This window comes from Amblyomma mixtum, chromosome 8 (assembly GCF_055824585.1).
Source record: "Amblyomma mixtum isolate Tamu chromosome 8, ASM5582458v1, whole genome shotgun sequence".
Classification (NCBI taxonomy): Eukaryota; Metazoa; Arthropoda; class Arachnida; order Ixodida; family Ixodidae; genus Amblyomma; species Amblyomma mixtum.
Genome location: NC_143019.1, coordinates 122,954,264 through 123,079,489, shown reverse-complemented (window position 1 = coordinate 123,079,489; position 125,226 = coordinate 122,954,264). Strand labels below are relative to the sequence as shown.

The 125,226-nt window shown below is 49.2% G+C and overlaps 3 protein-coding genes across 4 annotated transcripts; 1 reads left to right on the top strand and 2 right to left on the bottom strand.

The window, feature by feature from the left end:
- Positions 1-25,914: 25,914 nt before the first annotated feature.
- On the bottom strand, positions 25,915-34,135 carry LOC149334188 (cystatin-1-like). The gene is made up of 2 exons (XM_089555062.1): positions 33,935-34,135; positions 25,915-26,120 (listed from the first exon to the last, which is right to left on the bottom strand). Exons 1-2 carry the CDS (start codon positions 34,133-34,135, stop codon positions 25,989-25,991), a joined length of 333 nt encoding a protein of 110 aa, XP_089411188.1. The 3' UTR covers positions 25,915-25,988.
- Positions 34,136-47,685: 13,550 nt separating this feature from the next.
- LOC149334187 (uncharacterized) lies at positions 47,686-59,000 on the bottom strand. 2 transcript variants are annotated; one of them, XM_089555060.1, is made up of 2 exons: positions 56,088-59,000; positions 47,686-52,728 (listed from the first exon to the last, which is right to left on the bottom strand). In XM_089555060.1, the coding sequence occupies exon 1, from the start codon at positions 58,121-58,123 to the stop codon at positions 57,059-57,061; it is 1,065 nt and encodes a 354-aa protein (XP_089411186.1). In that variant the 5' UTR covers positions 58,124-59,000; the 3' UTR covers positions 47,686-52,728; positions 56,088-57,058. The 2 variants fall into 2 exon arrangements, with proteins under 2 accessions (XP_089411186.1, XP_089411187.1); XM_089555061.1 differs by having other exon boundaries at positions 47,686-48,184.
- LOC149334186 (uncharacterized) lies at positions 51,370-89,843 on the top strand. The gene is made up of 4 exons (XM_089557882.1): positions 51,370-51,570; positions 65,536-65,643; positions 84,648-84,704; positions 89,727-89,843. Exons 1-4 carry the CDS (start codon positions 51,370-51,372, stop codon positions 89,841-89,843), a joined length of 483 nt encoding a protein of 160 aa, XP_089414008.1.
- The last annotated feature ends 35,383 nt before the right edge of the window (positions 89,844-125,226 follow it).

Here is a 125,226-nt window from a genome sequence, read left to right as displayed (position 1 = left end):
ATTTTCCTTCTCAGTATTATATTGCATTTCATGTTGAGTACTGCATTGTTATTGTTGCAATCCAGACTTTGTTTTGCTTATCAAATTACCACTGCTCTTGTTCATGCATATATTTTTATCTGTATTCTCAGGGTTAAATTAAAACAATGATCCTGCTTGTTCGCTCTAATCAATGCGTATTTTGAGCATTTATGTAGTTTTTATAATTAAAGGAAGGGGTTGTTGTTACTTTTTATTTATCAAATCCTGTACAGGAGGTCCTTTTGAGCCTCCTCCTCTCATGCTTTGTAAATAAACTGAAGGCTAATCAATACCATAATTACAATCACTTGCATTGCTGTGTCGTGTTGTCAACGTGCGTATAAGCGGCCAACATTCTGAATAACACATGGGTCCTCTGCTGTCTCTAAATGTGCATTTCAGGCTCCAGTGCGCTTTTTTTTCACTATCGATAATGCACAAGGTGCCGCCAAGTTGATTGATAGTAAGTATGATCATTACATGTCGCCTTCAGAACCACTGCCTTAAGCTGGCTTACTTTCTATTAGCATTGGGGTATATATTCTTACTTTTAAATATCTTGCAAATCTACAGTAGCAACAATCTAGGAATTATTTTATTTGTTCGTAGATAGTGAAATCCCACATTTTGGAATTTTAACGAGATGGGGAAAAATAACAATACACCAGACAGTGCAATGACAAAACAAGTAAAAATTGACAAGTTAAAGCATAAAAAGAAAAATATCCATTTCCTACATGCCATCGAATGATGGAAGCAAATAATAGTGACGACTGCAGCACTTCAGGTAACTCAGGTTATTCTAGTCAGCCACCATTCTTGGAGAAAAGGAATACATATAACAGTTACTACGCGGCTGATATGGAACATGCCTTTGTGTAGTAGCGTAACCAGCTGAAAAGGAGATAGTTTCATGGATCGGTTTTACAGTGTACATTATTTATTGAAATAAGAACTTCAATCTGCTGACATGATTGCTTTGACTTATTGAGGGCAAGTTAGCTCTTGTTAATCAGGCATTGACTGAAGTACACTTAAAACTATTATAAGAAACCTTAACCCTTTTGTGTGTTCTTTTTCTACATTATTAGTTACATTTCGTATTGCAGTGGTTCATTTGTAGAAACGCACAGCGCGAGAACACCCATAACATGTTCCAAGTTCTGCATGCATTTTCTAATTTCCGTGCCGAAGATCAAAAGCACAAACACGCGACACGGACCCACATATGTCAAAACTTACCATCCACTGCTCCTAACACGCAACTCTGGGAAGCCACCGCCGCAGAATCGCTGCAGTAAGGAGCCTCTTCCTGCGCCGAATTACTGCTACTTGTTCCCGCGTCAATCGCGGTCCTCTTCACGGAGGTAGTGCAGCTGCTTGCCAGTTGCTGCCTCTTTCTGTTAACAACAATGCCCCCGCTTCGCGGAAATATTCGGGGCTCATAGTCAACAGTGCGGGCATAATCTGACAAATCCTGCAGGATCTGTTCCTGTTCCGCGTATTCCTCTTCCGTGCGCGACCTGAATATGGCAAAATACACACATCTCATAAACAAGTGAACGATAGTGTACAACTGTTTTAGCAGTATACGCAAACAGAACTTACTTCTTCAAATTCTTCGTATCCTGTTGCCTTCAGTATCCCAGAAGAAGATCAACCCTGTCCTTCACACCACGCAGCGTGAGGTCTCTGTTGATCACTTTCTTCAGGTTCGTGATCACTAATATCCATTTAATCTCGTCGCCAAAAGGCCTCGTTGCTGCTACTTCCCGCAGAATACAAATGTCTTCATATGGAGTAAAGCATTTGCGAGGCTTCTTGGCTTGCAAACGGGCCTGCGCCGCGGTCGTAACCGAGGAAACAGCGTTGCCAGCGGTCGTGCTGGCGGCCGCCATCTTGAATACCCATACACGCCCGCGCGCGCTTACGCACGCTCGCGCGCTCCGCTGAGGAAGGCCTCCCAGCGGGGCGCCGTAAACGCGCTCGCCGCCCCAGCGCACTGCGCATGCGCAGTGGCGTCCGCGCTCGTCCGCTCCGCTCCGCTGGCCGTAAAAACGCTCAGCTAAAACTCTCTAATGACACTGGCAGAGATGACGGAAGCCCTAGCGTGGATAGAGGGACCTTCAGCTAAAAGTTTCTCTGTTGTGCGAACTTTGTACAGTACAGGAGGAAACTGCCTACAGATTCAACGCCCCCCATGAGTCACATAGGTTTATCTGTGACCACCCACATCTGCACAGATATAAGTTTTGAACTGGGAATGCTAAGTGCTGATAATAAGTGATATTCAGTAAGGGATCGCGTAACCTGGCTGATATGTGTTATAACCGCTGAAACCTGGAAATCACCAACAGCGTGAAATTCGGGACGGGATGGTGTCACTGACCCGTCAAGAGCTGACCTTGCTAAGTAATCAGCCACTTTGATTGAATGACTACCTGCATGGTGAGGAACCCAGACAAAACGGACCTCCTTTATAGAGGATTGGACAAGAAATCGCAGGAAACGGCTCAAAAAATCTTGCGAAGTTTCAAGGGAGACTAAAACTGACAAACAATCAGCGAGGACGATAATGTATTACACATGACATGGAATTTTGTGCACGTACATTCCAAGAGCAAAAAATTCCGGACAGAATATAGGAAAGCAATCTGGGATGCGGACAGAAAAGCTCCATGTCAAATCCTGCAAAAGAATGCCAACTGCAGCTTTTTGGCAGCTGACGGAGGCATCGGTAGAAAGCACCGTATGATGGGGCCGCTATGTGACCAGAAGAAATACCGTTTAAAATGTTAGCGGGCGTGTGTTTCGTATGAGATGGAAAATGGGAAAATTGGTCTAAATGGAATTCAAATGCTGCCGGCATGTTGTTATAGTTATGTTAACCTATCCTGGAGGGCGCCACGGGCTACCCTAGCTGTGTATATAATGACTCAACTAATCTATTAAAGAGGTCTTCTTCGTTCGGCTACTGGCGTCGTGCTTGCTTGGCTGGCTGCTGCTCTGCGTGTGCCAGCCGGCGATACAACAGATGGCGACGAGGTAGACAGAAGTGGACGCGAATAAGCTACAAGATGAACCTGCTTCAGCCACCGGAATTTCTGCGAGCGCCGGGAAGGCCAGCCATTCCATGGAAGCAGTGGCGAAGGATGTTTGAAAATTATTTGCTGGCCTCGGGGAACAACGCCCACTATGCTGATCGTAGGAAAGCGCTCTGGGTGAACTGCTTGGGCGTGGAAGGTCAGCGCAATTTCTACGCATTGCCAGAAGAACAGTCGTCTGCTTCAGCAGGAAAACAGCAAGACAGATGCGGCCGATAAGACAACGACCAAACAGGATGAATTTGACATCGCCATGGTAAAGCTCGAAGAATATTTTGTTGCCACGACTAATGCCATCGTTGAGCGGCAAAGGTTCCGCCAGCGTGCTCAGCTGCCAGGTGAATCCGTGGATGCATTCGTCACAGCTCTTCGAGAGCTTTCTGTTACATGTGACTTCGGTACGCAAGTGAAAGAATTCATTCGGGACCAGCTTGTAGAAAAGACGGGCCACCGCCAGCTACGGGAGCGACTGCTGCTAGAAGGTTCTGCTCTGACGTTGCAGCGTGCGCTCGACATTTGCCAGAGCGATGGAAACGACAGAGCAGCATTCGCTGCAACTTGCTCCGCGTACGGATGTTCACGTAATAGAGCGTCATGCATCACCAACCGGGCGACCAGAGTGTTCTGCAGTCTCTAGAGCAGCGCTAGGCCAGCTGACTACCAAATTTAGGGGTTGTTTCCGCTGCGGCTCCCCGCGGCACATATCAAGTTCTTCAACGTGCAAAGCCACAACAAGGACGTGCAACAAATGTGGTAGGCTGGGTCATTTCGAACGTATGTGCAGAAGTCTGGAAGAGCCAAGGCAATCCATGCCCATTCGAGGGGTTACTGCCGAAGATGACATTGGAGTTATGACAGTTCTTTACCTGGGGCGAAGGCATACAACAGGAATACAGGTGTACGTGCAAGTGCACGCTGTCACTATTTCATTGTTAGTGGACACCGGCTCCGCGGTCTCAATTTTGTCCGCAACTACATACGAGAGACTGAAGCTTCCGACGTCGTTGCAACCATCTACAGCCACCCTCTTCGATTTTTCACGCAATCGCATTGTTGTGCGGGGATGTTTCGTCGCTCCCGTTGTATTCCGCGGTCGCCAAGCAAACGTGCTTTTCCATGTCGTGCCAGTTGGAACGGACATCCTGGGGTTGGACGCCATCGCCGCCCTGCAACTGCAAATCAATGGCAGGTGCGTAAACTGCATGACACCTTCGTATGCGCCTCAGGGCATTCCCAGTGAATTGCAGGCCGACTTTGCACACTTGTTCGATGGGAAGCTAGGGCTGGCTAAGAACTTCATTCACAAGGTGCGAGTTCGTGAAGGCGCAACTCCAGTTGTTGCAAAATTGCGGCGATTGCCGTTAGCAGTAAGAGACCAGGTGTCCGAGGAACTAAATCGTCTCGAACGTGAGGGTATCATTGAAAAAATTGACAACTCTGAATGGGTACGCCGCCTGTCATTGTGCGGAAAAAGGACTAGTCAATACGCTTATGCGTGAATTTACGTGAGCCGAACAAGGCAATTGTCGTCGACAAGTTCCCGTTACCACACACAGAAGAGCTCCTGAATAAGCTGCGTGGTGCAAAATACTTTTCGAGATTGGATTTGCCTGCAGCGTACCACCAAGTTCCACTGAGCCCAGAAAGCCGAGATTTAACAGCTTTTATTACGGACCAGGGATTGTACAGATTCCGACGTGTATGTTTCGGCCTTGCTTCAGCACCGGCAGCATTTCAGAAAATGATGACTGCGATTTTAATATCTTGCAGGAATACATTCTGCTACATTGATGACATCATCGTTTTTGGCAGCTCACTCGAAGAACATAACGCGAACCTTAGGCAAGTTTTGCATCGCATCAGTGACAACGGGCTGAAGTTAAATCAAAAATGCATTTTCACTGTGAGCGAACCTACATTCCTTGGTCACCTCGTGAGTGATAAGGGCGTGCGACCATCGCAGAGCAACATGGAAGCCATTCAGAACGCGCCTGCGCCGACGGACAAGGCGACGTTACGTTCCTTTCTTGGTATGACGGGCTATTACGCGAAGTTCATTCCGCGATACGCCGAGATGGTCGAACCTCTTCGTGAGTTGCTGCGAAAAGATTCACAGTTCCAATGGGATTCGAAGTGCCAAACTTGTTTTGATGAAATGCGTCGTTTTTTGTCTGACAGATGCTTGCAGCTGTTTGATCCTGCCCGTGAGACCATCGTTACAATTGATGCGTCCGGAATAGGCCTCAGAGCAGTACTGCAGCAGCGGCGTGGTCACGAAGTGGTTTCTGTTGCTTTCGCTTCCAGGAGATTGACAGATGCGGAAAAAAAGTATTCCATTGGCGAGCTTGAAGCTTTAGCGTGTGTATGGGCCTGCGAACATTCGCGTGTGTACCTGTGGGGCCGTTCGTTTATTCTGCGCACGGATCACCAGGCCCTGGAAACTGCTGACAACAAAAGGGTTGGGTCGCAGACCCTTCAGAATTGCAAGATGGCATGCACGGCTACTCGATTACAACTACACAATAGAATTTCAGAAGGGCAGTGAAAATGTTGTGGCGGATGCGCTGTAACGAATGCCCCAATCTGCACTCGGGGGGCTCATGGAACCGGAAGGGCCTGATGACGCAGTGTGCGTTGTTTCGTCGTGCATAAGCCATGAAGAGTTCGTGGCTGAAACTTCGCAGGATCGAATGCTGCAGGACGTCATGCAGTGGACTACCTCGTCATGTCCGCCAAGTAAGGATCTACCAGCAGGGGCACACCCCTTTCACCGTATCCGAGACGAGCTGTCTGTGGCTGGAGGGATTCTTTTTCGTTGCGAGCAGTTTGTTGTACCTGCATCGCTAACTGGGCGCCTCCTGTCAGCAGCTCATGAGTCGCACCCAGGTATTTCACGGACTAAACAACGGCTAGGTGAGAAGTACTGGTGGCCAGGAATGGACAGACAGGTGGAACATCTTATTCAGTTTTGCGCTGTCTGCCAATCCGTGGACAAATCGGCGCGACTAGTAGTGCACCCGTTACAGCCGGTAGAGTTCCCTTCATGTCCATGGCAGAAATTGGGCATTGATATAGTTGGCCCATTTGCGTATGCACCCGCAGATAACCGGTTTGCCATCCCGCTAATCGACTACTTTAGCAAATGGCCCGAAGTGTGTTTCACGGCTAACGTCACGTCTTCAAACATTGCATCATTTCTACGCAGTGTATTCAGCAGGGAAGGCTACCCCGAAGAACTTGTGTCCGATCATGGGCCTCAGTTCACATCAACCGAGTTTGAAGAATTCCTACAAGAGAGAGGTATAAAGCATACTTTTTCCGCTGTCTACCATCCACAAGCGAATGGACAGATCGAAAGGTTTAACCGCGTGCTTAAGGATTACGTCCATGGTGTGTTTGCAGGAAAAGCGGCCCTTAAAGGATGCCATCACGGAGTACCTTGGAGTATACCGGTGCACCCCACACGCGACGACAGGAGAAAAACCTGCCCTGCTTTTGCATGGGCGTCACCCAAGAACTAAGCTGGATGTAGTCGTAGCTCCAGGTGCCCAGTTCTTCCAGAGGCCAGACATTGAGTTGCAAACGTTGCGTCACAGAGTGGCCGAACATCAGCAGGCAAACAATACACGGATAGGCGACGAGCTGCCAAGCACGCGGCGCTTCAGCCAGGCCAAGGAGTACGGGTCAAGTTGCCAGGGCACATTCCCAAAGGTGCTCTTAGGTATTCCCAGCCCTTGACGGTTGTTAAGGAGTGGCACCAAGACACCTACCAACTGGAAGATGGCCGCAGGTGGAACCGAGAGCGTTTAGTGCCGTACCCTAGTGAGGATCTGCCCGCTGCCGTCGCAAGTTTCCAGTTCGGCGCTACCCGGAGAGAGAGAGAGAGAGAGAGAGAGAGAGAGACTCTTTAATGAAATGCAGAGAATTTAGCCGGCGTTTAAAAATCGCTGGCATGCTACTCTGCGTAGGAAGGGGAATTTGGGAGAAAAAGACAGAAGGAGAGCAGCGTGGAAGAGGTAAAAAAAAACCCGAAGATAAAATGCGGCCATGAAATGGGTACTAAAGATGCAATGGCGAGTATTGATGTAACCTATGGAATGATGGAGCGCATAGTCCGACAAATGGGCTGACGAAGTTCACTGCATGAAGAATGCATGAAGGTAACGTGCAAGTGAATTTAGAGCTTATCAAGATGTCCAATGTCTTTTAAATATGTAAAAAGAAAGTTCATTGCAAGTCTCTGTTGCCTGAAGCAGGCTAAGGGACCTAAAACTTTGTCCATTGTTAGGGGCACTGGGCAGAGCTTCTGCATGCAATGTTCATAGTACGTACGCTCGTTAGCATACGCAGGGCACACAAGTAGGATATGTTCCACAGTTTCTATAGAGGCACAATTGTCACAATGCGGACTGTTCGTTTGTCCAAAACGGTATCGCAAGCCGTTTGTATATGCAGAATTCAGACGAAGTCGGTGATAAAGTGTTTCCAGTTGTCGAGGAATTCTGGGTGAGAGTCTTGATCTAAGATGTGGGTCGATTGAGTGAAGAAATTGGTACTGATGTGTCGGCAAACTCCAAAGCCGATACGTTTCTTCGTAAGCAAAACTTTTAGCCATTTGGGACGCATCCGATTTCGTGAAAAAAGTTCGAATGTATCTCCGATGTTGATGGACCTTACGGGCCGCTTCATCTGCTTTTTCATTAGCCAGAATGCCACAGTGAGCAGGTACCCACTGGAATGTTATGCAGTGGCCTGCGGCAATAGCTAAATGATGTATATACCCGATGTCGAGGGAAACTGGCTGGTGATTCGTTTTCTTCAGCAGGTTGGCCAGGATCTGCAGAGATGCTTTTGAATCGGTGAAGATAACCCAACGGCCGGCGGTTCGGCGCAGGATGTAAGAAACAGCTTCCTTAATGCCGTTAAGCTCAGCTGTCGAAGAGGATGTCCTCCGCTGCAGCCGGTAATAAAGGGCATGGTTTGTTGAGGGCATATAAAGGCCACAAGAAGAGGTTTCTGAACTTCCTTGGGCCTCATTCGACAACAGCACCGTCAACAGAAAGCTGCGCAGCTCAAGCATCACCAGCGAGAACGGAACCACCCGTAACTTTGCGACGATCAACGCGAGAGCGAAGGCAACCCTCGTGGTTCGCGCACTATGAAATGTGATTGTTGACAATGTGAAGTAGTCAAATGAGCCGCCACCTTGGCTCATTTTTTAGAAGGGGGATGTTATAGTTATGTTAACCCATACTGGAGGGCGCCACAGGCTACCCTAGCTGTGTATATAATGACGCAACTAATCTATTAAGAAGGTCTTCTTCGTTCGGCTACTGGCGTCGTGCTTGCTTGGCTGCTGCTGCTCTGCGTGTGCCAGCGGGCGATACAACACATGTCATCAACCCTCTGCAAAGAACTCACATCTATACCAGTTAACGTTAAAAAGGTTCTGCGTTAACGTAATTTGTGGCACTTGATACCGTGGCTAATGACGTGAAAAGAATAAGGCCGGCTTAGACACAAAAATGTGAGCACTGACATCAGTCATCTGGTCCAACGACATGAGGAAGGCTCGCACCATGAGTATTTAAAAGCGGGAAAAGAGATCAGGTATACGGGTTTCCAGATAAAGCCGGGTGTTTGAACTTGGTTTTGGGAGACCAAGACAGAGACGTAGAGCGCGCCTTTCCAGTAAGATTAAGGGCTGAATCCTGTAGTTTGCTCTGCCCAGAACAGAATGCAACCAAATTCAAGTATAGCTCTTACATAGGCTTATAGTAACAATAATGTATCGCGGCGCACCTCAAACTTTTTATTGGCGATTCGTGTCAACCGGCCTAGAGCACGTTCTTCTTTAAACAGATTCTTCTTTATATGAAGGCTCCAATCTAATGTCGGGTGATAAGTAACACCCAGATATTTAACGGATCCACTTGTGGAATCTGGTTAGAGTGATGAACAAAGGCGTGTCTGCAGGAAATACCAATTTGCCGCATTTGTTAACATTCATGGATAAATTAATACGGTGAGACCATACTCTATGAGCATCCAAATATCCCTGCAGAATCTGGCAAATGAAAGGGATATCCCTGGCCGAGTAAAAAAAAAAAGCTATGTCATCTGCATGCACAAGAACTGTTATATCAGGACGAATGGGGATGTCACTATCGAAATATTGAAAAAGCAGAGGTGATAGCATCGATCCTTGCGGCACACCTCTCGAATGATAAGCATTAGAAAATAGGGTTCTCTCTGTGCAGTACAAGTATGTCTTTCAGAAATTCAGATATCCACGCATGAATGTGGGTTGGAGGATGTACTGGGCAAGTCTGTTGAGTTACATAGTAAGTTCTACACTATCATAGGCGTTTGCTACATCAAGATGTAGTGTCCGTGTGGTTTCCTTCATCTTTGTCTTCCGTCCCTTTCGCGCTGTTTTTTCCACCCAAAATGAACGTATACCAACTCGCCCAACTTTCCATTCTACTACATCAAGATTCACCAAAGCTGAAAGTTCACTTCTACGTATCGAGAGGCGGATTCCACACTCTAGATCCACATGCGTGGATCATATACAGGGTGTTTTACGTAACTTGAACCAAGGATTTAAAAAAAGCGGCAAACCGCAGCCCACTGAAACCAATGATACATTGTTCGCCATCATGCGGTGCTCTTCAGAATTTTTATTATTGCGCTTAATTAATTAACGAAGATGAAGTATGCAACTTTTCAAATATTCGTTTTAGTGCCAAGACCATTAGGTTAGGTTGTAGAGCAGGTTTATAAACAACGGGTACAGTTTATTGTAGCATCGTATCTCCTACGGGGTTCTTTTTTTCTGGCATCTAAAGAAAGCCCGCGAAATATGAAAAAATACCACGCGACTACGCTCGTGCGCTACCAAATTGCAGCGCTCTCAAAAGCGCTTCGAGCAAACGGAGCGTGCCCGCTGACCGTGGCAAAGTGAACGGCCACCGCGCCGCTGCGGAAAGTGCTGACGCACTGCCAGGCCGCTGCTAAGAGCGGTGGCCGTTCACGACCGTAGTCACGTGGTATATTTGCATATTTCGCGGGCTTTCTTTAGATGCCGGAAAAAAGGACCCCGTAGGAGATATGATGCTACAATAAACTGGATAGGTTGTCTATAAACCTGCTGTACAACCTAACGTAACGGTATTGGCACTGAAATCAATATTTGAAAATTTGCATAATTCATCTTAGGGAACTAATTGGGTGCCATAAAAAACATTCTGAGGAGCGTCACATGATGGCGAACAATGTATCGTTGGTTTCAGCGGGCTGGAGTGTACCGCTTATTTTAAATCCTTGGCTCAAGTTACGTGAAACACCCTGTAGAGCATCCTCGATGAAAGCCGAGCTGTGCTGAGATGAGACCGTTAACATCTTGAACTTGTTTTGTGAGGCGACTAAGCACTATTCTTTCTATTAATTTGGCTAAATTTAAATCAGCGCAATTGGTGCAATATTATCTAAGACGCATCCTTTTCCTGCATATTTTAACAATAAAGTGATTTTCGCCATTTTCGAAATGCATTGAATCCATGCATTTTTCAAAAAAGCATTGACAATATTGTCACACCAATATCTTAGTGACAATATTGTCACCACGATATCTAAGAGGTCGCTTGTAAAATCCTGCGTTTAAATTTTAATCGTACCAACAGTGACACCATCTTGACCTGGAGCTGCAGGATGCAACATTCCAGGACTGAGAGTAGCTCTAATACGTGAACCTCGATATAATCCCAAGAGGGTGAGAATGTGCACAAAAGGATGTTTCTCTGCGTTTGGAAACGTAACGCCAATTCTTGAGCAATACGCTCCAGGGTTTCCTGATCCTTTTGTGGTGATAACACTGTTGCAGAAGTGAGGTGAGGGGCGGGAGAACTTTTGTTATTTTCCGTGAATCTTTACAGGGCCTTCCGATTACGAGGATTTGAAAGATATCTGTTTAAATTTTAGTTATACTTCTCCTTGGCTTTTGTAATTGTTCTTTTGAAAGATGCAGAGAAAAATTTGTAATTTAACTAATTTGCTGGACTCTGGGTGCAGGATATCCTCTTCCAGGCCACCTTTTTGCGACGATAGGCCTTCTCATATTCTTCTGGCCACCAAGGAGACGGCTGTTTATTAGAGGCTGCTGCGGGTACAGTGAATATTTAGTGCTCTGCTGCATTTTGCAAAAATGAAACCGTCTGCTGAGCTCTGTCATTCCGGCTTGTACAAACTATAGAGCCAAGCGAGGCGGAAATCAAATTTTTATGAATATTTTGGTTCAAAAATTTTCGGGTTACAAAACTTTTTTAGCGGAGATAACCGGATAGTGAAAGTTGTAGGAGAGTGGTTACTAGATGTTCCAGTATCTTGTGTCGACCAATTATTCACCTCTAGCCTACCTGCTGATAATAAGTGAATGGCTGATTGAGGCACCCCTCACATAAAGGTTATTTCGCAGGAATTGCAGCAGCGCACAGCATTCACAGACAGCCACGACCAGAGAAGCTGACCGCAGGAATCAGTACGACTTCCCAATCACTAGGCTGGGAATTAAAATCTCCTGCAATGAATACACTGCTGGCGCAAGCCATCAAGCTGTTTAAACAGTCTGTCCCGTGTACACATTGTAGCGAACCACGACGGCCGCACCTGATCCGCCTAGGCCGATCGCTGCCAAAAGCGCCGACGACGACGAAGCGTCGATAAAAGACGAAAAGCCGCCGCGCTGCACGAGCTCGCTTGGGTCGGACTGGCCGTCTCCTGCGCTGCCCGCCGTTCTGCTTGCCGTTTTGCGTCGCCTGCCGTGAACACCACGCCCTGTACCATTTGTGCAGAAACCCCCTTTCAACATAAAGGAAAATAGACATTAGCAATTGTAAATGAGCACAAAGAAGGAATGAAATTTAGATCGCTAAAAGCTCACAGTCAGGGAGAAGATTTTGCTTACAGATAGACGTCTGATGACATATATGTTTAGACAACATGGTTACCAATCCACCTCCCCTGCCAAGAGTTCGATCTCATCTGAAAACTCGAGTGTTTCTCATTGAAAATGAGTTATAAGGTGATAAACGCGTTTCTTGTAAGAGCACGATATCAGGGTTATGTTTCAGCATAAGTAGTTCGAGATCTTGAAGGAAAGATAGTACGGAGCGGCTGTTCCATTGTAACAGTTTGATACCTGCCATGATTATTGACCAATTGAAGAGGCAGAAACCGCCTCTTTGAGAATATCAGCCTAGGGAGGATGTCTGGGTGGTCCTTTTATAGCTTTCACCTGGGGAGAACCAGATTGAGATGGTGACGAGGAAGCACGGCACTTCTGCGTAGGGCACGACATTTCGACATCTGTTATGCAGAAGTCGGTACGCCATGAACTGCTAGGAACAGAGATAGGTGTGACCTGGGAAGTATCAGGAGGTAATGCTGAGCGGCTAGCACTAGCTGCACAAGCTGAAATCGATGCAGACGTTGCTGCCAGAACAGATGTTGATGGTGACGCCAATTGACCTGCCACAAACTGAGTCAACGCCTCAGAAAATGTGTTTAGCATTCGCTCAACAACATTGTTAAGGGCTTTTTCTGCAGTGTTCACAATGGAGGCAGTTAAGTTGAACTGAATGTCCCCAACAGAAGCGCGTACACGGCTAGCATATGAATCTTTTTTCCTGATAACAAGAGCTTAAGCATCGGCTCTTAAACACCGCTTCTCTTTGATGATTTCTAAAAGCTACGCTCATCACAGCGTTTTGCGCAATTGGCGTCATCTGCTGAGTGGTTGTTACCGCAGAGGCAGCAGTGAGGCTGCTCTGAGGTACAGTTATCTGCAGAATGACCTCCACAGAAACGGCTTCTCCACAGAAACGGAAATGCTTTGCCGCTATGCTCGAACTGTCAATAGTTGGTACATTGAAGAGGGCGGGGCTGCAGAGTGTCCGCACGGTATACAATTCGCCAGATTACTAGTTCATCAGGGCAGGAAGAGCCAATAAAAGTTCTTATTACAGGCTCAGTAGCAACACGCGAGCCGTTTGCTTTTCTACCGCAGTGACAGATTGAAAGTACTCCAACTCCTGCATTTTGAAATTTTTCTAGAATTCCTTGCGAGGAAGATGCTGGGTCGACAGCACGTACAATATCATTCACACATGCAAGCAGTTCGGGATTGAATGTTTTCACCGGCAGTGAGCTGAAAATTCTGTAGTGAAGCAAGTCTGCTATACAAACGATGTCTGAGGACTTGCCGACAATGCCTCTACGGCCAAATGAACGCAGTTCAGAGATCTGCAGATAGTGGGCTGTCAAAGATCTTAGCTCCTGTTGAATTAGCTTGGGGGTTTTCATCTTGATCGCACCCTCACCGATTGGGACGAGAGCCACAGGAATTGCCTCAATGCCATTTTTTTGGAAGCACTCAAGCGGCAGGCTTTGGGCTGGCAAGCTGGCAATCCAAGCTGCCAACCCTCCACCTGGGGAAGTCAGGGACATCTCCCAGCGAAACGCTTCCTTAGGCTCACATGAAATGCGTCTTAACCGTAGCCTTAGCCAAAACTCACCAACGTAAAACGGCCTCATCAATGAAGAAGAAGTCGGAACCATCAGGAGAAGCAGAGAACAGCAGGAGCCAGCAAGCACATGTCAGCTATTTTCTCCATACGACCAGCCGTTCTCTTCTTCCATTCTTTTTATTTCTTTCTTTCTTCTCATTCCCACATTTTTTTTTCCTTTTCAGCGGTCATGCAATTCTTCTTTCGTGCGTTAATAGAATTCCAGCAAATATGCTTTTTCATTTTTTAAAGCATGCGCGTTCATGGCTCATCACAGTTGAGCAGATCTCGATACGACTACCTCTAGTCTGGCTTGCAAATCGCGTGAGTGAGAGCAGCCAATCCCCTGCGAAACAAGATAGACGCTCTTCAGTGCCGCCGGGTATGTAGAAAAGAAGAAAGCAAAATCTCCACGGTCTATCAACACTTTCTCTTTCATCCTGTTGCGGAATGGTGAAACCACTTAAACCTCGCTAAGCCAAGCCAATTCACTAGCCATGCTGGGCGTCAGCCTGTTAGTGCCAGCACATAGCTCCAGCGGGACGCTGTTAGGTGCAATAGCATAAATAACCGTTAGCGTAGCTGAGGGGCTACGTTCTTTAGCTTGTGGTTCCACATTCGCGGGAGCTCAAAAGGCATTAAGAAATGACAGCGGCCAACAGAGCTAGGTGTTCCTGTCAGGAACAGAAAATTGTGTACAGCGAAGAAACATGAAGACGACAACTGAAGCAGGACGAGAAAAGCGAGACTCTATCCGAGGGGGACTGAATTCTCGTGCATTTCATTTTCGCATAATTAGTGCAAATACTGCTACCTACCTACAAGTGTTAATTGAGCCTGTTTGTGTTCATTCTCTAGCAACTATTAATTCAGTTGTTTGATTTTAGCGAGTTGGTTGTCTTGTTTGGGTTTAATTTCCCGGTGATGCTATGTGATCACGCAGTTATCCTGGAGCTGACAAGGCGTACTGAATGACGCTACCGATGGGTTAAGATTGGCTCTAAAACAGTAAGTAAGCTTTTTGGAATTCATATTCTATTCTTTAGGGAATCAGTCGGTGTATCTTCTGGAAACTCTCAGAAAAACCCCACTCACACGTAATGATGTTGCAATCTCAAGTTTTGGGCTTCAGAACCTTAACTGTGGAGTCTTCTTCGTAATAGGAAAAAGTGTAAGACGCGGCTGGAAAACCTATGATAAATGCTGTACCATAAGTTTGACTGCGTATAAAAGTGGACCGAGCGGCGAGGATATGGGCAGGTAAATAAGTGTCTGCCGATTGTAGAGGTAAAGAAGTCCCACGCAGATGAGCACTTTACCGTTGTACGTGTCCTCGAACAGGCCGATCATAAGGAGCCTTTAGCATAAGTACGTGACATCGAATAACGTGATGAGGAAGACCAATCCATTTTGAAAGAAGCGGAACGTTTGCGTTTGTGTGGAAAGAAAATATTTGTCCGCAAGTATGATCACCACATTTTTTAAAGTCATTTCTCATTTAGTATTGAAAGGACGAACGATTTACGAGGTGCAACCTGTATTTGCGGTCGATCGTCTCAACGGCTATGAGAAATATCCACACGATGTTGACCGTGTTCAGCGTCGTATTCCGCAGGAGGGCCACAGTACAGCGATGCTCATAGTTCCCTGGAATAGCATGTAGAAATTCTGCAGCAGTACGGGGAGAATACAGCAGTTTCGTAGGCTTAACTCAAATGCTTGATTGGGTGAACTGAGGGGAAATATTGGCCTCATTGAGACTTTCCTCCGCCATTATTTACGATAACGAAGCGCCGACTGTTGTGAAAAAAACTAGGAAGCCTCCTACTCCACAGACATCTGTTGTATCCCTGCGCATTGACCATTGCTTCGTTCCCAACAGGGTAAAAAAAATGCCATTAAAAACATTGTTTACTGCAGACATTTGCCTAAGCCTTCGTGTGCAGAAATATATCTCCAAAGCCCTGTCTTCAATCGGAGACGAACCAACATGCACTATAGAGTAAAAGGCAGTTTGATTAATATTACCTGGTAGTTCCAGAGTTTGGGGATAGAGGCATTCCACATGACGTAGATCATCTTGTAAATAGGCGGGTTCTATTGCAAGAATATGCCTTCTTGGCCCATCGTGCCTCCCGTTTCAAAACAGGTCGCATTTCCTGGCAAGATCAACACCAATTTCGTCGTATCGTCTTGGCGTTGGTATAACGCGCATATAATTGCTGACAGTATTGCTTCTGTAGGCAGCTTCAGCAAGAAGAATGAATGTAGTATGAGCTTAAGCACTGATTATATATTTATATGAAAATCATGTTCTTTCCTGTTCCCTAAGTGGTTTTGCTCTGGTTGGATACTGCCCAAAAATCTTTTTCAATTTTAGTTCAGAAAAGGGAAATTACTCTTTTCTAGGATGACGATCACTTTAATATTGCAGATAACTTTACAAGCGACATTGCATAGATCTCGATAATCTCAGCGCCTTGTCACAGCTATGCAGTCACTCGGCATTCTGAAAGCCATATGATGCTTAGCGTATAAAGTTCATGCCAATCTAGGCACACATACGGGGGGATTGTGAAACGCCCCCGTAATAAGGTTTGAATCCCATGATTTATGAAGTTTCTAACTGTGCTGCCCGTCTGGCAAACGTCACAATATGTGTTGCACTCTTGTTTGAATGAATAATGTCCTCAACAGATCCCCAGTTTATAATCAAATGTAGCAGAGTTTCCATGTCTAAGTGAGGTGATTTTGAAAAGAAACCAGATGGTGGATTACAAGCAACGTCGCAATGCCATGTTTGCCATAAAATGTCGTGGTCAAGGAACATTCGCTCATACAAAAGTCAAAAATGCTCTTTTAAAGACGGATATGACAATTTTCGGTGCAGTTTAACTCGGTAAGAAATTTTTGTAAGGTGAATTTTTTGAACAGGATTTTCTTTTTTGTCGCAGGCACGAAACATCAAATTGCGGCAATATCTCATATCAACCCCCTATTTTTATCAACGGCGATCATACCTAAAGAGAAACACGCGCTCAGGGGAGATCATGCCCCCTTTCCTCCCAAGAAAAAAAAAGCATGCAGTTAGTTCAAAGCAGAAACAGCAGAAGACAATAGATACAGAACGGATATCCGAGCTGCTGCCTTCTACGTTGAAAAGTAATTATTATTCCCAGTTCCACATCACCCATCACTGGCGTGCATAGATTGTCTTATTATTGTTTTTGATAAAACACCTTATTTTTTCTGGTGCATGGCACTACCCAACAGGAAATCGTGGTCCCCAGTTACCGACAGTGCGAAGTGAAGTCACTCCAGTAGACAAGTAGTGTTTGTGAGCTAATGGGCCCCATGGATGCAGCTGACTGAGGGGCCTTGCACACAGACCTTGTTCTATGTCTATTTGAATCGTTTGAACAAACGCTCCCGCAAGTATTTGAGGGTTTCCTTACAGCACTCTACTGCTGCTTCTAAATCCGGGTTTCAAATCGAAAAAAAAGAATATGAAACCCCACATTACTTACACATTTTCCGTGATATTCTAGGAGCTGTAGTCTTTGTCACATTCTTCATCTAGAAGAACAATGATGACAGCTTTAACCAACAATAATTAATTAAAAAGCACACAGAAATCTGCTTACACTCACCGAACTCCATTTCATGGGGATCATTCTTGAAGCGCACCCAGATGTACAGGGTTTGTCAAAATTTCCCAGGCCAAATGGTCCGCTTCTCATCGGTATGTCCTGGCACTTAAGATCTGATAAAGCTGTCAAGGTTCTCAGATGGTAGAACGATCATTCTTCTATTCTCTGCAGATATTTTAAGCTCCGAGGGTATCTCACCTGCCCGACTATGCTGGTCAAAAGCAAACCCTGTAACCTTGGAACTTCTGACTGACCCTGTACATAGGCAAGACTGTGAAGGCACAGATGATGACCTGAACTTAACATATAAATGGCAGAGACCTGAAAGCTAATAAATAAGCGCAAGCTAGCCAACATAAGGAACGAAGTTTAATATGAAGAAAATCGAGCATGCTCTAAAGAACGGAGGTAGCCTAAAAGCACTGAAGAGGGAACTAGGCATAGGTAAAAACCATATGAATACGCAAAGAGAAAAAGAGAGCAATGTAATTAGCAATATGGATAAGATAGTTAAAATAGCCGAAGAGTTGTACACAAATGTACATAGTGGTCAACGTAATGAGAACGCAATGAAAGAGGCATTAGCGCACAGCAAAGGGACATCCCGCCAGCAGCTTAAGAGGAGGTAAAGAAAGCCTGAGGAGGAATGCAAAGGGGCAAAGTCGCTGGTGATTGTCAGGCAACAGCAGATCTCTTCAAAGATGGAAGGGAGGTTGTGCTATAAAAAACTAGCCACCACGTTACCACCGTCGCCAGAAACTTAAAACATCGCAAACGTTATCTTAATTCATAAGAAAGCAGTCGTGAAGGTCTAGAAAAATTACAGACAAATCAGCTTATTGTCCGTTGCCTACAAGGTAATTTCTAAGGTAATCGCAAGTAGAATCAGCACAACCTTAGGCTTCAATCAATGAAATCATCAGGCAAGCTTTCGCAAAACGATACTCGAAAGTAGACCATATTCGCACAATTTATTAGGTGATCGAGACATAAGCAGGATATTATCGAATCCTATATATAGCGTTACTTGATTGCGGGAAAGCATCGACTCAGTGGAAACTTCAGCAGTCATGCAGGCATTGCGGATTCATGGTGTAGAGAGTCTTACGTGAAAATACTTCAAGATATCTATAACAACTGCACAGCTAGCATAGCATTTTAAAATTTAAGCAATATATTAACTAAAAAAAAGGATGTCAGGCAGGGAGACATGGTCTCGCCAATGCTATTCACCGCCTGTTTACAGGAGGTATTTTGGGCCCGTAGTAACAAGAGTTGGGGTAAGAAGAAATGAAGAATACCTAAGCAATTTGCTTAATGACAGTGCCTTGGTACCTCACTCAAGAGCTGTGCACCAAATTATGATCAATGAGTTAGACAGACAGAGCAGAACGGTTAGTCTTAAAATTAACATGCATGAAACAATTGAATCTTCAAATGTCTCGCAAAGGAACAGCAGGTTACAATTGGTAGCGAGGCGCTGGAAGTGGTAAGGGACTACATCTACTTAGGGCAGGTAGTAACTGCTGATCCAGATCATGAGGGGGGATTAACTAGAAGAATAAAATGGGGAAGTGCGCATATGGCAAGTTCTCTGCAATCATGAATGGCAGTTTACGAATATCCCTCAAGAGAAAAGTATATAACACCTGTATCTTACCGGTACTCACCAATAGGCAGGAACGTGGAGGCTAAGAAAAATGGTTCTGCTTAAGATAAGGACAATACAGCGAGCTTTGGAAAGAAAAACAGTGTTTGTAGCGTTAAGAGACCGGAGCGGCCAGAATGGGTAAGGAAACATATGCGGGTTAATTTCACGTTTCACATTTCACATTTCATTTTATTCCACATTTATCCTGGTACAGAAAAAATGTGAGGGCAAGGACTAAAAGCTGCTAGTTAAGCAGCTTGACTAAGGCCTTAGTCGCCCTATGACATCCTAGTCGAAATCAAGAGGAAGAAATGGGCTTGGGCAGGGCATGTAATGCAAAGGCAAGGTAACCGCTGGTCCTCAAGGCTAACGGAGTGGATTGGATTGCAAGAGGTGGCAAGGGTAGCAGGGGGCTGAAGAAAGTTAGGTGGGCAGATTAGATTAAGAAGTTTGCGGCTATACGGTGACCGCAACTGGCAAAGGACAGAGTAAATTCGAGAAACATGGGAGAGGCCTTTGCCTGGCAGTGGGCGTAGTCAGACTGTTGATGACGAAGATGCGATCTTTAAAAATCTACTCCACGTTTTGGAAGTCCCCTAAACTCTGAACTAAGTGAAAAAAAGGGCTCTAAGTGAGGATGCTTCTAGTATGCACAGTCGTACACAAGTGAAGTATCTTGCACAGAAAAAGTTACGTGGTCGGGTTACAACTTTCGGTCTATGCGAAACGAAACTGAAATCAACATTTAAGGTTAAAATGTGTCTTTTTCCAGACTTTTTATTTTATTTCCGGTTGGAGAACTTCAGAATGACTCAATGGAGTTTTTCAAGATAGCGTGCGTAGGTGCTTTTTATTCATCATAGTCATTGTCATGTACACGTTCACAATGAAATTCCAGCATCTCGGGAAATGCTTCCCTAGGTTTTTCCCAGAATGCAACTCGGCAAAGGTGCTCGGCCTGAAAACAAACACAGATTAATATTTAGCTAAGAAATTCCATTCTGTTTTGAGCTTTGAAGACATTTTGATAAATATTTCTCGCATCTGGAGGCATGGGCGACATATTATAATTTAAGGGTCTGCTTAAGTGTCGTGGTAAACTCAGAATAAGGTACTTAGTCATACGCCTTTTGTAGCAGCCTTGATTTTAGAACATTTCACGGCTTGCTGCCATTTACTTCTATTTTATTATGAATTTGAAAGTTTTGCTATGCTTCACGGAATTTGTGGTTCTGAGAGCATTTACCCAACAGAGCTGGGAATACGACTGGAAGCAGCTTGTTCAAAACAGCCTGCCTTCTCGCATCAGCACAAGTTCTTTAAGAGCGCAGCCCGCTGGTACGTTTATTTTTTTTTTGCGTGAACATAGTGGCCATTGCTTTCGTTGTAATCATCCATGTGCCCAGAGATCGACATTTGCATAGAAAGGAAAACCTAGCTTGGCTGCCGCAAAAAGGTTCAATGATTGATAAGGCGCGATGCCACCGGGAAGAGGTGCCTCCTGCAGAGGCGTAAATAGCTTGTAATATTCGCGTAAGAGATTAGCGGGATTGGTATGATAAAAGCGGCAGAACCGGAGGGTGGAGTGGAACCCGCAGGAAGAAAAGCTCCGGCAGCCGCGTGAGCGGTCTTGTTCCCCTCAGCCCCCTGGTGACCGCACACGTATACTATCTGTTTTTATTGCAAAAGCAATACTACTTTCACTTTCAGCTCCTCGCGTGGCGAGGCCGCGGTAGCTACCATTGACCTTTAGCTTGACCTCTGATATGACGTCATACCATCTGCCGCAAAAACCAGGGGCCCAACTGGTGCCGTCGCGAGGTAAGGCCGCGCTTGGTAGCTGCTGCCTAACTCCTGCGCCCGCCGCGCGCGGTGCGCCTAGCGGTGTGACGTCACAGCTGCAAGAGCAGGGCTCCAACTTGTGCCGTCGCGAGGCGAGGCCGCGCTTGGCATACAGTTTTTTTTCCTCCATGGCGCTTGGTAGCTGTTGCCTAACTCCTGCGCCCGCCGCGCGCGGCGCGCCTTTCAGCGCTCTTCATCTGTAAGGAGATAGCGCCACCCAGCGGCGTTCGTGAGGAGAAGAAGACAAAGCACGAGGAGCGCGTGCGGAGGGGAACGCGGGGCAGGTCGAAGAGGATTACGGGGCAGAGAAGAGAAGAGCGCGGTGGGCGACGGACGTGGACGAGTTCTGCTGGCTCCCCGAGTTCCGGGCTTGTGCCTTAGCCGCAGACGTCCGGGCCACCAGACCTGGACATCCATCGTCGAGAGCCTCAACCACCAGGCCCAGGCGCCACTCTTCTCCGTCCATCCGTCAGCTGCTCCACACAGGCCGCCTCTGGCGCCTACGTGACCTTTTCCGGGATACCAGACCTGGGAACCGTGCCGGGAGCCCACGAACGCTGACGCTGCGGTAGCGTTTCATCGACGTTGGAACGCCAAGAGACTCCTTGACTGCCCGACACCCAGCCAGTCCTCCCCGCTCGTTGCTCGAATAAGACAAGTAGTGTGAACTTTCCTCTTTGACTCTTTTTCCTGCATTTATCATAAGCACTTTGTTCTGTTCCCCCGTGTGTTTTTCCCGTGTATTGTTGCGTTGTTCTCTTGTTCCTTTCCTTTCTTCTCGCTCATATTGTAATTGGTTTCCTTTCCGTTAAAAGCCGCCTCGTTTATTGTTTGTACTTTGGTGTTTGTTGAAAATAAGACCTGTAATCTCACAGAGTCCTCACAAATTTGGCGCCCACTACGACAGGACGAGGTCGGTTATTATTTCTTTGCCTGTTGTGTTAATTTAGGCACAGTATGAGCGCGTCAGATTTGGTTACTTTAGGCGAGCGCATGGGCTTGTGCGGCGCGGAGTTACGAGCGTGGGTGGAGGACGAGCTTCGTAAGGCAAGGGAAGAGAGAGCCGCTGAGCGTGATGCTGCGAAGCAGAAATTGGAATTAGAGGCACGGAATTTAGAGGCTGAGCGTGAAGCTGCGAAGCAGAAATTGGATTTAGAGGCACGGAATTTAGAGACGGAGCGAGAGGCTGCGAAGGAACGCTTGGAGTTAGAGGCGCGGAACTTGCAGCTACAAATAAGGCTCATGGAGGGTGGCGCAAATCCTCCGAGTGACCGTGGAGAGCGTAGCGTCTCATCGACCAGCTCCATTTACCCGCACAGCCTCATACCACAGTTCAATGAAGCGCGGGATGACCTCGATGCCTACTTAAAGAGATTTGAGCATGTGGCCACGGGGCAGGGTTGGCCAAAAGAAAAGTGGGCAACGGCGTTGAGCTTGTGCCTTGGTGGCGAAGCACTTAGGGTCTTCGGTCGGCTCTCGCCTGAGGATTCCGTGGATTATGACAAAGCGAAGCTTGCCTTGCTTCAGAGGTTTAGGTTCACCGCGGAAGGTTACCGAGAGAAGTTTCGCCAGAGCAAGCCCCAGGATGGAGAAACGGCCTCGCAATATGCTGCCAGGTTGTTTAGCTTCTTTGACCGTTGGGTCGAGATGCGGGGTGAAGGCCGCACTTTTGAGGTGGTTCGCGAGATGGTCGTGAGCGAACAATTTCTGAACAACTGTCATTCTCGTTTAGCCCTTTTCTTACGAGAGCGGGAGGGCAAGACAGTTTCCAAGCTGGCGGAGGCTGCCGATCATTTTCTCGAAGCACAGCGGCAAAATAACTTGTTGTTCTTCAAAGAACAGGGGGAGCATACGATGAATAAAGCCAAGGACGAGGTTTCAGGTTCACAATCTCGCCTGCGGTGTTTTCTTTGCGAGAAGACTGGGCACAAGGCGGCGGATTGTCGGACGAAGCCAAAGCAATCGTATTGCACCTGGTGCCGCGAGGTAGGACATGATGCCCAGTCATGCAAAGCTAAGAGGCCAGGAGACCGTGAGGAGTCCGCCTGTTGCATGACATCTCGATATTCACATCCCGATAGCACTGCAGTGGTAACGCGCGTAGAGGGCCAGTTGGGGGAGATGGTCTGTCCTTCCAACCCGGTGGAAATTGCTATGCCCGTGACGCACGGTGAGGTGTTCGGCCAGTCTAGTTCGGTATTACGGGATACGGGCAGCACCGGCATTGTTGTGCGTGAGTCCCTTGTACCGGCAGCGGCGCTTACAGGGAAACAGGCTACATTATTCTTGGCCAATGGGACCCGTGTAGAAGTTCCGGAAGCGGAGGTGGTGATTTCCTCACCATACTTTTCGGGTAAGGCCATCGCGCGGTGTTTATCTACACCCCTGTACGACATCATAATAGGCAATGTCCCTGGCGCTAAACCTCCATTCTCGGTTGACCCGCCAGTTCTCACTGATCAGGCAGTTTCCCTTGCCATGACGGGTGCGGTCGATGTTCCTTCCCTTATGGTGACAGCAAAGGTTTCAGAGAGTAGTAAAAGCCCCACTCTGAACACACTCCACTTGTCACGGCCAGAGTTTCGCCTCAAACAGGAAGAAGACCCGACCTTAGAGGTGTGTCGCAGGAAGTTGGGGCAAATATTTCATGGCAAGGGACAGACCGCCCACTCCTTTGATACAGATGACGGTGTTCTTTTCCGGTCGTACCAAGTGTGTCCCGGCCAAGTCGTTGAGCAAGCGGTGGTACCGAAGGGCTTACGCACGCAAGTTCTTAAGTTGGCACATAAGAGTGGATTATCCGGCCATCATGGAATACGGCAAACAATAGCTAGGGTGCTCACTGAGTTTTACTGGCCCGGTGTACAGGCTGACATTAAGAGTTATGTCAGATCGTGTGACATGTGTCAGCAGACTGTGTCGAAGGCAAGGGAGAACAGAGTGAATAACATCATAGGACGGGAACATGTAAAATCATGGTGGAAACTGAGGTCGGTGTGGAGAAAACGGTTTCACAAAGGAAAACGGAAGTATTAGCCGGAAAAGTTCTCGCGACGGTGATGTGGTTTGATGGGAACAATGGAATACGGAAGAATGTAGCCCACACGTATTGTTGGAACTGTTTTTGTTTGTTCATGTTTGTTTTTGAGTGTCGGCTATCTACTTTTTATGTTTTCCGTGTTTCTTCGCCCTCTATGGACGCTTTACGTTGACTTTCCATGTGCTCTCTGTGCTGTGTGTGCGAAGGTCTGTGAACGCTTCGAACATTGACGACCGTCGTATTGTGTGTGGTGTGTAGTGTGCGCGCTGTGGTGCGGTGTTCTGTGTTGCGATCGTCGAACGCGTCTGGTGTCGCTCTCCTGAAGTTGAGTTCTTTCCCTTGGAAAAAACTTCCGAAGAGGGGGCCTTCTGTAAGGAGATAGCGCCACCCAGCGGCGTTCGTGAGGAGAAGAAGACAAAGCACGAGGAGCGCGTGCGGAGGGGAACGCGGGGCAGGTCGAAGAGGATTACGGGGCAGAGAAGAGAAGAGCGCGGTGGGCGACGGACGTGGACGAGTTCTGCTGGCTCCCCGAGTTCCGGGCTTGGGCCTTAGCCGCAGACGTCCGGGCCACCAGACCTGGACATCCATCGTCGAGAGCCTCAACCACCAGGCCCAGGCGCCACTCTTCTCCGTCCATCCGTCAGCTGCTCCACACAGGCCGCCTCTGGCGCCTACGTGACCTTTTCCGGGATACCAGACCTGGGAACCGTGCCGGGAGCCCACGAACGCTGACGCTGCGGTAGCGTTTCATCGACGTTGGAACGCCAAGAGACTCCTTGACTGCCCGACACCCAGCCAGTCCTCCCCGCTCGTTGCTCGAATAAGACAAGTAGTGTGAACTTTCCTCTTTGACTCTTTTTCCTGCATTTATCATAAGCACTTTGTTCTGTTCCCCCGTGTGTTTTTCCCGTGTATTGTTGCGTTGTTCTCTTGTTCCTTTCCTTTCTTCTCGCTCATATTGTAATTGGTTTCCTTTCCGTTAAAAGCCGCCTCGTTTATTGTTTGTACTTTGGTGTTTGTTGAAAATAAGACCTGCAATCTCACAGAGTCCTCACATCATCACACACCGGGATAACGGTAATCTACACACGACCACTTCAGCATTGCATTGGATTGCATTGGACTACATTGGATTGGATTGCATTGGATTCGATTTCAATGGATTGGATTGGATTTTATAACCGATGCATCACCACAAGTCTAACCACAAGCACCACCACCAGCTACACTACCAGCTGAACCATGGCGTAGCTACGGATATTGCTTTCGCAATTACCGGGCTTAACCAAGCTAAGCCACAGCCATTTTTTTGCTAATAACCAAATTCGAATTCTCTTAAATGCCAAGAGTATTCTGTGGGCGAGTGGCGCTGTTCTACCCTGCACGTAATTTCGGCAGGCCTGCTGCGAGTCAGACATTATGTACGCTGCGTCGGAGTGGGTGGCGCCCAGTGCGATCGCCACTTCCTCAAGCATCAGCGCATAGCTACTTTTTACCGAGAGCCCGTTACCGAGAGCCCGAATGCTCCATAGGAGCTGAACGGTAGGAATGCCTCTAGAGCTAAAAGCGTGCTATTTTCTCTGTACGTGGGGAGTTTGGCTGATCGGGGCTAACGTAAGCAGGACGCATTTTACGAGCAGCGCACTTCATGCTGTCTTTTAGTGATGTGAGGACTCTAACCTCGGTCGAGTGCCTGATAGAGGACACCTAACTGCTCACATATAGCGCTGCGAGATACCGAGCCGACAATAGCCGCGTGTAGCCGCGTGATACCGTGGCACCCGTTTGGGCTCGGGCCATTCCTCAGAGATGTGCAACACATAGAAAAAACAACAGGAAATGAAAATTTATACAATTTAACCAGTTATAGCCAAGTCTTTGAGATGCAGCTATTTCTTTTTGCTGCCGCATTTTGTTTTTGCAGGAAACGGATCCAGCTGCCTGATGCCCTGTGTATTGTTTTACCACGACGTATACCAAGTGTTGTATAGTGCCTTTAAGAAACATGAGCGTAAATTTCGCAACAAAACTATAATATTCCTTACCTTGCATTAGACAGTATCGCGAAAGTTACATGCTACTTCAGACAGATATTGAGCTTGAGGAGAGTTCCGGCTATAATTTGCTGTGAAGTGGTCGCTTACTGACCTCATCACTGATCTGTGCGCACTTGCGCACATCGTAACGCCGCCTGCAGTTTGTCACAGCCGTAGTAAAATTCACCCGGTATACAACTCCGGCAACACCCTGTTCAAAAAGAGCAGAAATACACATTTTAGATTAATTGTGGTTTATGCCTTCCACTGAGCTCACCTACCAATTGATTAAGTGGTCAGTTTGCTATTCGAATTTCTTCAAATTTTGTTCGCGAGAAACCACTCATTACCAAGTGAAGTTTAAAGGTTTCAAACTTGAAAGAGTACAACTCTATCGTAACGCGCTTCCAGGGGGTTTCAAAAGACTTTCTTTAAATCTCAAGGTAAACCTCTTAGAAAATGTCGCAGTCTTCTTTTGTTACGCCTCGTAGACAGACTGCTCTATGTTTCTATGTCTGAATAATTTAATATTGAATGAATGAAAGTGTATTTAGGCAAAAAGGTCGCTCACCCATTAATCCGAGTACTTTCTTCGAGTACCAGAAGAGTTTTTGTCGAAAACTGAAGTTTTTCGCATCAGACAAATCTTTAACCGAAATTTGATATCAGGAGACTCAGGATGAAGCGAGAATATTGCCACTCTCAAGTACGGTGGCCATTTCTACGATGACGAAGATGAATGATGACGATGAATATTTACAAACTTGCACTTTCTTTCCCCACGGACGAAGGCGACCGGACCGGGCGCAGGTTATAGAGAAGTAGGGTGACGGGCTTTAAGCGCGAAACATGATCGCTACACTGCGATAACGACGGCCATTGACTAGATGACCAGGGGTAACCCAACAGATCACATGCGACGTTTGTTCGAGTACAATGTACGGATGAATAAAGCAGCTCAGGAATTTCTCGCACAAGCCAGGGGTACGCACTAGAATCTACAACAGCACTTCATTGCTATTGAAGAAAGATGCTGTACTTTGTTTCAAGTCATAGGTGCTTTTCCGTGAGTCTTGGCAGGCGTCAGTATTCAGGCGGGCAGTGGTGCGGCCGTAGGCAAGACGGGCAGTAAATTTTTCGTTGGAAAGTCGGGAAGAGGTTGTGAGAGCAGTGAAGAAAGGTGCTCCGGTAATAAAGGTAGGGCGACGGCTAAACACAAGAAAAAACGAGAAGCTCATTGTTCTTTGCATAGCAGTGTTATAAGAAAATATAATGAAGGGGAGCATGGTGTCTCAGTTGGTGTGGTCTGGTTGGATACATATCGACAGCGTATCGGCGGGATGCGTTGAAAGCGTTTGTGAGGCCATTGTTGGGGGGTGATAGGTTGAACGGTTTTATGGATGGTTCTGGAAGCATGGAGAACTTCAGCAAGCACGCTGGACAGGGAAGACTTGCATTGGTCACTGAGGAGGACACGAGGGGCTCCATCGCACAGGAGAATGGCATTCAAGAAGGAATGGGTGACCTAGGTAGCGGAGCTGGACGGAACGGGGCCGTTTCAGCGTATCTGTTTAGGTGGTGGAATGCGGTGGCGATGCAAAGGTTGCCCGATGGAGTTAATGGTAAGAGACCATAGAGGTGAATTTCAACGACTTGAAAGGGTGAAAAACACCGGGGAAAGAGGTAGCGAAAGGCCCGCGGAAGGAGACACAGAGCCTCCGGAGCGTTGGAAAGGATTGCAAGATGTAAGGCAAGCCCTCCCCCCCCCCCCCCCCACCCCCCCACTTCAAAAAAAAAGGGTGGCGGTGGATGTGCTCAGGGTTTTTTGGAAGCCTAAGTGGCCGGCCATCAAGTCGTCATGAAACTCCTCCAAAACTTCACGGCGACGGTTAAAGGGATTGACAGGTACCCTGGAGTGCACAATGTGGTTGAAACTGCGCCAAAGAGGGAACAGTTAAGTTGGCGACGGAGACGGGCTTTTGGCGGCCCCGTAGCATCACTCATACGATCGATGAGATTCTGACAGAACACGCCGGCCCGCTGTAATGAGGCGAGATCGCCGAGACTGGAAGCGGGCATAAAATCATTGGCTACGGCATTCAAGGTTTGGATCGGCATTGAATTAGCTGATTGGAGAGATGAAGAAGCAAGGGTGATGCACGGAGGTGGCGTCCAGGTGGAGGGAGAGGAGGATAAGAGAGCACGTCGGCGTCTGTGTTTTTGCAAGTTTGTAGGTGACTTTGAAGTTATACTCCTGGAGATGCAGACTCCACCGTCTGAGGAGCCCGGACAAGTTCTTTTGTGGCGACAACCAGGATAGAGAATGAAGGCAAGCGACGATGGCGAATTAGCAGTAGCACAAGTAGGTGGCAAATTTCTCAACAGCCCAGACAACGGCGAGGGATGCTTGCTCTGTTATCGTGCATTATTTTTGTGCTTCAGTCAGGGTAAACCTTGCGTAGGCAATCACGCGCTCGTTCGACGTTGTGCTGGCACTGCAAAAGAACCTCATGAATGCCGTGTACACTGGCATACATGTGTAAAATCGTTGGGGAGTTCTCATCAAAAAGGTGTAGTATCGGAGCAGATGTGAGAGTCTGCTTTAGGGTCGAAAAGGCGGGTTCGCAGGCTTCAGGCCAAGCGAAGGGCGTGCTGGCGCCAAGAATCTGAAGCAGAGAGGCCGAGATGGAAGCGAAAGTATTAGGGCGGTCCCAGGAAACATCGCAGGTATTAATCCATGATCGGCAGCAAAATAATGCAGAACTGCATCAGCGTTGCGCGATGAGCCTTTATACCCTTCCTACTAAAGACGTGTCTAAGGACATTCATAAAAGTGGAAGCAAAGCAACATTTCTTTGTGTTTAAGTAGAATCCGGCAGCGGAAAGAACACTTAAAACTTCATCCAGGCAGTCAACGTGCTCAGAAAGAGTCCAGGAGAAATTTACGATGTCGTCGACGTAGCAGAGAAAAGTTTTTCACTTCAGCCCGTGGAGTACTGTCTCACTCAAGCGTTGGAACTTGGCCGAAGCATCGCAGAGGCCGAACGGCATAGCTTTGAATTCTTATAAGCTATCTCGTGTGGCGAAAGCTGTCTTGTTTTTCTCCTCTTGATGCTTCGGTATTTGCCAGTGTCCAGTGTCCAGGAAAACTGATCACCTTGGAGCAGTCGAGGGCGTCGTCAATACGAGGGGATGGATAAACATCCTTTCTAGTGATCTTAGTGAGGTCGAGACTGTCGACACAAAAGGGTACTGAACCATCCATCTTTTGTACCAGCACAATAGGTGGAGACCAAGGACTTCAAGAAGGGCGTATGATGTGGCGCTTGAGCTTGTCGCTTATATTATCTTGAATAATTTTGCGATCACTAGAAGGCACGCCATACGGGTGATGGCCAATGATGCTCGAACAGCCAGTGTTAATGTGACACGTACCCAAAACCTTTGACTGGGTGTCGAAGGCAGTCTGCTTGGTCAAGACGGCAAGCAACTCTTTATAAACAGGTGTGAGATCGGTGCTGATTGTTGGTGAATAACTGCAAGTTCGACGAGCGGTCGGGGGAGGCTGACGGAGAGGAGGAGCGAAGAGCAGAGTTGGGAGCAAATGTCAGGAGGCAAGCACACGAGGAGGACGTGTCGTCTTGGCGGAAGTTACCAAATTGTTCATGTACGTCGCGCTGACGACAGCCAGACACACGCCCAATATGACCACCAATTCGAAAGTCCAGAGGTGGGTTCCAAACCGCTGGATACAGTTCGTCATGGGGTACGGAGGCGACACTCTGCTGGGCTGGCTGCGGATGTGAAGGATATAGACGGCAAGAGCAGGAGACGCATCAAGCGGGGCATATGTGGGCACGCAGCGTGGTAGAGATGGTTCTGGAGCCACGGGCGGGTGACTGAAGCAAGCTCGTCCTTGGTAAGATCACGCATAGGTGAGGATGGCGGGTGGTGCGATTTGGTTTCCACTGGCAGTAAGGTGGAGCCGTGCAATTCCTCCCATATGATGGAGCGAATGAGAGAGCGCAAGTCCACATTGGTTCAATGTCTTGTGTTTCAGGTTTCTTGCAAACGAAGCGATTGAACGTCGTCAAGACGGTGACAATATTGCCGATATCTTGAACTGTGGTAGAATTTCGGCCAGAAAGCACATCCAAGCCAAATGATCCGACGTCTTTAAGAAAACGACGAACCCGATCACACTCAAAGATGGCTTGGTTGACACGTCGACGCAGGCCGGGCACATCTACACTGTAGAATATGCACGTTTAACGCGGATGCTGGACATTCGCATCTAATTTTTTTTTGGACATGGCCGAGCTTGCACCAACGGTTACAAAAATTTACGAGGAGAAAAAAGTACAGGGTTAGTTGGAAAAACAAGGCATATGCTTTTTCCTCTGTACTGGGCGTAGTCAGGCAGATGATAATGGCGATGAATGAAACAGAACTTGAATGAATCATTGTAGCAGTTTTCCCTCTCCAGGGAAAATGGTGCACCTTAGTGACACGCACGCGTGCCGCAACAAAGCCTGCCATCGCAGAAACAATCACGCGCAAATCCTTTCGCGTTTGAAATGGACCCGTTAGCTAAGTGTGCTTAGCCATATTTGATAACAAATGCTCTATAGTATTTGCGTCGCGCAGTTCTTATACATGAAAATGTTCGTTTATAAGCTCGGTGCTCTTGCACTGTCACCCTCCTGGACGCCTTTAACTACACTATTAAAGTTGCCTATCTTCGTTTATAAGCTCGGTGCTCTTGCATTGTCACTCTCCTGCACGTCTTTAACTACACTATTAAATTTGGCTATCAACATTTTCATTTTCTGTTGCTGAAATCAGAACACTCGTACAATGACACTTAGAAACTTTTCTGCCTGGTTATCTAATAAAAACTAATTTGATAACCACTGCGGCGTAGATTGTTCTAGAAAAATGCAAAGCAATGCCTGGATGTGCCGGTGAAGCTCTTAAGCAACGATGCTAATAAAGTCGTGCCCCTCATGCAAATCATTCTTGCATTACTTTGCGGCACCGCCACAATGTATCATCGGTTTAGATGAACTTAGCAATTGATGTTTATACTTCAGAATTTCAGGCTCTAAATACTACTAGCGGGTAAATACTACTAGCGGGTATCAATTTTCTGGAAAATAAATGAAATTGAATTGAAATTGAATTGAATTGAAAAAAAGAAGTTTTGTCTTCAGAATGGCGTATGCTATCCATGGCGAACTTGGCTACTACCCCCATGAGCTCCATTTATTGCCATACTTTTGCTACTTGTGTCGATTCTCTTGCGTAGTTTACTGATTTTAAGCGTGGCTATTGTAGCTGAGATTTTTTTCTAGGCACGGATTAATGGTCATATTTTGTCTTGAACACATTATGGCAATAAAGAATACGGCTAGTCATCGCCGCCTGCGGTCATGCGCCATGCACGCAGTCGTCCCGATATCACGATCGGCCAATGCCTTCGTGTTGCCTTGGTTTTATGTCCCAGGAATGCTGCGAAACTAATGCGCAAACAAATAACATGCGCCTGAGAAAATAGAAAAAAATCTTGTATGTTCGATGCTAAAAAAAGCGGTTACAACAGGGTTGGTTTGTGCGGGCTGTGTAACGAGGGCGTTATTTTATTAAAATATTTTGTTTCTCAAATTGGGGACGGACCAGGTATGGACAATGCTCTGCAAGATACTGCGTTTTCTTAGAGAGCGTTCTAAATGAAAGGGAAACAGAAACCTATCTCACTCTGCGCAACAAATGCGTGGTACTTCGAGGAATTAAATTCTTAAGTGGTTTTCTGGGCGTGGCACGACAAAAAACTGCACACCAAGAATGATGTGCACAAATGTTTCAGTTGCTTTTCCGCTCATTAAAGCAAGTTGGCGGCAGAACATTTCGTTAATATACGCCAGTGCCGTGATCGGCAGTCACGGCGAACCTCCCATATCTATCGAGGAGCCGATACACATGCCTCATTTGTAATTCGACTTCGACGGCACTCGCCCTGTGGCCTCTCACAACAAAGCAATTACTCCACAGTCAAGACGTCCACCTTGATATTAGTGCCGCTTTGCCTCGACGCCGCCACATCCGGTTTGACACAAAACGATGACGTCTGGTGCGCTTAACGTAATCGTGCGGAAGCACTAATCCGGTGGTTCTGACTAGAGAAAAATGATGTAACCTTTGTCCGTCCGTCCGTCCGTCCGTCCGTCCGTCCGTCCGTCCGAGAACAACATGGATCGCACAAATTCCACCTGTGGCAGCATTTGCCATCCCAAGGGAGTACGCCGTGAAGAACAACCTGGATCACACAGAGTCTACCACTCGCGGCCCCTGCAACCTTACGCCGGGCATTCGCACTTCTCTAATTTTTTCAAGCATCAAGAAAGAGTTGAAAACAAAGTTAAAAGAAACAGTGAAAGGTACTGTTCTATTTCCTCGCAGACTTTCGACTCAAGCCATAAGGTTTTTCCCCGTCTTGTAAAAAGAAAAATCTAAGAGCAGTTAACTAGATGGATGCGTATAAAATGCGATAGCATTTTTCTTTCTGTTCGCAATTGCTTCCAGTTATAATTCTTCACTGATTATAATTCGGATTTCAATTGTGTATCTATTTTATCTCACACCCCATTCCACGCTAATTAGATCCTATTCCTGCTCCCACTAAGCAGCTGCGCAAAATCTGCCACATTGCTAGATGGCAGCAAGTGCTCATACCACTTCCGGCACTGTTGTGCATCGATTAACCGCTTGCCACTGCAGTGAGAGGTAGATGTTTGGTTTAATGGGGGTTTAACGTCCTAAAGTGACTAAGACTATGAGCGAGGCCGTAGTGAAGGGCTTCGAAAATTTAGACCACCTCTGGTTCTTTAACGTGCATTGACATCGCACAGTACACAGACCTCTAGAATTTCGCCTCCATCGAAATATGACCGCCCCGGCCGGGACCGATCCCGCGTCTTTCGGTTGAGCAGCCGAACGCAATAACCACTGATATCCCGCGGCAGCTGCAAGGCGGCTGTTTAAAATACGGCGACTGGTGGGACATGTTAGGCCGAAGTTGCTCTTGCCCAGCTAAGCGCAACGGAATAGCTCCTGGTGGTCTCTATTTTGCCCAGATAGTTCTTCAGGAGGCTGTATATTTTGATCAAGGCCTGCTTTTGTCGGAGCCATTTACTGAGGATTTTTTTTTGCGATGTCTCCCAACTCTTCCTAATAGTGGAGAGGGATGGGGAGCGGCTCAGGATGAGAGGGGGACGGCTGACAGGTGGCATGTGGTGAGCGGCAAATTCTCTTAAATAACTCGTAGGAGGTAGAGACTTCACACAGACGTCGGCGCCACCGGACAGTTATCGCCTTCGCGGCGCTCCTAATGCTATCGAATGAAAAGAATTGAGCATTGGTGAAGACAAGCTGTTTACTTACCAAACTTGTGTGAAGAAACAGGGCATACGTGAACGAAGGTGGTAGTGCAAAGAATAAAGTTAATCTGAATGCCTTGCCCATTCTAGGATAGCAAATGAGGAATATATAATACAGCTAAAATTCCTAAAGCCGACGAAACTAGTGGGGTTGACAGGCTCAGCAGCTGAGACTTTAGCGTCTAGATACGTTCGTGGCTGCTTTTATTTCACTGTTGCTTTCTTTCAAGGATCCGTATGGGGTGGCACCCGGTTACTACTAGCTTCTCTTTGAGGGAACATACCTACAGTTAGGCAGCGGCAACGCCAGAGAATGCGTAGAGCACTGAGTACTCTGTCGGATTTATTAAATAATGTGGCCGTTCTATGGTAGCCTTATTCCTACCGCACATGTGATATCGATAACATACAGTTATCACATCTACAACATACATACTCGTTTTACGATGCCTTGTCCAGTGCTCTATGTATGCTGACAAGCCGAGCGGGTTCGGCGGCGGCACTGAGTCTTGCATAACGCTTTTTTGGGTAGAGACTGGAGAATTGAAATCTCGTAGAGGTTTAGGTAAATACCTCACGAGGCACTTACCTGTTCTGACGCGCTTGTCAGTTCGAGCACAGTGACATATTTCGAGTTGACTTTAAGAGGACGTTCTGCCAGAGCAGACTCCGCAAGATGGTAGTATATGGGATCACTGTAGGGATCCACGTTATAAGGTGCTCCTAGCATTCGTTCACACTTGGATAGACCGGAGCAGACAGCGAACATCAGCAATGTTCTCGAGTGCATTTTCTGCAGGAAAAAAGAAGGCCCACCAGATGCCAATAAATATCCCCTCGAACTTTTGCGCTGACTGAAAGGTGTCTCCTGATCTTCATTCGTGCAAGAGGTGACCAAGGATTCGCGTAATATGTTGGTCGCAATCACTATACCCTAACAGTGGGTCAAGTTCGATATCGTAGCAGGAAACAATCGAGAGTTTATACGCCAACTTTCTTGCTGACTATCCTTTTTGTATATCCCTTCCCATACAATAATGCCCGTCTGGGTGTTGTAGCGATTTTATTTAAATAAATAAACAAGGGCTCCGGTATGTGAACTGGCGCCCTATCAAAGTGTGAAAGTTTAGGCGAGCTGTTTATGCCTGATTGGAACTGTTGGCGTAACGCAGGACGGCACATGACTAGAAATGCGCTGAAGTCCTGCGAAAGATTTAACGCGGGTGCGCCTCGCCTGTAATGAGAAGTGTTTCAAAAGGGTGTTATTTCAAAAGCAAAAGCTGGCTTTTACCCATCTTATACAGTAATTATCTGGTGACCTCACAAAGACAGGATAGGGCTCTAACATCGCAGCCATGTTTTCGGCCCCAAATAAACTGATAATCTAATTAAAAAATCTTTCGTGTAAACGAGCATGGTACAGGACGCTTCATAACATATCATACCAGCTATGTTCACTGCATTGGTCGTGTATATCGAATTCCATAGTCATGCGGCAAATTCAACATGGACGAAATAGGGCAGTGCTTAAATGTGGGACTAGACGACCTTGATTTCAATTTGCACGAAGGCATATAAAGTCAGTACATCCCCTGCCATCCTTACGGTTGGTGCAGACCAGGGTTTGCGTATTGCAAAATCTTGTGCACACGAATGAGCTGGCATGAGATATTGTTGGGACAGCACATTCATCAATGTGCCAGCCACAAACTGTGTGAGCGCTCCATCTGTTTCGATGCTGGATGAAGATGGTTGGCTTATGGAGTTTAACGTCCAGAAGCTACTCAGGCTATGAGCCGCCGTATCCGGAAATTTCAACCACCTGGGATTCTTTGACGTGCACATGTTGCTGGATAAAGAACTGAACATCTTGATGGATGAGAAAGTATGACGACCTGCGTTCTTGGCTTGCGGTTAGTATGGATTTTTCTTTGTCTGTTCGTTTTTGTCTTCCTAATGCTGTTTATTTGTTGTTATTTGTGTGATACAATCAGAAAAAAAACGTTTAAGTAACGCCTGTGCGTCCATTTGGTCCTTTATTCATATAACAACCAGTGTTCAGGCTAGTGCACTGCACGGGCTCGGGCCAGCCCGAAAGCCCGGGCCCGGGCCGGGCCGGAACATGATTTATTTTGCCGGGCCTGGGCCGGGCCCGGGCCTGAAGTTGCGGGCCCGGGCCGGGCTCGGGCTTAAAGCTGCGGACCCGAGCCGGGCTTGGGTCCGTACAGAAACGGCTGGTGTCCGACTTTTGGTTCACTATTGCAGAGTGAAGTACACAACTGCGGCATTGAAGCAGCGACACGGATGAGCTACGAGTTATAGTACGCGCTGAGAGAAAACTAAGCTTTATTCACTGGCTTATTTATTTCCTTATTTCCACGCCGCGGTGTGTAAGAGTAAAATGCAACCGGCCTTAATTGGCCATTGATCGTTAGTCATCCGAAAACATACCTATACACTATTAGAAATGCATTCGCTATAAACATATTAGTTTAGGATGCTTGTAGTCTTCAAGCACATACCGTGAAATAACTCAAGCCTTCTAGCTTTTCTTTTCTGCTGAAAGGCGATCAGTTCGGCTATGAGCTGAACGTGTAAGATCGCGTTCACTAAAAAAATGTCATCCTACTGCTTGCAAGGCAGCTTTAATATTTATACTTCGCCGGCGGCAGAATACAACTGATTAAAATCACGGCAAACGCAAAGTAGACTACTACGCCTGTATGCAGCCCTTTTTATTTAACTCTCGGAACTTCCGAATTAATATTTGCCCACCTACACGAGATCACTCTCCAAAAGACTGGCTTGGCGAGCACTACTCTTCACCGCTTCCTTCTCGGTTAAAAAGAAGCAACTTTCAGGAAGCAAAACTGCCGTTTCAGAACCTTTGTCGGCCAGTTCTTTATAGGTCTAGTAGCAGTCTACTTGCTGAGAGTGAACAATATACCTCAAGCTTACTGTGAAACGGGCCGGACCCGGGCTGGGCTTCACTCAGGGATTCACGGGCCGGGCCGGGCTCGCTAGAGCGACAATTTAGCGGGCCCGGGCCGGGCCCGGGCTTGAAGCCGCGGGCTTGGGCCGGGCTCGGGCTTCAGGTCTCGGGCCCGGGCCCGGCTCGGGCCTCAGATTGAGGCCCGTGCAGTGCTCTAGTTCAGGCTAAACGTGTAAATAAATATGGGAATTAAGGACGACTAGCCTCTTTGCAACTACAGTAATGGCGAAACATGCCTTGAGAAGTTAGGGGCGGCTACTACCTTAGAAAACACCTCCCCAGCACAGCGGGCGGCATCACCTTGCTTAATGCAGGTGCTGTTTCCAAAACTACGTCGTTGTGTCATACAATGCCAGCGTTGCCATGTGAAAAAAAAAAAACGTTTAACTTTCGTTACTGTTTCTGTGGCTCAGCTTGCTCAGCCTCGGCAGATGAGGCCTCTCCTGCTTTTCTTCTTCCATGGTTGGGGCTAGCTCTCACCTCACTAAAATCATTGTGGTCATCCTATCGAAATGCGACGACGAAAGAGTTTTGTTTGCGCTCTTGTGCCCGCCACTGAATTTATGATTCACGCAGCGCGAAATCGCACACAAAAAAGCCAAGTGCTCCAATGGGCGATGCATTCTAGATACCAAGAATACGCAGCAACTGATAGGGCTGCTGTGGTGTTACACTCGCTTCCGCGCAGCATGGATGTCAGCCACGTGCTTTACATGCGAGACGAACTCCCCTATCTCCCATACAGCACTGACCGTCGTCTATATACTAGTTTGTATGACGCGGCCAGTTGAATCACACATATACCGAGGAAAAATGAGAGCTAGCAATGAGTGGTAATGACAGTAAATTACTTTATCCCAGTTTTTCTAGGTCAACCCAGTTTGTGTTCACTGTCTCTCCTGCCACAGCTCCTCGTGCCTGGACACAAAGCCTTTGAAGTTCACGCTCGTTATCCCTCTACACCATGATTTCATTCTGATCAGTTGGCGTTTTAATTTATCGATGTTTACGAGGGCAACCGGCCAAATATCTTGAGAAGCCAAGTTCAACACCACGCTTTAAGCATGCAACAAATGGCCTTGTAAATTACTCTGAAACCTCTTAATACACTCCGTGACATCCCTCTTCCCCTCCAATCTACTCAGAATGCCGCCAATGTAGTATTTTGAAGGGCAACAGTCAATCCGACATGTTTTCAGGAACAATTATTATTATTATCAATATGAATATTATTAATCAATACTATTATTATTATTATTGTTATTTTTCTTACATTTTCAATTTCATATGTGTTTCTGTATAGGAAAAACGAGATTTGCCTCCTGCGGCCGGGTTTTGCCCAACAAGCCACTGATGGCTTTAACTTGCCCCGAAATTTTGTGCTATACTGCCTGACGAGAAATAAACTATTATTATTATTATTATTATTATCATTATAAGTAGTAGTAGTAGCGGTTGCCTTTGGAGTCGCCGAGAGGCTGCCAAGAGAAACCACCCTCCGTATGGTAACCATTGAAGATGGACGGTACGTCGAGAGCGTAAGACAACCATCCCCAACCACCGGGGGATGGTTGTGGTGAATGAATGCGGCTTACCGCTGATAAGAGCATAGCCAGAGTGGAGTGCCTAATCAGAACTTCATTACTGCGTATTCCATACTTTGAATGGGTACCTGAATGGGAGGAGGGCATAGCGAGAGCGGAGGAATGCGCAGCCGCAATGTGGCTGCCGCAGAAAAACTCGGAGGTCTGTTACTCTAGTATGAGGAGGGTTAGTAATACCTAAACACCTGCAGCCAACCTCTACTGAGCGGTATCCATCCTGTTAGTTTATTTGGTAAAACAAGAGAACTTTTGAACCCTGTTGTAATGCGTGACCTTGGTTGCAATACATTCTCTTGCCAAGCCTTTGAGTACCAGCTAGTCCAACTGCTGTCGTGATACGTTCATAGGGGCGAATTGAAAAAAAAAAACTAGCATGCGGCACCTTGCCCCTTGGTAGTTAGAAAGTATATGACAGAAAAATTAATTTGGAATTTCTCCACTTCATTATTTCATTTAACCTTGGCTTAGTTTCTTTGGGACGTTAAACAGCATAAACTAAACTAAACTGGTATAGCTTATGCCCGTTATTTTGCACATTTCACCTCATAGCGCACCCAACCGCACTTCTGGATGTGGATACAGGAAGAAATAAATACCGTGCAAACCTCCAATCTGAGCCTCTACTTGTTCTGGCCCCGAAGTTAAGATATACAGGGTGTATTTCTGAGATGCTCACATTTGCCGCAGTCCTATCTTGCCTAAATCGTCCAGGAATCCCCTGAAAATGTCTCGCAATGCTTCTTTTGTCTCAGTGGGTGAATGGAAGGCACCAACAGGACAATCTATCGCCCAGTCTGAGGCCTTTTCTACTGCCATAAAACCACACAAAGCGCAAAAACACGAACTGTTGTAAAAGCAATGGATAATTTTATTGCACATTCTAGGATTCAGGTTTCAACTCTAAACCCTTTTGTGCGCTCTCAATAGAGTGAGTGCGGCTGCAGCTGTAGTCCGCAAAAAGGCGCTCATTTCCACATTTACTCCAGTATGTTTCATGATTAAGGGAACGGAAAGCGTTGGTAAATGTCTGCTTAAAAGTCAAATTGGTGCTCTGGCAAAAAAAAAAAACAAAACAAAAAACGTTCCTGGCTTGCCGAAACATTTCCGCCTGACTAGACTACAGAGTTCCCAAGAATGGCAAATACTTCTCCAATTCAAAATATCAACGTTTTTTTCAGAAGGATAAATATTGCCACGTATCACTGCAGTGTCCGTTCGTTCGCGCTCAAGGCCGCAGGAGAGGCTGTTATCATTTTTTTGTGACGCGAGAAGCAACCGGACTAATCTCGATTGATCACAGCCATGAAGAGCTGCATCTACGTTTTTCTAGATTACTGTAGATGATCTTGACCGATTATCTCGAAGTTTCCTTGCTGGCTTTAAATTGAGCGATGCCGCGAGCGGCGGGAATTCGTAGTTCGACGACTGACGAGCACGTTTGTTGCTTCCGCCGCCGCCGAGTGACTCACTTCTTTTGCGGGCGCAAGTCAGCCCAAATAAAGAGCTTCGTTTCCAAGTCTCGTTGGTGACTTCCAGACCGCTGGACTGCCGTCACTACAACGTGACAACATACGTAATTTCCCCGTTATGCTTTCTTGTAGTGTGTTTTGCAGCAAAAAGGCAGCTAAGGCTACCATTCGGCAAATGCATAATTTAATGAGATTGTTTGTTTGCTTAGAAGGTGCCAAAAAATTTGTCATAACAATAAGCCAGTTTCGGAGCATTTATTTGTTTTAGCACATTGAGGGCATGAAATATCGACTGGTTAATTGCCCCTTAGTAGCAACCTGACCTTAACATTGTTTTGTTGGGTTTATAGTTACGCAAACTGCTTTTTTTGCTTAGCGTATATAGTTTTATTCACAGCTGTAAAGCGACGCTTCTTTTGAGTTCTGCTTCACATGTTTCACATATCGGTTACCCAGTCTCGCAAGAATGTAGTGAAGAGTAAGATCTGCAAGTCCAATAAGATGGCGGCATAAAATTACTTCATCGTAGCACTCTTGGTGGTCTTATGGCTTTCCTTCTGCTATGACTGGCTTAATAAAGTGTAAATGACGAAATCAGCAGTAACCAAAAGCAGGGAACAAAAGACGAGCTCATAATCCTCTTTAGTGCACCTTTAAATACTCTCCGTTAATATTTATTCTACAGCCATAGACACGTAGCATTCGAGAGAGAAGGCCTCCTTCCTGGTATTAGTGCAGTTCGGACGTAGTGGGCTGACTTCGAACTGAGTAAAATTGTGTGTGATATTTTTCTTCTTGATTCAGTGTTACCATTCCTCCAATGTGTGTTCGCGTCATGGACGCTTTCTGTAAATGAGGATTACTGCGGAGGCGCATAGATGGGGAGGGCTTGAACAAGGTGATATTGGGATGAGTTGCTGGCTGGTATCTGGAATTGTTATCTGCAGGAGTGATCCTTTTATTTATTTTCTAAGCGCAGAAGGACTACTGAGAGAGCTAGCCGTTTTGTAGTTCAGTGCTCTAGACGGACACTTTATATCATTGGGGTAGCGCGGGTGTTTTGGCAGCGAGAGGGTTTTTAGGATGCACGCGCATGTGCGCATGGTTCTAATCGCATAGGGTGTTTCACTGCGTTGTACGTAGAGAATGTAACGCTTTTTGTGCAGCAATTGAAAGGCGTGGATTTGAGTTCTGCAACGGGTGAGGTCGTTTAAATGAACATGACCCATGTGACCCATACGCTACGCATCCCCAACCTGAGGAAGAACGTACTGCTGAGGGATAGATGTGTAAAAAGCACATTCTGTTGTTCTTAATTTTAGTGTTCAGGAAGTGATAGTGCGAAGACCGCGCAGGATGGTAAGGGAGAATTGTGTCGATAGTAGTAGAGGGTTGGCGGCCGTAAAGTAGGAACAAAGGAGAGAAGCCGGTGGTGTACTGCGTAGCGGCATTGTACGCATACGTGACGTACGGAAGGACCAGATCCCAATTCGTGTCGTCAGAAGCGACGTACTGGGAGAGCATGTCTCCGAGGTGCGGTTCAATCATTCAGTGAGGCCATTGGTCTGCGGATGATAGCCGGCGGTGGTTCAGTGAATCGTGTCGCACTCTTTGAGAAGCGCCTTTACCACGTCAGATAAGAACACGCGACCTCGGTCACTGAGGAGTTAACGAGGTGCACCGTGACGAAGGATGAATCGGTGCAAAATGAAGCAGGCGACGTCCGTCGCTGTGGCAGCCGGAAGAGCAGCAGTTTCGGCATATCGTGTAAGGTGATCGATCCACCGCCACAATAGCCCGATGGTTGCCGGCTGCAGTGTGTGGAAGCGGACCGTATAAATCAATGCCAACGCGGTCGAATGGGCGTGGAGGGCATGGTAACGGCTGTAGCTCTGCAGCAGAAGGATGTGTTCATGCATTAACAGTTCCTTTCTTGTTTGATATTTCGTTTGTGATTTTAACTTTTTATAGTGCTCACTTTGTACATTTTGCTGCATTTTGTTACCTTGCATTTTGTGTTTTTCCCACTCCTGCCATAGCGCATATAATTGCGCTGCAGTATGTATAAAAAATAAATAAAAATAAATAAATAAAATAAATAAAAACGTCGCAAGACACCTCCCCATCGTTCTGCTGCAGCTCTGCAGCAGAATGACTGGGAGGTGTCTTGCGACGGTGGCAGGGAATGCATGAGCGCACGTACTTCATAATGAAGTCGTATATTCCGCGCCAGTAGTAGCGCAGCCGTATGCGGGTATAGGTCTTGAAAACGCCCGCGTGACCGTTGTGGGGGCAGCATGGAAATATGCGCATATCTCCGAGTGCAAGTGATGTGTAATAACGAGCAGCCACTTGCGGCCTTCGCAGCTGTAGTTGCGGCGATAAAGAAGGTTGTCACGAATAGCAAAATGGGCAGCTTGGCGACGGAGCGCACGTGACGGTGAATCAGCCGTCGGGTTGGCGAGAAAGTGAAGCGATCCATGGATCCATGCGTTGCGCTGAAGGCATGTCGCTGATGCGAAGCAAGGGCAGAGAAGCGCTGGAGGTGGAATGGCTGGCGGTCTCGGCTGGAAGGAGGCAGCGGGACAGTGCATCGGCGTCTTGATGCTTGCGGCCGGTGTGATACACGACGCGGATATCATATTCTTGTAACCGAAGGGCCCACCTAGCGGGGCGACCGGAGGGGTCTTGCATGTTGCGAAGCCAACAGAGCGCATGGTGGCCGGTCACAACGTCAAAAGGGCGCCCGTAGATGTACAGGTGCGGCCAGAATAATACGGAGCACAGGAAGGGTCCCTGAGTAGCGGAAAAGTGCTTATGCGCGCTGCCAAGCACCGCCGACAGGAACTATCTTAATTTGGACACGGCGAGATGGCGCCGGTAGCACGGACCCACTTTTTCTGCAGGCCTATCAACCTCACTGAACATAGCATGCAGTCCCTTCCTTGCTCTATGATCGACTGATACTCTGCTGACAGCGCCATGCGCTTCGTTGCCCCGTTTCTCGCATCGAGGAGCGGCGCGCGCTGTAAACGGGCGCAAGACGGCCGTTTTGGCATTACGTGTTATCTCGGCCCTTCAGTCCGCGCGGCCACCGAGGCTGAAGTGAGCACGCCTGGATGAAGGCAGCACCTGGCGGTGTTGCCAGAACCAGCTCAGCATCTTTCGAACAGTGATAACGGCAGGGTTGCAGCAAAGAGGGGGGCTCGGCAGCAGGCACTCTCGCTGCGCGCCGATAGCCAGGGGTGTCTTTGTTGTGCCGATAGGTGACGCTTAGATGCAGTTTCTGCTAGCTTGGCCGCCTTTCGCGTGCTACGTATTATTCTGGCCGCACCTGTACGTTCGAAACTTCGCGAGGGCCCATACAATCACGAAACTATTTTTCCAGTTAGAGTAACAGCGTTCTGCTGGTGTGAGGGCGCGGCTAGCAAAGGCAACTACGTATTCGTCAAAGCCAGGTTTTCGTTGGGCGAAGACAGCGCCAGGGCCAACACCGCTGGCGTCCTTGTGTACTTCGGTAGGAGCGGCCGAGTTGAAATGGCGCAGAATGGGCGCCGCCGTGGGGAGGCGACGCAAGGTGTTCTATGCGTGGCTGCACCCTGACGACCACAGTGATAAATCCCCACTTCCAGACAGCAAGCCATCCGGTGTCACAAAGGCGGTTTTGAGGCGATCTGCCTCTTTCATAGGGACTTGCCAGTACCCGGAAAGCAAATCGAAGGTTGGTTGGTTTGTTTATGGGGTTTAACGTCCCAAAGCGACTAAGGCTATGAGAGACGGCGTAGTGAAGGGCTCCGGAAATTTCGACCACCTGGGGTTCTTTAACGTGCACTGACACCGCAGAAAAGAGTTTTGCCTCTTGCAAAGAGTCCAGACCGTCGTCTATGCGCGGGAGGGGATAGACGTCCTTGCGCGTAACCTTATTAAGGCGGTGGTATTCTACACTTAAGCGTATGGAGCCATCCTTCGTTTTGACGAGCACTACAGGCGGCGCACAAGGGCTGCTTGAGGGCTGAATGACACCGCTCTAAAGCATCTTGTCGACTTGGTCTTCAATAACTTGGCGCTCGGGGACGGACACACAATAGGGACGTTGTGCCGCCGCGGTGGCTCAGCGGCTATGGTGCTCGGCTGCTGACCCAAAAGACGCGGGTTCGATCCCGGCCGCGGCAGCTAGAATTTCTTTGGAGGAGAAATTCTAGAGGCCCGTGTACTGTGCGATGTCAGTGCACGTTAAAGAACCCCAGGTGGTCGAAATTTCCGGAGCCCTCCACTACGGCGTCTCTCATAGCCTTAGTCGCTTTGGGACGTTAAACCCCATAAACGAAACTAAGCTAAATAGGGACGTTGTCGCAGCGGTGCGTAGTCACCTGTGTTGATGGCATGGATGACAGTGGAAGTTTGAGCCAAGGAACTTTGATGTGAGTCAAATGACGAGCGGAACTCATGAAGTAAAGTAAGAAGTAAACTTCAATAAAACGGAGAGTTGAGCTAGTTGGTACATGTTTCTTGGAAAAACAGCGCTAAACGAAAGGACAACGAAAAAGAGTACAACAGGACCGGCGCTGACTATCAACTGAAGGCTTTATTAGGAACAACACGCAATATATACTCCAATGCCAACCAAGAACGCATGGCAACACCAAAAGCTACAATGATACATCAATCACCTGGATCAAGATACTTCAGTTCACAGTCATGAACTGTTACAGAGGGGATGCTCACGCACGAGTCACTGTTTTTTTGAATATGAAAGGCTTCGCTGATTTCCCGTGTTAGTTTATCTTTGTGTTTGTACAGAATCTTAGTTTCATTAAAAATGGGGGTGCATGATGAAAGTAAGAAGCTGTGCCCTTTTCGGCGCTGGAATGTTGTCGTCGATGGGGCGAAGGAATGCGTCGGTTGAGGTTGGATCGGGCGCAGCAGTAGGTAAGCTGAGTGAGGAGCGGCGCGTCGTCCGTCTTTTCACGGATGAGCAGCGATGCGAATGATTGTACAGGGCCGAGACATTCACCTAGGCGCAAGGTGTTGGGGAATGAGAATGGGTTAGAGACCAATAGTACAGAGAGGCCAGCGGATATAGTCAGTACGGCGTATGGCACAGGAATACACTTGCGGTGCAGACAGATAAGGGACGGTGTGAAGAGGGGACTGTCGTCGCGAAGAGAGCCGGAAGCGAGCGGTACAAGAACTGAAGAGCAGGGAGGCAAGTCGATGTCTTCGGCAACGAGGGCTTTAACACAGGCACCAGAAGGGGCAGCGTCCAAGACACCTTCAGGTAGGTCAGAGAACTCGACTTCAGCTCGAGCACAATCAATGATAGCAGCATGGCGCGATAAGAAATCCCAGCCCAGAATAACAGGATGCATGTGTGTTCGCGCTTCGCGTAAATGTGGATCTGCATCGCATACCCATGGCAATACTAATTGATGTAAATGTTGTGACCCTCGCCTTCCTTCTGTACTGCCACTGTCTCAAGGAGTCGGGACCTTCAGTCAAGCTGTTACCACAGCTTTTAGACCCGGCTCCTCCTTTGTAAGAAAGGAAAATAAATTTGAACTTGAACTTGAACAGCAGGGCAGTACGACGAACTCGATGGCATAGATGGTCCCCTCGATGACAACTCGAGTGGTACACGCCGCTGACGGCTGGATGTTCTAAGCGCTGGCAGTGCGCAGTGAGAGTCCAGCAATTGGCGTCCTTACTATTCTTAATGAACTACACAGCTTTGCGTCCATGACGTAAACCGCAGCACCAGTGTCGACAAGCGTCATGACAGAAACGCCGTCGATAGAAACTTCAATGAGGTTAGCGGCCGAAGGTGAGGCCTTTCGAAGTTCGACGAGGACGCAGTTCTCACCTCAGGAACTGCGGCGCTTAGTTTTCCTCCTGGTTAGCGCTGGGGCGACGTCGCGTAGGCGAGATAGATCTGCGCCGTGGAGAAGAGGGCCGGCGGCTGGAAAGGGGAGAACGGTCCGGGGAGAAAGCATGACTTTGCGGTGGCGCAGCAGGCACAGAGTAATGAATCGTTGGAGGCCAGTAACCAGGAGCTTGGGGAAGAACTTCCGCGTCTGGGAGACGACGGCGGCAATGCCGGGCTACATGACCAGGGAGGCAACAAAAGGAGCAAATTGGCCGATTGTCCGTCACCTTCTCTTCAGCAATAGCGATACACCGTGGGAAAGGAGGCTCCTTGTTCACGGCGCTCGGCTGGCAAGCCCGAGACTGCAAGTGAAATCTCGGCCGTCGCAGCTGCGTTTCATTGGAGCACGAAACGCAGAAGGCGTCCCTGTTCTCAGTGAGTAAGTGCTTGTTAAACAACCCCATTTGCACGAATTCAATATGTTGGCCTGTCCTGCGATTCCTCATTCTCTTCTTTCCATTTTTTGTACCCCTCCGATAACGGCGTGGTTGGTGTGCATACATTGAAACGAAAGTGTTATTGAGTTCTTACTTTCATTATAGTAGGCGTTGCCCTGCCTACTACCGCGCGCGAAGTGCGCCGGCGCCGGAGACCAGCAAACGGAAACCGCCTTCGCGCCCGTGATGGTAAGCATTTTATTCATTAAAGAACTTCGCGCCCCCATTCCTTGGAGGGCTGCACTTGAGCCGCTCGCTTCCGCACGTTAGCGAGCCGCTCCCGCTCGTGCTCATGGACTGTTGAATCAAGCCCGGGATGTGCTGACATGATCGCCGCTTGTCTTGGTCTTCTCATCAAGCTTACAAAGAGTAGTGCATCCCCAAGCGAAATGGCGGGCTGATAATGCCGATTGTCTGCGCAGCCTTGGGCGTCAAGACCAGCAGCAGCCGGGACAACACAGTCTTTCTCATCTAATTCCCGAACAGGCTCAGAAGGAAGTTGGTCATTTTGAAAGGGGACAAATTCAAACTCTCGCTAACAGCGCGGAGCTCGATCTCTTCCGCGACAACGCTCCATAGCGCCACACATTTTAGACAATGTGCCCATTCGTGCTATTAACGATGTCACCTCAACGGCTGTGAGGTGCACTTTGCCTCGTAAAGCCTTACATTAACGGCATGTTGACACACGGAAAAGGTATATCTCGTTCACAGTAAAGCTTTTCCAGCAACAAACTGTATACGCACATTGCATATGCATGTGTACAAGAACAACGAGGGCAGAGAACGCCACGCTACTTCGGCATAAATATTCACCATGAACATATAGCTCTGTACACAAATTATCGGGGGATCATAGAAAGATCAAAAAATAAAGTGCCGCTGCCCGTGCAACTAGGTATAACGGGCTCTGTACTATAGGAGCATATAGTAGATCAAGGCATAAAAATGAATAAGAAAATATGCCTCTCCCACAATCTGTACATTCAGGCCGGAATGAAACACAAACAGCGCCTGTGAACAAAACAATATTTTAACTCCTCGCTTTCAGCTGTAGTACACAGCTCACCGGATTCATGTCCTGGGAAAAGGGTCTACCGGAGCTCTAATTGACAAACCGATTGTAAGAGAATATTTTGCTACAAAGTAGATATTTACAGCACACGCGTGTTCGCGTTTCAATCCAGCCTGGCTGTACTTTCCAAGGCAAGGTTCAGATATGAGAGCTCTCACGAAAGTAAAGCCAGGCCGCTATGCAGGACGCAAAAACATCTGCGTTTTTATTTTTCAAGGAGGCAGTAAAAATAATGCGTTTTCATTTGAAAGGCAACCTTTTTTTCATGCGTAATGAACACCGAATTTCACCTAATTCTCCGAATGAAGATCCGCCTTGAGCCTATCAAGTCTGAGTTCTTAAATATCGGGTGTCCAAGAAGGTAAGTGCACATCGCTCGCTTTCTATCTGATAACATTACAGCACAACAAGGCACACCTCCGCCCACATATTTTATGCCTTGAGAAAGAACATCTGCGTGCCGCACGTAACATCACTTCAAATGCAGGGTTTAACGATTTTAATACACGATGTTCAAATTTGCTCTATGAAACCAGCTATACTGCTTGCACGCATATGTTATTCTGAGCGCACATTACCAGCTTATGGCCTACTTTGTCAGAGAAGTTTTTACGTCAATATTTGGCTTCGATGGCTGCTAAACTTTGCGATTCCAGTTTGCTGAGAAGTGAGCCGAGAAGGTCATATTTAGGTCAACCACGGATACAGAGAAACGGGGCAATCGATGTAAAATATTCACGGTTGGTGGAGGGGTGAGTCGCGTAGTTGCTTTTTTACCCGCTACTACGCCACATGCAATATTCTATGCTGTCTCACGCCTGCACACAGGCAAATTCAAAGTCAAAGTCAAAGTGTTTATTTAGACAACTCAATGGTACAGTCCGCTACTACGCCACATGCAATATTCTATGCTGGCTCACGCCTGCACACAGGCAAATTCAAAGTCAAAGTCAAAGTGTTTATTTAGACAACTCAATGGTACAGTTGCCTGGGGCGTAGACCAAAAGGCAAATGGATGCCTGACTAAAGAGTCTGCGCCCTTCTTGCTCCCATTCGAGAGCACAAGACATTCAGCGCATAAAATAAACACAAAACGAAATGGAAAATCCAGGTGCCAGAAGGAAATATCAGCGTTGTATTACTTTCCAAGCGAAGTTCATCATTATCTGCCTCAGCTGCGTACTTGGACGCGCTTTGAACAATAGAATGGGAATTGTTTATAAACTTAGGGCTGAACATTGAAGGCCCGTATGTGTGAGCCCTCTCCAAGCGACTTGGCGGCCTGTTTGTGTTCCTTGAACAGAGCAGTCCACAGCACTTTCTTAGCCAGTTGTTAAACCTGCATGAGGAGGTATTCATGGTTTGGAATTGAGACCAAATCCCCGGCGATGAGAGCTTATAAAAATGCCTTAGTAATCAGCAGTCCGGTGATGAATTTCCCTTACTAAGTGACTCAGGGGAAGAATTGCGTACCGTGAGGAGTCATCTAGAGACTCAGAGCAAAACGATGAGTCCGAAATTTGCAGGAAACTAAAGCAATGCCCAACAGTCTTGAAACCGAAGAGCAGTTTAAGATAAGTAAACTGTAAAGGGTAAACAAATTCATATGCTTAGGGCAGGTAGTGACCACAGATCCGGACCACGTGCCTGAAATCAATAGAATAGGAAGGGTGGATGACTTCTGTCAGGCACTGAGAGTTACTGCCTCCCTCAGTGACTTGATGATTACATTCGCTACTGTATAGATTTGTGTAGAACTCTTCGGCTAATTCAACTATCTTATCCATATTGCTGATGACATTGCCCTGTTTGTCTTTTAGCGCATACATCTGGTTTTTATCTATGCCCAGTTTTCTCCTCACTGATTTTAGGCTACCTCCGTTCCTTAGAGCATGCTCGATTTTCTCCATGTTAAACTTTCTTATGTCGGCTACCTTGCGCTTATTTATTAACTTCGATAGCTCTGCTAGTTCTATCCTGTCTGTGGAGTTAGACGTTCTCATGCTTTGGCGTTTCTTAATCAGATCTATAGTCTCCTGAGATATCTTGCTGGTATCCTGTCGAACCATCCTACCACCTACTTCTGCGGCGCGCTCTGTAACGATAGCTGTAAGATTATCATTCATTGTTTCAACGCTACGGTCGTCTTCTTCAGTTAAAGCGGAAAATGTGTTTTGCAGCGACATTCTGAATTCCTCTAACTTCCCTCTTAATGCTAACTCGTTAATAGCCTTTCGCTTCACCAGTTTCCTCCGTTCCCTCTTCAAATCTAAGCTAACACGAGACCTTAACATTCTGTGGTCGCTTCACCGGACCTTACCGAGGACCTCCACGTAACGTAATGTGTTAATTGCCACATATGCAGGTCATTCTCTACTGTACAATCATACAGGCAGAGTGATGTACGAATACGAAGAATGAATGGATCTGACTGCTCTGTTTTCAATTGATTCAAGTTCGTTTGTAAGGTAAAGGGAATGTTGGTTCCAAATGGGCGACGCATGCTCTAACTTTAATCTGACAAACTATTTGTACGCTGATTTTACGTGTTGAGGGTAATCTCGACGCTGACATAGTAATGATCTGAATTTCACTTTATTAGCATACGAAATAATGGAACATGCGTAGCTGAGGAGAAGTAGTTACAAAATGTGAGACCTAATTACTTGCATCATGAGACAGGCTGCACAGATATGCCAGCTATTGCGTATAAAAAGTCAAGCGCACGGTAGGGGTCGTTGAAGGACAAGCGCTTATATTTGACAGGTTGAAGTTCCATTAGCCAACTTTGACACCATTCCTGATAATGGTTTAAGTCGTCTTGAAGGTAATTTGGTCACAGGCGTTAGTAACCGCGTGATTAATTACGCAGTCGTCCATGAACACACTAATGTTGGCATAGAAATTGGTCTGTAAGTCATTATTATGTATCAGCGAGACAAACGGGACTAAAAAAGAGCTTTGAAGAACGCGTAATATGTCTGGTAACCGATTAGAATTTTGCTTGTTAACAGTAACGAACTCTGAGCGATTAGTCCCCAGTTGGCGCGTTGTTATTTCAAACCCGCAAGTGCGATCAGTACAGGCGAGTTGTATAGCAAGGCGGACATTGTATGCGCAACAGACCTCAAATAAAATATGGTTTGGTTATGGTTTACACGGGTTTGACGTCACAAAACGACTCAGGCTATGAGGGACGCCCCAGTGAAAGGGTCCGGAAATTTCGACTACCTGGGGTTCTTTACGTGCACTGACATCGCGGAGTACACGGGCCTCGAACTTCTCGCCCTTATCAAAATGCGACCGCGGCGCCCTGGATTGAACCCGGGTCTTTCGGGTTAGCAGCCGAGTGCCATAACCACTGAGCTGTCGCGGAGGCTATAAAAAACGCAAGATTTAGTAAGATCCACCAATAAACTTTATAACTTTTGGCTTCAGAGCACGAGATCATAGTGCGAAATAGAAGTCCGGGAACATCAAAGTCAAGACCATTTATAAATTTTCGGATTCAGCATTGTGACACGTGATAACCAGCGTCAACAGTACGGTTTTGAAACCTCGGTGAAAAGGTTTTCCCGCATACCACAGTAATAAATTGGCTTCGATGCGCCTCGTATTATTACCGATGTCACTTCGACTTTCTTACATCATCGTATACACCAGCTGCGTCGTTATTTGCTGCTTTAAAAACCCGAGTACTGCCATTTTATAACGTTCAGCGCAGAAAAACCAACTAAACGGTGTTCGAAAGGCGCAACTTTAACAATAAATTTTTTTTTACTACAAAGCCAAGTGGGGAAAGATAAATGGTGGGATATTCTTCGAGTTCCACGGCCTTCAATTCCACAATAAAATCTCGCTCCAAAAAAAGGAAGCCTGAAAAGTTGCCTTAGTTTGAATTAACTATTCGTTTACTTGTGCATCTCCATCACGCGAGTAGAGTGCGCCCTGCTTGACAATCAATATGCACAGAAGTTGCTGACGGAGCTCTCACTGTTTTTGAAATGAATACCCCTAAAAGTTAGACAATCACCCGCTATGCTTCCCCGTTGAGCGGCGTGGGAAAACTTTAATTCGTAACATGTACCCGAGACACGCCAATCTATTCTAATTTTCCTAGTCATTTCAGTCTCCAGGTACACATATGCAGCCACTATGTCCTCTAGTTCTATGTATTCCCCGAGCCCTTCGAGTCTCTGCTGATTATTGTAAACTGCTGATTTCTTCTGAGCCCGTTTTCGAGACAGAGAGTTCCGCTTTTCCCCTAAAGATTAGATAGAGAGCAACGACCTATATTCCGCTGGGAAAATTTGCCGCAGGACACTGCTATAACCTGTTAAATGAAATGCGCTTAGACAGGAAATCAAGGTTATTTTGGACACCGCGACGACTGAACGTGTTTTGCTCTGAGTAGTTGGGTAAATGACGGCTTTATAAAGCTGGTGTGATGTTTGCCATTTTTCACATCTTTCACGTCGATCGCAAGACACTATAGATTTTATTTTTGCTTTCTTTCAGTCAAACATGCCTCCTGGAAACGTTTTGGCCGTCATTTGTTCCGTAATCACTGTAGTGGAAGTGAATGGCTGGGTTGACTGGGTGGAGACTGACCCTAACAGCGATCCGCAGTACCCTGACCTGGTTCGGTACGCTATCGAGAAATACCCTCTTCTTCTTGACAAGCATTATGGCATGATCACGAAATTGCTGAGAGTTAAAGAGCGGGTAAGTGTCGCCGAGCAGATGGGCTCATGGCGCTCGACAAAATAGTATTTTATGGCTTCTTCGCCACAATTGTTGTTAAAGATATGATTTTTCTGACAGCAATGACCACACTTCCAGAGTGTACCGTAAAACCTAAATATTTCCTGTTTATAATAGGTTGCTTGATTAGTGCAGTTACTGAACTTGTTTTCTTAGGAATGATGAACTTTTTCAGAAATGTCGGTTTGAACTTTGGTTAAATAAAAGTAAGCGAATGTAAGCGTAAGCGTAAAAGTAAGCGTCTGAATGTTGGCTTTTGGTCGCCGGGGTTGTTTTAGATAGAAGCCATCACTGTGTGGCCCATGGACACAAAGAAACTAGCTTAATCAGAAAAACAGGTTTGATTGGGTTAGTGGTGTTTCGGCGTTCCGTTAGAAGAGTCAGTTACGTTTTTAGGGCGATGTAGCTGATTTAAGTATCACCTGTACGTAGCTCGTACTCAATATGTTCGATTTGTTCGATGGACGAGCCATCTCTGGAGCTTTAACCTGTTTTATCTTTTTTTTATGATTTATTTATTCTCCTTACAGTTCTCGGCCTTCCGGCCCTCAATCCGTCAAACGTTTTGTTTGGCCCTATAAATCTTGTGTCATACAACGTTTCCGCACCTTTTACAGGTGCAGTTCGCTTTATGGCTTTTAGCGTGTCTCTGAAAAAAAGCGCTCCTTTTATCGCTTTCATTGACCTCAGCATCTTTTTCACATTTACCCCAACTGAGAAGAGCTTTCGAACCTGCTTAGATAATCTGCCTATTCTTCAATAAAGGCAACACTTCTCAGTAGCAGTGTTTACCCAAGAGGAAGGTGAACAAATTGCTCTGCGAGGTAAACAGACGCTTGGTGCTCCTGTGACAGCGTCGTTATCGAGGCGGCAGTAGCGACAGCAGAACTATTGTTCTCTCGTATGACTATGCTGCTCATATTGCACATGAATATAAAGTGGTCTTATGCCTATCGTGTTTTATTTGATCAAACAACTTAGGAGTAATCCGAACGGTGCTGTGACGTTACGAAAATCACTACCGATGGGGTCGGAGAACTCCGTTACCTTTTTTACCGTAGTGGCCCAGCAGCACCGAGCGACCTGAAGCGACGTCGTTCACGATGGCGCCCGGAGCGGCTGGAATAAATCAGTTAGCACGCAGCTTATACATAATCTGCCTCTGCTGACCCAGAACATGGAAACCAACGCGGCACCTGAAGATATTTTCCAGCCTACAGCTTGTTACTCCGCGCGGTTGACGCCTGCAACCTCCGTCTAGGACCTTTCTGGGCGCGACATTCAGAAAAGGCGAAGCCCGTTCACGGCTGGTGAACACGCCTCCCAGGCAGCCCGGCCTCCATCAGACCTCTCTAACCGTCTAGGTCGCGCTCGAAGTCCGCGTCATACGAGCAAATTCCTCCGCAGCGTATGCACCTGACAATATCAAGGCAGTTATTGTCGAGTGCACCTTTCCATATAAACGCAAGGGGCTCCAGCAGCTATTTTCTGCGGAAAATGTCGGGTACCGACTGAGTCGCCACAAGCAAGCCCTGCTCTGCGGATCCACATCTTTCTGCAGCGACTCCCACCTTTGCTGCAAATGCTAGTGGCAGCGGCCTTCCACACGACATTGGGCATTTTGGCCACTGAGGACGCAGACAGAACATCGAGTTCCGGCTCGCAGCACCAGGGGCCGCCAACTGTGTCAGCGGCTGGGACCGCAGCCGTGGGCACTCTCCTAACGCGTTTCCACATCATGCCCGACGTTTCCTTAGCAACCTGCGAAACTCTTTTTCAGCATCCTGTGGTTTTCCAGGCAGTGGGACCCTAATCTACGCAACCGTACTTATCGGTGTCCTACGTCCTGTTCCCGCTACAGCGGCTCGCGTTCTCTACCACTCCCCATTCCTCATCACTGACAGAAACGACACTGTATCCTTTACTGCTCGTAGAACCGATGTCCCGGGGATGCTGTGGAACATTGCACAGGACATTACTGTTGACAACGAAACGACAACGACAACGGAGGGAGCAGAGGACATCAATCAAATCGCGACACTTCCTCACCCATGCAAAACGCGACAGACTGATTCCCGTCCGTGCTGCAGGGCTCTCCGCTCCTCGCTACTTCGCTGCTCCATCGCGGGCGTGGCAGAGAGTATTAACTTAGTACGCTCGGCCAGGTGTATTGCGATTTGACAGACATAACCCAGCACCCTCCCAAAAGCGAGCGGTGAGCATGATCGGCGACGGTGATCACGTTTTCGAAATCCTAAAAAAATTACATGGCCGACTAAATGTCTCTATTAAGGCGCCTAACGTTAAAAGTTAGAAAGCTACCAAGTAGAATTTAGCTAAACACTTTACTGGTTAACATGACTGGCCTGTTTTTTACATCCGCCAACAGTGGCATTATTATGCCTCAAAAAGCTTTTCTTTACCTGAAAAGCTCTATTTAAAGAAATAGTGACCCGGCTTCACTGAGAGTCCTGGTATATAACGAATCGCAGTAGCTATTGAAATGAAGGACAAAATGTTGCGAAACCGCAAGATCACGGATTCATCATCATCATTCATCATCATCAGCCTGACCACGCCCACTGCAAAGGCCTCTCCCATGTCTCTGAACTTAACCCCGTCCTTCGCCGGTTACAGCCACCACATCTTCGCAAACTTCCTAATCTCATCCGTCCACCTAATTTTCTGCTGCCTCCTGCTACGGTTTCCTTCTCATGGAATCCACTCCGTCACACTTAAGGACCAGCTGTTATCTTACCTTCGCATTACATGCCCTGCCCAAGCCCATTTATTCCTTTTGATTTCGACTAGGATGTCATTAACCCGCGTTTGCTACCTCACCCACTCCACCGGCTTACAATCTCTTAACGTTACACCTATCGGTTTTCATTCCATAGCTCGCTGCGTTATTCTTAACTTCAGCTGAACCCCCTTTGTTAGCCTCCACGTTTCTGGCCCATAGGTGAGTACCGGTAAGGTACAGCAGTTGTATACTTTTCTTTCTGTTGAGGGATATTGGTAAACTGTCATTCATAATCTGAGAGAACCTGCCATATGCGCTCCACATCATTCTTATTCTTCTAGTTGTTACCCTCTCATGATCTGGATCAGCTGTCACTACCTGCCCTAAATAGACATATTCTCTTACTACTTGTAGCACCTGGCTACCAACTGCGAACTGCTGTTCCCGTGTTAGGCTGTTGAACATTACTTTGGTTTTCTGCATGTCAATTTTTAGCCCCGCCGTTCTGTTCTACCAGTCTAAATCATTGATCATGCTTTGCAGTTCTTGTCCATAGTGACTTAGTAAGGCAATGTCATCAGCGAATCGCAACTTACTTAGGTATTCTACATTAACTCTTATCCCCAACTGTTCCCATTTAAGGCCCCTGAATACTTCCTGTAAACAGGCAGTCAATACCAAAGGTTAGATCGTATCTCCCTGCCGGACGCCTTTCCTTGTTAAAGTTTTATCGCATACTTTATGCAGAACTATGGTAGCTGTGCAATCGTTATAAATATCTTCCAATATTTTCACATAACACCCTTCTACACCGTGATTCCGCAATGCCTCCATGACTGCTCAGGTTTCTACTGAGTCGAATGCTTTCTCGTAATAAATGAACGCTATATATAGGGGCTGGTTATATCCTGCGCATTTCTCTATCACCTGATTAATAGCACGAATATGGTCTATTGTGGAGTATTTACGAAAGCCTGCCTGGTTATTCGGTTAATTGAAGTCTAAGGTTATCCTGACTCTATTAGCTATTGCCTTAGTAAATGCCTTGTAGGCACAGACAATAAGATGATGGGGTGTGTAATTCATCAAGTCCTTGACGTCTCCTTTCTTATGAATTAAGATACTGATAGTGTTTTTCCAAGCTGTAGGTACGCTCGAGGTCACAAGGCATTGCGTGTACAGGGTGGCTAACTTTTCGAGTACAATCCCTCCTTCAACCGTCAACAAATCTGCTGTTATCTGATCCTCACCTGATGCTTTCCCCATTTTCATTGCTCCTAAGGATTTCTTTACTTCCTCCTTCGTTACTGGTGGGATGTCTCATTGGTGTGCTCGACTGCCTCTCACAGTAACATTCTGATTAGAATCGCTACTGTATATATTTGTGTAAAACTCGTCGGCTACTATATCTTATCCATATTGATAATGAGATTGCCCGCTTTTCCTCTTATCGCATGCATCTGGTTTTTATCTATGCCTAGTTTTCTCTTGACTGCTTTTTGTCCACCTACGCTCTTCGAGCAAGCTCGATTTTCTCCATGTTAAACTTCCTGATGTTTTTCCGTTCTGGGCGAGGCGAGCGATACGCGCACCGGCGTTCTGGGCGAGCCGAGCGGGACGCGCGCCGGCGTTCTGGGCAGAGCGCTAACACGGCCCTTCCAAAAATTGCGCCTGTCCACAGGCGCACGTTGTCGACAACAATTCTTTGCCGTGCTGGGCGTTCTTCGCTGCGTACCTTGTGGCTTGCGTCCAGCTCGTTCGAATACGCCTTCGCTTCCATCTAGGGAGACGATGCGACTTGTGCGAAGCGCCGTGTTTGTCTCGTTCGTTTCGTTTCTTGGTCCAGGGCGTCGGGCTTGCACCGTGATGCTCACCGATACGACTGAGGCGTCGTATTCACCTGGGGACCTCATAGGACTTATGCGCACTACCGTGTTTGTCTCGTTCGTAACGTTTCTTGGTCCAGGGCGTCGGTCTCGTCTGAACGTTCCGCATCCTGTAGCGCTTTCGTCGCGGCGTTGCCTTCATGGATGGACCAGCTCGTGTTGGCTGCGGTCGCTGCACCGCAGTGTCCGTGGGATGGACGCGGGGTCCATAGTGTAGTTTTGAGTCCATTTCGTGGCTCGCTCTCGGTGACACCGGCTGCTGCACCGTAGTGTCCGTGGCAGGGGCGCGGGGCCCGTCGTGTCGTTGGGAGCCCGTTTCGTGCCTCGCTCTCGGTGACACCGGCTGCTGCAGCGTAGTGTCCGTGGCAGGGGCGCGGGGTCCGTCGTGTCGTTGGGAGCCCATTTCGTGCCTCGCTCTCGGTGACACCGGCTGCTGCACCGTAGTGTCCGTGGCAGGGGCGCGGGGTCCGTAGTGTCGTTGGGAGCCGTTTCGTGTTTCGCTCTCGGTGACACCGGCTGCTGCACCGTAGTGTCCGTGGCAGGGGCGCGGGGTCCGTCGTGTCGTTGGGAGCCCGTTTCGTGTTTCGCTCTCGGTGACACCGGCTGCTGCACTGTAGTGTCCATGGCAGGGGCGCGGGGTCCGTCGTGTCGTTGGGAGCCCGTTTCGTGTTTCGCTCTCGGTGACACCGGCTGCTGCACCGTAGTGTCCGTGGCAGGGGTGCGGGGTCCGTCGTGTCGTTGGGAGCCCGTTTCGTGCCTCACTTGCGGCGACACCGTGTGCTGCGCTGTAGTGTCCGTGGCAGGGTCGCGGAGTCCGTGGTCATTGGGAGCCCGTTTCGTGCCTCGCTCTTGGTGACACCGGCTGCTGGACCGTAGTGTCCGCGGCAGGAGCGCGGGGTCCGTCGTGTCCAACGGAGCTCTCGTTGAGGACGGACACGTTCGAATCGCTCTCTATGCAGACTCTCACCAGTCGGTTTTCGATGAAGCCCTTCACGATAGGTAAGGTGCCGCCCGTCAATTGCAGGAAACAGTTCGCTTGCCTGTTTGTCGGCCCGATACTGAGTGCTTCGTTAGTTCTGGATCCTCGGCGTCGTTCTGCACGGATCGTGGCTTCTCTTTTCGGCCTTGTGCAATCCCTTGACAGGTACCCAATGTTGCCGCAGTTGAAGCAGGCTTGTGCTCGCATGGCTCTACCTGGTTCTCCTTGGTCCCGCCGCCTTGACTGCTCGCCTGAATCACTGCGTCCGTCGTCCGCCGCCGCTCTGGACTCGTCGCTGCTCCTCCCCTGGTTCCGCTGCCACAGTGCAGTTTTTCGGAATTGCGCCGTTACTGTCTTACGCCGCCTGGTGTCGAGCAGCGCTGCGCGGTCGATCAGTTCGATGACGCTGCTGCAAGGCTGTGCAGCGAGGGGATTAGCCCAGGTCGCCTCGTTGATTCCGCTGAGAATCAGTGAAATTCTTTCTTCACTCACAAGCGGGTAGGGGAACTTGTCAAGAAGAGTATTTTTGGAGTACATATACTCGACCACGGTCTCCGAACTGCGTAGTCTTCGAGCAGCCTGCAGGTCCAGAAACTCTTGCATTGTGAGCCTCCGGTCGAAACGCGTGGCGAAGGTATGCTTCCAGGAGCCCCACGTTTCGTAAGTCATACCGTAAGAGTTGTGCCAGTCCTTCGCAGCTCCTCGCAGCCGAGTTGCCGCCGTCACGAGCGTCAGTGATGGGGACCAGTGGGCCAACGCAGCAACGCGCTCCACTTGCGAGATCCAAGTATTTGCGTTTCGTTGAGCACTACGGTCGTACTCGGGGATGGCGGACTCTGTATCGTTCGTAGACTGGATCAGCACGGGCGAAGCTGGCGCTGACATTCTCGTCAATGCCTCCGTCATTGTAGCTGCGCACGAGCGAACATAGCCACAACTTCGTTCAGGCTTGGCGTACCCTCGGGAGCTGTAGCGGCATCGTTTTCCGGTGAGGACTGAGGAGGTGTGCCGCGATCGGTCTCTGCCAGCCGTTGGTTTGCTGCCGCGGTAGGGGCGCGGACTGCCTCATGACGTTGGGAAGCCGTTTCGTGCCCAGTTCGTGTCGGCAGATGGTGTCGTTGTTGGGCTAGAAGCCATGGTATTTCGTCGACCTCGGTCCGCAGCATGTCGATCGTAGCCGGCGCTTTCGAGTTCGCTTCTCCGTGGTCATCGCCATCTGTTCCGCCCTGGCTGGTCGCTGAGTCGGACGTGGTTGCCGGAGCCTGGAGGCGAGCGTTGCCGTCCAGAAGACGATTCACAAGATCGTCGTTTCGGCCGGTGCACGGAAGACCGCGGGTTCTCAACTCGTCCTCCAGTCGCTGCTTCTTCAAGGCATGGAGAACGTGGCGGTCAGTCGATTTCGCAGGAGACCCGATGAATGTGGATCAGAGCTCACCGGCGGCGTTCTGCTGCGCTCCGCGATGTCCACTCTTTCTTTGTGCACGGGAGGTTACTCTGCAGATCCACTCGACTGCGCCATGTTAGCAAGAAGTGGCCGGATTCTTCTCGAATAAAGCAAACTGGTTTATTTAAGGAAACAAGAATACAACAAGTTACGGATACTACAGTAATATAACGGTCCTTGACACGTAGGAGGTTCGGCGGATCTGCAGAGTTGGGAGGGCTTCTCCGACCCGTCTCGTTTCGTCGGCGTCTCTCGGTCGTCTACTGGGCCTCGCTTCGTGCTGTCACGTTCTGGCCAGCTGAGTGGGACACGCACTGGCGTTCCGGGCAAGCCGAGCGGGACGTGCGCTGGCGTTCTGGGCGAGCCGAGCGGGACGCGCGCCGGCGTTCCGGCCAGCCGAGCGGGACGCATGCCGGCGTTCTGGGTGAGCCGAGCGGGATGCGCGCTGGCGTTCTGGCCAGCCGAGCGGGACGCGTCCCGGCGTTCTGGGCGAGCCGAGCGGGACGCGCGCTGGCTTTCTGGGCGAGCCGAGCGGGACGCGCGCTGGCTTTCTGGGCGAGCCGAGCGGGACGCGCGCCGGCGTTCTGGGCAAGTCGAGCGGGACACGTGCCGGCATTCTGGGCGAGCCGAGCGGGACGCGCGCTGGCGTTCTGGGCGAGCCGAGAGGGACGCGCGCTGGCGTTCTGGGCGAGCCGAGCGGGACGCGCGCCGGCGTTCTGGGCAAGCCGAGCGGGACGCGTGCCGGCGTTCTGGGCGAGCCGAGCGGGACGCGCGCTGGCGTTCTGGGCAAGTCGAGCGGGACACGTGCCGGCATTCTGGGCGAGCCGAGCGGGACGCGCGCTGGCGTTCTGGGCGAGCCGAGAGGGACGCGCGCTGGCGTTCTGGGCGAGCCGAGCGGGACGCTCGCCGGCGTTCTGGGCAAGCCGAGCGGGACGCGTGACGGCGTTCTGGGCGGGCCGAGCGGGACGCGTGCCGTCGTTCTGGGCGAGCCGAGCGGGACGCGCGCCGGCGTTCTGGGCGAGCCGAGCGGGACGCGCGCCGGCGTTCTGGGCGAGCCGAGCAGGACGCGCGCCGGCGTTCTGGGCAGAGCGCTAACACTACTGAGCCGAATGCTTTTTCGTAATAAATGAACGCTATATATAGGGGCTGGTTATATCCTGCGCATTTCTCTATCACCTGATTAATAGGACGAATATGGTCTATTGTGGAGTATTTACGAAAGCCTGCCTCATTATTCACTTAATTGAAGCTTAAGGTTATCCTGACACTATTAGCTATTGCCTTAGTAAATACCTTGTAGGCAACAGACAATAAGCTGATCGGTGTGTAATTCATCAAGTCCTTGACGTCTCCTTTCTTATGAATTAAGATACTAATAGTTTTTTTCCAAGCTGCAGGTACGCACGAGGTCACAAGGCATTGCGTGTACAGGGTGGCTAATTTTTCGAGTACAATCCCTCCTTCAACCGTCAACAAATCTGCTGTTATCTGATCCTCACCTGATGCTTTCCGCATTTTCATTGCTCCTAAGGCTTTCTTTACTTCCTCCTTCGTTACTGGTGGGATGTCTCATTGGTGTGCTCGACTGCCTCTCTCAGTAACATTCTGATTAGAATCGCTACTGTATAGATTTGTGTAAAACTCGTCGGCTACTCTATCTTATCCATATTGCTAATGAGATTGCCCTCTTTGCTCTTATCGCATGCATCTGGTTTTTATCTATGCCTAGTTTTCACTTGAATGCTTTTTGCTACCTACGCTCTTCGAGCATGCTCGATTTTCTCCATGTTAAACTTCCTGATGCCGGTTACCTTTGGCTAATTTATTAATTTCGACAGCTCTACTGGTTCTATTTTGCCTCTGGAGTTAAACGTCCTCATGGTTCCGCGTTTCTTAATCAGATCTTTAGTCTCCTGAGATAGCTTCCCAGGATCCTGTCGAACCATCCTACCACCTACTTCTGCGGCGTACTCCGTAATTATAGTAGTGAGATGATCGATCATTATTGTAACATTACGTTCATCTTCTTCAGTTATAGCGGAAAATCTGTTTTGAAGGAAAATTGTGAATTTCTCTACTTTCCATCTCAATGCTAACTTGTAAATAGACTTCCACTTCACTAATTTACTACATTCCCTTTTGAAATCTAAGCTAATACGAGGCCTTACCATTCTGTGGTCGCTACAACGGGCCTTTCCGAGGACCTCTACATCCTCGACGATGCCAGGGTGAGCGATAGTATTTTATTTTTAGTCTCACCACTGCGGCTCTTCCACGGCCACTGTGTGTTGGCTCGTTGGGGGAAGAAGTTATTCATGACCAGTAAATTATTTTCTTCTGCGAACTCTACTAATAACTCTATCTTGCTATTCTTAGAACCTATGCCATTGTCACCAACCGCCTGGTCTCCAGCTTGCTTCTTGCCTATCCTCGCATTGAAGTCGCCCATGCGTATATTTCAGTGTTAGTTTACTTTGATCTTTGCCAATTCCAGGTTTTCATAGAGACTTTGATTGATCCAATAATAAATCAATAAATTTTCGTCTGACAAATGCCGTCCTGTGATAGTCAAGTTTACGAATTTTAAGATCCGAGAAGCTGTGTTTACTGACCGAAGCAAAATGAAAAATGCTGGGGTAAAGGTTACGGAAGATTTCTGCTTGTCAACTCGCAACGCACGTAAAAAACTTTTCGACTTTGGACAGGCAAGTGGAGAGAAGTACGCTATTCGTCAGAACAAATTGTTCATAAAGAATAAGTGTCACAACTACATTTCGGCATCAGATAGCATCTGTGAATGTCATATCAATAACGAAGCATCCCCATGCAGCCCTGATAGTATTGCCTTGCCAGCCGATGATTCTACCGCGTAGCTACCTGCTCGTGGACATGAGCTTCCAAATGACATATGTGTTTTGTTCTCTAATATTCGTAGTGTTGTTAACAACCGTGATGAACTGTGTACTCTCATCGGCACGTGCGATGCAGACATTTTGGTACTCACCGAAACCTGGCTGAATTCAAAGATTTCGAATGATGAAATACTAAACTGCGAAAAGGATTTCATTACTTATCGATGTCACCATGGAGATAGAATAGGAGGCGGTGTTCTCACAGCGGTCGCTGATCATCTGCATTCTTTACACGTGTCACTTGTTTCTTCACTAGGAATTGTATGCGCCTCTATACGCATTAATCATCGAGACGTAATCTTCTGCGCATGCTGTCACCCTCCAAATGCTCCATCATCTTTTTGTAGTGAACTTTGCGATGTGCTCAATTGAATTTTAGTTAGGTTTCCTTCCTCGCCAATCTTTTTCCTTGGGGATTTCAACATGCCAAAAATAAATTGGTCTAACGCGTTTCCTTCCCCTCTGGATTCATCACCTGACACGATTGGCTTCACAAATCTGTACAATGACTTCAATTTCTCCCAGCTGATTACCCAGCCGACCCGTACCACCACTACTAGCGCTAATATTCTTGATCTTGTTCTAACTAGACTTCCTGAACTAGTTCATTCATTGGCAATTCTACCAGGCCTCAGTGACCAATCCTTCATCCAGTTTGAGCTTAAAGACACTAACACACGTCTGCGACCCAATACAAAATATATCAGAGATTATTCAAAGGCAAAGTTTCCGTCGATTAACGTAGAACTCGAAATCTGCTTAGGTGAGTGCATGCCAAACTTTTATAACCGTACTGTGGAAACGAAATGGCGCCTTTTTAAAGAAATGGTTTATTTTCTCGTCCAAAAATACACATCTTTACGCGTCATATCAGGAAAGCAACGTTCCCCGTGGTTCACTACCGCATTAAAATGCCTTCTAAGCAAAAAAAAAGGAGTTTATCACAGAGCGAAAACAACTGGTTGCTCTGATCACTGGGATTTGTGTTGTGCCACAACATCTGATTATCGAAAAGCCTTAAAAAACGCCAAGCAGGTTTTTTTCCAGAGTACGCTTCCGTTTTTATTGGTTGATAATGCCAAAAAATTTTTGATCATCATTTCTGGTCCCACGCATAAAACAATAGCTCTAAACGATAGCAGCGGCGCAGCCCTTCCTTCATCAGAGTGCCCTCAAGTGCTCAACGACGCCTTCTCTAATGCTTTTTTGCAGCAATCATCTGTTTCTCTGCCCTCTTTTCAGTCTGTGCAGAATCCACTAATGCACCCAATTGTGTTTGACAGTATTGGTATAGAAAGTCTAATTAATAATCTCAAAATTTCTTCGTCTTCGGGAATCGACGACAGAAATTATAAATTTTTAAAGAATACAAGTGTTGATTCTTCCATTTACTTGTGCGCACTGTTTTCGTAATCATTGAATTCAGGACAGCTGCCCGGTGACTGGAAGGTGGGTAAGGTGGTACCAATATTTAAGTCTGGTGATGGTCATTGTGCCCTTAATTACAGACCCATATCATTAACGAGTGCCCCTTGTAAACTGTTTGAACATGTCATTTTTTCTTATCTGGGTAAATTTCTAGAAAATCCTTCATTCTTTTTCCCTCATCAGCATGGCTTTCGTCAATCATTTTCTTTGAAACGCAACTCATTTCCTTCACTCATGATTTATTTCATGCATTAGACAAGGGACTTTTCATTGACTGCATATTTTTAGATGTTCGGAAAGCATTTGATCTTGTTAATCACCAACTACTTTGTTTTAAGCTCGGTAAACTGAACATCGACCGAAACATTCTTTCATGGATCGAAAGTTTTCTGCGTAACAGAACTCAGTTCGTGACTGCAAATAACGCTGATTCCTCACCATGCTCTGTTACCTCCGGCGTGCCTCAAGGTTCCGTACTCGAGCCGCTATTGTTGCTAATATACATTAACGACCTGCCAATTTCTATTAACTACACAATTAGGCTTTTCGCAGATGATGCGTTATTTATCGAGTAATCAAATCCGCTTCAGACTCATCCATACTTCAAAGTGACCTAAATAAGGTATCTAATTGGTGTAATAGTTGGCTCATGAAACTGAATACTAACAAGTGTAAGGTCATGCGTATTTCACACCGATCTGCTAACGAAAATCTTATTCCTTACAATATTTCAGGTTCTCTCCTTGAACAAGTTACCACATATAAATATTTAGGGGTTCATATAACTGCTAACCTTTCATGGCAGGCACATGTTGATTATATTGTTAACAATGCTAACCGCATGCTTGCCTACTTGCGTCGTAATTTTTCCATGGCTCCATCTTCTTTAAAGCTACTACTCTATAAAACCTCAGTTAGATGGAAATTAGAATACGCGTGCTCTGTGTGCGACCCGGGACATGAAACTCTTACTAATCAGCTGTAGTCAGTACAGAATCGTAGCGCCCGATTTATTTTGTCTAACTTTTCCCGCACTGCTAGTGTAACTGCAATGAAAAATACTCTGAACCTTCCTAGCCTTTCCCTTCGTAGAAAACTCGCGCGAATGCTAACTTTTCACAACATTTACTACCACAATCATGAGCTAAAACGGGATCTTCTATCTGAACTATCATTCATATCACCTCGCACCGATCATCGCCACAAGGTACGCATTCCATACTGCCGAAGCAATGCATACTTTAATTCGTTTATACCGAAGACGGTGAGGGATTGGAACCACCTACCCACCTTGGTTGCCGATATTTCTGACACCTGTTTATTTAAAAATGCCCCGGGAAACAATGTGTTTGACTAGGCTCTTTTGTTACCTAATGTGATATGTATTTTGTTCAAGCTTACGTTTCTTCTTTCTTTGCTGTATTACATTACATTTTGCATTTACGTTTTGTTTTCATTTTGCTGCATTGTCTTTACTTTTTTATCCACTCCCTTCTGTAACGCCCCACTGGGGCCCTGAAGGTATTGTAATAAATAAATAAGTAAATAAGATATTGCACTGTGATTTCTTTTGATCTTTGCCGAATCCACGTCTCCTTAGAAACTTTCAATGACCTAATCATCATGTCTTGATGTAGGCGCGTACGCCTGCACCACCTTCAGTATGCACCTCTTATTAAGCCTAATAAAGAAAGCTGCGACCCTCTCATTAATACTATAAAGCTCCTCTATGTTATCCTATATCATGATTGATGAGGAATCCCACACCTAATTTCTCGTCTATCTGCTAATCCGCGATAGCACAGTACGTACTCGACCCCCCCCCCCCTCCCTTTAGTACTGTATACTCCTCATCTAACCTCCTAACCCTCCTAAGCCCTATGACAGCCCATTACCCGCTAATTCCTCCAACAGCACAGCTAAGCTAGCCTCTCTGGATAAGGTTCTTGCGCTGAAAATTGCTACGTTCAGTTTCCAATGGCGGCCTGTCCGGAGCCAGGGATTCTTGGCACACTCCGATGGGTCACAGGTCTGACCGCCGCCTTGGTCAGTTGCTCCGTAGCCGCTGGGGACTGAGGGTCGAGGGTTAATTTGGTTGTTCATGAATAATCACTGATTTTCCTTCTGTTATTTATCCCATAGAGCTCAAATCTCCGGTGAAATGTTTAATGACGAGCACCGTAATTTCGTTTGTTTTGTATATGGCGCTTATAAGGACCGTATAGAACAGAGTCCATAAGAATTATATAAAAAAGGCATATGGATACGGACTAAGGTCGCGCACACCATATAAAAATGCAGAATTTATATAAAAGCATAGAGAAGCCAAACCGAGATTAGAGGGCGAAATACAGATTTCCAGATATTTTTCAGTATTTGAGGACTTCATACTCTCCTTTCCCATATTAGTGGTTCGCGAGGAACGTTTCAGTAGGATTATATAAAACAGAGCTCAGGCGTCTCATTATTAATCCTGTCATCCATTGGACGAAGCATTCAGGTGTTTACGGTCTGCGTGTTTTTCCCACGTACAGATCGGGGAGCCAACTCTTTACCAGTTCGTCTTCGTCGCTGGGCCAACCAACTGCACCGTGGCACTTGACAAATTCAGTCGCACAAGCTGCCAGCTGCAGCGGGAAACTGTGAGCAGAAACAATTTGTTTGCTATCGTTACGCAAGTGTTTCAGTTCTTCAATGCCGGCGCTAGTTTTCTCGGTTTGTTATATGTGAGAATTCTTGCGTATATTCATGCCAGAAAAATGAGTAATCGAAAGGGCGTACTGTACCGGGCCTAAGAATGCAGACTATAAAAGAGTGGCACTGTTGATATCTCAAAATACTGTTGATGATAACAGACTGGCACCGTTGATATCTCAAAATATACGAAGTATAAAGAAACTGAGCGCCTGGACTGCCTCATAGCACGCTAGGGTGCGCCCTTCGCTCCGTTACGTCTTTACTGCGTACAGATACACTTCCTAGGACAGAAAGCGTTGAGCTTTAAAGCCCAGGAATGACAAAGCAATTTGAGGTCTCGCTTCCTGCATATGTGAGCGCTGCTAATTTTCTATCTTTGATAATGTTGCTAGTGAAGCCAGGCTAAGTTTGCTTTCTAATGTTCTTGGTTATTCGCTGCCGGCGCGCAGTCATACCTTTTCATGTTTGCAGCTCATTTTTTGCTAGTTTACTTTACAGGAATAACAATGACCCGAGGCGAGAGCCTCTAGATAGTTTGACAACGTTAGAGAAAATTTCGCGCCTTGCATTGGCAGTTTCCAGCCACAGTTCACTTTAGTGCGGCACAGAGTGACAGGCATACTGATCCACAGAATGTCAAGTGCACTTCCTACTATCGCCAGCCGCGATGTCTTTCTTACTTGGGGCACATGTTCACTCGATAAACGTTTTGATTTTTGCTGTAGCTGCATTCCCTGTCGTTTATGAGCGGACGCGAGCGTGTCGTTATAGGCCACGCTTCAACACGTCGTAACAGATTTCCATGCTCGTTCTCACGCTCCTCTTTCAAAGTGGCTGCGTTCGTAGTGATGTTTCTACTAGCCGGAATTACATTTACTATTCTTTGAAAGATGTTCACATACATTGATTGAAATCTGCATGCTTCTGTGTACATTCGTTATGTTAATCATTCCGTGCGTTGGTCGCGCCAGGTAGGACCAGGCTGTTTCCCGAATTCACTGAAGTACAGGTTATTCTGACACTATCACTTCGTTTATTCAAAATATTTTTTTTTTAAGTTTTAAAGCGAAAGCTATCATAGCTTTGGTTTAGCCATATAGCCCTGCATCCTAGCTTAGAATCTACAGCAGCAGCGCTAATCCTTCTATTACTTGCAAAATTTTTTATCTGAGGTAAATAACTTGATTACATAACAGGTCGCCGCCTACCCAGCGTGACAGCTGGCAAAACGCAGAGAAATTTTCCTCTTCATGTTTAGAACAGAGGAAAAACAGTGCCAATGCAAATAGGAAGAGGGAAGGAGGGTGAAAGGTTTGTAGGTGACCAGGGAGTTTATGGCGAGAAGAGAGCAATACGCAACAGGAACATGACTGCCACGAGAAGAAGGAAGAGCGTGGCTTCCATGTAATAAAGAGTTTATGGCAAGGGCGAAGGAATGCGAATTCTGAGGGTGGTTCCGGTGCAGAAGGAAGGGTTGATATAATTAAACAAAACCATAAGAACTTTCGCGGATTGATGTGTTAAACCGATAAGCCTAGAGCACCAAAGTTAACGCCTAGGTAAATCTCAAGCTGGCTAACATTCCCCTCATAATGGCCGTACGGATGGCATCTGTAAGCAAGTTTTAGAAATAGATTAGGAAAAAGCCATGCTGTATAAATTGGTGACGATACCATGCACGTAATTAAAATATAAAAGAGAACTCTTTACAAATGAAGCCAGTTGAAGCATGTTAAATAATTCATACCGCGGCTGTTGGTACATATTTTATTTCGCAGCAGGCTGAGGTCACGGATAATTAATAACGCTTTAGTCGTTTCTGCATTCCTTCAGTTCTCTAGCTGAAATTTATCGAACGCCGACAGTTCTCGATTCGAGCGTATCCTACTAGCAAGTGCCACTGTTCTTGCCGGAAAAGGAATCTCGGCAACTTTAAAATACCACCGTGCTAAAGCGCGCGCTGGGCACCCGTGCGCACCGCGATTACACTTCTTTCCATTGACTATTATATTTACGCTCAGTTTGACTTAGAGATGTATTGAGGCAGGAAACTTGACGGCGCTGAAACTACCCTTAAGAGTTAATTGCGAAGCATTGCCGCTTTTTCACACAAGGGGTCAAAACTATCGCACTAAATTAGCGCTTCTTGGTACTTTAGAGCGGCACGGTGTAAACCTTGCTCAGTTACGGCATCCTCTCCCGCTTTTGCTGCTCCCTGCAAAAACGCGTTGCAATGTGCTTGTGTTCGCGTTTCGAGGAGGAACGCTGAGGTCACATAGGGCGCTTCTTCCGAACAGCCACGAGGAACGTGACCCGCATATGTATAGTAGCGCGTGCCTGTTTTCTTGGCAATTGGCTCCACAAGCGGCCCTCACACGCGCCCATTTACACTCTGGTTGGCAGTTCGACTGCCGATTCATGGCTGACTGAAGTTGCGGCTATCAGTTTTGGGTTCGATCTTACACTGATTCTAAAATAATCAGCTGCACACATTTTCTGCAATTAAGGCATTCACAATCTTTGTGCAAGGAATTGCCTCACTTGGCCAACTGCCCCATGCGCGCAGGTTGCATGATGTGCGCTCGCAGACATTATTAGACCATCGGAGGGTAGCTAATATGGTCTCTCGAGAGATGTCTTCGACTCGGCGTCGCAAGCACAACCGGAAACTGTCTATAAAGTGACAAATAATGGTGGTGGTTTGGCACCCAGCTTTAGCCGGTCGCAAGCCAGAGAATACGTTGGAGTCGAAGTATGGGTACAAAACAAGCTTTATACAGCAAAGAAAGAGCACAGAAGAATTACGCAGCAACGTTTACATAGTGTGGAGGTCGCCTGAGAGGCAACCGCGGCCTCATTCATCAGAGGGCAGCTGGAGAGGAGATAGCGGTGGTGCTGCAGCGGCAAGGTCACAGGTCATTCTCTAGCTCGTGCTAGCTACCCTTAGGCATTTTGCCACTCCCGGCCGCTCGGGTCGCTACAGAGCTCCCCCCCCCCCCCCGATATCATTAGTCGGTATGTGTCAAAACAGCCGTGCACGGTGTCCGGGGTCCGAAAGCGAGGCCCAGGCGGGCGACTCTTCCTGCGGCGTTGCGGCCGAGCTTTCGGTGGGCGTTGGGGGCCGCTTAGTGCCAGGTGAGGAATGTGTGTCAGCCTGCTAAGTGAACCCAGTGCAGGCGGGTCTGGTGCAGGTGCAGACGGCCGGCGCATGAGGTGCGGCGCAACAGAGATAGCTAGGTGTGCCGGGGGTCCCAATAGTCGCGCAACTCTTGCAAGTTTGAGCTGCCCGGTAACCAGTGGGGTGGCTGCGGGTGGCATAGCGAGGTTTGAGGCAGGGGAATGGCTGTGATGGACGGCATGTGGCTGGTGAGACACACAGCCAGCCGTAAGCTCAGTGGCTTCAAAGGGAAGGGTGGCCACACGAGTGGCACCCGTGCCACTGGCACCGAAACGCCGACGAGGTACCGGCAATAGGAGGCGGCCTCGGCACTGAGACAGCAACAGGGGGCACGTCCGCTGGCCTGGTCAGCCTAGGGATCTTGCTAAACGGCGACTGATGAAGCTGCAGCGCGGTAGGAACCTGATTCTGCGGTGGACGAGAGGTTGTGTGCGCTGGTCTCCCGTCGAATTTACGTTTGGCGGTGAACGATCCTGTGGCATCAGGCGTCTTTGAAGAGTTGAGCACTGTTGGACTTGGTGTGGTTTCAGGACAGGCGCTGAGACCAGGCGCTGACACTGGTGGCACCGGTCAGGCGTTCTTATCCTGGTTTGTCGGACTTTATTGCGTTGCGGACCGTTGGATCTGCTGGAGGTGTGGCGAGCAGGCATGCGCTTTGTCGAGAGCACTGAAGCATCAACTAGCCGCGGCTTCGACGTCGGTGCAAAGGCCTGTGGAGCTGTTGGCTGTTGTGACGACGCAGATAGAAACGCCGAAAGCAGCGACACAGATGCTGCTGCAGAGCGTTCCTAGTAGTCAGGAGGCGGTGACGACAGCGTCACTGAAGGGCGCTGTTGTGGGGACTGGCCACAATTTGTCTCTTGGTGCGAACTATTGCAATGAAGCCTAGCAGGGGCGTCATGGAGCGCGGTCGCTGCTCTACAGGAAGAAGTGCAAGGATGCAGTTCCAAAGATGCGCAGAGGGCAGTCGTGAAACAGGACGTGCGGCAAAGCTCGAGTTGATCCTACCTGCTGTGTCGTGGAGAGGGACTGCCGTGCCGGAGACGCTTGGCAAGAGTGGCGGGCAGACGGCCAGGGCTGCCGAAGTGGACAGTGTTCTAACGAAGCTGCGTAGGCGAGAGTGAGGCTGGTGCGCGTCCAGGAGCTGGCAGACTCGAAAGCGGGTCTGGAGCGTCGTATGGCGAAAACGGGACGTAGCAGGTGCCGAAGGCCGCCAGGTCAGTCGCGAGCCGCTCATCGTACGGCAAGGGGCCCAAGGCAGGGCAGGCGATGTGGCGCAGCAGGTTTGGTGGAAGGATATCGTAGAGGTCTCCATGTCGGAACGGCTGGATGGTGATGCCGTTCAGGTACCACGCAGCCTCGAACTGAGCTAACCACCGGCCCACACCCTCCGGCCGGAACGCCGGAAGCGATGGATCGAAGCCTGGGTCCTGCCAGTACACCATCCTGGAATGTCGCTGGGGAAGAAGAGGGGTTGGCCGGGTCACTACAACGTGGAGGTCGACTAAGAGGCAACCGAGAACACATTTGTTAGAGAGCTTCTGGAGAAGAGATAGCGGCGGAGCTGCAGTGAAAGCGTCCGGCCCTGGTTAAGGTGAAGATAATGATGATGTCCTCAGGCTTAATGGCACATAAGCATGCGGGGAGATTGTTGTTGTTTACTCTGAAGCTATAGCCCATGCCCACGGTGGGAGATCGGCCAGGGATTGGCGAGGGCATTCTCTAGCGCGTGCTAGCGACCCTTATTCTTCTTCGACATTTCGCCACTGCCGGCCGCGTGGGTCGCTACAATGTAGAGAGAGAGAGAGAGAGAGAGAGAGAGAGAGGGAAAGGCAGGGATGTTAACCAGAAAGGATTCCGGTTGGCTACCCTGCACAGGGGAAGGGAATGAGGGGAATTAAAGAGGAAAGAGAGAAGTAAAGGGAAATAATCACAGTCTGTCAATTAAGGCAGTCGCTCTCAAAAAGGGAAAGAGTGCCTTGTAAGCCTTGATAGCAGTTGACTGTTGTGGCCACGGACCGAGGATCTTGGCCTCTGTACATATACATATACTGTACATATACATATACATATATGTAGCGAGTATATGTACAAGTACATATACTTGCTACAATGTAACTCTTAGGAAAACATGCACCATGGTCTCCAAAAGAATGAAATGCATGCAATGGAATACGTAACAAAGGCAACAACACAAGAGAGATCTTGCAATCAAAGTGCACTAAAAGACGAGATAGACAAACAGAAGATAGCACAATTTCCTCACCTGTCCGATGATCGGTGTGTAACCATGAGGATCTCTGGGAGACTGGCGGGCGCTGCCTCACTGGCCCGTGGTTGGTTGGTGGGTGATGCTGACCTGGGAGAAGTGCGGCCGCGCTTCTTTGTAGGAAAGAACCACTAGAACAACTGCACGGGCTCAACGAAGGCGCTAAACGCTATTCATAGAGAGGAAGCACCGCCTCTGTTTGCCACTTTGCGTCAAAGCAGGAGCGCAAATACATGTGCCGACCACAGCACAAACGCTTTTGTCACCTTCTAACCGCGCGCCCCTCGTCATTCAGACATGGAGACGGGCTCAGCAAAACTCAAGACGCTCCCTTATGACCTGGCATCGCCACTTCCGAGCGAAGTGGAGAGGGTATCACAGAGCGCGCTAGAAGTTACGAGCCATCTGGGCAGGGGGGGGGGGGGGGGGGGAATCGGTTTTGTTGCAAGGTTCCCGATCCTCCTGCGGCGCGCGGAGGTGAGATTTCTTTCTTACCGCGCCGGCTTTCCAAATGTGCGCCGATATATGCGGCAGCAAGGCAGTGCGTCATGATCCAAAAACCCTTCAATATGTGCCGCATGAAGCGGGAGGGTTCGGGGTATCTACATGCCACCGCATCCACCACAGTCGGTTATGCGCAGGTGGTTGCACTGCACTTTCTACGCATGCCAGCTATCTGTATAGGAGGTTAAGAAATCATTACCCAACATCCTGTGCAAGCTGAGGGTGACCCATCTCGTCCACCCCAGCCATACCGTCCGCCTCTACTTCTGTCATTATCGTTCCGCGTTGCAGGCGAAACGCAAAAGGTGCGCCTGTACTGTGTGGTGTCAGTGCAAGTTAAAGATTCTCAGACTCTCCCTCAAATCTCCATGTCTTTCCTGATGGCGTGGATCAGGCGTCCCAAGGGACCTGAGGCAGTTACTGCGCATTTCCTTTTGTCACAGACCACAAAATTTTTTATAATGCTATACCCCCGCATTCTCATTCTTGCTCTCCATTCTTTACCGCCCTACTGTAGTAGTTCATGGTGCTGTTAGCTTTGCTGTAGCTCTGCCGGTTTCTGCTGCTGTTCGCTTTGTTACAGCTTCGTCGGTTACGCCGTTAACGACGACGACGCGGAAGCCAAAACGGGAACACAGGACCTGCCCTCTTGATCCCCAGTGCTAACTAATATATCAGGAATAAAGAAGATGATTCAGCACGTCCACCAACGACGACGAAGCGCTAGCGCCGCCCGTGGAAGGCTCGTCCTGGAGAACTGCCGCTTATGTGCCGGGGCCTCGCCTCGCTGGTTCCTAGACGACTTCCGCCCAGGTCTTCGTCGCCAGCGCTTCAACGTGCCAATAAACCGCTCTACATTTGGTGGAGGTGCTGGGTTCACCGTTCCCCATCACTGTGGACCTTCGCAGTCGCACCATCCCGATGTACAAGACCAGTCAACAGCCCCCCCCCCCCTCCCCCCCCCCGCCGTAGCCAGTCATCTGCTCCGGTGCCGTCCGGCAGCGAGACCCCGCTGTTTTCAGCGGCCACAGCGACCAGGATGTGGAAGATTGGCTGGAATCATACGAACGGTTGAGCCGCCATAACAACCGGGATTACAGCGTCAAACTGACAAATGTTATATTCTACCTGAGCGACGTAGAGAACCTGTGGTTCCGAAACCACGAGGCCGACATTCCCACCTGGGCCGGCCGTTCTAAAGAGCACACTTGCGGAGGTTTTCGGCCGTCCCGCCGTGCGGAAACTACGCGCTGAGCAAAGCCTGCGCGTCCGAGCTCAGCACACGGACGAGACTTTCACGAGCTACATTGAAGATGTAGTTGACCCTTGCAAGCGTGTCGATCCGGCTATGTCTGAGGCTGACAAGCTTAAGCACGTCATGAAAGTCATCGACGACGACGCTTTTCAGATGTTGTTGGCGAAGAGCCCCACCACCGTCGCCTCGGTTTATACCCTGTGCCAAAGTTTTGACGAGTTGCGCAAGCAACGTCTTTGCGGTCGTCGCCCTCCCCCGCCTGCCGACTCCACCTCTGGCCTGCGAATCAACCACGACTTACTCGCCAACATCAAAAACTTCGTTTGGGACGAGGTCGCCCGGCAGCTCTGGCTCATATCTAAGCCACACCCGTCACCGCCCGTCCTCAGTCCTGAGATCCGGAATGCCATTACGCAGGAGGTCACCGATGCACTTCCTAGCCTTCGGCAACCGGCACCCTTGGCTCCCCAGGCCGGTCTCCCCAGTTGCCGCCCCGTTAAGCTACGACCCTCCAATAAGCGTGCCGCCTGCGCCCGCACCCGTGCCTCTCACGTATGCCGAGGCTGTCAGAAGACCACCACGGCCGCAGGCCCATGCATATGTTCCTCCTGCGGTGCCTGCGCCTGTTGCTTCCCGACAGCGTTTCGCGCCCGCTGTCCACAATCTTGGCGCACGGCTGACAACAGACCGATCTGCTACGCCTGCGGTTTTCCAGGCCACGTCGCTCGCCTCTGTCGACGTACTCTGCCTGTGCTTCTCCACCCCCTTCCGGACTGCCGCGATACGGATCGCCCCTTTCGCCTACCTTTCGAACCACCCCTTCAGGGGACCTCACCTGACCGCGCACTTGGTCACCAGCCCTACGTTTCCCACCGCTCGCCCTCCCCTCACCGCCGCTCCTTGTCGCCCATGAGGCGTCGCCCCGTCCCCGCCGATTCGGAAAACTAGCAGCCGCAGTTCCTGGGGCACGAACTGCGCTATCATCGCCCTGCTTAAGTCCTCGCCTTTCACCGCCGAATCTTCTTGACGTGTATGTAGACGGCATCAAGACACTCGCGCTTGTGGACACTGGGGCAACCGTTTTTGTCATTAATGAAAACTTCTGCCGTTCGCTTCGAAAAGTTACCACCCCATTTTCTGGACTCTCCCTCTGTACAGTTAGCGCCGAGCTCGTTCATCCTTCTGCCGCTTGCACAGCACGCGTAGTCATCGCCGATGGTTGATATGTTGTCGAATTTTTAGTTCTCCGTGTAAGCTCCCATGACGTCATCCTTGGCTGAGATTTTCTATCCCGCCACAGCGCCGTCATTGACTGTGCCCGTGCGCATGTCATTTTTCTACGCTCTGTGATGCGCCCTTCGAAGAGCCTTCGATTCGCCGTGATGCTAAGCTTGCTGTCGCCGAGGACACTCACATTCCCCCTGACAGTGCTGTGCTTGTCCCTGTTTGCGCCGCCTCTGTTTCTGACGCCACCGTTCTCTTCACGCCTTCCCCCATCCTTGCTTCTCGCCGACGCCTCTCTGTTCCCTTCGCCGTCATCGACATTCAACACGGTGCTGTCGCCATCCTCGTCTCTAACACCTCCTTCTCTGCGTCCTCCCTGCTCCGTGGCGAGTGCCTTGGCCATTTTGAAACCGCTAACTTGATCACTTCCTTGGACACCGATGTGACCTCCTCCAGTCCCGACATCGCTGCCCTCACCCCACGTGGCGCTACTCCCGATCACCAACTGCCATCGGACATTTTCGACCGCTCTATTGACCCCGCCCTCGACACAGCTCAACACGCGCAGCTTCTTGCCCTGCTCAACCAGTTTCGCTCATCGTTTGACCACCAGTCTTCTTCATTGGGCCATGCGACCACTGTCGAGCACCACATTGAAACCGGTACCCATACTCCTCTCCTTCTGCGCCCCTACCGTGTGTCACTTCCCGAGCGCCGCCTCATCGCTGAGCATGTGGACGACATGCTACAACGCGGCATTTTCAGCCATCTGCCAGTCCTTGGTCATCCCCAGTTGTGCTGGTGAAGAAGAAGGATGGCTCGATACGATTTTGCGTCGACTATCACCGGCTCAACAAAATTACGCGCAAAGACGTCTACCCGCTACTACGTATTGACGACGCCCTTGACTGCTTGCAAGGCGCCTAATTCTCCTCTCTGGATCTCCGTTCCGGCTATTGGCAAGTCCCGATGTCTGAGTCCGACCGTCCTAAAACGGCATTCGTTACCCCTGACGGCCTATATTAATTCACCGTAATGCCATTCGGTCTGTGTAACGCTCCCGCCACGTTCGAACGAATGATGGACAACATCTTTCGCGGCCTCAAGTGGAACATTTGTCTCTGCTAGTTGGATGATGATGTTGTGTTTTCGCCCGATTTTCCGACGCATCTCCAGCGCTTGCGCCAGATATTGAGCTGCCTCACCCGTGCTGGCCTTCAACTTAACCTCAAGAAATGTCCATTTGGCGCCCAGAAACTGACAATACTCGGCCACCTCGCATCCAAAGATGGCGTCCTACCTGATCCTGACAAACTACGTGCTGTGGTATTACGCCCCTGCGGAGCATAGGAGACCGACACTAACGGCTCCATTGCAAGGATAGCTTCTACTTCTGGGAGTCCTCCTGACGAGGGGTTTGCACGGATAAGAGCCTTGATGGCTGCAAACAGCATCGGAATGAGTAGGCTTGTGATATCTTGTTCAGAGTTTCCGGTTTGCTGCCTGTCGCTGATCTTCCTGTCATGTTGTGGCGCCTGAGGCTCAGAGCGAGCGACGCTGTTTGTCGGGTCTTGTGCAGTGCACTGCAGCAGCTTTGATGAAGGAGAAGAACCAACGGACTTCCCACGCTTCTTTTTTACTGCATCTGCTTCAACAGTGAGAACTTCGCCGCAGCTGAAAATCCACAACATCTTTCGTACATGCACCATTTTCCAGTGGAACGCTCGCGGGCTACGCTCTAAACTCTCAGATTTCCGACAGCTCGTGCGAGCGTACCGCTTCCCCTTCATAGTCATCTGTGAATCACGCGTCGAGGAAACTTTCCGACTCCACGGATACTATTTCCATCATTCACAACGACCAGATAACGTCAGCAGATTGCTGATAGGCTTTCGCAAGGATATCCCGGCCTCATCGGTTGATGTCCCGCCTCACAGCGACAATGAATACGTGTGCGCTGTCACAGTTATTGCCAGACAACAGTACACTCTGGTTGGAGTATATCTTGAGCCAGGCACGCCATTTGATGCTATGAGACTTGATAACGTGATAGCAAGGAGGCCCTCACCGCATATTATTTGCGGAGACTTCAATGCTCATAATGAAATTTGGGGCAGCTCACATACATGTGCCCGAGGTGCCAAGCTTGCAAAACTTCTCTCCAAGCATTCAGTTCAGCCATTAAATGATGGCAGCATCACCTACCTCCGAGGTCCGACGACTACCAGCAGCATCGACGTGACATTTATCACAAGTTCATTCGCCCACAACTTTGGCTGGTGCACTGATTTGGAGACGCGCGGAAGCGACCATTAACCAATCCTCATATCGGCTTTCCATGCGCAGAGGAACGCAAAGAAATTCCTTACAAAATCTACAGACTAGGACGCATACAAGGGCGCTGTAAGCAGAGGAATCACTGCGGCAACTCGCAATGAGGAATTAGCATCAACAATGGCGTATTGCCTGAGAGCGAGTCACAAATTACAACTAAAAATGATAGCCTACCTTCAAATGATGACACATTTCAAAGGCTCTGCGCTATACGCAGGCGAGCTGAAAGGAAAGCTCTGCGCACAAAAAGGCTCGATGACCTACGTGCATGCCGACGGGCACAACGTCACATTCGACGCTATATGGATAAACTCAGTCGGCAAAAGTGGCGTGACTTTTGTTCTACGCTGGATGTGCGCCAACCAGTAACCAATATTTGGCGGATAGTTAGAGGTATGCGCACGCCACCTCAACAACTCCACCCCTTCGCTGCACTCTCCCTTCACGAACAAAAATCTATAAAAGAAGTCTCAGAAGAATACTGCAGGCTACTGTCGGCAGGGTCAGGGCATTCGACACTCTCCGCAAATGGTCAATCAGGCATCCCAAAGGCGGCAGTGCCAGCGTTAGACCTGCCTTTCACAATGGAAGAACTGTCCACAGCTATCGCGGAGACAAATAGACACACGTCTCCGGGTCATGATGAGGTGACCTATGAAGCCATTCCAAAGCTACCCCACACCTCCCGTCTTCGACTCCTGGAGTATTACAATTCTTCCTGGATGACTGGTGAGGTCCCCACGGAATGGAAGCTGGCGAAAATTGTGCCTGTTTTGAAACCCTGTAAGCAGCCAACAAGCTACACATCATTCCGGCCCATTGCCCTACTGAGCTGCGTAGGTAAGCTCATGGAGCGCATGATCTGCAAACGCATAACTTGGTTCCTAGAAAGCCGAAATGAGTTCCCCCAAGAAATGAACGGGTTCCGTCAAAACAGGTCCAACACGCTTTCAGGCAGTAGAGAGGGGCGTACCACAGGGAGCGGTGCTCAGCCCTCTCCTGTTCAATATTGCCCTTATACACATAAGAAGAAACCTTCCGCGAGGGGTCCGTATAACAATTTATGCTGATGATATCTGCATCTGGACCGCATCACGCTCGCGCTATATCACCCAGCAACGTCTACAGAGAGCGCTATTGCACATTTCGATGTACCTGGCTTCCAGAGGTCTTCGTCTCTCGCCAGAAAAGAGTGTTGCAATGGCGTTTACAAGAAAAACGATGACCCGATATCCGCTGCTCCTAGGCGGACGATCGGTACCATATGTACGATCTCAGTGATTCCTCGGTGTTGTAATCGACTATAATCTGTCATGGACACCTCAGATCAAAAAACTCCGCGAGAGGATCACTGCAGCATCGCAAGTGTTTAGGTTCATGGCGGGAACAAGGTGGGGTAGCAACTCCCGATCAATGCTTCTGCTTGAAAAAGCCTACGTTGAAGGAACCTTGCGCTACTGTCTACCAGTGTTTCAAAGATTATCTACATCAAGCAATAAGTCTCTCGTTGCTGCACGGAACAACTGCCTGCGAATATGCCTTGGCCTCCCAAAGGGTTCCTCTGCATCAGGAACAGTAGCGGAGGCAGGATGTCTCCCACTAGAGGTGATTGCCGCCCAGGAAACTATGCGTACCCATCTCCGCCATGTTCTTCAAGGGAAGAAGCACTTCCTGCACCGTGTCCACCTAACTCACAGCAACTCTAGCTTTGGCCAGGGAGTGCAGCTCCTGCCCATCCCTACTATAAATCAGCCACAGAAACTAGTACCTCTGGCCTTTCCTCCATTGACACTCTCTCCTCTAAAGGTGAAGAAGTTTGTTCCAGGTGTGAATGCAAAGAGCCGCATGCCACAGGCAGCGCTTCTGCAAACTACTCTCGCCTACTTAACGGAGGAATATAGGCAGCACACCCATATCTTCACCGATGGTTCAACTACTAAAGAAACCTCTTCATGTGGCCTTTATGTGCCCTCAACAGGCCATGCCCTTTCATACCGGCTGCAGCGGAGGACATCCTCTACGACAGCTAAGCTTCACGGCATTAAGGAAGCTGTTTCTTACATCCTGCGCCGAACCGCCGACCGTTGGGTTATCTTCACCGATTCGAAAGCATCTCTCCAGATCCTGGCCAACCTGCTGAAGAAAACGAATCACCAGCCAGTTTCCCTGGACATCGGATATCTACATCATTTAGCTATTGCCGCAGGCCACTGCATAACATTTCAGTGGGTACCTGCTCACTGTGGCATTCAGGCTAATGAAAGAGCAGATGAAGCGGCCCGTAAGGGCCATCAACATCGGAGATACATTAGAACTTTTTTTACGAAATCTGATGCGTCCCAGGTGGCCAGAAGTTTTGCTTCCGAAGAAATGTATCGGCTTTGGAGTTTGCCGACATATCAGTACCAATTTCTTCACTCAATCGACCCACATCTTAGATCAAGACTCTCACCCAGAATTCCTCGGCATCTGGAAACACTTTATCATCGACTTCGTCTTAATGCTGCATATACAAACGGCTTACGATACCGTTTTAGACAAATGGACAGTCCGCACCGTGACAACTGTGCCGCGATAGAAACTGTGGAGCATATCTTGCTTGAGTGCCCTGCATATGCTAACGAGCGTGCGTACTATGAACATTGCATGCAGAAGCTCTGCTCAGTGCCCCTTACAATGGACAAAGTTTTAGGTCCCTTAGCCGGCCTTAGGCAACAGAGACTTGCAATGACTTTTCTATTCACATATTTAAAAGACATTGGACATCTCGATAAGCTTTAAATTCACTTGCACGTCACCTTCATGCATTCTTCATGCAGTGAACTTCGTCAGCCCATCTGACGGACTATGCACTCCATCACTCCATAGGTTACATCAATACTCGCCATTGCATCCTTAGTACCCATTTCATGGCCGCATTTTATCTTCGTTTTTTTTTACCTCTTCCACTCTGCTCTCCTTCTGTCTTTATCTCCCAAATTCCCCTCCCTACGCAGAGTAGCATGCCAGCGATTTTTAAACGCCGGCTAAATTCTGTGCTCTTCATTAAAGAGTCTCTCTCTCTCTCTCTCTCTCACGTGCTGTGGCTGACTTCCCTAAACCGACCTCTACGAAACAGGTGCGCCGGTTTGTGGGCGTCTGCTCCTATTTTCGGCGCTTTGTCCCTAATTTCGCTTCTATCGTCGCTACCCTTACGAAACTCATCAATGGTCCCGCCGACCTGTCTACGTGGGACTCTGCCTGCGATGAAGCTTTTGCTGCGCTCCGTCGTCTTCTTACTTCACCCCCTATTTCTCGGCACTATGACCCCAGTGCTCCTACTGAGGTGCACACCGATGCAAGCGGAGTCGGCCTCAGTGCTGTCCTGGCCCAGCGCAAGCGCGAATTTTATGAATACGTTGTTGCGTACGCCAGTCGTGCTCTCACGAAAGCAGAGTCGAACTACACCTTGACTGAAAAGGAGTGTCTGGCCGTAGTCTGGGCTGTCACGAAATTCCGCCCATACTTATATGGCCGCCAGTTCACCGTCGTTATGATCACGCCTTGTGTTGGTTGGCCTCCCTCAAACATCCCTGAGGACGCCTTGGCCGCTGGGCCATTCAGGAATTCGATATTACCGTAGCCTACCGATCGGGCTGCAAGCACTCCGACGCCGATGCCTTGTCACGCTCGCCACTGCCCTCTCCTGCGCCCTCTTCCCTGGTATCTGATTCCCTACTCGCAGCGCTCACTACTGCAGACATGCCCAATCAACAACGCCAGGATCCATGGATTTCTTCCTTGCTCGATGCCCTTCGTGCACACTCTACGTCCTCCTTCCCTCGGGCTCTTCGTCGCCAAGCTTGCTATTTCGCCATCCGCGACGGTCTCCTGTACCGCCGCAACTATCGTCCGGACGGCCGAAAGTGGCTCCTCGTGATTCCCCGACATCTTCGGTCTGAGATCTGTGCGCACTACCATGCCGACCCTCACAGCGCTCACGCTGGCTCGCTAAAAACCTACGAGCGACTACGCCAGAGGTTCTACTAGCGGGGCATGTACAACTTCGTTCGTCGCTACGTTCGCTCCTGCACAGCCTGTCAGCAGCGGAAGTCGCCATTTCGACCCTAGAGTGCCCCGTTACAGCTATTACCGTGCCCGGCTAGCCCTTTCGATCGTGTGGGCATCGACCTATATGGGCCGCTCCCTTTCACGACCGCCGGGAATCGATGGATTATAGTCGCCGTGGACCACCTCACTTGGTATGCTGAGACCGCTGCCGTACCTGCGGCTGCTGCTCGCGACGTCGCCTTCTTCCTGCTTCATCACCTCGTCCTACATCACGGCGCTCCGCAACAATTTCTCAGTGACCGCGGCCGTGTTTTCTTGTCTGAAGTTGTTCGCGAGCTTCTCGATGCGTGCCACTAAGTACACCGTACCACTACCGCTTACCACCCCCAAACCAACGACCTCAACGAACGATTCAACCGTACTCTTGGGGACATGATCGCCATGTACATTAGCTCCGACAGCTCTAATTGGGATCAAGTCCTTCCGTTCGTGACCTATGCATATAACATCGCATCTCAAGCAACCACCGGCTTTTCCCCATTCTTTCTTTTATTGGGCGCGGGCCTTCCTGTCTGCTGGACACACTCCTTCCCTACAACCCTGACAGCTCAGAATATACTTCCCTTTCTGACATTACCTGCCATGCTGAGCAGTGCCGCCAGTTGGCTCGCTCCTCCACCGCCGAACCTCAAGGGCTCCGGAAACATGAGTCGGATGAAGACACGCCCGCTACACACTTCTCCACTGGATCATTGGTCTGGCTCTCTGTTCCCGCTGCATCCAAATTTTCGGCCAAGCACATTGGTCTGTACCGCATCTTAGAGCGTACGTCACCTGTGAACTATATCATCGAACCGGTGACACCTTCTTTGGACCACCGCCGCCGTGGTCGCGACGTCCTTCATGTCAGCCGCTTTAAGCCTTACTACAGCCACCTCGTCGTCTCCTCGCCTTGAGTCGCCAGGATGGCTCCCTCTTTCCGCCGGGGCAGTTGGAATGAAGAAGATGATTCAGCACCGCTACCGGCCAACGACCCAACCCTTCTCGCCATCCCACGACCCCTTCACCGGGAGCTTCTCATTAGGCCGCTCCCGAGGAATATGCACCCGTCCCACCATGAGCAGCGCCGCAGAGCCCGTGCGAAGGCACTCCATCGAGCGTACGGCCCCGAGCCGGACGCCGTATGGGCGGACGCTGCCTGCACGGGTGATGAAGCGATAGCAGCTGTGGTGGACTCTTCATCTACCCACCTCACACTACCTCTCACTCCAGACACGTCCCCAGAGGCTGCAGAGGAAGCCGCCATTGCACTTGCCATCACTCGCACGGAAGCCCGGTATATATTAAGTGACTCTAAAACTGCGATCTTAAATTTTGCTCGAGGCCGAGTTCATGTCCCTGCTTTTGGCATACTGGACTTGCCCGATGCACCCCCGCTCCGCCATGTGGAGCTGATATTAGTGCCTACGCACTCCAGGAATCCCGGAAACGAGGCTGCCAACCTTTTAGCCCGAGGTTCTTTAAACCGGGCTCAGGTGGCCTCGGATCGGGGATTCACGAAGGAGCGCATGCACACATTCAGTGAGCTGACCCAGGCATACAGAGCCTAACGCCAGCTCTAACCCCCGCCCCACCCCTCCCTAGATAACAAACACGCAACACTCTGGCGCAGACTACAGACACACACTCTCCCCTCACCGCTTAACCTTGCCCACTATCATCCATCCTTTCCCACTTCTGCATGCGCCCTATGCCCAGAACCCTTCGCTTCTTCCCTCCACATCCTTGCCCTCTGCCCGGCGGACCCTCCCCCGCGGGACCTAGAGAACCTCAAGACCTGGGAGGACTGGGAGACCCTGCTGCGCTCGGAGGACCCGGCCGTGCAGACCATCGCCACCGGCCGTGCTGCCATTGTTATGGACCTCAGGAACATAAACACTTGAGGGCAGTGGGGTCGTGCGGGGACCCTGGCGCGTGCCCCAAATTCCTCTGTAAATAAAGTTTTTCTCTCAGCACCGCTACCAACGACGACGAAGCGCTAGCGCCGCCCGTGGAAGGCTCGTGCTGGAAAACTGCCGCTTGTGTGCCGGGCTCCCGCCTCGCTGGTTCCTAGACGACTTGCGCCCAGGTCTTCGTCGCCAGCGCTTCAACGGGCCAATTAACCGCTCTACATATCCATGTTTGGTGTCTCAGAGGGGTACGAAGGCGCATGTGGCGCCGCCCGAGCAATCCCACCCCAGCCACCCCAAAACACAGACTAGCACGAATAGGCGAACATGCTGACCACATACTAAGGAATGCTACCATACTACAGGCTAGGCAGAAGCGAATACGTTCCACTGGATGAACAACTACACTAGAAACGAGAAATGACGCTGAGAAGAATACAAAGACGTGGTCAAGACCAAAACTACTTCACGCATTCTACCAAGAAGACCAAGAAGCCACGATGCACACACTGTGGCATAATGGCGGGCCTATAATACATGGTGCGGGCTTTCCAAAAAACACAAAGATAGAACAGATAAAATAACCGGCGATTGAGCTGTGGGAGGAAATGCTGTCAGCCCAGATCCGAAAGTTAGCCGGAGCTCGCCAAAAGGGTTAAAGCGGCTGCAATATCGAATGGACCCCAGGAATAGCGGAACCAACCGCCGATTTTAGTTCCAATAAGTTGTTTTGAGTCCCATCATCCTTTAACTTCTTTATATCATATAACCTTTTCGTGGACTGATCGCGAGGTTGTTCTTGCGGCAGGAACAAAAACGCTATTCCCCGCACGTTTTAAAATATTATCTTTATATGTTGACACCACAGTATTCTCACGCGCAGGAAGGATGCCGTCATTCTGATTTCATGCGCAACCAATAATATAGCAATATATTTTAGGATTAAGGCGTGGTATCATTTTTAGGTTTCATTTGGTTATTTGTGGCGGTATGTTAAATTACAGTGGCTGTATTTTTCTGCAGGAAAAAATATAGGGTACTGTATGGCCACCTGGATTGGAAATAATTTCAGTCGGACTTTTCTCGAGTCGTTGGAAAAAAATCTCTGCCTCTCCCGTAACCGAGAGTAGAGTAAGCATGAAATGTTTACGGGCCTAATGTCATCTCGGTGGACACACGAACCGCACCGTAAAGGAAGGGAGGAACGCCACCACCCGTTCGGCGCGATGCCTTGCCCTTTCAACGCAGCGCTTCTCCACCGGGCCCCTGTGCGCCTGCGCGGCTTTGCTTCGATGCGCGAAGCCCCTAAGAGATCACATATGACAACGAAGTGTATCGTGGCATTTATGTGCTTTTTGCACGCGTTATTAGAAATCGGAAATTATAATTCCGTGCATTATCAAACGCACAGCTCGACTGATATCTTGATAAACATTGAGAAGGCACTGGCAGCAGTTATTTTTTGTGACTCGTTTGGAGACCAACCGGCGCTTGCATGCCGGTCGCGTAGGAGGGCTTAGAGAGTCTCTTTAAATCTCGTTAAGTCTCGTACGGTGCCCGGATGTTCTCGTTTCAGAGCCCGGATGATGGCGCTCGGTCTCTGCGTGGCGTCACCACACTGCCGACAACGGGAGCTAAAAGCATTTCATGCTTAATATCGCTCCTTGACGTCAGCGTATACCAGAATACTAAGGAAACATCATTTAGTATAACTTAATAGGAAAGCGCGATGAAAAATAATGCCAAGGATTACTACACAGGGTGCCGAGACCTTCTACAGAGTTTAGCTCACTATGGTGACCGACTTTCTTTTGAATATTCTTGCAGGTTACTCTGAGTACCTTGTGCAAACCACCTAGAGGAACTGTATCTCAGCCGAAAATTTGTTATAATGGTACTCAAATTGCCACTTATGTAAAATTAATCATATAGGACAACCAAAACTAAAGATGATGTTACGTGTTGGCTCCCCAACAAGCGTCTTTTCATATCACCTTTTTTCTGGTCATCGCTGTTTGTTTTTTTCTTCGTGTACCATACCAATAATAACGATTTCTGTCAAGTTCTTCACTTCGAATCATACAACTATGCTTAGTTAGTAAAATATTCGTCTGAAATATTTATATTCGGCATGAGCCTTAATGCCGATTAAGGAGACCCCCATTTGTTCTTTTAATATCTTTCAGCCCACACATCGGTGCACAACCATCCTCGAGGACAATTTGCAAGAAGACAGTCGACGAGTATGGAAACTTGAGTGCGAAGCTTTACTATATCTTTGAGTTGCTACGAACAACGACGACTGATTATTGCGTGGGCTATCTGCAAGATCAGTGCAATCGTTTATTGAATAAAGGCTATTTGCCGTCATAGACAACCAAAAACCAATACACTTAGTGTATGTCGCTTTCTAGGAGGATTACAGTGGCTCCAAGGCTGATATAATCAGTGGTACATCAAGAAGAAACATGTTATCTTTAGCAAAATATTGCTGCCCTTAGGTTGGGCACGCATGAAAAATCATGAATAAATTTTACATATTTATAGGATGGGCTCATGTAGTAGAAAGCATGTTTGATTAGTAATATTATTGTTAATCGTCCTGAATTATTATGTAAAGCTTTGAAACATAACTATTTCTTTTTGTTGCATAGTTTCTCTAAACTTGTCTATTTGCGCTGAATTTATTGGCTTGTACTGTTGGTGCCGATCAAAAAAAAAAAGGAAGAGCACCGAAGTATTTTAATTAGCATCATGCATTTCGCTAATTTATTGACAGAAAAACGATAGTAAGTGTCATTTTTTAATGGAAAATTTCTCGCCGTAAGCACTCAGTCATTAACTCCCCGAAATGCGCTGGAACAGTGCATTCCTTTCTTTCATTTTCCTTCAAGCACGCGACAGGAGGCTATGAAGCATCAAGTGTGTGTTCCCCCAATATGTGGCGCCTACGTTATAGTACTACGTCATGGTGTAAAAAGAAAGCAAACAGTAATGTTTGTAATGGACTTAACCGCGTAAGGTATAGCTATAGGGTATTCGGGGTATTATGAACTCCATCTGATTTTGTTGATGACGCAGACTACACCTATTTTTTGCGAAATTGAGAAAAACGCACATATTGGAATCATGGGCAATTACGCAAACACGCTGAAAAAGCGGCCTAGTGTACATATGTGATGCGTAATGCTCGTGGATCCTGGTTTGCACTGCGCACAGCAGCTCGAATTTTTTTGGATGTCTTATTTGGTATTCACGTCCAATTAACACATACATCAAAAAAAGCCAACAAAGAGGCATTCTCTAGATTAAGTTATTTTTCCAGTCCTTAGAGCTAAAGTAAATTCCTCAGTTTTATGAAAGTATCGACCTCCAACGTGGGCATGATTTTTACAGATAAGGTTAGCCAAAACATTGCTAAACACACTAAAAAGACGAATGTATCGGAATTAGTCAAATATTGACAAACACTTAGAGAGCACAATGCCATCCGGAATGAAAAAAATACTTTACCAAACTCTTAGTCAGAAATAACGAAAGCTTCAGGTGAGTGATCGCTGTACGAAAATTAATTTAAGCCAAGTAACCTCTCCGCGTTTTAGTGGAGAAATAGACAACTTTGCCAATTAGAAATTGCATCTCACTGGGGCAAACAATATATATGGAGTTAAAATTAAGACTTTAGGCTTTTTTTTTACATGCGAAGAGCATTACACACGTCGTTTTTATAAATGCGTTATGTGGCGAAGCGGTCACAAACTGCGGGAAATATTGCGATCGTAAACCCAGTAATGAACAAAAAGCTATTCGTTGCTTTTAATTCAATGCACTTAGTGTGCATTTTTATATTAAAGTTACAATGTTGAGAATATTGAGAATGTGCAAAAACTATGTTCGTGGTTAACAAGTGCTCTGTATAATAGCCCTCTTTAATATATATATTGTGCTTAAAGCAGATCGAGTTTGTTGCTTTAAACTGCTCAAGTGGAGTTGTACAAAGAGGTCAGACATCATACACGCCGGCAACTGAAATTCGCACGGAACGCGTGATCGCACCACAAAACGGCCGCAACAAGATTTGATTGCTGGAGGCAAACATAAATTTTAAAGAAATTCAGATGTTAAACACTGATCACTTTTATGGGGCTTATTCCTGTAGTAACGCTCAAAGGGCTAGAAGCAGTTGTCGCTCTCTAGCACCAGCGTGCCAGCCCTAGCAGTCAGAGCTGTGACCCCCAACCCGTGGAGCGGTGAGTCACAATCACGGCGGGTTCGGGCCAGAGGGGACAAACACGAGTATGCTACTCGGAGGAGCGTTTATTGCTCCCGAGCAATACAATGCAGCAGCAACAATACAACCGCCGTAACGAGGGAGAGTGTGCCGCTCGCGTACGGGGGTGAAAAACACTAAGGGCAGAACGCACGCAAAAATGTGGGGGAAGAAGGTTCCGCTCACCTCGCGTGGCTCCTCGCTCACGGCCCGCGGCGGTCAAGTCACACACGGTGGCCGGGCGATAAGGGCAGCGGTCTCCGTGGCAGATCTCTGATCCGTGCGTGTGCACGGCTCCCGCCAGAAGACGAGCGAGCCTCGGGAGAATCGCGCCTCCTCACGGGCTGTGGAGAGGAGGTCTCTCCATTCTACGAGGGGAAAGAGGGAAAGTCGCCGCGGCGGCGTCGCGGCGTGGAGCGAAAGGAAGCGGAAGTGGGGAGAGTGCCCTCCCTCGCAAAACCTCCCGAACGGCGCGCGCATAGCATCGCGTCATAATTACGCGCGGCCGTTACAATGGGGCAGGGGATTCATGTGTATCCCCACACTTTAACGCACTGTATACAAAGTCCTTCCAAAGCATCGTGAAGAATGCAGAATGTTATTGGCTTATAGGTTTATTTGGGTTTAACGTCCCGAAGCAACTCAGGCTATGAGGGACGCCGTATTGAAGGGCTCCGGAAATTTCGACAACCTGGGGATCTTTAACGTGCACTAACATCGCACAGCACACGGTCCTCTAGAATTTCGCCTTAATCGAAATTCGGCCGCCGCGGCTGGGATCGAACCCACGTCTTTGGGGTCAGCAGCCGAGCGCCGTGACCACTGAGCCACCGCGGCGTGCAGGATGTTATTAGCGGGCAGTGTTATTGCAATTGTATAATTTGTATTCATTGCTCATAATGCATCATGCAATTTGTCCCTGGTTTCACATGTCTCTCAGAAATGGGCTACTATATTTGGTATTGCAGCAATCTTTATATTCTACATGGGCTATTTATATTTCATGTTTTTCTTCTGCGGCTTTGTCAATAGATGGATGGAAAGCTTTATTAAGCAAACGAGTTCGGACCGTGCAAGGTCTCAGGGCCACCGCACAGCCCTCACATTACGCGCATGTGCCCAAGCCAAGCAGGGCCAGGACACTAGCACGCGGGTTCACACTGCGAAGTTGCGTGCCCGGTTCCTGTGACGCAAGGAGGGCCTCCATTTCTCCCATGTTCCGATGGCGGACTGTCCCTGCGGGGAACGATGGGCAGGGCAGCCGAAGAGGATGTGGTTCAGAGTGTCGTGCGATTTTCAGAGAGTGCACTCTGCGGACACGGGGCGGAATTTTGATAGAAGCTGAGGGGTAGGAAGAATTCGGGTCTGGAGTCGCCTCCAGAAGATTTGTTGGGATTGGGATATTCGGGGGTGGGGCGGGGGGTATAGTCGACTGGCAAGGCGTGCTTGTCGTGTGAGTTCTGAGAACGTGTGTGCCCGCTGCCTTGAGAAATCCAGGCTGGGGTCGCCATTTTCCCGGCAAATAAGTCTTCGCGCTATGTTATCGGTGGCCTCATTTCCGGGGTTGCCAGAGTGAGCCGGATGCCACACGAGCTCAATACGCCTATCGGAATTTAGGGTGCAGATTCTCAATATCTGCCACGCGGGGGGATGGACGCGTCCGCGGGCGAAGTTAAGAATGGCTGTTTTGGAATCGTTAACTACATAAGCCGCATTGGCTTGGGCGTTGGCTCTTGCTATGTAGCTGCTTCCTGTGCTTCTTTCGGCGTACAGGTGGGTCTGTGAAGTGGGTAAGTGGGGGGGTGGGGGGGGGGGGGGGCATTGGGGGCTGCTGGATGGTAAGTCAAAGCTACTGAACGGTCTTCACCACACGCGGCGTCCACCCAGCGCACATCCTCTGAAGTGCCATATTCTTTGTGAAGAGCTTTGGCTCGCGCGACTAGACGGGATGGTGGTTTTAAGGGTGGCTATTATTAGGAAGGGGTTTAAGGATAAGCGCGGCGTGCAAGGCGCGAGTGACAGAGATTAATTCCTTAGTATGTGCGGGTATGCGAATTCCCAGAGAATCCACTATATATGATGCTGTTTCCGGGCCAGATAGACGGTGGTACTGTGTGTGGCGATGTGCATCGATTTCTTCTTGTAAAGTGTTGTGCATTCTTAATTTTAAGAGCCTGTCCGTGCTTGGGCTCTTTGGTACGTTGAGCGCTGCTTTGGTAGCTATGCGAATTAGAGCATTGAGAGCACGATAAGAATCTTTATTCGCAAAGGAGGGGTTCAGGTGACGAGTGGTGTAAAAAATGCGATAAGCAATGTTTCCGCTGTGGTGAACGCGCCATTTACGGCCACATCTAATGAGATTCTAGGGAAGAACCGCCTCCGGCAGAGCTAGTACAAATCACTTCTCTCGAGCGGAGGGAAGCTGTGCTGGCCAGCTCACACTCGAAGATGCAAGGCCGGGCCGTCGAGTGGAACAACCAGGTCGCCAACCGTCATGGACTAGAGGCCACCTAACACTGCCCTCCGATCAAGAAGCTCTTTGTGAAGAAATAAATGTTTTCCAATACAACCCTTTATTCCCTTACAGCGTGGTTCGGATTTCCATCGAGAAGTGAAATAATTATTGCGCCATCTCCTTTCCTGAAAAAATAATTTTCTCCTTGCCTTTTCTTTTCTTTTTTATTAATGAAGTGCCTCGCTCCTAAGGACGGTCTGCCGAGCTGTTTTGTTCGGGGAATTTATTGCCTGTTTTCTTCTTCGGGCAGGTCAAATATATGGGCGTACCTCTCCCGTTCTACAAACAAAGGCGCATGACGTTGACGCCATTTCACTGTACCTTGTCGCCCTTATCCAGCGCTACAGGGCGACAACTACAGATGGGCTGCTTCATTTCACTCTATCGTCTTTCATGCTTTCACTCCAGCGGCCCCAACTCCTGTGGCGTGCCTAAATCGACAATTTTTTCCACTACCTGTGGGAATATCTTTCCACACAGACAGTACCCCCATCCCCAAACTTACTCGTTCTTCCTGGGAGGCTGCTGTACAGACCGCTCAGCCCGTCTGCAAAGCTCAAACCCGTGGACTCTTGGACCGGTGGGGGACCACCCTGAGAGATCTTTTTTTTGTTTAATAAAGTTGTTTCCATCCATCCATGCATCCCATGACCCTATGGAGATTTTCCATTTCATTGCTGTAACTTGCTTGTAGCGTTCTTTCACTGATTTTTGTGTGAATTGCTTTTGTTCTTTTTAAAGCAGTACCTGCGGCTAAAACGCAAAATGACACAGTGTGGAGGTTGATGTGGAGGTCGCCCAGGAGGCTACCACGGCCGCGTTTATTCGAAGGCTGCCGGAGAGATGATAGCGGCCGAGCAGCGGCGGCAGCGTCAGGCCGAGAGAGAGAATAAACTTTATTTATGGAGTGTTTGAAGAGGAAGGCTCTCTTCTGGCGCTGGTGGGCTACTGTCGCTTGGTGGCCTTGATCTCTTGGATCATGGCGACCTGGTCAGCTCTCTCTGTGGGCAACTTTTGTTGCCACAGGTCCGAGCTGCGCAGCGCGGTCTCCCACTGCTCCTCTGTGGTTATTCCGCTGAAAGGGTTCTTACTGCAGGCCCACATGATGTGGTTGAGGTTAGCATACTCTCTGCACCTTTTGCATTCTGCAGAGTACATATCCGGATGAATTTTGGCTAGTATTACAGGACATGGGAATGTGTACGTTTGGAGCTGCCTGAGAGTGGTTGCTTGCTCTTGCGTGAGCGTGGGGTTGGGAGGGGGATATTCCATTCTGTTCCTTTGATAGAAGATCGTGATTTCGCTAAAGGTGAGTAGATGGTCCCTCGCTGAGCTGGCCCCCGTGGTTTGGGAACGCGCTTTGTCCTGCACTGTTAGTTAGTTCTCGGGCTATGTTTTTGACGTTTCCGTTTCCTGGGAGGCCTGAGTATGCGGGGTTTATATTATTTTGATTCCAGTTTCTGGGCGGTATTTGCTAATTAAGTTTGCGGCCGGAAGGTGTACTCTGCCTTTTATGAAGTTATTTATCGCAGTTTTTTAGTCGCTTATTATGGTCTTCTTCTGTGAAACTTTTATGCACATGGCGTATGCTATTACTGCTTCTTCTGCTTATTCCGGACTTTTCGCTGGTATGGTCGCAGCTGCTATGCATTCTCCTTTGTGGTCCGCTATAGCCACAACATATGGTTCTTTGTGCCTGTACTCGGAAGCGTCGACATACAGCACTGACGTGTCGTCTTTAAGGTTATTGTGCATATTTGCCGCGCGGGATTTCCTTCTGCTGATGTTGTGAGAGGGGTGCATGTTTTTTGGGAGGGGTGGTATTATGATATGCCCCCTTATTTTCCCCTCGAGATCCATTATTTGAGGTGAATTCTGCCTGCATTTTACGTTGACACTTTCCAGAATTTTTCTGCCGGCTGCAGTTTTGGAGAGTCGTGTTATCTGCCCTGTGAACTGCGCCTCAATGAGCTCTTCCGCCGTATTTATTACGCCTAGACCCATGAGCCTAGCTTTTGGGGTGTTGGGTGGTAGTCTCAAAGCCGTTTTGTATGCCCTGCGTATTAGAGCGTCTATCCTATTTTTTTCTTTTTGCGTGAGTCTGAGATATGGGAGTGCGTAGCATATGCGGCTGAGCACAAAGGCTTGTACTAACCTTATCGTTTCTTTTTCTTTTAGTCCTTTGTTTTTTCTGGTGACCCTCTTGATGAGGCTAGCTGTTTGGTCAACGTAATTAGTCATATTTCTGGTGAAGGTAGAGTTTTGCCTATTGCTTTGCAGTCGCATTCCCAAGATCCTGACTTCTTTGACCGCCGGTATGTCAAGGTTGCGTATCCTGAGTTTAATGTTTTGATGACTTTCCCTGCCCCGGGGGGGGGGGGGGGGGGGATGATGAGCAGCTCATATTTGGAAGGAGAGCAGGCCAGTCCGGCTTTTTTAGCAACTTCGGTTACAATTGTCACAGATGGGTCCTTAATCAAAAGGGCTAGGCACAAGCCGCAAACAGAGAAGCAGAGTCCCAGCTGCAAGAGCACGCGAGTCCCCCCCTTCTTCGTCCTCCAGGCGCCGCCCGGGGACAACTGGCGGCATTATTCTCCATCCCCACAAAAAAGAAAGCAAAAACGTGGGCGCACTTTGAGCGAACGGGAGGAAGTAAGCAAGTGAACAAATGGTCACATGCCGCTCAACGGCTGCAGACACAAATAAAAAGAAAACGCGGAAGAGGCGACGCCCGTTACTGCGTAAAGTAAGGCTTCATTCGTAGTACATGCACGACCTCAGGCTGAGGTCGACGGCGCGAGCTCGGCAGAGTGCCATCGGGGAGGACTGCATACGTCACATCCGTGATGTGGCGCAGCACTGTGACGGTCCAAAGTAGCGGCTAAGGAGCTTCTCCGACAGTTCTTGGCGACGTAATGGGGTCCATACCCACACTTTGTCGTCGGGGTGGTACTCTACGTGTCGATGTCGTTGGTTGTAGCGTTGCACATCTGTGGACTGCTGCCGTCGGATGTGCATACGGGCCAGTTGCCGGGCTTGCTCTGCGTGCTGGGTAAACTCCTCGGCGTCTGACGTGAGTGCTTCGTCGGCACTGGTGCACGGAAGCATGGCGTCGAGTACTGTTTGTACGTCAGGCCCGTAGACGAGGCGAAACGGCGTGAACCAAGTCGTTTCCTGAATCGCCGTGTTATAGGCAAACGTCACGTATGGGAGGATCTCGTCCCAGGACCTGTCGACGTACAATTGCGAGCATGTCCGCTAAGGTTTTGTTGAGGCGCTCCGTGAGCCCGTTTGACACCGGGTGCTATGCAGTAGTCTTGCGGTGGGTATTGTGACTCAGCTGGAACACCTCGTGCAGGCGCTGCGCTGTAAACGCAGTGCTCCTATCGGTGATTACGGAGGGTGGGGCGCCGTGTCGTAGAACGATGTGGTGTATGAAGAAATGCGCGATTTCAGAGGATGTACTGCGCGGCACCGCCTTGGTTTCCGCATAGCGCGTCAAATAATCAGTGGCAACTATGATCCACTTATTGCCAGAAGATACAGGGAACGGGCCAGAAAATCAATGCCGATTTGGTCAAAAGGTGTGCGAGGCGGATCAACTGGATGGAGCAAACCTGCAGCCTTTAGCGGTGGCGACTTACGACGCTGGCATTCACGGCAACCTCTGGCGTAGCGGTTGATGGTCGCAGCAAGTTTAGGCCAATAATAGGCCTGACGCACTCGAGCGAGCGTGCGTGCAAATCCCAAGTGGCAAGAGGTGGGCTCATAGTGACACACGGAAAGGATGTCGTCGCGGAGGTCTGATGGCACGACTAGGAGGTAGGTCCGGTCACGGTTGCTTGAGTTTTTCTTGTAGAGTACGCCATTGCGAATGCAAAAAGAGGACAAGTGGCTGCAAAAGGGTCGAGGTACGTTGGAAGCATGGCCCTCTAGGTGATCCATGACAGACCGCAGGTCAGCGTCAGCACGCTGCTTTGCCACCAAGTTCGAACTGCTGATCACGCCTAGGAAACGATTGTCATCCTCTGTGCTGTCATCAGCTTGCTCGACGGGTGCGCGCGAGAGCATATCTGTATCTTCGTGTTTACGTCCGGACTTATAGACAATTGTATAATCAAATTCCTGAAGGCGAAGGCTCCAACGTGCTAGGCGGCCTGATGGCTCCCGGAGATTGGTCAGCCAGCACAAGGAATGGTGGTCTGTGACTACTTTGAAATGGCGACCGTAGATATAAGGCCACAATTTCATCGTGGCCCAGATTACAGCGAAGCCCTCCTTTTCTGAGGTGGAGTAGTTGATTTCGGTGCGCGAGAGTGTGCGACTCGGATACGCAATCACACGTTCCACGCCTTCTTGATGTTGAACGAGGACGGCACCAAACCCAATATTGCTAGCGTCGGTGTGTATCTCGGTAGCAGCCTCCTCATCAAAGTGAGCAAGCGCAGGGGTAGTGTGCAGCCGTCGTCGCAGCTCTGTGAAAGCAGCCTGTTGCGCGGCAGCCCAGACGAACAGTGTATCTTCACGCGTTAAACGGGTCAGTGGTTCAGCGATGTTGGAGAAGTCTGCAATGAAATGGCGGTAATAGGCGCACAAACCCAAGAAGCGCTTGAGCGCTTTCTTTGTACTAGGACGGGGAAAGTCGGGTACAGCGCCAGTTTTCTGGGGATCGGGTCTTACACCGTCGGCGCTCACAACATGGCCGAGAAACTTGAGCTCTTTGTAGCCAAAGTGGCACTTCTCGGGTTTAAGGGTCAAGTCAGCAGATCGCAGGGCATCCAGCACGGTCCGCAGGCGTTCAAGGTGTTGGTCGAATGTTTATGAAAACACCACCACGTCATCCAAGTAAACTAAACAGTTTTGCCATTTGAGGCGAGCCAGGACAATGTCCACCATGCGCTGAAACGTGGCCGGCGTTGAGCAAAGGCCGAAAGGCAACACCTTAAATTCATATAGGCCGTCGGGTGTGATGAATGCAGTTTTTTCGCGGTCTCGTTCGTCAACCTCAATCTGCCAATATCCGCTCTTTAGGTCGATCGACGAAAAATACTTGGCGCGGCGAAGTCTGTCGAGTGAGTCATCGATGCGAGGCAGCGGGTAGACGTCCTTTTTCGTTACGGCGTTCAGCATACGGTAATCAACGCAAAAGCGTAATGTCCCATCCTTCTTCTTTACCAGAATAACAGGCGACGACCACGGGCTTTTAGAAGGCTGAATAATGCCATCTGTAAGCATCTGCTTCACCTTCGTTTGGATGGCGTCGCGTTCCTTCGGGGAAATGCGGTACGGCTGCTGTCGTATGGGGCGAGCATCATGGGAAGTGATGATCCGATGCTTTGTGACCGCCGTCTGCCGCACTTTCGAGGAGGATGCGAAGCAGGTTTTGTATTGGAGCAGTAGGGCACGTAGGTCGCGCTGTTTAGTCGCTGAGAGCCCGGAGCTAATATCGATGCGGTCCAGGGACGTGTCCGGATGTACCATGTCCTCAGACGCAAAGCACTCAGTAACATCGGCCAATTGGTCAGCCCAAGCGATGGTAGTTGCTCGGAAAAGGCAACGTGGTTCGTTCGTAAAATTAGTAATCAGGAGCTCCGACCGACCGTTATGGATGTGGACAAGGCTTCGGGCCGAGCAAATGCCGTGTGTCAGCCGCAAGGAAAGGTTGCCCTCGGCGAATGCCATCACACGGCGCCTTGCATGACTGGTCGAGGGGCAGGCGCCGAGGTAGAGTCAAACGGCCTGAGCTGAGGAGGCAGCCGGCCAGGTGCCGAGGTAGTCTCCAACAGCCCATGCTCAGGGGACAGTCCTAGATTTCCGCGACTGACCCGATGCACTGGCGTGTCGAGAGGGAGAGGTCTGGGGTCCTCGGTGTTAGGAGGGGTGTGCGACATATTCCAGGGCGATTTACCCAGCACCTCCGCCACAAATGTCACAGATGGGTCCTTAATCAAAAGGGCTAGGCACAGGCCGCAAACAGAGAAGCAGAGTCCCAGCTGCGAGAGCACGCGAGTCCCTCACTTCTTCGTCCTCCAGGCGCCGCCCGGGGACAACTGGTGGCACTATCTTGGGCCCTGCCTGTAACGCTTCTTCTACCTCCGCGTCGCAGCCTTTCTTTATGCATAGCGTAATGTCGTCTGCGTACATGATGTGGCATAGGTTTGGTATCTGTTTCAGTCGTCGTGGGATCTCTAGCAAGGCTAAATTGAATAGGAGTGGTGATATATTAGTGCCCCTTGCGGGGTGCCCCTGCTACCTAGTTCTATCATGTCTGTAACTAAGTCTCCCACATTGACGATTGCTTTCCTGTTTGACAGGAAGTGTTTAACGTAGTTGTGTGTTCTTTTGCCCGGGTTGATAGCCTGCAACCCCGCTAGCACGGCTTTGTGTTCTATATTGTCGAAGGCCTTCGTCAGATCCAACGCTAAGACGGCTCTGGTGTCTTTAGCCGGGGTATTGGAGACCAGAATGTGTTCTTTGAGCTGCAACATGACGTCCTACGTAGAAAACGTAAAAAGATTCGGTCTGAAGCCTACCATGGTTGCCGGTAGAAGCTCGTTTCCCTCTATGTGCTATGTGAGCCTGTTTAACACTACATGTTCCAGTAGGTTCCCTACGCAGGATGTCAGAGAGATTGGCCTAAGGTGTTCTAGGCTCAGCGGTTTGCCCGGTTTCGGAATGAGGATGATTTTCGCTATTTTCCACGACTTCGGTATTTTGCCGCTTTTCCAGCACTCGTTCATATAGCAGGTGAGTGCTTCTATGGAGCACGCATCTAGGTTTCTCAAAGTATTATTGGTGATTCTGTCTAGTCCTGCTGCTGATGAAGTTTTTAGTTGCATAGCCGCAGCTCTGACTTCCGCTACAGTCAGGTCCGCGTCTATCTCGTCGTTGTTGCTGCCTTTGTACTCTGGTAGAGTTCTGCACGGGTGTTGGGGGACGTACATATTTTTTACGTGTGCGAGTAACTCTGCATCGGTTCCTTCATACTGTTGTGAGATGATGGTCAGTCTCTTCTGCGTTTCAGATTTGCTAGCGTTTGGGTTGAGCAGATGCCTCAGCAGCTGCCAGGTTTGACGGTGGCCTAGCTTGCCTCTCATTTGGCTGCATATTTGCCGCCACTGCTTTCTGGTTACTTGCTCGCTGTGTTCCTCGATTGCTTTGTCTAGCTCCGTTATTTTGAGCTCGAGCTTCCTGTTTGCCTTATTCTTCGGCCATCTCGGGGTTATTGCAGCTCTACTTTCCCAGAGTTTCGCTAGTCTACTGTCTACCTCAACTTCTTGTAGCTCCTCTGGGATTTCTTTAGTACACGCCTCTGCGTCCCTTGCCAGCGCACTTGACCTGGCCTCGATATCCAGGATCTTCGAACGTCGCCCGACTTGGCGCTCTTGTCTTAAAGTCCTTATTTCATCCCAGGCTGTTATGCGACGTGGCTTTTTTGGCCTAACTTTGGGTGTACCTAAGGTAGTAGCTATGACGTAGTGATCCCTACCGAGCGTGTGCTCTGTTCGCCTCCAGTCAGTTTTGTATACCCCGCGAGTCAACGTGAGATCTGGATGTGTGTCTCTAGAGACGCTGTTGCCGATTCTGGTGCAATAATTCGGGTCGTTTAGGTCCGTCATATGTGTTACTTGAATGGTGTTCCATAATTCCCTGCCCTTCGGCGTTGCTGTTATATAACCCCATGCTTGGTGCGGTGCGTTGAAGTCCCCAACCACGACTAGCGCGTGCTTTCCGGCTTCTTTCAGAGTTAGAGCGATCATTTTCGCTAATCTATGATCTCTGGCTCTGGGGGTACTGTACACGTTTAGGACGTATAGCTTGGAGTCCCCTCTCTTCTGCGGGAAGATCGCGACTAGGTCGTGCAGTATGTCGACGCTGTAGAATCTCATGCTTGTGGCTGGTATATTTCTTTCTACTAAAATTGCTGTATTCGGTTGACCGTTTTCGCTTTGGAATGTTTTATACCCGGTGAGCTTGACCGGGCCTAAGGTTTCCTGGAGGGCTATCACATCTGGTTGTTTTTTGTGTGCTTGGATTTGGAGCTGCAGATTGCTTCTTTTTCTTTTGAACCCTCTGCAGTTACACTGCCAAATTATTACGTTACGGTGTCTGGCCATTCTGAATATAAATTGCTGCCCGGGTCTAGAGTAGGGGCACAGAGTATGTTTCTAGGACTCTGATTTTTGGAGTTGGTCTCTGACAGCGCAGGCGTCGCGCTCATTTCACTGGGACGTGGCGTCTGGGTCCCTGCTAGGATAGCCTTTTGCATTGCCATAATGCTCGCCAGACCATTCCTGAATTCTTCTTGCATTGCTGTTATTCTTGCATCATGTTCTGCTCTCAAGCAGCTCATTGCTTGGTCCATGGCTTTTATCGCCTGCGCTGTTTCATTCCTTAGCTCGGTTATCGTGGTTACTAGGGTGTTATTGGTGTCATCTGTTTGCATTAATGATTGCTCGGCTTCGCTAGTTCTCTTTTTTTTTTGCTAGAGGTGGTGCCTGACTTTGTCCGTCATTGGGTTTAGCGCGTGTCGCTTCTAGCGATGCAATTATGTCTCTGAGCTATTTTTTTAGGTCTTCGTTCTCCTTGCTGCTGATTTTAAGCTGACTCTATAATTTGTTAACTCTTTTCGTTAGAGCGGATATGTTATTTTCATGCCCTCTGAGGAGTCTGCTCGGAGCGTTTTGTGTGGAGACCACGTCTGCCCAGCTCACCTGTTTGGTTGTGCCGTTGCCCCTGCCGCCTCCGGGTGCACCGTTTGGCCTGGACTTGGACTCGAACCCAGATCGTGACCTCATCCTGGATCCGGATCTCGACCTAGATGCGGATTTTGGCCTGGATACGGAGTTGGAACTGTTCCTTAGCTGTGGTCCAAGGCTCGTCTCGGTGTTGTTGGCGGTTCGCGTTCCGTTGCCCCAGATCGGCGTGCTCCTGACCCGAGATCTCGACTTTCTCGTTTCGTCGCCATCAGTCGCCACCACTGCCCCGTGTTCGTTGGTCTTAATTTCCTCGCTGCCTTGTATAGGCGTCCTCGTGTGACGTGCTTTGAATCTGAGTTTGCATGTGCTAGTTCCCGTTTCATGCTCACCACCGCACACAATGCATAGCGGGTTGCATTCGTGCGGGTCGGGGGGTTCTTGCTTGCCGCATACATCACATCGTTTCTGACCCGGGTTTGGGCATACATCGGGTCTGTGCCCGGCTTTCCAACAGATGTTGCATGCTTCGACCTTGTGTCGTGGTCTGCATCGATATTCTGTGTTTCGATAATCGACTCAGAATGGAACATGTATGCCGTCAAAAGTGATTGCGACTGAGCTGGACTTGCCATTCGCCTTGCTTCAAGTATCGGTGCCTTCTTGTTGTAGTTCACCATGCTGCCGGTGATGTCTTCGGCAGTGTCGTATTCCGGTATGCCAAAGATGACCCCGGCTATGTTGTCGCGGGGTGCCGTCAAATGGGTGACGATGTCGAGAATTTTCTGGTTAAGCTTGATTTTCTGTATGCCGGCGTACTGCTTAGCGCGCTGTTCGTCAGCCTTGCTTACGAGGATAGAGTTGGATGTCGCGTTCGCCTTGATGCGGTCTTCTTGCGCTTGCACATGCCTGAGCTCTGCTTCCTTAATTATGAGGTCGGCGAGCAGAGTTTGACTGCATAGGCGGGTGTCCAGGCCCCATCTGGGTCTGAGCAATATCTTGAGGTCTTCCTTTGGTAGCTGCGGGGCCGGTGGACCCTTGAGCTTGGGTTTGTTGAGCTTGCTCGGCTGGGCGTCGGCGGCTTTTCTGGCTGTGCGGGCTTCGTTAGCCCTCGCAGCGGCCTGAGCGGCCTCTTGCCTGAGTTTTTTGGCGCGATGCACAGGGATCCATTCCGGCGAAGCAGCGTCTGCGAGCGAGATGTTATCTTCCTCCACCACCAACTTCCGCAGGCCGCTCTATCCTCGAACAACTTCGCATCGCTCCCTTCCGTCCGCCATCCTCGGTGGTCAATCTCCCACCTGCCATCAGGGCCAACATCAAGACTCTCCCTCTCCTCCGCAACATGCATCCAACTCATCATCAAGATCGCAGAGAAGCTTGGGCTGCGCCACTCCAGCAGCGATATGCTGGCCGACTTGACGTGCTTTACTCAGACGCGGCAGACCATCCTACTCGGACTGCTGCAACTGCGGTTGCTACAGATGAGAACATGACTCTTCATGCCTCCTGCTCCGTAGGCACTTCACATATCACTACAGCGGAGGAAGTAGCTATTGCTCTCGCGCTCTCCACTTCTAAAGCTAAAGTAGTCATAAGTCACTCACAGCGCGACATTCTTAATTTTACTCATGGCCGTATTTCAGTCGAAGCGTTTCGCGTACTCATATGAAATCCTCCTAAAAACCTGACCCTCCTGATATGGGCTCCAGCCCACACGAGTCTGAAGGGTAATGAGGGAGCACATGAGCTAGCCTGAGGGCTCACTTTCCGAGCAGCTTATTATCCCGCTCCCAATATGCCCGCCTTGGTCAGAGAGGACACCATAATCACTTCACGCGATCTGCTCCAGCACTATCGTCTTTCTCGCCAGCTCTGTCCAGGTCCACACCAAGAACTTACAAAGATAGAGGCCGTCATATGGCGCCAACTCCAGACGGACACTTTCCCCAATCCCAAAAGATTTCATAATATATTTCCCGAACGGTATATGCGGATTGCAAACACTGAAATATCCCAGCAGACCTTCTTCATATGGTATGGACTTGTCCACGACAACACATGCCAACACCCACACAACATACCTCGGAGGCTCGTCTACGCAGCTCTACCCTAGACGACCAACGAGCGCTCATCGGCCTCGCTCTAGAGGCTGCCAGATTCCAAGGAGTCTTGGCCGACCCCTAGAACTGGGCCTTGGGCTCCTTGACTGTTTTTAATAAATGTTTACCAACCAACCAACCTCTATCGGCGGCGTTCGACGGCGTTGCTTGCTCGGCCTGCTCTGCGTTAGGCTTAGCGTGGCATAGTCGAGTCAGAACACAAAAGTTCGTCTAAATCACCCGCACTGTACTCACAAATGACCAAAATTGGTACAGGTGCTACGGGAGTCTTCTTCCAGCACTGGCGGGTGAAACTCTGGGTGGATCTGGTCATAAACCGGGCACTAGGCGGAAAGTTTGCGGAGCTCATACGGAGCATGTCCAATCGCTCCAGCCCCCTAGCGGCGCTCTCCGTCAGGCCGAGGTCCAAGCGTTCTTTCTGGTGCGTACTCAACGTTTCGTCTTCGTTGCGCATGCCGAAGCGGTGGCGCTACAGAGGCCCCCATCCAGCGCGAACGACGAGTTTTTGCAAAAAGTCATGAAAACACGAAACGAGGGGGTTGAACAAAAGGAAAATTACGAGGAACTTTAGCGGCTAAAGTGGTGAAAGGCGAAATCCTGAGTGCTGCATTCTGCTACGCGATTGTTCACTGCACATTTTCTTGGTGCATTAATTAACTGCCAATTAATGACGCTTAAGCTTCGCCTTTAGGAGTGGAACGCGACAGCGTTTTGTAGAGCTGCCACAGAGTCTAAGGAACGCCACCACCCGTTCGTTCGGCGGGATGCGTTGCCCTTTGAACGCAATGCTTTTTGAGGAAAGGAAATGAGGCTGTAATTATCTGTCATCTCGGTGGACACCGGAGCCGCACCCTACAGGAATGGAAGAAGTGTGAGTGCAAGAAAAAAAAGGGGGCGTAATGAAGAAAATTAAAATTGTATTTGTGGAAAGGAAATTACGCAGTAACTGTCTCACATATCTCAGTAGACAGTAGTCGAAAATTGTATTTGAGGAAAGGAAGTTGCGCAGTAACTGCCTCAGATATTTCGGTGGACACCTGTCAAAATTCGCGCGCGGTGACGTCACGACAATTTCGACCAATCTGAAACGCGGACAAATACGCCTTGCTCGTCGGTAAATTGGTTTTTAAATTGGTTTTTAAAGGAAATTATCTGTCTCTCATATCTCGGTGGACACCTAAACCTTGCCGTAACGGAAAGGGACGAAGATGGGAGTGAACGAAGACACCGTATTCACTAGACGAACCTTTGTTCATTCCAAGCCGATGGTTGGCATGGCGGAGTGGTAGCGTGCTCGACTTGCACTCCGGAGGCCGGGGTTCGATTCCGAAGCTCGGCCAATTTCCTACTCGGTTTTTATTTATCTGGTCTGACTAGAATGGTTAATTAGACTAATTGGTTAAGTAAGCAATTAACTAAACTCAGTTAAATTTACTTGGAGCATCACCACACGATCCCTTTAATTGGTTGCATGGTTAGTAGCCAAAGTACAATTGGCCCCATTTAAAATTCGCGCACTGTGACGACAGGACCGTTTCGACCAATTGAAAAGCGTGACATTTCTGTCGACAGCTCCTGCTTACAACGATGAGGTATTAAAGGCTTCCGCCTTAAAATTTAAACTGGGAACTAAGGGCCGGTCAGTTCAGGTCGGTAGTCCTTGAAGGCAGTCAGGCTGGAGAACCAAGCTCAGGCGGTCGAGCCTGGCTGCTTCGCAACGGGCGAGAAATGCAGAAAGGGGATGGTGACAAGGGCAGCAGACATGAAAAATCACCCAGGAAACGTCGACGTTACGGTCGGGAACAAGTCTTAAGGGGAGCTGATAGGACTTACAGTGCGGTAGAGGATGGTCTGAATGTAGACCAGCGGCCAGATTCGCGAGCCTGTGAAGTGCGTCGCCCCAGCGAGTGTGACAGATGGTGCCACCTGTGGCAGTGGCAGCAGCAGCGGTAGAAGCGGAGGCGATGACGCAGGCGCTCGAGGCAGCGAAGCAACTGCAAGGCAGGCGTAGGCGGAGTGAGCAACGCGCGGCTGCCATCTGACGGGAAAGCCGTGGCCGCTTTGGTACTGACAGCGGTGGTTGGAGGATGAGGACACAAGTGTGGTGGTGGAAAACATTTATGTACAGGTATAATACAGGAGGTTATGCATGAGCTGACCCAGAGGGGGCCAGCCCTTACAAATACTAGGTGGAGGTCCCTAGTTCGGGACCCCAGTGGCATCGGCCGCCGCCCAGGCTCGCCCGACCAAGGCCCGTTGGGCCTGCAGGTCAGAGCAGCCGAGCAGGGTCGCCTCCCAGTCCTCCCGGGTTGGGTTGGGGTGAGGGGGGATAGCAGGGTTGGAGGGGCAGGCCCACACCATGTGGTAGATGTCCGAAGACTTCTCCGCATAGTGCGGACAGCTGCCCGAGAAAGAAGGGTCGAAGTGTTTCAGAGCTGCCGGGCACAGCAAAGTATTAGTATAGAGGCGGAGCAGAAGCCGCTCCTCCGCCTTTGACAGACCTTTACACGGGCGGGGATAAAGACCATGGCCAGATTGATAGAGTAAAATGATGTCTTTGAAGGTGTAAGCTGGAATAAATTCCAGTTCCTGATCGTCAGGGTCGGAGGGGAATGTCCGGTGAGAGAGTGCGCGGGCGGCGGCGTCAGCTGCCTCATTTCCCTCAAGGCCCATGTGAGCGGGAGCCCGAACGATACGCCGGTGCGCGGGGTCACCGGTGTAGACGCTGTTTTGAAGAATGCGGTAGGCTAGATACGGTACCCAGCCCTGCTCGACGTTCCGACATGCCCCTCGCGAGTCGGAAATAATTGTTTTTGAATTAGCCAACGCAATGGCGACCTCCTCCGCGTGTGTTATGTCACGGGCTCGGAAAGTAAGGCCGTTCACTGTTTTGGATTGGTGGATGACTGCGGCTGTGTACCATCCCCCATGGTGGGGGCCTGAGGCATCCACGTAGAATACACCGGGTTTCGATCCATAGTGGCGGGCCAGGGCTTCCGCCCGCGCCAGGCGCCGGCCATTATGGTCCTCACGGTTCATGTTCGCGGGAAGAGGGCGCACGTGGAGGGCGCATCTCCACTGGGATGGAATACGTACGCGCTCTTCCATGAGAGTGGTATGTTGGATGTGTAGTCGGGCAAGGAGGCGGCGACCCGACGATGTCTTCGAGAGACGTGTGTATTGGTTAGTCAAGTGGGCTTCCCGGAGCTCCCGAAATGTGTTCACCATGCCTAGCCCCAGGAGGCGCTTGTTGGAGGTGGTCACGGGGAGGCCTAGAGCCCGCTTAATAATTTTGCGGAGGATGACTTCGAGTGAATCCTCGTCTTGCTTCCGCAGGTGGAGGTATGGAGTCGAATATAGAATTCGACTGGTTATAAATGCATGCGCCAGCCGCAAGGCGTCCTTACATCGTAACCCCCCGCGCTTGTTAGAAACCCGGCGGACCAAGCGGCCCACCTGGTCCCCCACCTGACGGAGTTTGGCCAATGTTGTTTCGGACCGTCTGTCTTGATGTATAAGGAGCCCCAGTACCCGGACTTCGATATTTTCAGGGATTGGACCTGTCTCGAGAGACAATGAAATTTTGGCTGTGCACTTTGGTGAGGGGCGTATGTGCACAAATTCAGACTTTTGGGTGGAGCATTGGAGGCCGCAGCGGCGAGCATAACGGTCCACTATGGTCGCCGCCTCCTGCAGGTTAGCCTCAATGTCTGCAAGGGAACCCTGCGTGGCCCACAGGTTGATGTCATCAGCATACAGCGCTTGCTGCACACCGGCGACAGCGTCCAGCTGGGCCGGTAGGCGCATCATAGCCAAATTGAATAAGAGGGGAGAGAGCACCGCGCCCTGGGGTGTACCCCTGGTTCCTAAATGAAAAGGGCCATGTTCTTTATTCTGGATCCGAATGTAAGATTGTCTGTCGGTTAAAAATTGCCGAATGTATTGAAAGGCATTTCTGCCGCAGTTAGTTTGTGAGAGGTGGGTGAGAATGATCTCGTGGGTAACGTTGTCGAATGCACCCTTCAAATCCAAGGCGAGTACGACCTTGTCATTGTGAGGGTATTCCACGGGGTCGAGGACAGCCCGATTGAGTTGTAGCAGGACATCTTGTGCAGATCTGTGTGGGCGAAACCCGAACATGGTGTCTGCGAAAAGGTGTTTGGATTCCATGAACTCGGACAACCTGTCACGTACCATCGTCTCCATGAGTTTGCCCACACAGGAAGTCAGAGAGATGGGGCGGAGGTTGTCCGTGTTGATGGCCTTGCCAGCTTTAGGAATGAAGGTGACCAGGGCGGTCTTCCACTCGATGGGTAGTGGCACTTCCCCAAGCTAGATTGAGTTAATGTAATTCAATAAAGACAGGTATGCTGGGTCGGGGAGGTTGGCTAACAATTTGACTGTAATTTTGTCCCGACACGGAGCGGTGCCACGTTTCATTTTTGCCAGGGCCGCCCTCAGGTCATGGAGCTGGAACGGTTGATCCAGCTCAACGTTCTCAGAACCTGCATAAGAGTACGCCGGCCCACGGGAGTCCTGGGTGGTGCACAAGTACTGGTCCCGGAGCTTGTGCGCCAATTGATTTGTGTTGCCCTGAAAGCTGTGTATTGCTCTTTGGAGGTGTTTTTGAGTTTTCGTGCGTGTTTGCGTTGGGTCAATTAGGGCGCGAAAGAGTCGCCATGTGTTCCGGCTGGCCATTTGCCGCGCGGCCGTATTGCATCGGGCCACCCAGTTGGAGTCGGCGAGTTGGGCCGCATACTCAGCCGCTCGTTGAGTGAGCTCGGCGATGCGAGCTTTAAGTTTCCGGTTGTGCTTCTGCCGGCGCCACCGACGGACGAGGCAATGCCGGGCCTCCCAGAGATGGAGCAGGTGGTTGTCCACGTCCGAGACCGCCTCTGAGAGCTGAATTTGAGTTTCGGAGGAGCGAAGGCCAGAGACCAATTGTTGTGACCAAGACTGGTAGCCCTGCTCATGTATGGGTGTGACATTGTTATAATTCTGCCTGAACTTGGTCCAATCTGGGAGTCGGGCTTGTGTTGTTGGTCGCGCGAAAGGAAGGGTCCTAATCGTAGTATTCAGGAGGCAGTGGTCGCTGCCGAGGGTTTCCTCGGTGTTGACCCAGTCTGCATATTGAATGTTGCGGGTGAAGGTCAAGTCCGGACATGTATCCCTAGTCACGGAGTTGCCTATACGAGTTGGGTGGACTGGGTCAGTGTGAAGAGTGAGGCCCAGCGTTGACGCAAGCTCCGCCAACTTGCGTCCCCGCTTCTCTTCACGGCAGTAACCCCACATCCGAGCGGGAGCGTTGAAATCGCCCACAATCAGGAGGGGGTCTCGACCCGCAACTCTCAGTGCGCGGCTAAAGAGGTCCGCGAATGATACATTCGGCAATTTCGGATTGCGCTATACATTGAGTATGTGTAGCGGTGGGTCCTATTTGCGGAGTGGGAGGAGGGTCACCATTACATAGGAGTATTCAAGTTGCACGTCTAAGTCGACCTGGTTGGCTGTATAATTTCTATGGACTAATAGACAAGACGCGGGATCCTGCTGGAACGTCGTATAATTCGTTAGTGCGGCGCCTTTCCCTGGCTCTTGGAGGGCAACTACGGCAGGCAAATGCTGAAAGGTTGAAAGGAAAAGTCGGAGGTCGGCCCGCTTGGAACGGGACCGGAGCCCCCGACAGTTCCATTGAGTAATCGTAATGGGGGAAGCCGATTTGGAAAGAGGGGAGCGCCTACACCGGTGGTGTCCCGCCATGATCAGATTTAGAGGTGAGAGGTGGAAGTGAGGTTGCCCCCGAGCCAGATACCAGGGGCTGAAGCTCAGGAATTGGAAGGGGGCAGCTGTCTTCGTCATCGTCAAGGTCATTTACTCGGCGGGACAATCTGGAGGGCCGACCAGATACGTCCTTAAGAGGACCGGTTCTGCGAGAAAGGCGGGTATTAGTCGCGACGTGTTGAGCGATCATAGAGGGGATAGCCTCCATGACTCTAGCGATGAGGCGTTCCATCGCAGTTTCCAACAGGGTGTCAATTTTCGCATTAAGACGGGTTTCGAGTTCGGCAAGGGAAGGTTCCAGAGCCGACGCCACCGCCGTCTCGCTCTCCATAGCGTCCGCGTCGGGGGTACTAGGGGGAGGGGGAGTTGTTTTAGCTTCTAAGGCTTCAATTTTGGCAAGTAGCATCTCGTTTTGTGCCCGGAGAGAAGCTACAAGGTTGTGGAGCTCAGCGTCAGCCGCCGAGCGAAGGCGAGGGGAGAGGGGGAGAGAGGAGGAGGCAACCCTGCCTGAACCGCTCACCTGTTTGCCATTTTTGACGACGCTGGCCCAGGAACCAGCCGCGCCATTCTTGTCCTGAGAGCGGGCTTGCTTCTCCTGGCCGCCGTGTGGAGGCGGTGGTTGCACTGGACAGCTCTTGACGTCCTTCCCGCTAGTAGGCGTCTCTCGTTTTGAAGCATCGCTGCTTGGGTGCCGTGGCTGCCTGCCCGTCCCGCTGTATTTCCCGCCCTTAGGGGCGGCTGGCTTGGTATGCCGATATTTAGCACTGCAGTCCCGCGAGTTCGTGGCATGGCCACCACCACAAACCGCACATTTTGGCATACACTGGTGAGGGGCCCGCACCCCCTCTTTTATGGGTGCCTGCTGTCCACACAGGCCACACTTGTCTTGTGTTGGGTTGGGACAAGAGTCCACCCGATGGCCGACAGTTCCACACAAACTGCAGGCCGGAATAGTGCGCAAATATTGGTGCACTGTGACAATCTCGGAGTTGTAGTGTACGTATCGAGGCCTCACCGTGCCGGCAAAAGTGAGCCGAGCCTTGTTTGAGGAGCCGAATTTGCGGATATCGAGCAAAGTGCCGCTCCTCCACTGCACGCAAGGTTGGAGAGACTCAGACGTCTCTTGGTTGGCCACCGTAATGACCCCATAGCATACGTCCGCTTCGTGTTCTTTGAGATGGCCGGCCAGAGGCACATCTATGGTCGATTTGATAGAAAAGTCGCCTAGCAGACGATCTGCGACGTGAGCGTTCCGGGTGCTGGCGAGGATTAAATTTTGTTCCTTGCTCAAAAGGAGGCTCAACTCGGCTGCCTGAGGCGCCCCGAGGAAAGCGCCGAACGCGGCACCGAGCTCGCCGTGTTGAAAGGCGTCCCGGATGGCCAACGATTTCCGGGGCTTGATCACGATGACAAAGTCGTTCTTTTGAAACTTTGGTAAAGGCTTGGGCCTCCACTTGGTCACTGGGTTGCGGCCCTTACGACCGGAGTCCTTCGCCGCTTGCGAGGCGGGAGCTTGGTGGGTAGCATTTTCGGCGGTTGCCGAGGCGTCCGCCGCTATTTTGGCCTCTCGTCTGGAGCGACGCTCAAGTAGACGGAGGAGAGATTCATTGCGGATCGGGTCCGCGGGTGCCGATTTGGGTTCCACAGTGACGGGAACGGTCGACCAAGACATGGCGTCCGGGTCATAACCGCGTTGAACGGGCGTCTCCGTCATCTTGCTGAAAGCAGGAGCTCCCTCGCAGCCGAACGCCGGCGCAGCCGATAGGTTTACAGTCGGCGCCGGAGGCGGCAAGGAAAACCCGCTTTAAAATTTTAAAAACGGGGCCCACCTGAATGAAATTGGTGTCCACGGATGCCGATCAGCTTGCCGAATCCAAAGTGAGCAAAATTGATGAGGTCCAACGACTTGAGTCGTGGCTCCTGTCAAAAAATGACGGAGCCGAAGCGCCACACGTCTGACAGTCGTCGAGCGTCGCACAAGTGCGGCATGTGAGCGTCCAAACGAACGGGATGCGCTTGTGCTCCTACCACAGGCTGTGCTGCATGGGGCCCGCCTAAACGCGTCCATGCCGTAAGCATGCCACCACCTTCGGCAGCTGTCTCGTCGGTTGTGGAGGCAAACTTGCGAAGCCGGCAGATGCCCGGGGAGCTCTGGTAATCGGTGCTGGTTGCGCATTATGAGTGACAGGGCTCTGATAGGGCGTGCAGGCGTGCCTCACGACAGGAAGGACAGATGGGCTCACCGGGAATGGGCATGAGGTGGCGGCCGAGCTTGTAGTGTCAGGCTGCTTTGAAGATGCTAACACCGGTGGGGAGCAAGAAGGGCCCACATCAGTGGCCTGGTCGGGCTTGAGAGCAGGCGGTGGCAGCGGGTCAGGATCCTTTTCAGGCACGCTAGGGCTGGCTTCAACCACCATGCTTGTTACTGCTGTCACAGGTTTAGCCTTGTCATCCTGCTCCCGATGATGTCGTTTAGTGCCGTGCAGACCTTTTGAGGGGCTGGGGGTGTGGCAAGCAGGCTTGGTCTTTGCCGAGGGCTGTTTAGCATCAGCTGGCTGCGGCCGCAACATCTCAGAAGGGGCCCGGAGAGCTGTTGGTTGCTGTGCCGGGTCTGACAGGGATGCAAAAACCGCGACACGTATGTTTGTGATGTGCACACGGCATCGTCGGTGGATATTCTTTTTGGGACGTGGTGTGCCGACAGTGGTGCGTCGGACAGCGGAGGGCCGCGCGTGCAAGCCCCACGTTGCCCGTGTGCACGTGCGAATGGTGTGTGAGAGGCAGGCACGAAGAGCAGAGAGCTGGCGTGTCAGTAAACCGAGATGTGAAGGAAGACACCGCAGGGGAAGCGTGGCCATTCAAGCGTGGAGGTGGCAGCCGTCGGACGTTGGGTCCGTGCTGCCGGGGACTTGCCTTGAATCACCGACGCAAGCCTATGGCGTCCGTTTAAAGTTTGAAGGTGGCAGCCCATAAAGGTAGCAGCGATGAGGGTCTGTGCTGCCGAGGCTTCCTTGGTTTGGTTTATGGGGTTTAACGTCCCAAAGCGACTAAGGCTATGAGAGACGCCGTAGTGGAGGGCCCCGGAAATTTCGACCACCTGGGGTTCTTTAACGTGCACTGACATCGCACTGTACACGGGCCTCTGGGGTTTCTCCACCAAAGAAATTCAACCGCCGCGGCCGGGATCGAACCCGCGTCTTTTGGGTCACCAGCCGAGCACCATAGCCACTGAGCCACCGCGGAGGCTGCCGAGGCTTCCTTAAATAGCCTGCATAATTAAATAGCCTGCATAAGCCTACGGCGTTTTGGGGCGCTGTCGAACGCCTTTCCCGCTGCTGCTGCCAAGTTCCGGGTCGGCTGACGACTCCATCGGCGCCTTCCCGTGTTCCAATTTACTCTCTACCACGGCTTCCTTCCACACAGCGCCAGCGACACATCGCAAATCATCAACCTGAGTCCTTGCTGCCTGCAAGGCATTGCCGCTTCACCTGGGACGCTTCTTTTCTGATGATCTCTTTCCTTTTATCTGTAGTGTTGTACGCCTGCCGAGCGTGTGTTTTTCTTGGTGCTCTCGTTTTTTATTGGATACTTTCCTTTAAAGTGTAAACATGGCTTCGTTTTGTTTTGTTTGGTCTGTTTGTTTTCTTGTACGCACATGCACTCGAAAGCGTTCCCCTTTTGGCAACATTGTGGCGTCCGCGACAAGTCGAAGCCGTGTTTTTTTTGTCCTTTCATGGGTCTGCAGAAAGAAACGATGGCAACGCAGAAGGATTTGGATAAATTAGGCAAACAGTTTGGGTTGAGAGATGGCGAGCTGCGTTCGTGGGTTGCCGCTGAGCAGGAGAAGGAAAGTGCTGCACCTGAAACCGAAAGCACTGCACGTCCAGCGTAACGCGAGCCCGCCAAGGCCGAAGCAGAAGCGAACTCGCTGCACGTGAAGCCAAACGCGGGCATTCCAACGCTCATGCGGAAGCCGAACGCGAGCATGCAAAGTTGCTAGTAGAGGCTGAAGAGCATAGATTGCAGCTTTAGTTTGATCTCGCAGAAACTGGTGGGGGTAATCGAGAGCCCACACCGGGGCCTTCAGCAGCGGTTAGACCACAGAAGTTAATCCCGCCTTTCGATGATCACAGGGATGACTTGGATGCATACCTCATATGTTTTGAGCGTATCGCTGAAGGGCACAGCTGGCCGAAGGAGAAATGGGCTACAACACTAAATATGTCTTTGACTGGGGAGGCGCTCCGTGTGTTCGGTCGACTATCTACAGCAGAGTCAATGGATTACTATAAAGCAAAGCTAGAACTGCTCCAACATTTTAGATTCACAGCAGAAGGTTACCGCCAAAGGTTTCGTGAAAGTAAGCCGCTTGATAAAGAAACTGACAAACAAAACTCAACACACTTGCTAAGTATTTTTGATCGATGGGTCGAGATGGCGGGAACGGCCACAACGTAGAATGATTTACGTGACTTGGGGGACAGCCGAACAGTTCATGAGGACCTTGCATACTCGTCTGGCGATTTTCCTTCGGGAAAGAGAATGCAATACGCTGGACAAAATGGCCGAGCCAGGAGACAACTTTTTAGAGGCCCAGCGGCAAATAACCTTATCTTTGTTCAAAGAATCGTTCGAGGTGGGCATTTTGAAAGAGAAGGATGTTCCAACAAATAGACAGTCAGGAAAGTGCTTCATTTGTAATCGACCAGGGCATAAGGCTGCCGACTGTCGCTCAAAGCCAAAACAGCTTTATTGCGTTTATCTTCAAAAACAGGGCATGGACTAAGTTATTGCTGAAGAAAGCACGAAAACCAGAAGCAGCCGTCAAGTTGTGTTCAACCGGGTGTGTTGCGCTTGAAACGGTGTCCATAACAGCAGGAAGGCTGGAACCAGCTGAGCATAAGGTGGTGGTCGCACTTGTCCGGAAAAATCCTGCAGACGCACAACACTTGCCTGTACTAGAGGGAGAGCTCCGAGGTCGAGACGTATGTGTTTTACGGGACACAGGAAGTAATACAATGCTTGTGTGGAGGGCCCTAGTTGTGACTCAACTCTCACCGACTCGAGATCTACGGTGTTCCTCTTTGATGGAAGTAGTCTGGAAGTTGCCGAGGCAGAAGTCCATATCGCTGCCCCTTATTTCACTGGCACGACGCTGGTCAAGTGCGTGGAGACATTATTGTACGATGAAAGAATTGGAAATATACCAGAGGTGCATGAGCTGTCAAATCCAGATATTAATTGGAAGAAATCGGAGGGGGTTACTAAATTATGTCCTGGCATAGTCAGTGACGAGGTTGCAAGTGGAAATGGGAAGCTCCCAAAAGTGGAATTGGCCTGAAAGGAAGTTGCCAGACGAAGTAGGGAAAATAGCTTTAAGCGTCGATCCCATGCAGTTCACCAAGAAGGTGTTAGAAACAGAGCACAGAGAGGCTGGTTCACTAAAGGCGTGTTGGGTGAAAGTAGGAAAGGTGTTCCATAGTAAGCACGGCAGTTCACACTCGTATTCTGTTGAAAAGCGTTTACTGTTTTCTTGTTAAACAGCGCCACGGCACAAGGATAGAGGACAAGAAGGGTCGATACACAGCGCTGACTAGAAACAGAAGTTTATTCAGGAAGCCATCCTTATAAAAGCGCCAGCGACACTGAAAAACAGAAAAACACAAAGAACCATGAAAGATATCCCTCCAACCAGGCACGTATTTGATAACAGAAGGTTAACACATGTGCAAAAATTCATGTTCTTTCTGCATGACAGCGACAGAAGGGGTGCTGACACACCTTTGACCCATCTTCATAATCTCAGACGCTTCGATAACTTCCCTAGTCAGCTGATCTTTGTGTTTATCAACAATCCTGCTTTTGTCATAGAAAGGCTGGCAAGAACAATCACGGGAGTGAACACCGATGTGGCGGGCAGCATTCTTGACAACGTTCTTGTGCTCCCTCAGCCTATCGTTCAAACAACGACCAGTTTGGCCAACATAGGTACCACCACAACTCAAAGGAATCGAATACACCAGATTTTCTACACTTCACAAATTCAACCTCATGCTTTTGCAGCGCGTACAACTTCTTGGCCCAATGTTTGCGGTTGAGCCAAAGATGAAGCCTTCCGAGCAACTAGTAATGTTAAGACTGGTTTCCTGACAAGCAAAGGAACTGGAGTCCAGTAGCTGTCTTTCGGACGCAGTGGACGTGGTTTTGCGTCCAAAGCCTCGACCGAAAAACCTCCCGATTAGCAAGAGTGTCAGCTACCTTCGGAATAATTCTTTGCTTTTGTTAACCGCGTACAATAAAGGGGGTTTTGCGGTATTCCGCAAGGATTTGTTTAATCAAAAAGCGGGCAATGCGGTTTGCTCGGTTTTCAATGAGCGCGGTACTGCCTACCTTGTAAAAGCCAAAACAAAGGCTAAAAAATTCTACAAGAAGCTCAATTTAGAAGCCCTGTATTCCTCTATAGATAAGTGGAAAAAACTGAGCCTGAGCATGTTTTTTACCGCAAAAACTCAAAAATTAGGTATGCCTTTACTTGTTATTATTTCGGAGAATTGCGCATGGCAAAAGTGTTTGGGGAGGTTTTTACAAAAGAGCTTAGCTCTCTTAACCATTGACAACCCTTATCAGGTGAAAAAATCGGACGATGTAATTGACTTTTTGAAGAATAACCAGGACAAACGGTTGCGCACCTTTTCGATTGACGTCGAGGACTTCTATTATTCTATCCCACATGACGAACTGCTAAAGTGCATTAATGAAGTAATTGACAGGTACGCAGCAGTTGCTTTTCAGAATGCTTCCGGCATCTCCGTACAAAACTTATTGGCCCTCTTACAAACATACCTTGAGTCCACTTTCGCTGAATGGGATGGCCGTTTTTTTATTCAAAAGAAAGGGATACGCATAGGAGCGCGCATTGCTCCATTGCTCAGCGATTTTTATTTAGCCATGCTTGACCAGGACGCTTCAAAATCGTCACCATTAGCTCAAATGCTGCAAGAGTTTTCCGTTTTTTAGACGACTACCTGATCCTGATTAAATCTGTTTTGGTGCATTTTGATGAAGAAGTTAATGCCATTCTTTCAGCTTTTTCTAAAGTCCTTGCGCCTCTTGAAGTGACACATGAAGCATCTGTTGATGACTGCATAAAATTTCTTGACCAGACCCTGTACTTCACTGTTCCACACATGTGGTGGTCTTTTGAAACCTAGGAGCAAAACCCCGTGCTTCCGTACAGTTTCTCTCATTCGAAGCTCGTAAACAGGGGCATTGTAGCGTCTTGCTTCAGTAACGCTATGAAGAAATCTTGCAGCCACAGGACTGTCAATAGTTTTTATTATCAGGCTCAGAGGCTCGTCACTGCAGTATACCTCCTCAGCGTTTTGGCAGCAGTAGCGGAGGGGACGTTGAAAAAGTTGAAACATGGGGCTGCAGTCGACCACAGTACCAGAAGAAAAAATGTGTCTGTCATACCCTACATTCATGTTGTCTCGCATAATTTGAAAAATATTCTTAAGAGAGCCGGAGTAGATGTTGTGTTTTCAGCTCCTGTGAAATTTAGAAGTTTGTGCGCGCGTGTAAATGGCCCCAAAAGGTCAATTGAAGCTGAACTCGTGTGCACAAGAAAGCATGAGGTTAAATTTGTGAAGTGTGTAGAAAATCTGGTGTATCCGATCCCTTTGAGTTGTGGTTGTACCTTTGTTGGCCAAACGGGTCGTTCTTTGAACGATAGGCTTAGGGAGCACAAACACGATGCTAGGAATGCTGCCCACCTCATCGGTGTTCACTGCCGTTATTGTTCCTGCCAGCCTTTATATGACAAAAGCAGGATTGTTCATAAACACAAAGATGAGCTGACTAGAGAAGTTATCGAAGCGTCTGAGATTATGAACTTGGGTCAGAGGTGCGTAAGCACCCTTTCTGTCGCTATCTTGCAGAAAGAACATGAAGTTTTGCACACGTGTTAACCTTGCATTATCAAATACGTGCCTGATCGGAGGAATATCTGTCAAGGTTTTCTGTGTTTTTCTGTTTTTCAGTGTCGCTGGCGCATTTATAAGCATGGCTTCCTGAATAAACTACTGTTGTCAGACAGCGCTGTGTATCGTCCCTTCTTGTCCTCTGGCCTTGTGCCGTTGCGCTGTTTCACAAGAAATCATGTCTGACCAACGTGCTCATTAGTTATTGTTGTGGGTTTGCTGTACCGCCTCTGTCTTCTTGCCTCTGGCAGAGAGGTTTGACAGGTACTTCCAAAATCTTGTAGACCGCAGGTGTTAAGCCTTGCCCACGATAGCCCGTTGGCGGGAAATCAGGGCATTAAAGACTACAGACCGAGTTCTGGAAGAATTCTACTTGCCAGGAGCGCAGGAGGAGATTGAAAGGTATGTAAGGTCGTGCAAAACCTCTAAAAGGACGTGCCTGAAAGGCAAAATAGTGAAACCTCCGTTGGGACGAATGCCTCTTATCGACACCCCTTTTGATGAGGTCGCTTTCGATATTACCGGTCCGCTGTCTCCCACATCGGTGACAGGGATAGGTTTATTCTCACTCTCGTCAATTTCGCCACGCGGTATTCTGCCAAAGATAGATTCAGCAACCATGAGAGAAGGTTTGGCGTAGATGTTTTCATGAATAGGTTTTCCGCGAGAGATCCGTTGTGAACAGTGCTCTTGTTTCACTTCCGAAATGATGAGAGAGCTCAGTGATCTCTTGGTAGTCAAACATCTCAGCACGACCCCTTACCATGCAATGAGCAACGGGATGGTGTAGAAGTTTAACGGCACACTCAAGTAGATACTGCAGAAGCTCAGTCAGGACCAGCCCAAAACATGAAATCATTACATCGCTCCTCTTCTCTTCGCATACAGAGAGGTGCCGCAAGCGGGTCTGGGGTTTTCTACGTTTGAGTTCATATTCGAACGACATGTGCGACTACCGCTCGCAGTCCTCAGAGTGCTCTGGACAAGGGAAGAGCAGGGAGAAGACACGGAGACCACATATGGTTACGTTGTTGACCTAAGAGAGCGTCTCGAGCAAATTGTGAGAGCGGCACATCAAAATGTGTTGAGTGCCCAAACGTCTCAGAAGGGATACTACGACAGGAACAGCAAGAAGCAGTATTTAAGGGTAGGGGATCGTGCCCTCATTAGGGAATCATGCCGAGTAGCCACAATAAACTCGTGATACAGTGGAAAGGTCCATTCGTAGTTTCTGGCAAAAATGAACGATGTGGATTGTCGGATCGACGTGGGCCAGAGCTATTCCACATCAATATGCACAAACGGTATGAAGAGCGTGCATCCCAAAAGACTTTTTTCTAAGAGATCGTTTGTAAATTGCAGAAGGGTGATGCCCAATGTACAGTGCTACTATCCGGTGTTTGTAACTGGCACAAATGCACGGTGGTAGTGCTTGTGGGTTGTTTTTCTGTCTTCTTCCTTCTCCGGTTATGGATTGTTCAGTGTGTACAGTGCGTATTTACCCTTATAGTGCAGACGAGTTTAAAGTTTGTGTCTGATATTTTGTATGGATTTAATCTTCCTTTTGCGAGATCTATAAAATTTTGACCCCATGTCCCCAGTGTGCGGGTTTCCATGCGCCTCCATGTGTGACTGTGCAAAGTGCCTTCGTTGACATCGGTAACATCTACCTTGTCTGTTTACCACATAAACATAAGTTTTGTGTGCGCCAACGGCAGTTTTTTCGGTATCAAAAAACTTTTCCGAAGGGGAGGGGGGGGGGGGGGGGCATATGTGGTGTGCACACAAAATCGTCGGGGGATTTTCTCTTTGGAATGCGGTTTGTCGACAGTGTTGCGTCGCAGAGCGGAGGGCCGCGCGTGCCAGCCCCCCGTTTCACGTGTGCACGTGCAAATGGTGTGTGCGAGGCGGGCACAAGGAGCGGAGAGCTGATGTGTCAGTAAACCAAGGTGTAAAGGAAGACACCGCTGCGGAAGTGTGGCCATTCAAGCGTGGAGGTGGCAGCCGTCGGATGTTGGGTCCGTGCTGCCGGGACTTCGTTTGAATCACCGACGCAAGCCTATTGCTTCCGTTTCAAGTTTGAAGGCGGCAGCCGATGGTTTGAGGGTCCGTGCTGCCGAGGCTTCCTTAAATAGCCTGCATAAGCCCACGGCGTTTTGGAACACCGTCGACGGGACTATGCCTTTCCCTGCTGCCAAGTTCCTGGGTCAGCTGACGACTTCATCGGCGTCTTCCCGCGTTCCACCTTACCACCGGGCTCTCTACCACGGCTTCCTTCGACATAACGCCAGCAACGCATCGCAAGTCATCAACACGCGTCCTTGGTGCCTTCAACGCATTCCCGCTTCACAAGGATGCTTCTTATCTGGTGAACTCTTTCCTTTTATCTGTAGTGTTGTACGCGTGTTATGTGTGTGTCTTTCTTGGCGCACTCGTTTTTTATTGGATCCTTTCCTTTAAAATATAAACACGGCTTCGTTTTGTTTGTTTGTTTGTTTGATCTGTTTGTGTTCTTGTACGAACGTGCACGCGAAAGCGTTCCCTTTCGGCAGTTCTGGACTCGTCACCCAATTCGCGACAATGCTGGTGCAGAGCCTCCTTTGCCGTCAGGAGGCGATGGCGACAACGTCAATGAAGGACGATGTGATGGGGACTGGGCAGACAGTGTGTCTGGGTTGGAACTCTTTCAGTGAGCCGCAGCAGGGGCATCGTTCGAGGGGCTCGCGGGCGGCGAGGAAGAAGCGCAAGGGTGTCGGGCCAAAGACGCGGATAGTATAGTAGTGGGAGCAAGAGGCTAGGCAAAGCTCGTGCTGATCCCACCTGGTGTGGCCTCGAGAGGGACGGCCGGGCCGGAGACGCTAAGCAGGGGTGGCAGCGAGGCGGCGAGGGGCTACGGGGGCGGGCGGCGTTCTGTTGAAGGCTGCGCGGGTGCGAGCGAGGCCGGTGCAGGGCCATAGGCTGGCGGCGGCGAAAGCGGGTACACTGAGTCGTAGAGCGGCAGCGAAACATAGTAGGCGCCGAAACCGCTAAGACGGCCGCACGCAGCTTATCGTATGGCCGGCAGCCCAAGGCAGAGCAGGCGAGTCTGCGCAGAAGGTCGGGCGGGAGGTTATCGCTGAGGGCTGCGTGTTTGAACGGCTTGATAGTGACGCCGTTCATGTACAGTGCGGCCTCAAACTGAGCGAACCACCCGCGAACATCCTGGGGCCGGAACGCTGGAAACGGCGGGTCGAAACTTGTCCTGTAAGTACGCCATCTTGGAATGCCGCTGGTGAAGAAGGGGCAGTTCACCGGGTCATCACGTTGTGGAGGTCGGCCAGGAGGCGAGCGCGGCCACGTTTATTTGAAGGCTGCCGGAGAGATGATAGCGGCAGAGTAGCGGCGGCAGCGTCCGGCTGAGGCCGAGGTCCAAACGCTCTCTCTGGCGCGTGTTTGCCGCTTCGACTTTATTGCGCGTGCCGATATGATGGTGCTACAACAGCTCTGAAACGTTGTCCATTGTAATACGTTACATGGCAAATAAAATCTAGCAATTTTTCAAAATTGCTTGCCTTTCTGTGAAGGCTACGTAATTCCCCTTATGGGTCAGCTTCAGTCCCGCATTCGGTGGGAGAGTTTGAACTAGGAAGGGAATAACAGTAATTTTGCGTAGATAGCAAGTGCATACAACCAGAGAGCCCCTAAATACCCCACATAACAGCGCATCATTTTATACTACTAGCACCACAGGGGTATATGGTCGCACCAGAGTGGTGGAAACGTTGCTCGATTTACAATGTATGAGCTTAGTCATTGAGAAGATAACTGTGAGCTTGGAGAAATAGCTGAATTTTACCGCCTAAAGGGACGAACAATTGCACCTTTCACGAACGATGATGTTTATGCCATCTTGAGGCCAACACTTGGCTCTCTTAGAAAGGTGTAACATTACAATTGGGTGGCTTGTAGCTGCGCTTCTAGTGGCGGCAGTGTTGCCACGACACATAAAAAATAGTAGTAGATTTTTTCGCGAAAAATCAGTAGAAATCAGTAGATTTTTAATTTCAATTTTTGCACTCAGTTTATGAAACCACGAATTCAGCGTTTATATTAGTACTTTGCTGTTGTATTGTAGCTTCTAAGAAATAGTACAAAAATTGGCCACGAGATTCTTGGCGATACTTTTGAAAAACCCGGGGATCCAGAGAGCCATTGTCAAGCACGAAGTGAAAAACAGTGAAGCCCTCTGATGGCATATTCAAAGGCGTCAGATGGTAGTTAGTACCTGAAATCTTTAGAGTATAGTATCATCCAGACAGGGGTGATTGGGAGACCGATAGTTTTGGTTTCATTGTTGTGGACTTCTGGTTTCATAGTTGTGGGGTACGGTAGTGCACCCACTTTCACAAATTCACCGCCTCACCTTTTCCCCACTTTGCTCAAAGACAGAGGTAGCGCCACGTTTGAGAGTCTGGAAACGCAAGAATGTATGTCAACCTCGGAGCCAACCGCATTTTTTTTCGCTCGCTAGGTGGCATCACATTAATACAATTTCTGTACTGAAAAAGTAGCAGCTTTTGCTTTCATTTCAGTAGGAAAGCAAGAAAATCCGTAGATGCAAACGCTTTATCACTGAATCAGCAGAAAATTTAAAAAATCAGTAGATCTACTGATAAATCAGCAGCCGTGGCATCACTGAGTGGCGGTGCAAGTTTAGGCTGCCAGAATCCTAGAACTTACACTACATGCAGGAGCTTAAGTACTCAGTCTTCAAAGAACAGCATAACATTGCCCCTAAAAAGGTTTCAGCTCAGCGTCAAGTGACTTACCTCCAAAAATAGTAAGGTCATACTCTTTTTTTTTGTTACAGTGCAGAAAATTGATAAATTTGGATTAAAGGGGATTTGAGGGCGGCATAAGGTGGACTGGGAGGTTCGATTAGTGTAATCCTATATAATAATCCAATGAAAGGCACCCTGATAGTTTCGAAGGTGATGACTCATGCGTACGATATAAGGGTAATCTAACTAGGATCCAACTGGTGTTCTGGAGGAAAAATCTCTGGAAGAGTTGACAGTCATCGTAGATGCCCCAGCCGGCAACTTAAAGAGAGCCGCATTTTGTTATAAAATGATAAGGCGCCCCCAACTTTTATATCTAGTGCACCGTGATAATAGTGGGGAAAAGTGTCGTGACTGCAACATTAGTCTTGCGGGGGCGGTTTACCTCTACTTGAAAACCAGTCGTAGTTTGCATTGTTGCGTGGTGCCCGTTATGCCCAGCAATTATTTGGGGAGTTCACTCATTGTCTTATGTTTTTGAGTAACAAGGCATGTGTTAACATTTCTCGAACACTCCAAATCCGACAAGCCAAACACTGAGGCGCATGCGGTACAGAGGTTCTCTGCACTCAAACCATATGTGATTTCTGAGAAGGCTTTAAACCGTCGTCCTTGCTTTCCCTAATTGATTTTACTGCTGTTCATATGTACTCACGCCTAAATATTTTAACGTGCTATCGTCTAAGGCTTCCTTCAGCGAAAAACTGTGCGTCCGCGTTGGCGTGACAAAAAGTTCTGGTTGGCATAATGGGTATGGGTTTTGGCGGTTTAGCGTCTCAAAGCGACGCAGGCCACGAGTTTGGCCGTACTGAAGGGCTCTGGAATTTTTGACCACCTGGAGTTGCATAGCGCCATCATAGCATTGCATAACACCATAGGATAAACAGTTCCATGAACACTAAAAGATTACATGGAACCTTAGAAACGTTCACTGCAGGCAAAGTATCATAGTAAAGGGCGTAATCTCAATGTTCTTTTTGAGGGTATTTTTAAGAATGTCCCCCCAAAAGACGGCATTACGAGAAAAACAAAGCAATGATCGGTAGTTTCTAGCTGCTGAAACAAACGACATTTCACAGACCATAGCACAAAATTCTCTTTTCTCGAAGCCGCGTTTCGACCGGTAACATTCACGCAATTAAGTTAACAAACAAATTCTTTGTGGCCGATTGAATACTCGTCCGTTGCAAACGTTTTAGTACACTGTTGTCTACAAAGAAGAGATAAGGCTGCCAATACATGGGTACAGGAAACAGCGTCTCAATCAAAACTTTTGCCATCTGTCTTCTCGCTAGACTATATAAGAATTATGACGAAATCGTACAGCAAGGAAATCGAATATGTCGGCTACTTCTTTAAGAAAACTAAACTAAGGCTTCTCACTCCTATTACCAGTGGGCGCAATTAATCAACTGTTAAACACCGCTAGGAGGAAGCGATAGTTTTCTGTTTTAAAAAGTAAAAAGCTTGAAACAAGGTGATCAACAAACGAGTGCTGAAAACCAGCTCCACCAGCTACCAGAGGGAGAAACAAATTATCTGCACGCAAAGCCTCCCATTGACAGCGCCATACAAAAGTGGAAAAAATGTTATGCATTGCCTGTACCTTTATTACTTGCACAATGCAACACCTGCATGAAATAGATAAGCTTAGAAACCAAGAAGATATTGCAAACGTGTGATCATGCAAATAGAGACATCTCCTTGCCCATCCGAGCCTGGGTTTGTCGCATAACTAACGTGATCTAAGAAGCCCAGTAGGCCCACTATTACGGTACTGATGCAAGGGAACGCCCAAATGCGGTAAGTCTTTGGAACCCCACCTGATGCCGCCAAAAAGCTTGTCTTTGTACCCCAGTGACCTACCAAGAACCCCTTGGACTTATGAAGGTCAAAAGACACACCCGAACTATCACACTACTCAGTGCTACGCAGAACCCCGAGCACACTCTCTTTATCAGAATATAAAAGGACAGCGGCATCAACATAAGCTAAAATAAATTTCACATTGCGATCGTGAGAAGCCACAACCTGCTGTTTTCTTGATGATACTACGGCATAGGGGCTCAAGATATAAAGCGCAAAAACAAAGGCGACAGCGGTCAGCTACGCCGTAAAGATGTTTTAAACGGAGTAGATAACTGTCACTCTTGTAGTGGCCGCTTAATACAATAGTTTTATTTTGCGCTCTCTAATGCAGCACAAAAAAATCGTGACGCACCTGACGAATCTGAATGAGAGCCGCTTGAGTGACCTCACCTGGCACTGACTCTATAACACGGAACGTGCGATATGGATATCGTTTTGGATACGCATCATCATAATAAGCCTGACTGCACCCACTGCAGGGCTAAGGCCTCTCCCATGTCTCTTCAATTAACCCTGTGCTGTGCCAGCTGCAGCCACCATATCCCTGCAAGCTTCTTAATCTCATCCGCCCACCTAACCTGGTGGCGCCTACTGCTACGCTTGCCTTCTCTTAAAATGTATTCCGTTACCCTTATGGACCAGCCGTTATCTTGTCTTCGCATCATATATCCTACCCAAGCCCAATTCTCCCTCTTGATTTCGATTAGGATATGATTAATTCACGTTTCTTCTCCCACCCACTCTGTCCGCTTGCCGTCCGTTAACGCTACAGCAATCATTTTTCTTGCCATAGCTCTCTGCGTGGTCCTTAACTGAATGTGAACCCATTTTGTTAGCCTCCAAGTTTCTGCCCCGTAGGTGAGTACCGGTAAGATACAGCTATTATAAACTTTTCTCTTAACGGATGTTGGCAAGCTGTCATTAATGATCCGAGAGAGCCTGCCATATGCGCTGCACCCCATTCTTATTCTTCTAGTTATTTCCCTCTCAAGAACGGGATAAGCAGCAACCACCTGCCCTAAGTACACATATTCCCTTACCACTGCCAGCACCTGGCTACCAACTGTGAACTGCTGTTCTCTTGCTAGACTGCTGAACATTACTTTGGGCTCCTGCATATTAATTTTAGGACCTATCATTGTGCTCTGCCTGTCTAAAACATTGAACACGCTTTACAGCGAAGCTTCTGAGTGTCTTAGCAAGGTAATCAGCGAATAACAAATCACTTACGCATCTCCATTTAGTCTTACTCCAATTTTTCCCAATCCACCCGTCGGAACACCTCCTCTAAACTGGCGGTGAATAGTATTGCCAAGATCGTGTCTCCCTGCCTACACCCTTTCTTTGCACACTACGCCCTAATAAATCCAATGCCACCACCTGCGCACGAGAAGAAAGAACTTCGCAAATATCTTCTCCACGTTGCATAAAGATATCAGGCTATGCTCTTCAGCACTTTCCAATCGATCTGCGTCTCTGCTTTCCGGGATTAGTATGGTGTGAGCAGTATAGAAAAGGGAGGCCAAAAGCCCAAGTCATAAGCTGCACTGAAAACTTCCAGCAAGGCAGGTGCTAGTTTTGCATAAGCACTTTATAGAACCCACTTCTGAGACCGTCCCGGACGGGAGACTTCTGACTCTGTAGAAAATAAATAGCCGGTTAGACGTCATCTAAAGTAATAGACCCATAAATAATGGCACGCTGTTTATCTTCAAGAGGAGTAAATGCTTTCTTATTGCGAAAGCAATACTACGCCACGCATAAGCACTCGTCGCGTGGTCCGTGGACCCCCCTGCTATATTCTAGGCACTATACCCCTGCTCCTGGAGGAGCCGCCACTGCTCCTAACAGATGGTGTGACGTCAGCCTCTCCGTTGTGATGGCGACGCGGGACGTCAGCTTGCTCTCTCCAACGCAGCCAGGAGGAGCCGGTCGTGTGCGCGCTCCTCGAGGAGTCTCGCCATGGAAGTCACCGATGAAGAGTCTCTGAATCTAGTTGCTCTACTACTTCTGAACAGTTTAACTCTAAGGCGACAGCCAAGCAAGCTCGGACGAATGCAAGAAAGAGGTGACAACGTGCCCAAGAAAGGGAAGAACAACGAGAAGAACGACTGCGGAAACGATGAGAAGCCGAAGCAGCTAAACGAGCTGTATCGAGTTCAGAAGCTGGGATTAGGGAAGCTAAACGGAATCATGCAAAGCGGGAACAACATGCCCAGGAAAAGAACGATTGCGAAAACGACGATTATCAGAAGCAGCTAAGCAAGCCACTTCAAGTTCAGAATGTGAGTCCAGTCTTGCTATACGGATTTAAGCTAGAAGACGAAGTAGTGCCCAGGAAACAGAAAAACAACGGGCTGAAGGTCTTGAAAAGCGGATGAAAACCAAGGATGTCCACGCTAAGGAAGCAAACAATCGGCACGACTGTGTGTGACCAAGCATAACATTTCATTGCTTTTGCAACCAACCAGGTTTAACCAGAGCTAAACCGCAGCAATTTTTTTAAGTCACTGCAATCGGATCCATCGGTTTGGTTACTGCTACCAAAAAAGAGCAGCATATAATACTTGAAGAAAGCACCAAGAACACCTAGCGTGTCAGTGTACGTATCACTTCCGCAACCATTTTCTATAACCTAGTTGGAGAGACCAGCCTGCCTTTTATCACTAAACACGACGCGAGACGGTTGTTCTTTAACGAGCCTCAGTTATCACGACCTTATAAGGGCACCACGACATTTTTCTGCTCTAGACTATGGTTACAGCGCTTTGATATTTTTGACATCACCAAGACACGATCCTAGAGCCAATCTTTCAGGGTGCACTTCAATTCACGAAGGAGAAGGCGCTTCAAGAATATGATCCGTGATGGGGCTAGGTTAGTTGAGTTCAATGAATACAGGCCTTGCACGAGCTGGTACAGTAGGCGAATTACATTACAGGGACACGTAGTAAATTATGGACTATAGTAAGCGTCGCCATTTAATACGGACGATGATTCGTAATAAAGCAGTGTGTGATGGTAACAAGCATGCCGATGTCCGCGAAAAGGTGCTCTGGGAGTCGCCAAGAGACAGTCCTTTTAATTATGCCGTGACACACTTTTTGAGTAGAACTCAAGCATCCTATATGTTTTTTATCATTTTATTTGTGCATAAATACTGTAAGCCACAAAAATAGTGTTGCCACTGTGAAATATGCGGTCTGAAGCGAATATATTTAGGAATGCCGTTATTGAGGGTGCTCTGATGAGGATGATAACAGTACCGTCAAATTGTGTCTCAGAGAAGTCTACCATCGTTGGCGGCCTCCTTCAGCATTAGCTGCCATGCACCCCCACTAATACATTTGCAGTAAACTTCTCGGCAGAGTACTCACTTAAGGCTTCGTCCACGTATTGTCGTGTAAAATACCCGTTTTTCTTTATGTCTTGCTCCTTCCCGAGGGTAGGCAAGGCTCCTTCCAGAAATGAGAGGTTTTTTTTCGGCACTGCTGGGAAACGCGGTGTTGCACCCGAAAAAGTATGATCAGTATGAGAGTATGAGCCATGCAGAAAGATAGACCCCGTGTAACTGTTTCAACGATGCGTTCAAACGTCTGGCCAGAGTTACGGAGGCCAAATCGCGTGCGGAGGTATTCGAAGAGGCCGCATGGTGTAATGATTACAGTTTTGGGTACATCGGATGGTTCGACAGGGATTTGGTGGTAGGAGTTGACGAGATCGATTTTAGAGAAAATTATGGCGCTATGCAGTGCGGAGGTGAAATCGGCGATGTGAGGTAGGGGATAACAGTCCGGAACGGTAGCGTTGTTGAGGGCGCGGTAATCGCCAGAGGGCCGCCAGTCCCCTGGGGATTTATTTGGTACCATGTGTAGAGGGGATGCCCATGGGCTAGATGAAGGTCGGATAATGCCGAGCTCCAACATGTGTTCGAACTCATTGCGGGCGATCTGTAAACGGTCTGGAGCAAGGCGACGGACTCGAGCGTGTGTTGGCGGACCAGTGGTCATAATGTGGTGCGTGACCTGGTGTTTGACGGGCAGTAAGAAGTTGGAAGGACGGAGTATAGAAGGGTATTCATCCAGGAGGATCTCGTAGGCGGACTGGTGCGGGCTGGGTGTACTGGCAAGCGGTTCTCGAAGACGGAGGCCCTGAACAGAAAGGTTCGTCACAGCGTCGACGAGACACTTGCTGTGCATGTTGACCAGAAGAATGTAGTGGCGCAGGAAATCAGCTCCTAGGATTGGGTAGCGTACTTCTGCGACGAGGAAAACCCATCGTAACACACGTCGGAGGCCCAAATTGAGTGTAAGAGCATGTTCGCCGTACTTAGCGATGGGGGTGAGATTTGCGGCTTGGAGCGATGGGCCAGTACGGCGAGAAGGTGATGATGTAAAGCTGCAGGGCCGGACGCTCGCCTCGGCACCGGTGTCGACGAGAAAACGGAGGCCCGAGTAGTGGTCGCGAATGAAGAATAAGCGGCTGTTGTCTGGGCTGACACCACTTGCCGCTTCTAGTGGTGTCGTGGAAAGTTTCCCTGGAAGCGACAGGGAGGGGAACACCGACGCGCTGCTTCACCAAAGGTGCGGTGATACCAGCACTCGCTGCCTTGAAGAGGTGGGGTAGCACTGCGTCGGCGAGGTGAAGTCTGGCGATGGGAAGGCGAGCGAAAGCGGGAAGTCGACAGTGCGGCGATTTGGTCGGACAGTCGCGTG

Bases quoted from the DNA above. Each gene is read 5' to 3' on its own strand.
- LOC149334186 (XM_089557882.1), top strand. From the start codon at position 51,370: ATGCCTCCTGGAAACGTTTTGGCCGTCATTTGTTCCGTAATCACTGTA. The intron at 51,571-65,535 runs GTAAGTGTCGCC...TCCCACGTACAG, and splicing joins TGCTGAGAGTTAAAGAGCGG to ATCGGGGAGCCAACTCTTTA. The intron at 65,644-84,647 runs GTGAGCAGAAAC...AATATCTTTCAG, and splicing joins GCCAGCTGCAGCGGGAAACT to CCCACACATCGGTGCACAAC.
- LOC149334187 (XM_089555060.1), bottom strand. From the start codon at position 58,123: ATGACGGAGGCATTGACGAGAATGTCAGCGCCAGCTTCGCCCGTGCTG.
- LOC149334188 (XM_089555062.1), bottom strand. From the start codon at position 34,135: ATGCACTCGAGAACATTGCTGATGTTCGCTGTCTGCTCCGGTCTATCC. The intron at 26,121-33,934 runs GTAAGTGCCTCG...CTTTTTGAACAG, and splicing joins TGACAAGCGCGTCAGAACAG to GGTGTTGCCGGAGTTGTATA.